We start from the raw sequence: 144,179 nt of genomic DNA, 5'->3' as shown, positions 1-144,179 counted from the left end.
TGGGGATCAACAGAGGTTAGCAGACCAATTATTTAATATCCTATTCTTTGAAATATTTCGTAAACTGTATGATAATAATAAACAATATTTTCTTAATTTTTTTTACAAATGATATACCTAATTAGTGAAATTTATAATTGCCAGCATTCAATTAAGTATTATTTACTAGACCGCGTTTATTTTATTACTGTTTCAGAAAAATGGTCCGCAACCCGATCAGCTCCAAAGCACAATGATGTTTGTAATAGATCAAGAAGACTGCAAAGCACGATATCAAACAATCGGCGCTATTATTGCAGACTCAATGATGTGTGCTGGACGAACGGATATAGATGGCGTTGATGGTTGTTTTGGTGATTCTGGAGGGCCTTTGATTTATAAAGGAGTTGTAGTCGGTCTTGTATCATTCGGCTACGCTTGTGGTCTCAGATTTTATCCTGGAGTATATACAAAAGTGTCTCATTATACAGATTGGATCATTAGTACAATATCCACTAATAAATAATTTGTTGAACTCTTGTCTGATTTTTAATTTTAGAAAAGTTACTTTTTATATCTTAGAGATTACACTTTTTATGGACAAAAATTACGCCTACCACTTAATTTAATTTGTATTTTTTATTTATAACTGTACCTCAGAAATTATCTTTATTTAAATTCATTTCTTGAAATACTTTTAGCTTATGTTGCTTATTATACCAAAGAAAGATAGTTCTTAATTTTCATGTACAAATTTTAAAGTGAAACATTATGAAACATGGCAATTGGTAAAGCATTGAAACAATTATTTTCACTTATAAAATATTCATTAATAATATTTCCAAACATCAACTCTAACATACGTTGCACGAATTAATTTAATAGTTTTATTATCTTTCACCGCTGTATTGCCGTTTCCCCGTCTGTCCACAGACAATAATATAACTTCAATCCTGTCAAGTGTCAACTTCAAATATCAAATGTGCAAATCGATAAACGGCAGAGCTTTTCGGGTGTATGTTAAAAATCTTAAATTTTCTTCAATTGTAAAATTATAATTTAATCCAAAAAAAACTCAACATTTGTCTATTCTATTAATATATAATGGGTAAACAAGGTTTCGTTGCGATAGTTAAAGATTTATATTACGACCCTTTCAAATGGTAAGTAGGCATAACCTCGAAAGATTAATGCGTAAATACATGTTATTTATTGATCCACCGTATTATTATGTTCAATATTATTCATAATTTGTTCAATATTTGTTTCTAAATGATATATATTATTTGGTCAAAGTGAAATTCATCTCATGTCGTATCTACGTTTTGACACGTATTTACGACTTACCGAGGAGACCAGGACCCCCAATTTAAAAAAAAGCCGAAATGGCCTAGTGGTTAGAACGCGTGAATCTTAACCGATGATCATGGGTTCAAACCCGGGCAAGCACCACTGAATTTTCATGTGCTTAATTTGTGTTTATAATTCATCTCGTGCTTGACGGTAAAGGAAAACATCGTGAGGAAACCTGCATGTGTGTAATTTCATTGAAATTCTGCCACATGTATATTCTACCAAACCGCATCGGAGCAGCGTGGTGGAATAAGCTCCAAACCTTCTCCTTAAAAGGGAGAGGAGGCCTTAGCCCAGCAGTGGGACATTAACAGGCTGTTACTGTATATATTATTTACATTTAAAATAAGTTTTCCTAGCCAACATTTAAAAAAATATATATATTATTATAATATATATTTATTAAGAATATTTTTTTTTAAATTGTATAATGGTAACTTATTGATTGCAAAATTATATTAAAGCTTATCCTGCGAGTAAACTATATTTTTTTGAAAGTGAAGGAAAGTGATTTTCAATTTATATTAATTATTTGTATCATATGTTCCAAAAACAAAACCTTTTGATTTATATAATATTGACAATTATAATAAATCTATAACCATGTATGTCTTCACGTAAATATTTCATACATCATCATTATTACAAATTTTTTTATAGAATAGGATGAGCATATGGGCCACCTGATGGTAAGTGGTCACCAATGCCCTTAGACATTCTCATTGTAAGAAATGTCAACCATGGCTTACATAGCCAATGCGCCACCAACCTTGGGAACTAAGATTTTATTTTCCTTGTATTTATTATATACACTGGCTCACTCACCTTTCAAACCGGAACACAACAATATCAAGTAATGCTGTTTTGTGGTAGAATATCTGATGAGTGGGTGGTACCCACCCAGACGAGCTTGCACAAAGGACTACCCTGGTGGTAGGGCTTTGTGTACTATACATAAATGTTAAAGTTTATATTTTTATTAAATAAATATTGGATGATTTCATTTTTTAATAACATCTTACCAGTCAATGTAACCAACCAATCAATTAATTACCTTAGCAACCAATTTTTTTTTTAACAATAGCTTACCATTCTAAAGGTAATTGTTGTTTTTATAATGTCTTTCCCAATATGCAATTTATAATAATGATTTATTGCTATTTTAAGTAAGTGAAAATATTCATGTTCACAATGAATCTCTCAATATAATTTGCTTCTACTGTAAGCAGATAAAAGTTTTTTAACTATTGTGTTCAACATTGTGCTCTCTGGAAAGTATTCTTTCTTGATGTAGCAATCAGATTTTTGCTTATTTAAACCCTTTAGATGATTTCTAAATCACTAAGAATAATATTTTAGTGTATTTATTGACATGCTAAAATATTCCACCCCATGATGTGATAATTTAAAATAGATATAAAATATATTTTTTTGTATCTTTCTTTATTCTGGCAACACTAAACTGAACATCACATATTATAATAATATTTTAAAAAAGAGCAAGTTGTTATTCAGTTATATGTATGTGTATAATATTTTTGCAATAATTTAGGACAATAATTACTCACCACTTTCTGTATGGGTTCACTTATATTATTTATCAAAGGGCTTTTTATTCAACTATTTAGTAGAAATATATCAAAGAGTAGAACCCATCTAGAAAACTCAGTGTCCTCTGAATTATCACACTTAAATCACCAATTAATTCATAAAAATTTGGAACAAACATTCATTTTGACAAGATAACATCTTTCGCACCCATTACAGTGGATCTCTACTCCATTTTATTACATATTTATTTTTAATTGCTGTCTGTGATGCTTTTATCAATTATAATATGTCACGTATTTTATTAAACAAAACTATTTATAAATTTATGTAAACTGTGATAAGAAGCCGTCTGATTATGAAGTTTATTGATCTGTGGTATTATCTTTCAGGTCACTTGTGAAGAGTGTTGGATTTTTCGCATTCGGTGTAGCCATCGCGAGCGAGTGCGCTGGCCTTGAAGTGATGCCCGCCGTTCCACAATAGTCAAATTAAATATACAGTAAATCATAAAATAACGTTACAATGCTAAATTATTTACTAATAACGTTATGCCTAGCACATGTTGCTGTGTGTCAAGATCAAAATCCAAATATTGTCGTTATTTTAACCGACGATCAAGATGTTGTGTTAGGTGGCATGGTTAGTAAAAGTGTTAAAATGATATAGAAAAATAAATAGTTTATTAAAATATATTGTTGTTTTATTTCAATTTTTCAGAACCCCATGAAGAATGTCCAACGCTTCATTGGAAACGAAGGGACGACTTTTACGAATTCCGTAAGTATTTAAAGTTATTATTATTTGAACTTACATTATCATTTACTATAAAATATTTAAATGTATTTCATATATATATATAGAGTTAGTGATATAAAATAATAAAGAAATATACTAATAGCTCTGTATATACATATAGTTATTTGAAATGTGTATGTATGTGTGAGAGCACTTAGTTTTATAAGAAATACTAGTAGATGACATATAACATTTATTATAGTTCGTGACATCTCCGATATGCTGCCCAAGTCGTGCCAGCTTCCTCTCGGGCCTTCACGTACACAACCACATGACCTGGAACAACAGCATCAACGGTGGTTGTTACAGTCGCACCTGGAGGAAACTCGAAACGCGGACCTTTGCTACAGCACTAAAAGATTCTGGATATAATACGTTTTATGCTGGGAAATATTTGAATGAGGTAGATGAAAAGAACTATATTAGTATCTATTAATAATATAGATGAGATAGGGATTGAGAGTTGGTATGTTTGAATGCCCTATCTCAAAAACTATCGGTCCGATTTAAAAATCTCTGCATTTTATAGCCTGTTGTGATCACAGCTGCTTTGAAAGTATATAGCCAAAAAAAGCAATAAGCATAAAATAAACCTCAAGAAAGTGATTTTTGTAGGAAAAATGAACTGTATGATGAATGAATAAATAAATGAATTATATTTTTTGTAATATTAATATTTTATGAAATCAGAATAACAAATAAAATCGCTGTGTATTTGTGATCTCTTATGTCTAAGAAAAATAAAAAACGGCCAAACCACATGCATGCAAATTAAAAAAAAAACATACTCAATTAATTTATTAATTTATTTTTGACGAGCCGGTTGGCGTGGTTGGTAGATCCTTGCCTTTTCACGCCGAAGGTTGTGGGTTCGATTCCCATCCAGGACAGACATTTGTGTGCATGAACATGTCTGTTTGTCCTGAGTCTGGGTGTAATTATCTATATAAGTGTGTATGTATGTGTGAAAGCACTTAGTTTTATAAGAAATACTAGTAGATGACATATACCATTTATTATAGTTTGTGACATCTCCAACTTTTCTTACAAGAGAAAAGTAGTATATGTAGTATATCAGTTGTCTGGTTTCCATAGCACAAGCTTTGTACAAGCTTAATTTGGGATCAGATGGCCGTGTTTGAAAAATGTCCCAGGATAATATTATTATTATTATCTATTTTAATAACACTGCATAATTGTTAAAAAATTTATTACTTTTTTTTAAGTATGGTGTGCATGCGACCGGCGGCCCCGAACAAGTTCCACCAGGATGGAGCGAATGGCACGGTTTAGTTGGCAACTCTGTCTATTACAACTACACCATATCTAATAATGGTGTTCCTACTTATTCAAATGATCTATACCTTACTGATATAATCGTAAGTGTTTTATTCCATGGATTAATTATATATTTTTGTGTTTTTTCCGTATGAATTAATTATATTTCAGGTATTAATAATAATGTCCTCCAAACCGGTTTCGGCCACGGCCGCTAATCTCAAGAGAGATTAGGACAAAGAAGATATTATAGTGCACAAGTGTGTACGCAAACACAGGTGCACTCTCTATTCCCTAACTCTCATAATCCGATGGGACGGCAATCCGACACGACCGGAAAGAGTTCAGGCGTTCAGACTTAATTGAAGTACATTTCACAAAAAAAGTCACCATTTTACCCTCATCCCTCCCTCTGTGGCACACCGCTGATGATACAAAGCAAAATCGCCATGCTGGGGATGGACGTTCGCTGCGACCTTAGTCCAAGGGATTACATCGAGGCTATTATAAAAACAGCTTCACGAAAACTCGGAGTTCTGAACAAGGTGCGGCGTTTTTTCACGCCACAACAACTGTGCCTGTTATACAAAATACAGGTACGGTCTTGCGTTGAATATTGCTCGCACCTTTGGGATGGCTCCGCTAAGTACCTACTTGAGGCCTTGGACCGGTTGCAGCGACGTGCAGTACGCATTATTGGCGACGTAAAGGTCACAAACACCCTTGAACCTTTACAATTGCGTCGCGAGATAGCAGCACTGAGCGCTTTCTATCGTCTGTATCACGGCGAGTGCTCTGAGGAATTATTCTCTCTAATTCCTGCTTCCCCCTTCCTTCTTAAGTCCACGCGAGCTGGTTCTCGATGTCACCGCCTGTGACATCAATTCCATCGAAATTCCACAAAGAAATTTGGCAACTCCTTTCTTTGTCGCACTACCAAAAAATGGAATTCCTTACCAGCTCACGTGTTCCCCTCCTCTTACAACCCGGGTTCCTTCAAACGAGGCGTGAAGAGGCATCTTGCGGGCCGGCAAGGCGGGGACGGCTAGCACAGAACATTCTTCCCGACTGTACTGGCCGTCGTCGCGTTTGGACTCTACTACCACTTACCATCAGGTGGAGTAGAGTCATTTGCCATACCGGGGAACATAAAAAAAAAAAAAAATTTCGTCATTGTCATGACAAAAAATTACCGTGTGTTGTCGAAAAACGCCCATTGTTTATAGACGACATTCGAGCTATTATTCTTTTGTGAATATTTATGGTGCAGAAAGATACTATGTCTCCGAAAAATATATCATTGAATGATAATTAAAATCGTTCGATATATTTCAGAGGGACTTAAGCTTGAGCTTCATAGAAAATCAGACAGAGTCGCAGCCGTTCCTGATGGTGCTGGCGCCCCCCGCACCGCACCAGCCTTTTACTCCTGCGCCGAGACACAAGGGTGTCTTCGGCAACGTCACCGCTGTCAGACACCCTAATTTCAATATTGCTGTCAATGTAAGTATTTTCTTGAACCGCGGCAATCTGGCTCCTATCTAATCCAGCACCCTATACTACGACATACCCGTAAAAATACATTAAAAGCATATTTATTGCGGCAAATCTTTCTCAATTTGTTTTAACCTTTTGTAACTTGTCGCTATGCAATTATGCAATTTGTCGGATTACAAAGTACTCCTCACAAAAGTCCCGGATCAAAAGGGGTCGGTGGCAATACTCTATAGTTCTACAAATTCCGCTTTGAAAACCGTTTGTCGGATTACCTCGATTTAATTGTAATTACACACAGCCCCGATCACAAAATAAGATATATATTTACTTACGTATTATCGCTGCTATGGACATATTAATTTTCAAAAATATCAAGTATCTTTGTTACTTGATAATAATAATAGAATTTTGGTTACGTCGATCATTCAAAGACCAATCACGAAGGATATATTATAGTGCAACCGTGTGTACACAAACATATTTTTAACATACCACTTACCATCACTTGGTGGTGGTTTAGTACTGTCGCACAAGGCACATAACATCTTATTTACCAATGATCACAGCGCATTGGTGATATATCACATATATTATATATCATGGAATGATTATTTTTTCTCACATCGCCAATGTTTACAGGCGGTGGTGACCACTTATCATCAGGTGGTCTATTTGACTGTCTACTTCCCCATTATCAATACAAGAGACATCTATTCTCTCGCTCTTATAGATGGCAATCCGGCACGACTGGAACGAGATTAGACGCTAGACAAGTTGGCATCCGAAAATACTATTAACTAATACACTTTTGACGAGCCGGTTGACGTGGTTGGTAGAAACTTGCCTTTCACGCCGAATGTTGTGGGTTCGATTCCCACCCAGGACAGACTTTTGTGTGCATGAACATGTATTATACATTACACTTTAAAATATTCAGGATAAGCACTGGCTCCTATCAATGCCCCCTACACCATTACCCGCTGAGATGATACCAGACCTGGACAGAGTGTACCGAAGTCGATGGGAGAGTCTCCTGGCTGTTGATGAGATGGTCGCAGATGTGGTCGAAGCTTTAGATTCCAACTCCCTCTTAACCAACACATATTTAATATACACATCCGACAACGGATACCACATTGGTGAGAAATTTCTAACATATAAATTCTAAATATTCTTACTAATTAGTCTTTTGCCTTGTTTATTTAACATACACTACTTACGTGTTGATTATCACCGAGTTAACTGACATAGTCATTTAAAGATATTAGAATGAGATCATAGACAATTTAGTAGTTTTTTTAATTTTTGACATATTCCTAACAAAACAAATAATTATAAGTAAAAAGTCTGCTTTGTAAAACACTGGTGTAGTTAGTTCATTACAGTAAACTCAAAGTCATTTTTAAGAAAATACGCCATATTCTCATTATGTATATATAATGACAATTAGTTAACCTGTGGAGTTAAAATTTGAGTTCATTCGGTTTACATAGACGAAACAGTTTTTTTTTTAATTAATAAAATTTATATTATTTAGGCTTTTTAAATTTTCAGGACAATTCTCTCAAGTTTACGACAAAAGGCAACCATATGAGACCGATATCCGAGTACCACTCCTTATAAGGGGTCCTAAAGTTAAAAAAAACGTTACCAGTGACCAACCAGTCTTGAACATTGATTTGGCACCAACTATAATGGAGTTAGCGGGTCTATTAGCACCAAAGAGTTTAGACGGAAAACCTATAAACTTTGATGTTCAGAGAGAAAATTTCGAGCGGAATATGCTCGTCGAATACTACGGGGAAGGAAGGGACGGTACAGTCGACCCCAGTTGTCCTTGGAAATATGATAGCGATAACCTTGCTGTGAGTCATTTATATTTATTATGATTCAATGCTTTACATTATATAACATTTTCAGTATTCATTATACTTTAGCACGGTTAGAGACTCTTCGCTTTATAAATTTTAATCGTCAATTACTATGCACTATACTTATTGCAATGGTTTAACCGCCAAACTAAGTGTAAGTCAGAGGTTCAATCTTGACCGCCTTGGTCAATCCCAGCGCAAACTTTATGCTTAATTGGGGGTGTGAATAGAGATATTAGTTATTTTTTACTCTTAACATATATTAAATAATATATATATTTAATAAGTTAAAATCAATTTTATTAATTAATAATATATTATTATATATAAATATAATATAATTTCATTTAAGAATTATTGAATTCCATGTTTGCATTAGTCGGATTGCAATTCATTAATAAATCACAAACAATTACCAAATGGCTCATTGACACGAAAGTTACCAACATTCCTTCGATGAATTATTAATTATTATTTTCAGCAATGCTACCCGGAATACGATTGCAAATGTCAAGATTCCAAAAACAATACATTCGCGTGCGTGCGACACATGTCAAATCGGATTAACAAGAAATATTGCAGTTTCGCTGATTCTGACGTAAGATTATTCATTTTAATTTCGTCTTTTTTACTTCAAACATATTTGTATTTTAGTATGCAGACACGCCGTCCCTACTCTTAAATAAATAAATTATAGTTTGTATTTTACCATTTCAATTTGCTTAGGTTCGCTTAATACATATATAACATGATTACTATTATTAAAGATATGAATAGATAAATCACAGTAATTAAAACATAATGGAAACAAAATATAAAAATTTATTTATATCTAGCAACACTAACAAAAAAAATGATTTTATTACATATTAATTTATTCTTTCAGAATTTCACCGAAATGTATGACATCGACAATGATCCTTACGAACTGACGAACATCATAGACAAGGAATTACCATCAGTCAAACATTGGTACAAACTAATATTATCACAAATGATCTCTTGTAAGGGATACAGCAACTGTGAGGATCCACTTCAACAACCCAAAATATATGGATAAGCTACTACTAATATACCTACATTATTCTAAAGATTAATATTAATGTAATGACAGGCCGGTTCATTATGATCCAGAATACAAATGTTGTTGGATCACAGATGACAGGTGAAATTATTTGATAACTAGAAGTTATAAACATTTTCTCTGTTTCATATTTTGGTGTTATGGTTCATAATGAACTGTCATTTCGCTATTATTAATATTTTTGTTGATTTGTAGGACACAGTTAAAAGTAAAAAAACGTAGACTAGCTGGGTAAATATCACTCGCCATAAGTTATTAAAGCACATAATATTATTATTAAACCAAATACGTTATTACTGTGTTGTGATGTGGGAAGTGAGCCGAAATAATAATTGATAAGATTAATTGATAATAGTTAGCCAAACCATAGTTACACTATGGTCGGCATTTTGAAGCCCTCATCAAACACGTGATATATCTAGATAATGTTACCTCACTTGTTATTTTATTATATATATAACATCGTGAGGAAATCTGCATGTGTCTATTTTCATTGAAATTATGCCACATGTGTATTCTACCACCCGCATTGGAGCAATGTGGTGGAATAAGCTCTAAACCATTTCCTCAAAAGGGAGAGGAGGCCTTAGCCCAGCAGTGGGACATTCACAGGCTGATACTGTAATATAGATAAATATGTAGTCGAAGATAAATAATGAAACTATTCAACAATAATTGTAAAAAAAAAACTATATTGATAATGTTTTCAAAGAAAATTTGCTGAATTTAGATAGCTTGTGTTATTAATGGTTAATATTGATAGTTTTATTCAATTCAAATTATTTATCGAATATAATTAAATAATAATAAACATATTAGACCGACACAGAGACTTTTATTTCAATCACAAATAAATCTCATATAAAAAGAAAATATAAACAAGTTAATATCAAAACATCACAGTTAAATAAGTCAACTTAACAATATTTTATTGTACCTGAAATAAAACATTCATCAAATGAATATCAATACATATCATATATGGGCGACAGACAGGTCTTTATACCACATAACCATTTTATCCACTAATATACTATCGACGGGCCGATTGACGTGGTTGGTAGATACTTGCCCTTCACACCGAAGGTTATGGGTTCGAATCCCACCCAGGACAGACCTTTGTGTGCATGAACATGTCTGTTTGTCCTGAGTCTGGGTGTAATTATCTATATAAGTATGTATTTACAAAAGAAAAGTAGCATATCAGTTGTCTGGTTTCCATATTACAAGCTCTGCTTAGTTTGGGATCAGATGGCCATGTGTTTATAATGTCCCAGGATATTATTATTATATATATCAAAAACTAATTTTGGTGGAATACCAAAGAACTATCACTTAAAAAAATATATCATACCAGACTTATCCAAACAATATTTTTGTATTCTTTGAATAGGAACTGTATAGCCATATAACCTATTTGAAAGTCATATATGCTATCCACTCTTTGGATTACTATCGCAACCACTTGTGATACAAGCTTTAATCTTAATTGGGAATGAATCCTAACTAATATTATAAATGCGATAGTGAGTTTGTTTGTAAAATCTTTCATGTCTAACTACTCAACCATGTCATAAAATTTTGCGTGCACTTCCGAGTCACAGACCAAGGATATAGGGAATTTAACACCTTCACACTCACGCGAGCTCAGCTGGCGGTAACTGGTATACTAAAAAACAGACATTGACAGTAGAGTTGCCCGTGTAATATTGACCTGCCGCGTCAGTTTAGTAACTTATAACGTTAGAGCTTATAAATTATTTATAAAGTTTATTGGGCTTTTATTACTTTATTCTTTTATTACTATGGTTGGCTATGGTATGGCTATTATTACTCTATTATTATATTTGTCTATTGCGATTAACTATGGTACATCAAATTAAAACAAAATCACAGTAAAATACTTACTAAAATAACAGTGTTGTTTATATTACTTGTCTATATTACATATATTACTGTTTAAATAAAATCCCAATATATATATATATATATATATATAATCGACAATATAGTCAATATAGTATATATATATAATGATGATGGCAATACATGTAATTTTTACGGTTAGAGAGCTGGCAAGTATTCCAGTATATGATTTGCTCATCTTCAAGTGGAAAGCGATTAAACCAATCATCAATGCGAATTGACTTAGTTCGTATTATTAAAGTTTTTGAACTATAACACTTCCAATTTAGTAGAAAAGATAAAAGTGTTGCCTCTGAGGCTGATTGAAGTCGACCGATAATGCTAGAAAGGAAGAAAATCCATGAGACAAACAATCAATTATTATTATTAACAATCATGTATTTTACAATATATCTATTTATTTATTTTAGATATAAAATTTTTACTTGACGTTCGTCACGAGAAGAGCTATTAAAAAACAAATGCCTATTTTTGGAACAGCATCTGTCTCATTAATATTCTTTAATATATATTAAGCGCTGTCAATTGCCAACGCATAAGTAACATACTAGCAGAATATTTTTCTACAATACAATCTGCCTCCCCAATTATCGTTTTTTTTTTCAGTAAGATTCTAAACATAAACATCTGGAGGCATGAACAAATAACATATTACGCCCTTTTTTTCAAATTCAAAGCGCTGTCAGACGCGGTAACGTTTCTTTCAGCGTAATCATTAACACACTATTAATAACGTCTAAATGTGCAAATCATACAGAAATTTCACTCGCTAGCTTCCCAAGTATTAATATACAACAATAACAACAAACGACTACTTATTATTTAAAGTGAATATGACAATGTTTTTTCTTTCTTCTCTCTCTTTCATATATGAAGTCCTTCTCTTTCATATACGAAATCCTATATACATAAATGCAATTAAATCGTCTTTGACAATAGCTGTGTTTTAAAGACTAATGTTTATCACTAATTATATTTATTGTACAACAATATACAATCGACATATTACATACAGAAAATACCGTAATAGTCTAAAGACCGGTTATTATATTGTAAAAACGATTCGTTTTGCTTACGGCTAGTTGGATTTTATAATTGTCGTTTACAATTTCCGCAATCAACTTTCGAATAACTGTCAGTTTCATACATTTACCCAAGTATCAATTATATACATAGCCTTTAGATCCGCAAGTATCAAGATAATTTTAGCTTCTGAATTACACCTCGTAGACAATTCTACTAATCGTAATTAAAGTTAATCGTTTCTTTAATGTAGTAACCGGGCATTTAGGCCATTTTATGGTACGTCGGGCGCGTTTTATAGGTCAGTTTTATCGTATAGGATTTTTTTAGGCCATGACAATTTATCTAAAATACATGGTCACTGTACAAATACGCGCTTCACGGACACGCTAACATCGCTTGCTATAACTCGCTTCGTACAACGCCTCCGACGCTTGCTATACCATGGCCTTAAAGGAGCGTACACTAATGATTTAATCAAGGAAGGCATTGACTGTGAAACTAAACTGGGTTTTATGAAGACTCGAGATTAAAAAGGAGTCTATAACGGAATCACGTGATTTATGGACACTCCCTAATGATGAATCACTATGACTTCTATTAAATAGCAACAAATAATGGTTACTACAATCTAAAATCAAGTGTACTTTTGCACAGACTATACTAATTTAATTATTAGGGTTGCCATCTATCCGATTTTTTCCCGATTTTTCATTTTAAACGGTCGATTGTTTGCCGGTATTTCATAAAGACTGCATACGTATTTTTTTTCTTCAGATTAAAGTACAAATAATTGGAATTGAGAACATCCTTTTTAAAAATTGGCTTAATTATTGTTACCATTTGATATTTTTTTTTTTTTTATAGAATAGGAAGGCGGACGAGCATATGGGCCACCTGATGGTAAGTGGTCACCAACGCTCTTAGACATTAGCATTGTAAGAAATGTCAACCATCGCTTACATATCCAATGCGCCACCAACCTTGGGAACTAAGATTTTATGTCCCTTGTGCCCGTAATTACACTGGCTCACTCACCCTTCAAACCGGAACACAACAATATCAAGTATTGCTGTTTTGCGGTAGAATATTTGATGAGTGGGTGGTACCTACCCAGACGAGCTTGCACAAAGCCCTACCACCAGTCGGTAGAATATCTGATGAGTGGGTGGTACCTACCCAGACGAGCTTGCACAAAGCCCTACCACCAGTTTTACTACTATTTAAATTAATATACAGACTATTTAAATATACAGACTATTTAAATTAATATGATAAATATCATAAAAACAATATTTTTCGTTTAACGAACGATCATAGACTAACGACGCTTTATAAGACAATCATTTTCTGAACGAATGTTAAGGCTTTTAAAATCACAAATATTTTTAATATGGCATCCACGAGTCTCTTCGAACATATATATCTATGTGTGCAATGGAACCGGCGCACACACAGCCCTATCTAATATATACATATATTATATGTAATTATTATATATTTACATTTGAGATACAATTACTGACCTAAATATTTAAGTGACGGCGGGAACTTGCTGGTGGTTCTTTATAGTGAAATAATCCGTCAGTTTGCTTTGACAATGTATATCCTCTTTGCTTATCAACGGGCACGGGAAATATTTCTGAAAATATAAAAAATAAAACATTTTGTAGATTACAAAACTAAGGAAAATTAGCTAAATAGTTCTAGACAATTTGAGCTTATTACTGGAGGATTAGCTTTATTTAACAAGAAAACGATTTTAAATGTTTTAAAAACCAGTAAGTACGGTCAGCTAGAAAAATAGACATTTTCAAAAATAATTTTTATCCCATAGATTTTCTTTAACATATCTTTTTTAATTAAAAATAGGTTAGTGAGCTGACAAATGGGTCGCGTGATGGTGAGTGGTCACCGCCACCCATAGATATTGGCACAGTAAGAAATACTAACCATCCCTTACATCACCAATGGTAGTCGTTATTATAACTCTATTCCACTTAGGTCTAGTCACTTTAATTTTACTTTCAAAGTTCCGATAATTAGGAATTTTTTTTCGCCAATTCATAACGAATACCATAGATTATACAAGATATCGACCAATGATATCGCCTCAATTGAATGTCAAAGTTGTTTGTTAGTAGTGCTCATACGAAGTCCGAAAAATTGAGAAAGGAGAGAGGAAAGAGGAGAAAACGTCCCGGCTTATATATATGTAGTATTATTTTCGGTATTTATAAATATACATTTATTTATTTAATATATTACATAGTTAATAATATGAATCGTCACAACGTACCTGCACGGCTTTTATACCTCCGGATATATAAACAGTCGGGATGACTTGCTTCGGCTTGAGAAATTTGACAAAACGAATCAATTCAGAGAAGCTAGAATGTTCACTGTATGGAATGCCTGAAAAAAAGCATATAATATAATGAGTACATAAGTAATTTTTATATTCCAAAACGAATACTATTTTCATTTTGAAACATCCTAACATAAAATTTAACTGTATTTATTGCATCGGTTGGTGGGAACAGTAATAAAATATTGTTTTTTCGTTTAAGAAAACAATCGCAGCAGTCTGGTTGGAGCTGAAGTTGGGAATGTTAAAATCCCTCGTCTCCGAAAACGCTTTAAGCCATTAGTCCTTATCCAAAGAATGTTAATTTTTGAAAGGGATATGAATACATAGTCAACCGCTAGCTTCACATTAAAATTAATCTTGTATAAACCGTAACAGCCTGTGAATGTCCCACTGCTGGGCTGAAGGCCTCCTCTCCCCTTTTTGAGGAGAAGGTTTGGAGCTTATTCCACCACGCTGCTCCAGTGCGGGTTGGTGGAATATACATGTATATTATATAATATAATTATTTTATATTATATAATAATCTTGTGTAATGACAATTTAAAAGTACTAAGAGCTTACTTGAATAAAGAAGAATATTTTCATTTTTCATCATTTAAATCCATAATATTTTAGCGGAAAATCTGTCATAATTACCATGAATGGTCACGGAATCCTTTTCAACCGATGGACTCTTGCCGTTTTCCCAACCGCTGGGCTTAAACGCCACAAGTTCACTGAACGCTCCCTTGAGATTAGCCAAATAACTGCGCATTTTCTGTAAAAATACCAACATCATTTAACTTTATAATAACTTGTCGTTGCAACTCGGTATAATAATAATATAGTTTCATATACATAATATTTATTTGTATTAATATCGTGTTGTATAACGAAAGGTCTAACCGTGCAATTAAATGGCCGTTTCAATGAGTTGGATAAAAAATTTTTTTATAAATTTTAACAACACTGATAAACCAAAACGGCTTTCCGGTACCAATTTGTTAGCTTCGATAGCTGCTATTTTTTTTTTTTCGAAATTGAATGCTTGTATTAATGTTAAATAATTATAAGATGAAGAACTGATGTGCGTCGCGCACGCGAGTCGAGACGACAAGTGAAGTTAAGTTGGTAGGCTCGTCCCCGCACCCCGCGATGATAGATAGTGAAGCGCCGCAACATACTCCCCGGGGTTGAAGGATTTTTCAACAGCTAGATGTCTCCGGAAGAGGGCATATGTTATTGTACGCTCTCCGAATAGTCCCTTTTTTGGTTAGAATCTCAGCGACCCTGTTCACCCCGTCTGGTCCAGGATGAAGTCCTGTTATCCTGCTCAAGACCCATAAGAGCGGTGGCTGAGTCCTGTCCCGGACGAGAACCATGGAACCCAGTTCCAGGTCCCTGTTGGAAGACCGCCACTTGACCTTCCGTTGCAGCGCAGTCACGTATTCGTGTGAGAAACGCTGCCAAAAATGCTGTTTTAGTTTTTCAATTCGTTCATAGTGTTGCAGTTGTTGAATGTTTTCATTGTCTAGTGGTGGCTGAGGAACAGTTAGAAAAGTTCGTTCTATGAGGAAGTGGGCTGGGGTAAGGCAGGAAAGGTCCGAAGGATCTTGAATCTGAAAGATTCAGTTGGGTATGCAGCTAGTAATCTCTCCCGGGTCGTATGGTGTCCCAGCTAAGATACCGTAACTATTATAACTCATGCGCAGGCTGTTCTCCGTTGATTATGATAATTCCAGACTCCGGGTTGCTACTGAGAATTATCGACAGAAAAACCGAATAACTTTTTATATTGGCCCGCCCTGGGATTTGAACACAGGATTTCGGGGTCTCATATCTACCCACTTTTTTTTTCACGCAGTGGAAAGCTTCAGATAGGTACCCAGCTCCCATGGGACGGGAACTGGGTTATGTGGGATTCTTACCCACTAAAACCACTGTGATGGCCGTCCTCATCACGGATTGGAGAGGCTGCGGGATCGTGTTGATCGTGGGTATCCGCGGCCTCTCCCGTGCTTTGCTCCGCTCGTGGTTCGGCGGAGCTCTCTTCAGGGGGCGAAGGTTCATATCTACCCACTAGACCAACGAGGCAGTCAATAATAGCTGCCCATACTAAAATCGGTCAAGATGACATCAATTACGACTTACCTCATGAGTCAAATCCCTCATGGGCACGACGTGCAACTGACACGACTGCGGCGGGACGAGGCTGCAACTGCGACCTTCGACCGTCTGCAGCACGAGGTCCTTCTCTGGACACGCCCACACCGAACAGCCCACACGGCGCGCCATGCCGTGGAAGAACTTCTCTTTTCCTACACACAGAGATTTTTTTATTTATTTATTAAAGACGATCAGCAGTCGCTATACTTACATATGTAATAATAAAAACACATTCAGACTTAACATACGCGACTCTTCAAGCCAGCCACGACATGCATTTTAAGGTACAATACATATATACATTTTTTATATTACTTAAAACAGATTATAACATTGAAAATGAACCAATAATAAATATTATAATTAACGAGTGCACTAATTTCATTTATCACATTAATAATTTATAACAAAATAATTTAAATAAAAAACAATAAATAGTAATTAACTAAATATTTTAATTGAATAATAATAATGACTTTAAATACATTTTTTCATGAATTTCTTAAACTGACGTGCTTAAAATATATATATATTTTTTAATTAAGGTTGTAATAATAACTCCAGTTTTTTTTTTTGTATTTATTAATAGAGTCCTCGAAAAAATGTTAAAATCTATTTATCGTTTGATAGAAAATTAAATAAATATTTAATTTGCAAGTTTGTAGTTGAAGATAAAGCCTTATTATTTAAGACATAAGGTTTGAAATCCGTTGTAACTTACCGATGGTGTATGTGCCACAGACTATAAGCACAGACGAAAACTTCTTTCCGACCTTTTCGAGCGCTGTTTTCTTCTCGCGAAGCAGATTTAATGCCATTTCTAAGCTTTGATCTTGTTTTGGAAAATCGTATCGTGGGTTGCAATATCTAATAAAAATTTAAAAATAATTTAACATTTGGTTAGGGTTTTTCTGGGTGGTAGGTCTTCGTGCTAGCCTGTATGCGTAGGTACCACCCACTCATCAGATATTCTACTGCTAAGCAGCAATACTTATTATTGTTGCTTTCCGATTTGAATGGTACGTCTTCGTTCCAAAGGTTGGTGGCATACGGGCCATGTAAGAAATTGTCAATATTTTTTACATCGCCAATGTCTATATGTGGCGGTGACTACTAAACATTAGGTGGCCCATTTAACATAAAAAATAAGTTTTATAATACTAAAGGACACATGCGCGACTAGCCCAGTACAGTAACAGCCTGTTAATGTCCCACTGCTGGGCTAAGGCCTCCTCTCCCTTTTGAGGAGAAGGTTTGGAGCTTATTCCACCACGCTGCTCCAATGCGGGTTGGTAGAATACACATGTGACAGAATTTCAATGAAAATAGACACATGCAGGTTTCCTTCACCGTTAAGCACGAGATGAATTATAAACACAAATTAAGCACATGAAAATTCAGTGGTGCTTGCCCGGGTTTGAACCCACGATCATCGGTTAAGATTCACGCGTTCTTACCACTAGACCATCTCGGCTTATAGACCATCTCGGCTTATGGCGACTAGCCCACTATGCACATATTGTAGAGTACAATGCGTGCGCTGAGTTAATTCAGACGGTAGGCCGTCTGAATTCAAACTATATTTTGGGGGAAAAAATTATAACAATCTCTAATAGTAAAATTAGCCGAGATGGCCCAGTGGTAAGAATGCGTGAATCTTAACCGATGATCGTGGGTTCAAACCCGGGCAAGCACCACTAAATTTTCATGTGCATAATTTGTAATTTTAATTCACCTCGTGCTTTACGGTGAAGGAAAACATCGTGAGGAAACGTGCATGTGTCTAATTTCACTAAAATTCTGCGACATGTGTATTCCACCAACCCGCACTGGAGCAGCGTGGTGGAATAAGCTCCAAACCTTCTCCGCAAAAAGGGAGAGGAGGCTTTAGCCCAGCTGTGGGACATTCACAGGCTGTTACGATAATAGTAAAATTGGATCTAACGAAAATCTTAATGAACGACTACCTTATGTAACATTCCCTTTTAATGCTTAGTTAGTTAGTTAGTACATTGTTAATATAGTCTGTAATATAATATAATATGAATTCCTATGGACAAGTATACTGATGATGATGACCTTCTGACTGATTTCGGCCACGAAGGCCAATCTGAAGAGAGATTACCCAACTGCGCAGGAGATATAATAGTGCACAAGTATGTGCGCAAACACTCTCAGGTGCACTCCCTATTGACTACGATGTGACGGCAAATGGACACGACCGGTAAAATTTCAAAGCAAATATACTAGCAAACTAACACGATTGTCGCGTCTTAAATGGAAACATTAAACACAACTTACGTAGTATCGAGATAGATTGTGTGCACGTCTTTATTCCAAAACACTGGATACGATTCCATAATATCCGAGGCACGAAAATCACCGGTATGAAGAATGCTTTTACCGTTTGGCAATGTAAAAACGAACATGAGTGCACCGGGACAGCTGAAACATTATAAATAAATATATATAAGTATGTAATATATATTGTAATAGAAATCCTTGGGGGAGGCCTTTGTCCAGCAGTGGACGTCTTTCGGCTGGTGATGATGATGATGAATATATATTTAAAATATTACTAGTAATATTTCCAAGAAATTAGTTATAATGAAGCATTCTCCTAAGAGGGAAGATCTAGCAGTTGATCATTGACAGGATGTTATTTTGTTCATTTCCGTATTTAAACCCCTCCCCTCTCCTTTAATTAATACTCAACTTGTGCTAATAGTGGCTTCGATTCGTGGCTATGATCGAAGAAAAATATTACTTTCATAATAAATCTTATAAAAATTATTACATATTACAACTCAAATAAAGTACTGGTAGGGCTTTGTGCAAGCTCGTCTGGGTAGGTACCACCCACTCATCAGATATTCTACCGCAAAACAGCAATACTTGTTATTCTTGTGTTCCGGTTTGAAGGGTGAGTGTGCCAGTGTAATTACATTCACAAGGGATATAACATCTTAGTTCCCAAGGGAGGTGGCGCATTCGCTATGTAAGCGATGGTTGACATTTCCTACAATGCCATTGTCTAAGGGTGTTTGGTGACCACTTACCATCTGGTGGCCCATATGCTCGTCCGCCTTCGTATTCTATAAAAAAAAGTAGCATAATATGTAAAAATTACGTAATATAGCGATACTATGTCGCTTCATACTAAGCTAACGCTTACTCTGAGAATTCCGAATCGGGAACCCAAAAATATAAAGTTAGGTAACAACAATAAATATGTCTTACTGGTTCGCGTCTATCGCCGTCACCTCAACACCATCGATAACAACCGTCTCATCAATATTTATAATATGAACACGTTTAAAATTCACTCCTAAACGCAAAACGCATAAATCCGCTAAAAAAAACCACGCATATTAAACAAAAAAACCTTCATTTAACAATAACATAACAGATAACAACTCACCCGTTATTTTGGAACAAAATAACATTTTATTGAAATTCCTGTTAAGTCCCATATAGTGATCGGAATGAAAATGAGTCAAGAAATAATGCTTAATGTTTGGAATTTCTCCATAAGAAAATGCGTCAACAGCAAAATGTGTTCCTGTTAACAAACATGAAAATATCAAAATTTTCGTTCATCCCACGAGTTCCTATCTTCCAATTACACCAAACAAATCCGTAATCATCACCTGTTACTATCTTATGGTAGGGAATGTTTCGCGCAAAGGCTGATGCCTTATTCGACTTAGACTTCACTGGTAGCGTGAAGTGAATGGAATCTATATTTCTCCTAGGCGATAATGACCCCGCACTATCCCTTTTAGATCTAGATGAGGAAGCGCGTTGAGCTTCTGAAATTGATGACTTAACGTCCCGCTTCGGAGAGGGCGATCGTGGCAATGAAATACGTGGAGATCTTGACGGTTCAGGACATAGCTTATGTGATGTCCGTCCAATTAAATCTCCAACCACTGAATTCCTGTTCATTTCCTGCGCATCATTACGGCCTAGGTCCTCAGCGAGATACACACTTGCAGGAACATCATTTCTTAATGAATTGAAACCGTTCACTGGAACCACGGGCTCTATACTCGAAGTATTATTACTTTTGAAGTATGTCTCTATAGACTGCTGCTTTAAATGCTCATTTTTCACATGTCTCCCATGCTTAATAACAGACACATAAGTAGGTTTTTGTTTCGAGTTAATATTATTATCGATATCATTAATTTTACGTTTCACTAATATATAATTTGGCGGTTGAACTATAATGTGTGTAAGTTTCTCAATGGCATTTGTGTTCAAAATAAGAATTTTCGTATTCTCTGATTTTTCTTCTGTGCCTGTCAATTTTTGTTTTTTAATTTCTAAGTTGACAGAGACTGCTTTTCTTTTTGATGTATTAAATAAAGAGTTATTCATGTTTGTACTACTGTTTATTGTGTCTTCGGATAACTCGGATCCTTCTAAAATTTCACAGTCTACATCTATGTCACTTTTATTATGTGCTAATAGTATTTTTTTTATGTTACTCTTTTTTGTGCTTATATCTACGGTTTCACATTTTGAAATGGAGAAAGAAAGAGATACTACTTGTTTTTCATGTGTATCATAAATAATAGTTTTATCGCTACAAATACTTTTTTCTTCGTGTAATTCAGATGTTGATGAAATTGATAATACAGAATTGTTGTTTTTATTATCTATAATATTATTAGGGACATTTAATGGGAAACAATTTAGAGTGAAATCATCATTTTTTAAACTGTCAATATCTTCAATGGCTGAAAATCCTAATGAATTAACATCAGAAATATTTTTTTGTTTCCCTACATTTTGGACATCTGTTGGATAACAATTTAGTTTATTTCTTAAATTTTCTTTATCGAGACTATAATCCTGAAAACAAAAAAAAACAATATTATTATTTAACTTTCAAGATAGATTTAACTAAGAAAGGTGTAAAATATTTAGAAACTTCATAATTTTACTAAAACAATCTGTCCTAGGCTTAAGATATATGAATACTGGCTGGTTCATTACCTGGCTCTGGATGTAATTCCAGGTACAATGAACATAACACCTTGGGTCCAATGTTGGTGACTGAAGTTGAATGGAATTGTTACTATTTTAAGTGGCAATGACTACTTACCATCAGGTGGACCAATCAACTGTTTAGCTTATTAATTTAAATTAAAAAAGGCCAGCTATTTCATTCCAATTTTTCATAAAATTTAAAGAAAAAGCAATATAAAACACCATAATAGACTAAATTTAATTACAGTTTTACACAGTGATTTAGTCAACACTTGTTCCAATTGTCAAGTTGACATTTTGATCAACATATTCTGGAGATCAAAACGACAACTTGCCATTTGAGCCAACTGATGCCAACATCACCATGGCAACCACCACGTTTTTATATCTGTTTATATTACCTGGATTATATTGTTTATTGTGTTTGCACTGTTTCTTTTTAGTCTCAAAGACGAACGACTTACTGTTGAATTCTAAAAACAGAACAATTAGATATAAATAATATAGTTTTGTATTTAGTGAAGTTTTAATATAAAATATAATATAATATTAAAAATATGCTTATAAATTATATACATTATACAAGAGTGATGTACTACTTAAATAAAATACAAAGATAAAATTAAACTTAGCATTAAAAAAACTAAACAGTAAACAGTATAAACAGTAACAGCCTGTGAACGTCTGAAAAATATGTGTTCTCTATTTTGCAGTCAATATTAAATAATTATAAAAACAATCATGAAATATTGTACATAACCTACATTTAAAATATTAGACATGCAAGATTTATATATAACCCGAGGTATGCTTTACTACTAATAATTAAATAACCCAAATAAATAATAAGAAATATTACTCAATAATATTTTTTAACTTTTTAGTTGTTTAACTAATGTAACTAAGAGCATAATAAAAAGCTATATTCATTCAAAAATAACTTATATTCAGTATAATGATTTTTATATACACTTATACAATTAAATCATATATTATTATATATTTTTTAAATGTAACTTTTAACTTTTGGAAATAATTCATAGATTCTTCATAATTATTAAAATATTAATTAAGTTATTTACTATATTGAATGTTTATTTTTTCAGTTTGCATGCTTTCCTAAAAAGTCTTTAATAAAAAAATATTTTTGATTACGTTTTTAAATTTAAATTACCTGAGTAAGTGATATGTCCTTGTTGAATATTTTTACTGTCCTTGGATTTAAAATGGATGGCAAATAACTATTAATGTCTTCATTATTCATTTTCCATTGTTGAAAAATATTGTTATGTAAGAACTAAAGAAAAGCCAAAAAAATTAATTGCTTACAACAATCAATTCGAACGATTTAATGAATCGAGTTATTGATAATTTTTAATTAGTTAGTCTATAAGTATTAAAAAAAAAACAATACTTAATAAATAGTAAATACGTCATACGCCATGTTACGTTACAATGACACATGACAGTTGACAAATAATACCGCATTTACACATGTATGTTCGCGATTCATCTCGTTATTCGATGAAATGTTCGTCGAACATTCGTGTAGTGTAGTACTTACAATAATGGATGATGTATTTACGTACAAGTAGCTTCCGCGTTGCAAATGAAAATTGTAATGATACTACTAATAAAATATTTTCTATAATATAATCATAAATTTTATATTTGTACATTAATCTTAGAACAGCAACACTGATAAAATCCACTTAAAATTAGTAAAAAGTATGATAGAAATAAGATTTTTATAAACTCAAATATTACATTATCATGGACCTGATAATTTGTTTAATTTTTTCCTTAATTAGTACTAGTACAAATATATGTAAGTCTAAAAAGTCAATTGATATTTTAATATTAGATATAAACCAAAAATATTTTAATAAGTAACCAGAAACATGTTCAATGGCTAAAACTTGAAAATCCAATTCTTATTTAATCAAATGTTGATATATATATAAAGATATTTGCCATAATATTAACGATTAGTGAAAATACACGTCAGTTAGGTAGGTAATGGGTCAGTATTGCCATAAGGTAAAGTCTGCCCGATAAAGGCGTTTTATTTATTGATTTTTAATTACTTCTTTAGGTATGAAATTATATTTTTGATTAAAGATAGAGCTTAAAATTTTATTTTGTTTAATTTGACTCGTAAGCTTTATGATCTACAATTAAAAAAAAATTGGTAGTATTAATAATTGATGGAATATTATTTTTAACAGTGGCTACAAAAAATTAGTTCGCGATAAATTTTGGAATGGAGTGTATGTTTTTTATCGAAAAATAAAACATCTTGCGTTTTTTAAATATTTAGTTGAGAAGTAGCACGCAAATTTGATTCTATTTTTAACTTCTGTAACTGGATTTGTTTTGGATGTAAGTATTATTTGAGTTAGCACTTTTATTTTTGTTAGGTTAGAAGTTGCATCAATTTCTGCTGACTGTCCCGAATGATTTCTGATAATTTAAATTAAGCTTGTTATATTAGGGGCTGCAGTGCCTTTTTGTTTTGTAAATGCCTATAAACTGAGCCTAGACAAGTCATTTACCGAATACATTATAACACTTCAATGGTCATCAATAAAATCGATAATCCTTTAACTAATGCAATCATATTATTAAAAATAGCAGAAAATCGATGTCATCAAAGTGTTAGACAAAATTTTATACGTTATATTTATATGAAAGATCAATTATATTTAAAACCTGGAATGTTTTACCTTGTCCAGTATTATATTCAGAATTAATAAGTTTATTATTATTTTATATATTCTTATTTATTATATTTCAATTTTTCTCCATTGTTTTTATACTTATGTTATGGTGTTTTTCTTTTTATAAACATTAATGGGAACTAAAAAAATTAATTGAATTTTATAATTCTCTTGACATGAAGAATCTTGTGAAATAGTGCTCTATAGTTAATGGACTCAGAATAATGACCAAATTAGCCGGCACAAGACGTGCACGAAACCAGGCTACATCACTAGCTATACCTCGGCAAAACTCTATTACTGATAATGGCAAGACTCGTCAAAATTTAAGCCCAGAAGTACTGGCTTCTATGAATAAGGAGCAATTGAGAGCAGAATGCAGAAAAAGAGGTCAACGGACTACAGGAAACAAAAATGAGCTGGTATAAAGCTGTTTGCAAGTGTCTTTGTGCTGTGTGTTTATTTTATTTTTTTGTTAGCCAGTGTTGTTGTGCTAATATTATTTTTAAATTTAGTGCATCATTTTTAGTAGACAACTAATTCTGGATTGTTTGTTATCTTTTATTAGTTATTAACAATAACTTATCTGTGATTTTTATTATTGTTATTTAAACCTCAGTTCACTTTTATTTATAATATTTTCAGAAAGCACCCAAGAAGTGCAATCCAGAAATAGTAGATATAAAGACCGTGTAATATACCCATAGACAAAATAGCTGATAGAGAAACACTTGATTTTTTTTCTATATTAATTCTAATGCCATAAAGCACAAACATATTAATTTATCAAACTATTTAAAAAAAAATCAAATAAGTATGAAATTATACCAGTGTATTCCAAAGTCAAAGTTAAACTATTGGAATGAATTTGAGTTTAATTTTATTCATGTTACAAAAATAATTACCAAAATCCTCAAAAATAAATAAGGCTTGGGGCGAGCCTTACCATTTTTGGGTGGTACTCAATTATAACTAAAGAATCCTCAAGTTCTTATAGATTCTTGAGTAATTATTAATTTTTGTTATTTACAGCTCATTGCTAGACAATGGGATTGGTTGTTTTTTTTTACTTTAAATATTATTTACGAGAGAACTGCTATTACCAAAGCTGCTATTAATAAATGTTTTTAAAAATTACACAATATAATAAAAATAATCTCTCCAAAAACATTGACATAAACATTATTTGTTGTTTATCGAATTAAACTCTTTGGCACATAGAAAAATAGCTAAGGTTTTTTTTTTCGATAAAATGGCCAAAATCCTTCAACATAAGTGAAAAAGTACAACATATAAACCTGAAATTAAATTCAATGCATTAGAACTCTATTTATTTAATTATAGGAACAAATATTTTCTCTGTCAATCTTGAATGTCGTGTTTACTTAAACAGCGTATTTGTACATCGTTAATGATAAATATTATTAGCTAGAAAAACATTTCGTTTCATAAACATAATGTCTGAGGCAAAACATTTATATTTTTTGGAATATTTCGTCAAATTAAAATATTTTTTTACTTTATCAGGCTGTATGCACGTTTAAAATATAGTCATTTTACAGGATAAGTTTTTAAAAAGCTGGTCACAGTCAGTGTAACTCATTTGACTTTTTTCTGAACGTTCATTGGTTGATGGCACCCGATGACGTAGCTAGCGACTAATTAGCATTCAGTATTGAGTCAGATTAGTTAATCTAACTTTAATCATCGGCGCTTAATGAAACGTCAAGTTATCGTTGGTTTGGAATGTAGATTTTCACTGTGCTTTTATAATATTTCAGTATAAAGTTGATAAATATAAACAAATATTAGCTTCTAACATATTTTAATAAGGTCACAATCCAACATTGAAAATACTATGTACAATATTAGAAATACTTAAGTATCGAAGAAAAATAATGATCATTTTTCAATTAATATACATTTCATTAATATAAAAAGGAATAAATAATAAACTAAAAAAATATATATATATAAAAAAAACCAGATTGATCGTCTTCGAGATAAGAAATTACGACGTAATTTCTTATTAAAATGTATTTGTTCTACTTTTCCAATGTTGCTCTTTTTATCTTTTTACTTTGTTTCGACACTGAAAACATCATATAAAATGTCGAGAAAGTAATAATAGAAATACAAAAATACAAAGAGAGCGGTGCTCGCGTCTGATTAATTGTTATTACCGCGCCACAAATTGCTCTCCACTTTCCATACGACTTTTATCTATTATACGTAAAATTTTGCGCGCGGTGTCACCCGCGTTTAGGGGGGGGATTGGTCGGGTGCTAGGTATAAAAAGGTAGTCTATGTCGTTCCAAATTTCAAGTTACTTTCGCATTTATAATATTAAGAATATATAAATATATTACGATTATTTTGGTTTTTTATTTATAGAAGTCTTTTTTTGTTTCGAAAGTATTCATTATAGGTATACATATCAATGGCTTGCAAGTCGCTCTGCTTTACTGAAGCTTCTCATATCTATGATAAAATAACCACGAGTCATTTTAATTTTTTGGCTCTCTAAAAAACGTGCTTTGTTGTATAAAGAAAACCCTCGAATTAAACACGAACCAATAAACAGCGCTGATAGAGTTTGCATACACATACTTCAACAATGATTGCGAGTTTAATTTGAATTAATGTATTATCCTTAATTAATTTTCAATTAATCTTATCAGTAAGTGTTTTATTCCCAATCACTAGAGGAATTTGTACTATTCTAAATTTAAAATATCTACTTAGACATTAGTAATTTAAATTAATATTTCTTCTTAAGTAGCCTGTGCCATAAAATGCACATTGCATTAAAAAGTTATCTTTTATTTTTAATTCTTTTTTACAAGCCTTATGCTATTACACATGTTAGTATGTTTAGGTCAATTATTGCGACTGAATTGTAATTCAGTTCCGCCCGACCGATTTAGGTGAAATTTTGAATACACTAGTGACTGATGACAAAACAATCTAATATACTACTTTGAAAAGATTGAATTAAAATATGAATAGTTATTATAAATGCAACACAATGTCGAATACTCGAAATGGATTTTTCATTTCGATTATTCTAAGCCGATTCTAAGTAAACGTATGCAATAATTATATGTAGTTCCTCCTATAATACTATGAATAAAAGAAACCTTAATCACAGAATTGCAGGTCACCAGACTGCTTACGCGCCACGCTACGATCACGCCACTTTGTTTTAGCGTATATTATTTCCGTAAATTAATTATCGATTCGATACAATGTCGACTTTAGCATCTCAGAAATAAGATCGATTATTTATTATTAAAAAAAAAAAATGACGTGGCTGTATTATTTCAACCTTTGTTACTTGCGTGATAAAGTAGAAAATGTATTGAATTTGATACATTGTCATCGTATTATTGGTATGTAAAATTGCGTTTAATTAATTTGGATGATCGCCACAATATCGTCAGCTGTTTGTATTAATTAATGTGTTAGTCTAACCTACGTATGAACTAGAAGATTATGACAATATTGTCGTAGTAATAATATGTTTTGATTATAATAACATAGAATGAATAGAAAGTAATATCAAAATAACTATCTCTCGCATGAAAAATTTGTATTTCTGTTATAATATAGTATTTATGTGGTAGTTTTCATTATGCTTGGACCATTTTAACGTTTAAGCTTAAATTTTAATGTCATAATATATTATTGAATGCAAAAAAATTTTAGTAAACTGTGTGTTGATAATGAAACTTGGATATTAATAGAACTATTTTTTTTTCTCTTTGGTTTCGACTAGGAACTGTGCTAGGAATTTCACAGAGGCTAAGTAGACAAAACAGTTGAACAATGAGCGCAATTTTTTATAAAACAATGGAGTCGAATCATGCTCCAAACTTCTTTGTTCGTTTGTAAACTAAATAACACAAAGCAATACAACATTATAACGGCGTGACTAAGCTAAGAATGTGTGCAAGCAGCCATTATAAATTATCAGACAATTAAATATTTCAGTTTTTCAAAATTACTTTTTATATTTTGGTTTTTAAATGTAATATAACATCGTGACAGTCAAATTAATCCTTGATCAGCATGTATATATTTTACTTTTGGCACTGTGTCCTCATATAAACAACCTTGTCTATGCCGCGACTGTAGACAATAGATTAATGTTAATCAGTGTACCGCGTATGCGTACGCAATTAATTTGAAGACAGTACTTTCCGTCTATAAATAACGATCATTTTGCGAAACTAATTTTTTTTGCCAAATGTCACTTTTATTATTCAGCTTATCCTGTTAAAATAAATTTTCGTTACTTAAATTTTTATTTAAGTTTTATTAATATATCTACATAATGATAACGCAAGTTACAGATATTATTGCGTGCATAATTTACAAAAGACTAAAACAATGAATTTTTATGTGGCACCAGTTCGATAAATCTTTATAAAACTTAATGGAAAAAATACCAACGATAAACATAAAATTAAAAACCACCAAACCCTAAATGTATGTAATCTTTGTACACAGAACGAATTTTATTTGTCAATAAATCATATTATTATGTATATAATTTTATTTTTTGTTTGAATTGAATATATACATAAACTATTTTGTATTTGAAATTTTTAACATTTCCGAACAGTAAGTGATTCATAAATAGAAGGATTTTTCGACTTTAAAAATAACATCAAAGATAATGTTATCCAGACTTTCGCGGGCATTTATTAATCCAAAAATTAAATTTAAAAGCAACGTATAGACAGTTACTTGAGCCCTGATAGTGAATGGCCTCCAACGATAGTGAAATTGTAATCTAGTGAGAGCGAGAAGCTGTTTTTGAAAGTGAAATGGTTTTTTTGTAGTCGCGTGATGTCACAGTTCACTCATTCCGTTTGTTAGATCAAACGCGTTTTGCGTTACGTGTAACTTCGCGTATTAACGTTATGTTATATCAAATTTTATGTGTTTAATCGTAGTTTATATCGTGTTCGAATAATGAATCAACAGTTTTTTTGTTAACGCTTATTGAGCATAGTTTAACTAGTGTGTAATTATAAAGTTAAATCGTTGTTCCTTGTGAAGGTAACGGGAATCTTTAGAAAATTTTTTTTTTAGTTTTTGAATTTGTGCTCGAAGTTTCGATTATTTTTAAATGATATGTCCGTTTGCAACGAAGCATGTTGTTGAATTTGATTTTTTAAGAATAATTTAAATATATTTAATTTATTTTATTGATATTGTGTTGCCGTTTGGAGGGTGAGTTAGCAAGTTTTATAACATATTTCTTTAAATGATTAGTAGTGCATTAATTGTGTAAGGAATGGTGATATTTCTTACATTATTTTACACAATTTCTATGGACGAGAACCGCTTACCATTAATAGACGGCTCGCAAGATTGTTTGTAAATTAAAAAAATATATGTAAAAGAGTTATTGCTGAGTTTTTAATAACGATTCTTTTATCAGTTTTGAGTTATTATTTAATAGACAAATTATTATTTTTTATTATTTACATTGTAAGATAGGAGATTGATTGAGTATTTTCTTTCCTCTTTTTTTGTATTCGAAAATAAAAGGCGGAACAATGCATGCGTCTTTGACCATTATTCATATAATTTACCGAGTCATAGTTATCGCACCGATGCACTTGCATAGTTGCATGAATTCTTTTAATATGTAGATAAACACTTTTGTATTAGATCTTTACCATCTATATACATCAAAATACATATATTTCTAAATTATAATTTTATCTCATTTTGTTTACAATTGTTAAATTATTTGCAAAAATGATAGCTATGGAAAAAAATGTTTATTTAAATGATAATCTCATAAACTAACGGCTTTACTAATAGACGTTGTTTAGCGGGTGATTAGTTAATCAATGCTTTGTAAAATTAATAATTATAGAAAGAGAGAAATCAATGTTTAACTAAATAGCTGCTATACCAATGTTTATAATTAAGACCGTAATGGAGTGATTTTTATAATATTATGGGGTAGTATTTATGTAGAGTGTTCGTAGTGTCTGACAATGAGAATTGTTTAATGAAACTTTTTATCAAAATTTAAGAATATAATAGTATTTTTTTTTATAATGAATTTAATTTAAAAAAGTTTTCGTTTAATATCAATACTAAAAAAATATTGTTTTTTTTTCAGCTGGCCCGTCTCGGGTACTACAAACTGGCGGCGGCAGTGCAAGTAGAAACCGAACAACGCACGCGCAACGGATTACACCACACACATCCGAAAGAACTCAAGTCAGTTGGAACTATGACAGCAATACAATTTTTATTGTTTTTTTTTTTTAAATACTCGTAGGTGGACGGACATATGAGCCTAATGTTAAGTGATCACCACCAATATACATTGGCGCAGTAAGAAATATTAACCGTTCCTTACAACGCCATTGCACCCCCCAACCTTGGGAACTCAGATGAAGAAGAACCTATTGCAATATGGCAGAAGAATAACTGATGAGTGGGTGAAACCTACCCAGAGAGGCTTGCACGAAGCAAAAAACAAAACAAAACCACCAAGTAAATTATTTTATAAATATTGGTGTTTTCATAGATTTTTCGTCAACAATACTAAAGTGAAAAGAATTACGTTTCATACTTAACTATTGGTATTACTTTCTTATCGTTAACATTATATAACTATGTGTTATATAAACATACTTTTATATTATTTAACGTAACAGTATTTGAGAAGTATTTTTTTATTATATTATTGTACTTAAAAGGTGAAGGTGCCTTGGTATCCTAACCTAACCTAACCTACCTTAGGTTATAGTACACCAAGGACATTAATACCATCTTATGAAGCCCGCTTCCTCATTATGATAAGGACAGCGAAAGTGTTGAATGCTCTTTAAGCGTCTGATTGTCTGTTTTATCTCCAAGACAAGAGTAAATACGCTTATGCCACATAAATAACCTTCCTCATCTAAAACTTCATAAGCACACCAACTCGTTCTTCGTTTCTCATCGGCTCGTGTTAAAAAATAAACCTTAACAACCACAAAACAGCTGATCATCTTTAAACAGCAGAACAAATTTCCTTTAATCAGAGCTAAGAATATTCTATACCTTAAAAAAAAAAACTGAATCAAAATAGTTTCATCCTTTTACGGGCTACGGTGCAAAAGAAGGTCGAATTAAACTTGAAGATAGACACATTAAACTTGTTTTGTCTATGTACATGATTTAATCAGGCTCAATAGGTATTATATACAATTTTTTTTTTATTACAAAAAGTCATAATAGCATTAACGTATTGTCTATTGATTGTCAAGAATATACCGGTATGTATAAAATATATAACACATGAAATGAGTTTAAGGAATCTCGTTTGAAAGGATGTGACAAAATTATGGGTTCGTTTAGCTCGTTTGTAGTAAAGGGCAATGACCTGTGATATGTAGGGGAACTAACAACCATGTTGGAAGTGCACTAAAGATAAAACCCATTTAGAAAGTCAGTCGAAAATGTTTTTGTTACGTCACCTATAGGATATTAGTAGAAATCAATCAATTATTTGGTCATATAATCGTGGTTATTGTATAATAAATCACGATAAAGTATCAATATGATATTTGTAAAACTGTACGTTAAAATATAAATTAAGATAACAAATTGTATCAAAATTTGTTCGTCCGTTAGGAGTTACTTTGCCACAGACAGACACATTGATGCACGCGTTAAACTTCATCATCACTACTTCTTATGTCTCTATGATATGTTCTGCGTCTGAGGAACATGTTTTGAAACCGATATTCAGAAAAATAATTGACGAAGCGCATCAAGGCCTCAAACGTTTCCAAGGCCAATCATTTAGATGTTTTTTGAAAAACTACGCCCGTACCATAGATATAAACAATAATAAAATATTATTGAAAGTATGTGACGTTATTCATGTATAAGCACTCGATACAATCGAGCAATTACACATTATATACGATGTATGTAAAAAATAGGCAAATCAAATTCAGTAAATGCGCAATACGTTTTTCGTGTTCAGATAGTCGTAACGAGTCAAATTAACGCCAGAATCATCACATATGACTCAGTATATAGTTATAGTATATATTTTTCCTGCAATATTATCACTACTTTCCATGATAAAGTAGAGCGTTGCTTGCCAGTGTGCCATCAACCTTGGGAACTAAGACGTTATATCCCTTATGCCTGAAGTTTTACGGGTTCACTCACCACTCTTGCTATTTGGCAATAGAATATGTGATGATTGGGTGATACTTACCTAGAGGTGCTTGCACCAAGCTCTACTACGAACTAATTGGCCAAATTAGACCAAACTTGATTCGTATTACAGCCTGTTAATGTCCCACTGCTGGGCTAAGGCATCTTCTCCCTTTTTTTGAGAAGGTTTGGAGCTTATTTCACCACGCTGCTCCAATGCGGTTTGGTAGAATACACATGTGGCAAAATTTCAAAGACACATGCAGGTTTCCTCACGATGTTTTGCTTCACCGTCAAGCACGAGATGAATTATACAATCAAAATTAAGCACACGAAAATTCAGTGCTGCTTGCCCGGGTTTGAACCCACGATCATCGGTTAAGATTCACGCGTTCTAACCACTATACCAGCCGAGATGGCCCTGTGATTAGAACGCGTATCTGAAAGCATAATCCCAATCCATAGTAAATCATATACCGAAATGCTTGCCAATTCCAAACCACCAAGAGAAACTTTGTCGAGAGTCCGGAAGTACTTAAAAAATAAACACTATCAACACACGTATGGCTTGTAAATATTTGTCACAACTCATAAGTCAATATTCGAACGATCATTGCTTGTTTTCATCGATTTCACATCAATATGTTACAACTACTGCATATATTATTACTTTATATACTCAAACAAGATATATTAAATATGATTATAAAGTGAAAATATGTATATTTAATTTACAGGAATTAAATGTATATAATTTTGATAAATAATATACATACAAAAGTAAAGTAACTGTCTGTATAGGTACTTCTGCTAGGAAAAACCCTCTTCTCTTAAAGAGAAGGTTGTATACCTCTATCCCTACTAGTGTTATAAATGCGAAAGAAACTCTGTTACGTTAATACGGCTAAACCACTGAACTGATTTCGATGAAATTTCTTATGATCCAAGCTTGGACCCAATAACATTTAAAGGATACACATATCCATATAACGTATCACCTTGTATGTATGTGTAACTGCCAGCCTATGTAAGGAATGACAGTGCATTTGTGCGCACCAACTTATCCACTATAATTATAAAATAATAATAATATCCTCCAGACCGATTTCTGCCATGGCGGCCAATCGCAAAAGAGATTAGCCAACTACGCAGGAGATATTATAGTGCACAAGTGTGTGCGCAAACACAGGTGCACTCTCTATTCCCTAACTCTCATAATCCGATGGGACGACGATCCGACACGACAGGAAAGAGTTCAGGCGCAGGACCAACGGCTTTACGTGCTTTTCGAGGCACGGGAGTGTACACACTTCCAACTTCCAGACTCCGGGCTGCTACTGAGAATTTTTTTGACAGAAAAATCCAATAACTTTTCATTGACCCGAACTGGGAATTGAACCCAGGACCTCCAGGTCTGCGGCCTTATATCAAGCCACTAGACTAACGAGGCAGCAACTATAAAATATATTACATTTATAACTAGACTATCCAGCGCAATTGGCTATTCATAGAAAAGAACCGTAGGGACTGTCCAGAAAGACATCATAACTGCCATATTGTTTTAGTGGTTATAACATAGATCCCAAGGTAATGATTGCGGCTTTAAAAATGGTACTACATTTTGTTGTCTAGTAATTTTAACTATCTGGATGTATGAAGATGACAGTGACCACTTCCATGCCTCGGAAAGCATGTAAAGCTTCAGCCCGTTGCCTGTCTGAAATTTGTCGTAGACTGACTAAATTGAACTTAGAATCATTGTCATTGTCCTGTACTTCAAAATTCTTAGTGAAGTATATCTTAAATTTATTTATTTCTTTTCCCAGGACAAAAGTCGTATCAATGGATACAGACAGTTTCGTGCTATGGAGGAAGCCATTTATAACAATAGAATACTTCTTTCGCGAACTCTTAATATTATGCAACACAGGGTTACGAAGGTGAGTTCAAATTAACGTTATATATTTTTTAATGTGGCAACCCAAAACTATTCTATATAATAATTGTTGAATTTCCCTTTATTTATTTTTTATAATTATTAAAATACAAAATAACGATATATTTAATTTATTAAATCGTTTAAATATTTTAATTATTGCTTTATTTTAATATTTGCTTTTTTATTACAGGTTATTAGCATATAAATTACTTGCATTAGCAATAGTGTTCTCGATCTCCGGTACAGCTGTATCGTATTATGTTAGTGGGCCACACCAACCATATGTACAGGTACGCATCAGTGTTGCCATTTTATTGTTTAAAAATCAAAAAATTATAACTCGACGCTTATATTAATGACTTATTTATTTGACAACGGCTTTCTAACGAAAAAAAAAACTAAAAAAAAAAAAAAAAAAAAGCCGAGATGGCCCAGTGGTTAGAACGCGTGAATCTTATCCGATGATCGTGGGTTCAAACCCGGGCAAATTTCATGTGCTTAATTTGTGTTTATAATTCATCTCGTGCTTGACGGTGAAGGAAAACATCGTGAGGAAACCTGCATGTGTCTAATTTCATTGAAATTATGCCACATGTGTATTCTACCAACCCGCATTGGAGCAGCGTGGTGGAATAAGCTCCAAACCTTCTCCTCAAAAGGGAGAGGAGGCCTTAGCCCAGCAGTGGGACATTAACAGGCTGTTACTGTTACTGTTACTGTTCTAACGAAAAAGTATAAAATGACAGAATATGTAAATATGTATATTAAATACAGAAATATATATATTATATTAAAAGGCATATTAATTTCTCTTTTTCTGAAATTCGAAAACAATACTGGTAGTTGTTATGAAATCTTTTTGAGCTAAGATCGAAATTTAAAATAGTAAAATGACGATTCAATAGTGATTGATTGTGTTTAAAAATTCCAGGAAGCAATTCTGACACTAGCATGGTGGGGTTGGTGGGTGATACTCGGTGTATGCAGTTCCGTGGGTCTCGGAACAGGCTTACACACGTTCCTCCTATACCTCGGTCCGCACATAGCACGCGTCACACTCGCGGCTTACGAGTGTGGGGGCCTCAACTTCCCGTCACCGCCGTACCCTAACGAGTAAGAATTGCCTTACTAATAACAAAATAATTTTAATAAAATGGACGGAACGCTTTTGCAATCTCTAATAGCCAAGTAATTTAAGAAAAAATTGTATTTATTCTGTAATAAACCTTTATAGTAGTTTTTTCGAAAACTTTTGATTGTTGTTAGGTATATTTATAAAAAAACTACTTTCAAAAGATTTTAAGTTATGCATATATAAAGGTTTAAATTATAGGTGATTTAAATTAAAGATGACAAAACAAATTTTCCAATTTTAGCATAATATGTCCCGAAGAGATCGACCCGAAGTACGTGGTGTCGATATGGAACATAATGGCCAAGGTGCGGATAGAGTCCATGATGTGGGGCATGGGCACGGCGCTGGGCGAGCTGCCGCCGTACTTCATGGCGCGGGCGGCGCGCCTGTCCGGCGGCAGCGTGGCCGAGCTCGCTGAGAGGGACGACTCCAGGACCGGCAGGTGAGGCGCTTGCATCTATCTGTATCTAGGATCTTGGATTACTGGTGGTAGAGATTTGTGCAAGCTCGTCTGGGTAGGTACCACCCACTCATCAGATATCCTACCGCCAAACAGCAGTACTTGGTATTGTTGTGTTCCGGTTTGAAGGGTGAGTGAGAAAGTGTAATTACAGGCACAAGGGACATAACATTTAGTTCCCAAGGTTGGTGGCGCATTGGTGATGAAAGCGATGGTTAACATTTCTTATCTGTCACAGTCAATATGTAATCTAACGTCTAACCTCAGGGTCATTAGCCTCAAGGTCATTGAGCTCGGATTCACATTTATATCTATTTTAACAGTCCACGTTGCTAGTAATCTTATAAAATTAATATTATATAACTTTTCCACAACTTTTTAAAGCATTTCAATTAGGAACCGAAAGTTTTGAAGTTATTTTGTAGTCACAGATAGACAATTTACTGGTGGTAGGGCTCTGTGCAAGCTCGTCTGGGTAGGACCACCCACCCACAAGATATTCTAGCACAAAACAGTAGTTCTCGATATTGTTGTATTCCGGTTTGAAGGGTGAGTGAGCCAGTGTAATTACAGACACAAGGGACCTGAAATCTTAGTTCCCAAGGTTGGTGGCGCATTGGCTATGTAAGTGATGATTGACATTTCTTACAATGCCAATGTCTATGGGCGTTGATGACCATTCACCCACAATCACGAACGAGCATATAGGGACAATCAAGTGGCCCTTATGCTCGTTCGCCTTCCTATTCTATAAGAAAAATATATTTGTATAGATACAAGCGGTAACGCTTACACTTTTGATTATACATCCTTATTGCTCTACATTGTCGCATGAGAGTCATCTATTCTATGGATTCACTTCTTTATTTATATATTTTGTGGTGTAAAACCGTGAAAGGAACATTGAAATATATTTCAGAGCGAAAGTAATGGTGCAGAAATTAGTGCAACGCGTGGGTTTCGCCGGGATCCTAGCGTGTGCGTCCATACCCAACCCGCTGTTCGACTTGGCGGGGCTCACGTGCGGACACTTCCTCGTGCCGTTCTGGACATTCTTCGGTGCGACTCTACTTGGAAAGGCCGTTATCAAAATGCATATACAGAAGATGTTCGTTATTGTCGCGTTTAATGAAACACTTGTGGGGTAAGTTGTCATGATGTCATAGTACAGGAAAAAATTACATTGCATTAGGGTGTTAAGACTCAATCAATCAAATAACTATTTATCCAAGTAGGCTTATAAGAGCATTTTTGAATCGTCATTATACAGTATTGATTTAAATATAAAGCTACCGGCATTTCGGACCTTAGATTCTGGGACTGAGAAGAAACACAGTAATTCCATCTCTCTCTTTTCCATCCTTTTAACACTATGTATAATACAGAGTCAATTAGTCCATTTAAGCATAAACTTCTTGGAAATCAACATACTAACTGTCTCTATGTCTGTCTGTCTAAACTGTCTGTCTCAAATACTGTCATCCACGCTGTCATTTATATAATCATGTGTTGAGTAATTTGTCTTATTTAAATATTTGAGTTTTTTTTACATTATATTTAAATTTAACTGTCGGTCTTAGGTAGAAGTTTTTTTAAGGTGATACTAGAGAGCTAATCCTTTAAATTGACTAAAATTGATGGTTTTGAGTATATTATAACAATTTTCTGAATGTATTTGTAATAAAATTTTGTATGTTTTGTTTATCTAGACAAGCTCTCTCGTGGGTGGAAAGGATACCATACATCGGGCCCAAACTCGAAGCACCTTTATTAGAATTTTTGCGTAACCAAAAAGCGCGCTTACATAAAAACGATTCGTCGTCTTTACCTGACAATCAGGGCTCAATTCTATCTAGTCTTCTAGAAAAATTCGTATTGGCTATGGTTCTATACTTTGTGGTGTCGATAGTGAATGCGCTCGCGCAGAACTACAGTAAACGGGTGGGTAAGAAGAAGGGCAAAAAGAAGGAATAGGGGTTGAAGACGCCGAGTTACGTTATCGGCGGTCTAGGTAAGTAATAACAAAACATTAAATCATAGGTAAAATTTATTTTAAAAAACGCACTTGTCATACCATATATATATGTTCGTTTATTTAAATGGTCACATTTGCCCATAGACACTGGCACTGTAAATAATACTAATAATTACTAAGATTGCCAGATCGCTGCCTGGATATATCTTGTGCCTAACGCATTCAACCTTTTAAATCGGAACGTAGAGAATATCATTATAATGGTTTATTTGTTGTTATAGCGCGACGACTGTCAGACACCAGAACGCGTTCGCGGTAGTACAGGATATTCACACGAACATTTGTGTTTAAAGTTAAACGTTTACACAACGGACGTTGCACACGTGTGAGATGCCTTAGCTAACACCTTATCCAGGGATTTTATTGGTAAATAGTCTTAAGTATGTAGTAAATGGATATAAAAGACGTTGATTTTTGTTTTGGAAGTGCGAGGCGTTCAGCGGTGTAAAGCGCTTGTATTGAGCTTTATTTATTAGCTAATTTATATGATGTTGTATGTGACAGTACAATGAGTACCCACATAGATTCTATTTATTAAATTGAAAAATAGAAATATATTTTAAGACCTTTGAAAGATTTAAAGCAGAAATGATTCATCCCAAATAACTATTATTTATGTAATAAAATAAAATATTTAAAAAATATTCAATAAATAATTAATTTAATAATAAATGTTAAATTCACTATTATATAATAAATACTATGTTTAAATTTAAATTCCATACATAAATGATCAAATTATTAAAAATACCATGGAAATATAATTAGTAAATAAATAACGATAAGGAGTCCACATGACTCAATAGATATCTAAGAATATCCACCAATATGCATGTTATGGCATTATAAGCCAATCTTCTCCTTAAGAGTAGTGGAGGAATTGCAAAGCAGGGCATTTATGAGCTGTCACTTTACATTTTTAAATTTAAGTATCTATGGAATGTAAAATGTCAAAAAAAATTAATTTCTCCATTTATAATAAAAGGCCATCAAGACTGAAAAACGCAACAAGCGTCAGACACACAACGCCTCGCATCTTCAATTATACAAATCGGATATAAATTAAATACGGTTTTTGTAAAATTATTCATGTTTTTTTTTTTTTAAATTGAAATAAAATATGTTTGAGAAATTATATTGTCAGTTCCTAGAATCATGTTACTCTATGGTTTTGGTGCCACTATAATTTTGACATATAAATAATCGTTTTATTCCATAAATTTTATTCCATGATATGAATATGCAAACAAAAATCGTATCTAATATTGATGATATTGTATTTGAAAATAGGTGAATAATATATTAAATAAAAGTTACCAACTTATCAGAGGCAAGTCATAACCTACGCCTTACTTAATGTTGTAATCGCTAAGACAGTTTAAACATTGATAACTTTAATTATAAATACACCATTCGGAATTTAATAAAACATAATATAAATATACTTTATGGAAGAAAGAACCACAGATACAAAATGTTAATTCAAACTTTTAAAAACATTATCATTGGTTTAATCTGTTTTTTTTTTAAATATATCCATTGCGTCCTAAGCGTTTTTGAGTAAAACTAGATTAAAGTAAGCGAAACTATAATAAAAATATAATGGTAGATGTTTTACACATGTGTGGTGTGTTTTGTAGTTTTTATAATAATTAATTATAAAAAAAAAAAACATATTAGCAGCTATTGCACGACCTTTAGTTATCTTGCCCTTACTTGTAATTTTATAATGCAAACATTTAGTGATAATATGATAACAATATATTTAAGCTCTATATATATCTATATAGAGTAGACGTTTGACTTGATCGCTCAAAGAAATGGTAACATTTAACATAGTATATGTGCTTAATGTTTCAATTATAAATTTGTGGTGCCTATGAATGTATTAAGACATAAGTTTATATGAAAGGCATTACGTTTGCATGTATGTATTTATAAAGTGTGCCAATAAAGTAAATATCTATAAATGGCGGCCGATATCGTGCTATCTCGCTCGCACGGTGCTCACCGTTGCACTCTTTACAGATAAAAAATAATGTTCGTGAACATAATCCCGTAAATTTTTCGAATTTCAATTTTTAGAAATTATTTTGTTAACTTGCATAACTTAATGAATGTCACTACATAATTAATTTATCTTTAATGTGTTAATTTAATATACTTTTATTAGTGTTATTGTTATATAATAGTATAAACTATATATGTATTCTTTATCGGCACTCTTTATATAATTTCGCATTCTTTAATTTAATAATATAAATATCACTATAGTATCAAAGCTCTGTAAACATTTACGGTATTATAAATAATTAAAAGATCCACAATAACTGAAATACTATTGTTAAAAACCAGTTTTTATATAGTAATAACATTGATAAATATAACTTTTTTTTTTTCTCTCTTAAAATATATTAAGGCTATTTTGTTACACGAGGAAACCATAGTATGTATAAAAAAAACAAACAGGTAATAAATTATTAATAATTACTAAATCATATTCGTAGGCGTAACTAGAATACATAATTATTATACTATGTTAGGGAGGTATAAAAAAGATCATTTCGATAGGTAGATCTTTACAAGGTAATTTTCTATAGCTTCAATGAAACTAGTTTACTAATAATTAAATGTCATAATTGTTTCTGCACTTGAATAGGAAAAAAAATTGTAGGTATGTGTATTCTACGATAGGCCGTTACAACTTGGTGCTAAACTAGTTACGCCTATGACCCTTAACAAAAAAAATAAATAATCTTAAATATCTTGACATATTTGCAATAGACACAACGTGTTACCATACTTAAATTATATTCCAATATTGTCTGAGTATTACATTTGACAGCCAAATTGACAAGTTCTCAGTTACAATATTTATTATTGTATGTTCTATGTATATATAAAAGATTTTCTAATAATTATTACCGCCAGTCGAAATCTATATTTTGAATAGTTCGAATTAAATATTGCATTAAATTAAATTAAATATGAGATAATATCGAAAAAAGTGCCAAACATGCTTAGACAAAAGTTATGTAAATTGGTTACCAATTATATGCTTTTATAGTATAAACAGTGTACAAAAACCAACCATATGACTAAATAAAATAATAACCTATTTTCAACAGAAACATTTGGTGCTGTTCCTATTTATTATGTTGTTTTTTTTTTATTTATTTTTTAAATTAAAAACCCAACCTAGTCGTTACTTTTCTTCGACTCAAACATGAAAAGATTAAAAAAATGACTAATCTATTTCATTAAAAATAATTTTCTTAAAGATTAAAAATAAATTAATTTATATTTAAATTCTGATTGTCTGCATGTAATACGACAAAAGCGCAAAAATTATAGAAATTTACAATTATTTATATTTAATTATATATTAAGGTATGTTCCACACTATCGATTTACGACGTTACTTTAAAACGTTATTTAGCAGGTGTTTAGGTGAACACTGATTTCTCTCTTTCTGCCATCATTCGTTTGACATTCGAAAGAGATAGACAGAGCATTGTTGCAATCAAAAAGACATTTTGTAGGGTGTTAAGAAACAGTATGTTATAATAATGTGCAGGTAGCAAAGTAAAGCCCAGTATTAATAACTTTACTTATTTAAGCGTGATAGTGTATGTTTTATTCACTGGCATTCCTTTATTTATCTTGAAGCAATTGAGATATCCATTCAGTTTTTTTTCTATGTTTAGATTAAATTTTGAACAAGTTAAACTAAAAAGAACATTCAATGTTCATTTAATTTTAGTTAGCTTATTCAGTTTGGAAAATGTTAACATTTTTTTAGACAATTTCGATTGAATCGTTAATGACATTTTATTTATAAACAAATTTCCAATCAAAAAAAATCTGGGTCCGAGTATTTCAAATTTTGAATTATTGGGTTTTGAACGCATTTTAGGTTTTATAAGCGCTTACGATTAATTCTAGTTCCAAATATAGGAAATATCTTTCGCTCACGTTTACCTTCTTTAAAGTACTTATTAAAAATATGTATACACTTTCAATTGAATGTATTTTTTTTTTTCATATAATTGTTATAATTTAAAATCACTTTATATGTTTGTAAATATTTACTTCATTTTCATCTAAGCTTATATAATGATATAAACATTCCATGCATAGTCAATAATATCTATTTATGTCTATCTGGAGTAGAGAAGTGTTATGGGAAAGTTCTAAAACATCTTCTTAAGAAGACAGTAGGCTTTTGCCTTAATGGCAAAGGGACAGGTAATTTCTTTGCTTTTATGGAATGTAAAAATGTTTAGCAATTATATTTCTATTTATTATTCTTATTAAATACTGTAAGAATCCTTTCTAAACATTATGGTGTTTGTCGTAAATACTAATAAAAAATACTATTAAAATTATATAATTCTTTCACATTATAGACAAAACATGACACAAAATATAAATGAAGGTAAATAAAATTATTATTTCGATAAAAATTAATAAACGCAAATGAAATTTGCAAATTATTGTTTTACGTTACTTTTCGATTGTTTAATTTTTATTATTTTATGTCATTGTTCGATATTTAAAACATTATGTATTTATCATAAAAATATTTAATTAATAAAAATTTAGTGTAAAAATCAGTCATAGAATGTACACATTTAGTACAAAATCTGCTATAAGATTATAAGTGTTTCTAAGTTTGTTCATAATCTAAAAGCAATAATAAAGAGTGGTTATGAAAATAGTCGATGTTGTTTTAATTTATAAAAAAAACCTATTTTATGAAAAAATAATAATTGTAAATAATCCTTGTATAGATGCTTGCCATACTAATAGTTTTTTTTAATTATTATAATAAATTATTAAAGTAATCTGATTATATCAGGTTAAAAATCTTAAAGTAGGCCTGATGGTATGTCACCTTTGCCTCTATATTGACAATGTAAGAAGTATATAAGTCACTGCTTTTTAACTGTTTTATTATTACATTATACTCCTCGAATAAAAATGGTAGTGCTCTATTAAGTTTTTCTCTCGAAAAATGCACGTTTCGTATTTTAGTGACTTTATTTTATAAAATCTTTAGGGCGAATGGGCCACTTTGGCACCATAAGATTTTTTAACCATCCTTTACATCGCCAATGCGCCACTAATCTTGAGAATTAAGATGTTATGTCCCTTGTGTTTGTACTACATTGGACCATCCAGTTGGAGTAACTCTCACCTTTCAAACCAGAACAACAATACTAGTATTGCTGTTAAATATGTAGTGAGTGGCTGTTGCGGTAAAATATTTAGCGTACGGTTTGTAACTTTGTTCTGGTTTAGGTCAACCGAATTTATAATACAATCCTAAAACACAAAAAGTGACATTGCTATAATAAATTTATATAATGTTACCAGTAGCCAATATTTATTCTGACAGTAGACATCTGATTTGTCAATGAATGCCCAAAGAGTTTATAAGCATTTGTCAATGTCATTTATATATATACATTCGCATAATTAGTAAAATAAGCTATTAAAAAGGAGAAAGGTTATAAATCAATAACAAATTTGAATTGGATACAATGTTACGTCGTCTAACGACTTCGGTTATTCAGTCTCGTGGTGTAAAGCAATTGGTTAACATAAAATGGGTTAGACCGGAATATATACCTGCTTATAAGCACGAAAGATCGGGTGATTTGGAAGGTCTCCCAAAAATTCCAAAAAATTCTCTGCCTGAAATATATGCTTTAAGTGACGAATTAAAAGAGTATGTCGTAATAAACAGTTTATTATTATATATTTGTTACTTTACATAATTTTAATATTTTTCTAGATAAAAGGTTATGTGTTAGGTTATAAATATATCTATTTTAGTGCTCCAGAATCTGTTAAGAAGATTTTCTCCGTGGAACATCTTGGAAAGAAAGAATATAATGCCCTTGTTCAGAAAGAATTGATAAACAGAGTAAGGAGACATAAGTATGATGAAAACACAGCTGAAACCAGAAGTAATTTCTTATAAATATATATATATTTTTTAACTAGACATAGTTTAAATAATAAAATATGTTTAAAAAATATGTAATGGAAAAATATTAAATACCTAAAAATGAAATAAAAGACATAAACAAAAAAGGTTAAAATAAATTTTAAAAAATCATAGATAGACAAGCTTTGTATAATAAAAAATAATAAAATTTTCACTTAAAAATAAAAATTTTACATTAAATATTTTATGATAGTTGGTTGTGTGAATACCTGTCCAACAGTTATTTTACTGCAAAGCAGCGATACTTTATATTGCTGTGTATTGATTTCAAAGGCAAGCATGTAAATAAATTCATAAGGGACATAATAAAATTGTTTTCATAGTTGGTGTGCCACCAATTACCTTTTTAATAAAATAAATTAAAAGTATATTAAATTCAAGCATTCTAGAACAAATAAGTTTAATCTGTAATTAATATTTCAGTTGCAAGGATCACTGGGCACATTCGGTGTCTACAAGATACAATGGAAAAATTTCCACGTAATGTTAAAGCTAAGGTATATTTTTTATTTCAATTATGATTTATATTATCTATTATAATTGATTATTACAAGACAATTCATAGTTCATGTTTGTACATAATGTATCTGTATGCGAGCACAATACAAATCAAATAATTTCTAAGATCAATGTCTCTTCAGTGATGGGAAATGAAAGTTTTCAAGTTCCAAATTGTCTTAAACCAAACTAAACATTACAATCAATAACATAATCTCTTAATATTTTTTTCAGCAAACAGTTCAAGAATTGATAGATAAAAGAAAGAAGTTATTAAAGTTTTTAAGGCAGTATGATTATAAAAAATTTGAATGGTTGCTAGAAAAGTTGAATCTTGAATACAAAGCACATCCCGAGTAAGAAATATTATTATTATTATATACTATAACTTATGTTCTATATTTTTATTTGATAATATGAAATATATTCATTTTTGATATAATTTAAACATTTGTTTAGAATAAAATTTTGGGTGCTTTTATAATTGAACAAAATTAAATATTTAGTAAAAATGTATGAGTTCGTGTTTGAAAATTTAAATATATGTTTAAATAAAATGGACAAAATAAAGAGACTTTATTCACTTTAAGTAAAACAGAAATATGAGTATCTAGTCTAAAGTAAACATAATTATATTGTTCTACTTAACTACATTTCATTTCTCATCGATTGTCTAGTGCTTGTGACCGCCTCGTTGTTCTAGTGGCTTGATATAAGGCCGCAGACCCGGAGGTCCTGGGTTCAATTCCCAGGTCGGGCCAATAAAAAGTTATTGGGTTTTTCTGTCAGTAAATTCTCAGTAGCAGCCCGGAGTGTGGAAGTTGGAAGTGTATCTCCCGTGTCTCGGAAAGCACGTAAAGCCGTTGGTCCTGCACCTGAACTCTTTCCGTTCGTGTCGGATTGCCGTCCCATCGGATTATGAGAGTTAGGGAATAGAGAGTGCACCTGTGTTTGCGCACACACTTGTGCATTATAATATCTCCTGCGTAGTTGGCTAATCTCTCTTCGAGATTGGCCGCCGTGGCCGAAATCGGTCTGGAGGACATTATTATTATTTCTCATCGATTATATAAATTTTTAGAACATATCACAAATTATCACGTAAAGAATCCTTACGTAAGCTAACTGAAATGCACTGTGAGGACATCCGTCAAAGCAAACTTGCAGACTACAGAAATTTGTTAGAAAGTCAACAGGGACCATTTCTCAAACAGAAACTTGAAGCACTGAAGTTCATAAAAAGTGAACAGATGGAGTTACAACTACCTGTAACTGTTTCTGATCAAGATATCAAAAAAGTCGAACAACAATTAGAAGATTGGAAAATAAAAGATGAAATCAAACAACAAGCTAAGAAAAAGAAGAGAAACATTCTGTTAGACTAAATAATTACGAATATATATATTTTGTTTAGGAAATAAAAGTCGATAAACTATGAAAACCGTTTATTTTAAACTAAATCTTATTTCTAAAATTACCCAAAATATAATCATAGAATGTATCAGTCAAGTTGGACGGACAATTTACATAAATGCTTTTTCAATCAAAACCTTAAAGGTATTTTGTATACCTAAATACTAAGAAAAACTTATGATTAAACATGTACAATTTAATATGTCGAATATATTTATTTGGCTCTTATGCCTAGTTTTCTGAACATTTTAAAATAAATGAACAGAGTAATAAAACCTTAATATGTAAATAAGTCTACATTCAGTAGATACTACAATAATAAAGCATATTTTTTGTATTAAAATTAATTCTGAAATATTAAAATTTGACCAGATCTCCATAAGATAGATAATAATTGCGCATATTATATAAATATTAACTAAAAAGAGACCAATTTCCTTATTTAATTTATTAAAATGTCAAATTTTTTAAATAATTTTTACTTGTAACTTTTAAGGTTTTTTCAGTGTCGTAGCAGACCGGGGAAGTAAATAGATTCTGTATAGAAACATGCATAATATTTTGAACTTTACTTCAATATGGGGGCAAGGCCACGTAACGCCATTGGGACAGGCACGGATCCATCTGAGAAAGCTAGTACTCAACCAAAATAAAATGATTTGAATAATTAAATCCAAAAATATGAATATATTTTATTTTCACCCAAACAAGCAAAACTTTTTACCAATTTATTTTTCGGGCTTTCTAGACACTCCCTAGAAGCCTGGGCACGACAAAGAACGTATAAATTAGCTTCCCGTCCCTTTCTCGCAACAATGTAAACAGACCCTTAGAAATAATGACCTATTAATCATTAAAATACATTATACATATACAGAAACAATATAAAAAAAATTATTATATGACTTGCTTAATTAGTTCGATTGTGACTAAAAAAGGCAGCTCTGTACAGTTTGCAAGATTCATTGACATTTATGGTTACAGCTCTGCTTCTTAAAGTTGAAGTAACATATTTTAAAAATCTTTAATAAACGGGCTATTTTATGTGAAAAGAATAATCAAAATGTATGGTACATTGTTATATCTCTTTCAAACATACAAACTCCACTGCGTGTGTGTGTGGGGGGGGGGGGGGCGGATGGCACGCTATAGCGCTGTGGTGTGCGGCGCGCGCGCGTAGGCGGTGGGGATGAATCCCGAGCGCCGCGATTTGGGCGCGTGGGCCCACAGCCAGCCCTCGACGGTTTGTTGAGTCAGGTCTGCGTACACCCATTCGCCTCTTTTTACTGATAAATCATCTGGAGCTTGTGCCTGTAATTGTTTTTTAGATTAACAATGAGAAATCAAATGTGAGAATGGGCAACTTGATAGTCCTCTATGGACTAGCACTCTAAGAAATGTATTTTTTTCAAATCTAGTATGTTTAAAATTAATTTTACATTCGACAGTAAAAGAATACTCTATAATAAACTGCAGTGGAGCAGTTTAGTAATAGGTCGAAAAGGTACATTTCAGGTCCTTGTGCAATATCTGATTAGCTGTAAAAGGATATTTGCATCTAGGTATATATCAATAGGAGCAAATAATAGAGCTAAATATATATGTAATGTAATAAAACCTGTTTTAGAAGTGGGAACGACAATGAAAGACCTCAAGAATTCAGGACCTACGAGTTTGACCTCACCCATATACTGTTGAACTATGAGGTAACAAGAAATACAAAAAAAAGATTAAATACATAATTTTGAAATGATTTCTTACCTTGTAATCATAGAGCATGACTAATTCGGTTCCGTGATACCTTCCGTCATTGTCTTGTTGTGTAGAATTGTTGATACTGTTATTGTTGTTCGATATCAATGTGTTATTGGAATTTGTCGTTGGAGGTGAGTGGAGTCCCTGTGTTGTATCTTGTTGTGGTGCTATAAAAGAAAATATTCATAATTTCATATAACATAATTTTCTTATATATTTTACACATACAAGTAGTTTATATTTATTATATAAGGCAATCTCACATTGGTTTTTAAATGACATTTTCAATTATTTGATTGTCTTATAAATTATTATCTATCTAATTAATAACTCGACTCTTCAAAACTAATTTTGACAGATAAAATAAATTTTTAAGTAGTTTGACTAACGAAATAGGTTAGTTTAGTTTAAAATCCAAGGGTCATTTAAAAAAAAAAAACATTACTTTCAATCATTCATATCTGAATGTATCCCAGTAAAAGGACAACAGGTTATATACCTTTTTCCCAGTGTCCAATCAAGTTTTTGTTTTATTGGAAAAGAGTTTTTAACATATATAATGTATTGGCCTGTATTTAAAATGGTCTTACGTTGTACAACAGCAGGATACACAAAGCCGGAGGGAATGAAACCTTCTTGACCGTCACTTCTGACTATCCAATACCAGTCTGGGTCTTCTCTGTTTAAGACTGAAAAAGAGTATTTAAATAAATATATGTTTTACTCAATTAGAATAGAAACAACAAGTGTGTTTTGCTTATGTTACAGTTGTAGTAAAATTAATATTTAGTTAAAAACAAAACCACTTATTATATTGAAGCATTACGTTTAATCCTCTTATTCATATATATTACTAGCTAAGACAGGCAGATATTGTTCTGCCTGTGTTTATATTCATTGTCATGGCTATCAATTGAACAGCTTAGAAGTAAGTGCTGCAACAACATCTATGGACGAGTTGCAACAAAGTTGATAGTATAAAAACTTCCTCCATGAAAATTTACATTTATATTAGTTTTCCATTATATGTTAGTTTTGATGGTAATCGGTCAACCGGTGCCAAAGTTTATTGATGCCAAACATTTACACCAATATTAAGTTTGATTCATAACTTACTAACAACATATAAATATTATAAGGTTGTACTTTTTAATATTTTTTTTTATAAACTTTATCTGAAACTTGGTTTAGTTACCTGTAACAAATTCTCCTCTTTCAACATCTACATCATTCTCATCTCTTGCAGTGAATGTGTAAAGCACTACATAACGACCGGATGGATCCTTGCTGAAGGGGCATGCTTCACCTTCACTGCCAAGTTCCGAGTGACCATCATTTGTTGCACCATCAGATAAAGAGAGCCTTTAATATAAATTTAAATATTACAATTAATAAAATTATGTTATACTCAAAAACTAAATTTATTGCTCAACACAAAAATAATATAATATATAATATTGTGCATTTTGGTCTTGAGACTTGTTTTTGAAACTGCAGATTCCAAGGCTTAATATGGTTATGGAATTAACAGTGTAGTGTCAATTACATACATTTGTTGGGTTAATGTAATTAACAGTGAGTGACAGTAACAGCCTGAGAATGTCCCACTGCTGGGCTAAGGCCTCCTCCCCCTTTTTGAGGTGAAGGTTTGGAGCTTATTCCACCACAATGCTCCAATGCGGGTTGGTGGAATACACATGTGGCAGAATTTCAGTGAAATTAGACACAAGCAGGTTTTCTTACTTTCCTTCACCGTCAAGGATGAGATGAATTTTAATCACAAATTAAGCACAAGAAAATTCAGTGGTGCTTGCCAGGGTTTGCACCCACGATTATTGGTTAAGATTCACGCATTCTTACCTCAACTCGGCTCAAACTTCTTCTCAAAAAGGGAGAGGAGGCCTTAGCCCAGCAGTGGGACACTAACATGCTGTTACTTACTTAAAAGTGAGTTCCGTAACCGTAACAGCCTGTGAATGTCCCACTGCTGGACTAAAGGCCTCCTCTCCTCTTTTTGAGGAGAAGGTTTGGAGCTTATTCCACCACGCTGCTCCAATGCGGGTTGGTAGAATTCACATTTGGCAGAATTTCAGTGAAATTAGACAGATGCAGGTTTCCTCGCGATGTTTTCCTTCACCGTAAAGTACGAGATGAATTATAATCACAAATTAAGCACATGAAAATTCAGTGGTGCTTGCCCGGGTTTGAACCCACGATCATCGGTTAAGATTCACACGTTCTTACCACAGAGTACTTAGGATTAATTGAAAATTTATAATATGACTGACCTATTATAATTATACAGTAAAAATTTTATTCAAGTCAAGACATAATTTATGATAAAACTTACTGTGAAACATCTCTATGTGCCAAGTCAGTTGGTGAACGACTTCGAGGCAGTTTTTTCTTCAAATCGTGATGATCACAGGGTGCACAATATGAATGTGGAATGAAGCCTTCTCTTCGAGATTCAGTTACTATCACATATACCCAATCATTTTCTCTATACAGCACATTGACAATTTGTCCTCTTTTCACCTAAAAATATGTAAATGATAAGCATGAGAGAGTATTAAATAGCAAAAACCATTTTAAATGTTATTAACCAGGCTTAAATTGACTGGATCTATGATTATAATGTTTAAGTAATATTTTGTTATAATTCATTCATAATATCATTTATTTTATATTATTTTCTATCGAGTGGAGTCACTAAAAAGTTGTTCAGTTCATCAAGAAATTTAAATAAGTAGCTTGAAGTTTAAAAGAGAGAACCTGTGCGTCAAAAAGTGTGTGAAACTGTTGGACCTGACTCTTGGTTGTTTGGGATTTCTCTCCCATCAGATTATGTCAAGAGGGAATTAAGAATGCAATTGTGTTTATGTATCGGAATATGCCCAGTACATTTGGTTAATCTCTCTTGAGAATAGCCACTGTGGCAGAAATTGGTCATCATTATCACTGATGTAAACAAGTGTTACTATTGTGCACAACTGAGATATTAATTAACAAAAAAAAATAATTTCATAAATAATTATTTATTAAATTAATTTTATGTACGTAATTATTACAATAGATAAATATATATTGTGTTATTTAAGTATCATTATATTCATACCTCAAGTTCATCATCAACACAAGGCGCAAAATCGTGTAGCACCACCATCTTAGAGTCAGGGCTGAGTCCATGTTCTTTTTCTATACCAACTCTCACTAATGTCTCTATACTAGCAGAGCCTGTAATGCGGCCCATGCCAGGACTTAAGCCAGATCCTGGTCTAGAAAGTTCCTTGTCCGAGTCACCGCTGCTTGCTGAAATAATAATTACGTTACTTTAATCAGTTGAAAGGAAAATTATCTCTAGTTGAACTGCCGAAAATATTCTTATTAGTACTCTATTTCGGTTTTTTAATAATCATTTAGTGTAATTGCTTTTTGTTTTGTTACTGAATTACAAAAACTATGATGGTAGGAGAGTTCAGATTTTTTCAAATAACCCAAAATCTCAAGTAATATTTTCAATCTCAAGTAAACATTTCTATTCTATGATTCTATGGTATTACATGAAAGGGCAGGCTTAAGTTAGCCGAAACAAGATGAATTTACTAGTTTTATTTATAATTATGTAGAAAGTTTGAGGTCATTGACTTGCAAAGTTTTCTCATAAAAAGCTCGTTGTAACTTACATTTCTTCTTTTTTCCCCTTCTTATCCTCACAGGACATAAAAATGCCATAGTATTCTACAAATTTATACCATATTCCTTTTAGAAAAATGAATTAAATATCCAAATATAAAAAATAAATAAATTTAGCGAAATAATTAAACAAAAGTATTTCACACGATGTTTCTGTGTTACTAAGGTAGGGCTGTTCGATAATCGAATCATGTCTTGAAATAATCGAACATTGATGTAATATGACATCCGAGACATGATATCGATTTTTGTTTTGCTCGATGTATTGTTTGCTTTTAAGTATGTATGTACGTAGTTTTAATATTTATTATAATGCTTAATATACGTAATTTCATTAAAAATGTAAACATATTATTTCACTATATGAATAACGCAATTATTCATTCTTGTTCTTTATCATTTTTGTTCTTAATCTAAATTCAGTAACTTTATTAGTGTAATACGATATTATTTAGAATAAAAATTGCTACCTCAATGTTCAAATGGACTACAGGATGTATTCTGTCAATTAGTAGTCGACTTTGTGAGGACTTGAAAAAATAAAAATAATACCTATTTTTATCAGTTAATAAAAAATACCAAATTTTTGTTTAAATTTAAAAAAGATTATCTTACCATATCGTTTTTACCTGATAAATTACATTATTAGTGCTAAGACTAAATGCATTAAGGAATAATATTAATAACTTCAAATTTTTTAAATATCAAATAAGTGAAAAATATACTTAAATAATATATTATGAATCTTTGTGTGCCAATAATAAGTTCTGTTTATTAAAGTTTAACTCACAAAAATTAGACATTAGGCAAGTTTATGTAGAGTAGACTACCCTTTATATGATAGTCAAGTTTAATTTCACTGGTGGTAGAGCTTTGTGCAAGCTTGTCTGGGTAGGTACCACCCGCTCATGTGATATTCTACCGCAAAACAGCAGTACTTAGTTTTGTTGTGTTCCAGGTTGAAGGGTGAGTGATAGTGTAATTTCAGGCACAAGGGACATAACATCTTAGTTCCCAAGGTTGGCGGGGCATTGGTGATGTTAGCGATGGTTAACATTTCTTACAATGCCAATGTCTATGGGCGTTGGTGACCACTTACCATCAGGTGGCCCATATGCTCGCCCGCCTTCCTATTCTATATAAAAAAAATTAACCAATAAGTATTCTTTGACACATCAAAGCCACACACAGACTTTAAAGATATTTGCATTTCGCGTTATGTTATTACATTTCTTAAGGTATTTACTTAAGATATTAGGTATTAAAACTAAGGAAATAAAAATGTACCTTGGAAAATATATATTTTATATTTTCTCGTCATTTTTAAACATTTCCTATACATGTTTCAAAGGCAGCAATAACAGTAACAATATAACGTAAAGATAAATCAGCTTTGGCACATTTGAAAATATAATAAAAAACTCTCTTATTATTATAACAATATAGATTTTAAAAACATTAATTTTGGCCAGACATTTGGTAATTTTATGTAATTTTAAGAAATAATTATGATTACATATATAGGTTGTATTTATATTTTAATATTTATCATATAAACAATACGGTTTATATATCTAAACATTTTCTTCGTTAAGAAATAGAGGTAACATTTAATTTTAATTATGTATATACAGTTTACTTTTGAATTGTTTATATCCATATTTGTTTATAAGCATACTTTTCATGAAAGCAGGCTATTGTTTCCTCATAACACAGTTATTTAAATAAAGTACATCAATTGTTATGCGTTCGTTTTTTTTTTTAATTAAAATATTTAAAAACACCAATTGACACTAATTAATATTAAAATAAGATAATAGACTAAAGACTAACGAATAGAGAAACCAGAGTACAATATTTTCGATTATGCAAGTGTATCGATTAATGTTTATATATTATTTTCACAACAGCATTACAAATGTTGAGTATCTGTTAACGAGTGCCATTGTTCATGTCGATGATCAGGGAATTTTATGCAGTCCATCCAATGTTTTAATCGCCTTCCTTTACTGCTCGCACCGAGAACTAAGCTACCAAGAAAATCGTTTGGCTTTCCATAATCTTTATCCCAAACTGTCAATGTTAAATTTTGGCGGGAAAGCTCGGTTGGTCGAGTCTCAAAAAGGAATTCTTCATTCCAAATCGGATTCAAGTTGCGCCATTTGATGGAAGTCTTATGTTTTTTGTGGTACGGATCTGGATCTAGATGTCTGTGTGCAAAAAAAAACAAGAATTATATTAACTTTTGTTTAATTTTGTTAGTAGGTTGTTAATGCTTAATTTTTTTTATCACACCTTTAATTACTATTAAGTATAAAAACTTTAAGATTTTATAAATGAAAGCGTCGACATATGACGCATTTTAAATAAAATTCTTTGTATACTTATTTATACGTAGAGAGAACGAAAAAAAAATCGTGAAAATATGTATTTAATTTTTTTTCACGCCGTATAAAAATTTTAAAAACACTCATCGACGAAAATGTTTGTAAATAAAAATCAAAGATCCAAATTGTTACTTTCATGACCAAAAATATAATTTTGATGAGTTAAATATATTATAATGTATATTTTATTGACAAATACTTACAATTTAACAAAAGGATCTGAATATCCGTTGCTGTCTTGCGGCGGCAGTTCTGCGCCTCTACAGACCGTAGCAACAAGCGCTCTTTTTTTCGTACTGTAGCACAACGCCAGCAACAATCTAGGTCCAGTGGGCTCAGAGCCTGAAGCACCGGATAGCGCTAGTCGAAGTTGTGAGGGACACTTCAGGCACTCTCTAAGTGACACTGTTGCTGAACCCATTTCGTCGCAGCCATATCTAAATATGTATTTTTAATAATAAGTTCACGAATTTTTATTTAAGTTGAATTGTGAAAACAAAAAAATATTTGCCTTAAGTTGTATTGCAAGCTATGAAAATAAATAAAAAGATATTAATTACCTATCGTCGTCAAATAAAACAATTTCTAAGCACTTTGTGTCTAAATCCGATTCTGTTATACCAAAGAAATGTAGTGTCTCATTGAATTCGGGATTCTTCGTTTTATGGACCGTCTTAGTCCTAAGCCTGTTCGAATACGAACCTTCTAAAAAAAATAAGAAAAAAATTAGTTAATAATTTTTATACCGCTGGCGATGACGTTGATTATTTTCTAGAACCTTCCACTTAAATTACCTCGTGGCAATATTTCGAGTCTACAGAACGGATCAGAAAGACCGGTCATATCCATTCCAATAAGACCTCTTGCTCTCAAAACGGTTATAGCCACTGACGATGTACCGTTATCATACGCCAACTTAATTTCTAGCGTGCCAAAACCTGCATCAGGAATCGTGGGTGGTCTTTCTATTTGAGTCATTGTCTTCGGTATATCCTTTCTTATACTTCGTACGCTGTACGCACTGCCTTTACTGCTAGTTCGTTTAAGTCCTAAAGGTCTTTGAGTAAGACTGTCGGTTCTGTGTAGACTTAATCCGCTGACTCCGTGGGATAGTATGTCTGTTTCGTTCCATTCATGATCCTGTAAATACATTTTAAATTTATTTAATAAATGTTGCCAGTATTACTAGATATAACATTTAAGGTCCCGTTGTTGTCGGAGTATTGACGCTGTAAGTGATGTTTCTAACATTGCCGGTGCCGCTTGGTCAAATCAATGATGTGTGTAATCTGGGCAAATGAACAAAACTTTCATATTATATATCTTTCATATCACATACTTGGCGGTCAAAATTGTAATTATATAATGTTTAATTTAATAGCTAACCCGTTCCCGCTTCGGTAGAATAAGGGTCTTGATAAAACGTTTACAACGTAAACCGAACATACAAAAAAAAATTGGGACCAGGCACCTTGGCGTATATCATACTTTTTCTGCACAATTGACGTTTAAGAAAGCATAGAGAGAGCAAGCATATAAACATTCATTTTTAATTATTAAGAAGGTAAAAAATAAGAAGGAATATTACATAAACTGAAAGCAATTGGTGTGGGAATGATCGTATTTATATAATTTTATTGTTTATAATTTAAAATTGCGTTATAAATAAAGAGTTCTTATTTGATTGTAACAAATAGAATAACAATAACATTTCAATTTGTCTCTGCGGGAACGCTATATAACCAATTAAGGATAGAAAATAATAACTGTAGGTATTTAAAGTCGAGTTTATAGTACGAGATCAGACAACGGGATAAATACGTTGATATTTATTTAATCAAAACTTATTTTTATATATAACAATTTTATTTATATATATAAATAGTATATAAAAATACGGGCCCATTCAAGAAGACAAATGACAGCAAGTCTTTTTTTTATATTTATTTTGTTCACTTATGCTGTAAATGTGTACGTATGTAATAATAATTTACAAAAATAAACGGTAACTTTCGCTCCCAAGCTTCGCTCAGCTCCTTACCTTATCTAAATATACAGTCGTTTCCGAGATACACGAAATAAATGTATACACAGGAATTTCTTATTTAATATTATATGATAATTTTACATATGTGTACACAAGCAGGCACATGAAAATTACATGAATATGAATTAAAGATAAGAAATACTAAAGGCAAATACAATTCGTCTATGGAAAAGAAAACAAAAATAAAAATTCATAAAATAAAAAAATATTCATTTTAAGTTTTATTTATTATTTACGATTTGCAATTGATTTGATTAAATCAGAAGTTGTTTAAAATATCATAAAGAATTAAGTACTAAAGACTAGTTTAGTTTAGTTTAGTTAAAGTTTATTTAGTTATAAATATACGAGCGAGGATATCGCTTGGCTTGACGCTCATTTATGAAATCAGTACTTACAAAGAAATTAAGATGTTTTTGAACACAATAGAACTGATGGATTTACACGTCAAGACAACCAGTAAGTTTCAATAGAAGTTACTGTACAAATATTAATTATATTAATTTAGTAATCTTATCGTCTATTCGTTAGATATAAAAAAAAAATTATAAAATTAGTGTTACTATACTGAACAGGGTGACGGGTGATAGATGACTCGCAGGTGGATAGGAGGATGCAGTGATGTTTGATAGTCACCAGCTAAGGTAAGTCGTTAAAAGTTGGTGTTTCAAATAATAAATTGGTACCAAATATACAAAAATAGCCGACATGGCCTAGTAGTTAGAATGCGTGAATCTTAATCGATGATCGTGGGTTCAAACCCGGCCAAGCACCACTGAATTTTCATGTGCTTAATTTGTGTTTATTATTCATCTCGTGCTTAACGGTGAAGGAAAACATCGTGAGGAAACCTGCCTGTGTCTAACTTCATTGAAATTCTACCACATGTGTATTCTACCAACCCGCATTGGAGCAGCGTGGTGGAATAAGCTCTAAACCTTCTCCTTAAAAGAGAGAGGAGAACTTAGCCCAGCAGTGGGACATTAACAGTCTGTTACTGTATACAAAAATACACTACGGTACGTTAACTCGTATATGTTTACACCGTTTCGAATGGCAGAAATCGGGAAAATATGTTAATATAACCATCGGTACTTTTTTAAATTTGCATTTATAGTGAGAAAGGTTGAAAAAAGGGTCAATGTACAGAGATTTGTATGGATAGCTCGATAATTACTATATGTATCTAGCGATTTGTTTGTACAAAACTCTGAACATATTTAAAAACACAGGTAATATGTCAATGAGTCAACAACCAGAGCGCACGTTTGTGATTACCATTAGCCCATAGCTGTCCGCCTTACAAATCATTAAAATAAATTAAACTAAACATCGTAACTTAATTCCAAGGTTCTTCTGACACATTTGAAGTCATTTTTCACTGATCATATTGTGTTAATACGTTTAGCCCCCCCCCATCCTTGTTACATTTTGCTCTTCTCAGTAGAAACCTTAGTTAAATAGAATTGACCTTAATTAATGCCTATTAAATCAATGAAAGCACCCCATGGGAGGAGACTGATATTGTTCCCTCAGCTTGGTCATAAATACGCTGATGAGAAATAAATACTATTAATATCGTTGTATATGTATAGAATTTATATTTATCTACGTTTTGATTATATGCTTCAATAGTTCGTTTAATAATATACAAATAATAAAAGCCTAGGAGTTAAAAACCATTGGGGTTTAATTTAAATAAGTTAAAATATTAACTGTTGCTTCTCAATACATATTCTATAATGCTGTATGTATGAAAAAATATTATTAATTCATTACTTCTGTAACTCGACTACATAGAGTCAGTAACCGGATCCCAGAAAGCGTTCAAAACCCATCTGTGGATCTGTGGATAAATTAAAAAAAATGTGATGGAACATAAATATAGCGAGTTAATGAATGATGTCACTTGGGAATTAAATGATCACCTCCTGGCTCTTTGTTTTAATTAAAATTTGAAAAAAAATACAAGATGTGACAAAAAAAAAACCCGCTGAATATATTGCACCGGTTCTTTTCCATATTTTTCTTTCCTAACGGGTGTTAGGATTTATAGTTTTTAATTTGTTAATCAATAAGTAAGTGTAAAGCATATAAGAATATTGAACAAAGCATTTGAATTTGAAAAGATCAATAACAATACTGCTTTGTGGTTAGTGATAATCGATTTCTATTACATTTCGAGACCTTTGAAACATTACATAAACATTATATTTTTTAGATATTCGAAATAATAAATATTAAAATTATATAAAACAAGGAATAGGACGGATTTATAGGTATGTTTTTGATTCTGAATTATCCGGCCCTCGATCATTACGAGCTCAGTTGGGACCTCTATCGAATAAGTTCGAGGTTACTCAGTTACTATGACCTTTCTCAAGACTTTATAATTAGTATAAACTTAACTATTTTAATTTTTTATTTGTATTTATATAAGGCTTATTCATATGGCTTTATTGGCTTATGAATAATTGCTTAGTTTTCTTTATTAATACTAACAACCCCACACATCGAAATAAAATACTGATATATGAATACTGTAAATAAAGCGTAAATCATTAATAACTTATTATACGGCTAAAGTAACTCACAGGTTCGAAAAGGATGATAGGTATTTAATTTTAAGACAGATGCTTCATGCTTACAATATTTTAGGGTGGTGACTGACCTGTATAATTTTTATAATATGAGCATTCCCATAGCTAATATTAATATTACAAGTCCGTCATCATCTTTGGAAATATGTAAGGAAGAGCCGAGATATCAAGTAGCTAGAAAATGTAAATCTCAACAGAAGATTGAGGCTTAAATCTGAGAAAGCACACGTGGATTTTCATGTACATAATAATTTATGTCTTGTTCGGCGGTGAAGGAAAACATAGCGAGGAAACCTGCTTATGTCGGATGAAAGTCTACGACGTCATGTATCAATCAGTATTGGATCAGAGTGGTGGAGTAAGCTCAGACCTTTTCAACAAAAAAGAAGACGAGGCTCTAACTCAGCTGTTATTATACATTTAATTTTAAATGATAGCGTATAAAACCTCTTTACAAAGTTTAAAGAATGATTAAATAATTTCAAAGCTTCAACGTCGAATGACACTCAAGGTCGTTAGGTATTTTCTTCAGTTTGTTGCTTCTGCAAAGGTTCTTTGTGAGTATTTAGTAATTTCTTAAAGCGTATTTTATTTCAAATCTCCCGTTGCATATTTCAACTATTAAGAAATATTGTATATGATAATTCATATTTAATCTATTTGACAGGTTGTTCGGAAAGTAACTTCGTTTTTCACAGAGGACTTAGAGGACTTGAACGTATTTTTCACAGCCAACTTCAAACTTAAGACGCATTATCGTTGTATATTTTGTAGCTAATATAACAAGACTTGCTTGTGAAAAAGTTCGATTGATTCTTCGTTTTTGGTTGGCTCCCTTTCAAATCAAAATGTAAAAATGCTGTATAAGCAAGAAAAAAAAATGTATTGATAGAACGCCAGAGCCAAAACTGGTTTGCGAAATTTTGTTACGGAAATTTTAATTTTGAAGATGCATAACGTTATGGAAGGTCAGTTGATGCTGGTGAAAATAAAATAAAGGTTAAAGCATTAATAACTCGTGACATCGCTGTGAGATTAAATTTATCGATTTCAACTGTCCATTCAATTTTTTTTCAGCAAAGAAAGAAAATTGGATGAACGCGGAATTATGCAATAACGAAATGACTTTCCGAACCAAATAGTATTTTTTATATATAATATATATTTAATACAATAATATATTTTTACGTTTTTTACATTTATTGTTTTTTTTTTGCTTCTGGGCCATAGTTATTTATTTATTTATTAAAGTTATGAGCAATTAAATTATCATAACATAATATTCTCAATAACGTGTAATTCCAAGTTTCTGAGGTACAATTTTTCTGTGGCTTATCTATTTGTTAGCGCTATCGATTCGATAACTCTTGAAAGTGCGTTTCCGAGCAACGCAAAATAAGATAATCTCTGTTTCAACGTGACTCAGGTTAACTTAACTGACCTGTATGTGCCATTTGTCAATTCCATAAGTTAATTGACGTTTCATTTTGCGACTGTCGTTAAAGGGTACTGCATTTTTTTTTCAAGTTTTACTTTTGTTTTAAATATTTGACAGCAATTTAAGAGAGAAATATTTATTCAACCGCTATAGTTTAACAAATTATCTTAATTTATAACTATTATTGTTTTTGGCGAGGGTATTAATTTATTGCCGAAATAGATAACTTAACACTTTCTAGTACAGTAAACATCTATAGAAGTCATAACTATTATTTAGCTATTGTGTCTAGCGCATTGCCCCTAAAAGTGTTAAATTGCGAAAATAATATTTGACTTTAATTACATTGCGGGTATAACTGCTTTCGCCCACATTGAATCATAAAGGTAAAAAAAAAATCGAGCTAACGGCTAATATCTATTTTTTCTACCGATTATTTTAGTCAATTTTTGTACATTGAAAACTGCCTCGTTGGTCTAGTGGCTAGTTGTAAGGCCGTAGACCCGGAGGTCATAGGATCAAATCCTAGGTCGGGCCAATAAATAGTTATTGGATTTTTCTGTCGAAAATTCTCAGTAGCAGCCCGGAGTCTGAAAGTTGAAAGTGTGAACACTCCCGTGCCCCGCTAGCTCATGTGCACTATAATATTTTCTATAAGATTGGCAGCCGTGGCCGAAAATGGTTTAGAGGACATCAAAGTTGTTTATTTTTTTATATTTGCTATGGATTATGGCATAAATTGTCCTTATAAAAACATGTTTACATTCGTCCTACAAATGTAATAATTAATAAATACGTATAAAATATATATAACCAAATTAAACGAAAATCTTAATTAGAAGTTCATGAAACTTTTGATGTTTGATTAATAACTCGAACGGTAATAGCGATGGACAGATTGTTCAAAGGCTTTTCTTGCTGATGAAGAAACCGGAGACGAGTTTTTGGGACAAGAACACTCGAGAATATATCAATATTCCTGAGAGACCAAATTCCTCTTCTCGAAGGTGGAGTACAAATTATACCGTTAATCTGTACATTTTTAAACTTCAAATGTGAGGGATTTTCAACGTAATATACAAGTTTATGCACATTGTGGAGTTATATAAATATAGTATTTATATACATTGTAGAGTCTAAATATAGTAAAGTAATAAATAGCCTGTAAATGTCAAACCTTCTCCTTTTCAAGAAGATTTGGACTTTATCGCATTACGTTTCTCCAACGCGGGCTTGTGGAGCCGAAGCCAATTCCAATGGCAGAAGGTGTAAAAATAAACATTAAACTTTTATAGCTTGAGCAGTTTTAAATTGTATACTTATTTAAATAAAATCATACATTATACGGAATAATTATATTTAAGCTTTTGTTTCTTTTTCGCGAAAACGAACTTTCATATATGGGTTCGTATTATCTTTGTGTATATTTAGGCGAGCTAGTCCGGATAATTTTTTCTATGTATCCTGCCTGTCCATCGAGGCATGCAACCAAGATATTACTCTCCGTAGATTAGAAAAAGATTCCTTCTATTACTGCACTGATCAGTATTTTTAAGAGAGTTCGTATGTTGTGAAAAAGATTAATTATTTGTCGCACGTGTCAACGACTTGCATACTCTGGTACACATTCACTTTTCTATGTGACCATCCAGAGTCGGTATTTGTTTATCACTATTATGAAGAGATAATCAGAGCCATATATACTTATAATACCAAAAACCTATACAAAGTAAACTTTTTTTTCTCAATTCAAATTGTGTTATATTAAACAAACAGTACAAAGCTTTTAGAAACATCTAAATGTTCATGTTATATGCTCGCTCGCAATGGTTCGTTTTTTATTTTAATATTCGACCACAATAGGGGTCGTTGGGATGCTCATCGTGCCCACAAGGGTGGCTCCGCGCCTGTCTGTTATCCGTTTGACATATTCTATTCTCATTTTAACGTGAAGTTCAATGACATGAAAATAGCGGTTATAAAAAGCATCGATGTAATGATTATCTGTACTTTATCATCGCTCTGACACTTCACGGGTCAATAAAGTGGGATTTGCTTGGTCACAAAATTAATCATTGTCGATGTTTTTAATATAAGGTAAATTTCATTGCCGTACTCAATAATTGTTATGTCATAATGAATTTATGGTCTATTGTTTTTAATTAAAAATATTACAAATGTCGAATAGCAAAAGTTTACTCAAAATACACTATAGATATATATCAATATAATATCATACTGCTTATAAGTCGCATTTATTACAGATACAATTAGTTATGTGTAAAACTAACAAAAATATTATCTGTCTTTATTATGGTTCTAATTAAGATTTATTTTGTAAAACGGAAATAAAACACGATAAGTACGTGTTGACTGTTCCTCAATTATAAAAATGTATCATATATATATAAAACAGGTATATATAAAATAAAAAAAAAATAATTAAAGAAAAATAAATAAATTAACCCGAGATGGCCGAGTGGTAAGAACGCGTGTTTCTTAACCGACGATCGTTGGTTCAAACCCGGTCAAGCACCATTGAATTTTCATGTGCTTATATATATATATATATATATATATATGCACCGTATAGCACGAGATGAATTATAATCACAAGATTATATTATATTATTATTATAATCACAAGATTATATTTCATCTCGTGCTATACGGTGAAGGAAAACATCGTGAGGAAACTTGCATGTGTCTAATTTCACTGAAATTCTGCCACATGTGAACCCAACCCGCATTGGAGCAGCGTGGTAGAATAAGCTCCATACCTTCTCTTTAAAAAGGGAGAGGAAGCCTTATCCCAACAGTGGGACATACACAGGCTGTTACTGTACTGTATGTCTTTGTTAGTAATACAATACTATTTGACTTAACTACTTCGATTTTACTTCCTAATTTGCTATAACAACTATATATATATGTAATACATAGTAACGCGTGCCAGAAATGAAATGTTTTTACGTCAGAAATATTTGATTCAAACATATTCCTCAGATCAAGGCCAAATCAATTCGTCTGAAGTGAATTTTGCTTCTCTTTTTGTTATTATCTATTTCATGCATAAAAACATGTTAAAGTGACAAGCCGAAATAATACCACTGGACGAAGCCTCACTTCGTCTGTTTTTTTCGGAGAATGTTTGAAGAGAAACAGAAACGCTATATACCACGTTTCTGTTTCTCTTGAATATTCACGTGGTATATTCTACAACGCTTTTTCTTTTACTAGTTTACTTGACCACCGAGTACAAGAGTTATAAACGTAAATTAAACGATGAAAAGTTGTGCTTCAACCAGCTTTGATTTAAAATTCCCGTGGTATATCGGCTCTTAGATTATATACATTTATAAAGATATCGTTTCGTATTTTCATCCTGTTTCCGATACAAACAAGTCATTGCTTTAGACAAGGCCACTCTCCTCCCACATTTCAACGATTCCGTCACTGATGCAACATGACGCACGCGTGACGTAGCGACGCGACGGATCTTGTATTATTATAATGTTATGTTCCGTGGGCAATTAGGTTTACAATTTCGTCCCAATCCTTCAGGCAAATGGTTGGAATAATGTGATACTTAATGATTTTTGGTTGAGTGCCGTGACGAGTATTTTGGTAAAAACGTGTTTTCTGTATCGCAATCTAGAATTTTCTGCTGAAATATTATACTTACGTTATATTATAAAGTTATTTTTTCAGTATGTTGTATTAGGCTCAGATGTTTATGTATGTCTGTTGTGTATATAATGTGTATGTCTGTTATCAGGAGTGAAACCGGCACGAGTAGCTAGTTTCAACTAAGCACAACTATACTATAACGCTTTTAAATTATTATTTAATAAAAAAACCACTAATTGTTTGATCTTATTATGCTATCAATCAAAATTTAACAAGGTTAAAATGCCATCGAGATGAACGGAATGATTTCAAACAAGTAAAAGTAAAAGCTTGTAAATCTTGTTATTTTGAGGAGTAAGTCTGTAGCTTATTCTTCCACACCAGGCCAATATAGCTGGTAGATATTGGACATATGTGACATAATTTTATGTAATACACCATACCACAAGACCATAAAACATAAATTAAGCACATGAATCTTAATTCTGGTCACTCAGATTTGAACCCGCAATCTTCGCTTAAGATTCAGGTTAAGCCATTAGACCATTTCGGTTGTTAAATAAGTACTTGTTAATGTATACTTATAAAGAAGAATTTGTTCAATCTGTTTATATTATACAGCTCTTATGTGATACAGTAATATATACACGTATATGTGATACGAAAGTATATGACGAATTCTACAAAAGAAACCTGAAGATTGTATTCGAAGTATTTTATTTATTTTAATCGAGACAACAGCAATTTTCGATTAACTTTTATTAAATAAATATTGGTATAATATGATTGATGATTGGCATAAGATAATACAATCTTCTTTTAAAGGAACCTCTTACTTCTTTACCTTACTTCTTTACTTCTTACTTCTTTACCTTTAAGCTAGGAAATACTCGAAAACCCGTTGTTATTCAAAGAAAGAAATATTGATTTCTATCAGCACAAAAAAGTAAAAAGAAAAAGAAAAACAGATTAAATAATTGAATTAGAAATAACAGGTCCCGCTTAAAGAAACAGAATTCAATTCGGAAAATAGCTACAAGCGTTCCCACTACCATTCCTCGCGGTAGTGATTTGCACGGTAGCTATATTTAATTTTAATTATTATAATAGTATATATTTATTTTAGTTCTCACGAATACAATATTTTAAATTTTCGCTTAAAAAGTATAAAAAATAAAACTTATTTTCAGTCGATTTTTATATTATCATGCGAATGGATAAATAGAATGAAATAGCGGAAACTAATCGTGTTGAAGAAACTTGTAAAGCAAATATTGTTAAGTCAGTCATTCATTTGAAACTGACAGGAACAAATGATTCCAATCAGTCATCAAATAGAATGGATTTCTGGAAGTAACGCAACAGCTGATTTAATAAAGTGATTAATGATAAAGGTAAGTGTATTAAGCAATACACTAATGTTTCAGCTAACATTGAACGGGAATGTAATGAAGTACAATTCTGTTTTAAGACGTATCGATGTTTAATTGCATTTTCTTAGATTGAATTATTCACGCTAACGATCTGCCCTAATTTTGTTCCAATTCTACGACTATTAAATGGCGTTGTTCAAAATCCTGCCTTTTCCTGTTAGAATTTAAAGAAAATATAATCTCATAAGAAATAAATTTCTAAATATTTCTTAGGAAATACTTTAAAAAGCTCATGTTTTAGAAGTATCACTATAATGTAATATCACGTTGTTCAATGGTTTTATTGTTTTCAAATTTTTTTTATAGAAATTATTAATGTTTACTGCTACATTAATAATTTCTTTATCATTCACATAAAGTACTTAATCACAATTGTGAAAAACATTGGTTCCCTCACCCTTCAAACTGGAACGCAGCAAAACAATCTGTATTGATGTTTTGCGGTTGAATTACAGGGTGTGATACTCAGACGGGCCTGTACAGAATCAACCCTAACCCTATCAACGATAAAATATGTACTTTTGTTGAAATCATATTAATGTCATGTCTATGTCAGTGAATAAATTTAAATATCTTTGCGTAATAAACTATAAGAAATATATGTTTCCCAACATGTATTTATTATAGTACGTATAATAAATGCTGGGGATCACAGTGGAATTTGTAAATACGATTAATTTAGCCAGATGCTAGGAAACTATTTCTTCTTGTTTAGTTAGTAGTAGTTTATTGCATATTCTGCTGCCAAACGACCATGGTCGGTATTGTTGTGTTTGTGGATGAACCAGTATAACTACAAACACAAGGGATATAATATATTAATATCCAAAGTTGGTGTCAATGTTGACGATCTAAGGCATGGTTAATATTTCTTATAGTGCCAATGTCTAAGGGCAGTTGTGACCACATGCAATCAGGTGGCCTTGTAAGATTTGGAAGATTTGGAAGAAGAGTTTATATATAAAAACAGTAGTTAACACTTGGATGAAAGCAGCCGAAGGTAATTTGATAGGCCATCATACCCTTTGCCGAGATAATCGTGTTTCAGTCAAGTTGTAATTACACAAATAAAACATAACTGTGAATTATTTCGGTTAACATTCTCTTGGAAGATCAGATCCTTATTAACGGAAATTCCAATTTTCAATTTTTCTCCCTATACAATAAGTTCTTCTTTATAAACTGTACGGCGATTAAAGTATATAACTATTAAATTTAAGAAACATAGGAATGCTTGAAATGTATTCATGTCATACCCAGAGCGCTTTTGCTTATCATATTCAACTAAACTAAAAAGGCTGATAGCCTTTATAGTTTAGCATTTAAAGATTTCAAGTACATCCTCTTTTGTTATTAGGTTTCAAATAATTACAGCCTATGAAATATTTACGTTTATAAAATTTCAGTAGTTGTTCTTTAGGAAAAATATATTTTTTTTTATATCGCAGTACTAAATAAGAATGTCGAGCGAAATTTCTACATGATTTATACACCTGAAGTATGTTCGATATACTTCTGTAAATAACGAAAATCAAAGTGAACGTCGCTTGTTTTTTTAGTAATAGATTGTTTTAATGTTTAAAAATAATGTATATATATATACAACTTGTTCTTGTTTTGAGGAAATTTAAAATTATCTTGATAAATGATCGGTTAGAGAAACGCCATGTGCATTAATTCTGCCACTCGGCTTGTTGCTAATGTTTCTTAAAAAACAGAAGAAAGTTGATGACGCAGACAGACTTTGATATTCTGATGACAGACCACTTAAATATATTTTTAGAAAGTTGAAGCTCGTGTCATTTCCACGTAAACAAATACTACGCCAACACAACCTCAATGAGAGTATATTAACTATAGAATTAAATCTTTGATGAAGGCCGTTACGTCCCACGTAAGAATGAGTGAGTCTAAACATGTATATTGGTCTGTGATCTTTATAAAAGTTTTTATTAAGAAATCCAAACTTTTTCGGAGAACTTATCAAAGATAAAATAAATAGGTAACTTCTATTGCTTCTAAAATTCATTACAAATCAGATAACAACAGCCTCGTTGGTCTGTTGGTTAAGTATAACGCTGTAAATCCTGAGATTCAGCTCGGGCCACTAAAAAAAGATAATAGCTTTTTCTGACAATGAATGCAGTGTTTTACCCCCGCGCTACAGATATTATGTAAAGCCATTGGTCTTGCGCCTAACCTCCCACGTGTCATATTGCCGTTCTATAAGAATATGCGAGTAGGAATTGAGGGAGTTTGCGAACATTCTTGAGTTTTCCTGTCCAGATCGGTAGCCTTTGAGATTGGCCACCTTGTGTGAAATTTAGTTAGGAGGACATATTATAATATATAATAATATCGATCAATTAAATAGAAGCGTATAAGTTAATTTATTAAAAAAAAAAACAGATTAAAATGAGTTATCAAAGTGTCACGCAACTAGAATCATGAGTATGACGTGACTTAGTAAAACTTTTTATTTAAATACATACTATGATTCCTCGCTGGATGTGCGTCCCGTGTTTTTCTTCTTTTTAGTAGTAGAATGAGTTTGTAGTATAGAAGGCGTTTTTATGGGCGTATGAAACCAGTACCCACGGCGGATACAAATGATTACGAGTTAACTATAATATTGTCATCAGCAAAGCACCTAAAGTATATGTTAAATATGAGCTCAATTACTTTTGTGGAACTATTGAAGAACATTTGGATAAAGTAATGTAACTCCAATGTTTTTTTTTAAGATAATAGGTCCCTTTATTTGTAAATAATTATAAATATAATATATTAAGTTATAAACTAACCTGTGACAGACTAACAGATTTTCTGCTGTCGGTTTTGCTGGGTTGTCTTGAAAAACTTGGTGGATGTATGCTAAGGGGTGAACCGGGTTCAGAATCAGTTTTCCCTTCGTTGCTGCTAGTTCCCGCGTCCTAGGAAAACAAAGAATCTACATTAAACTTTGTAATACGAGTATGTATTAAGTACAAGTATGGATATAATAAAATTATAACAATACGATGTCCCTAAATGCATATCATTTAAGAAAAGATTGTGTACACAGTTAGGGAACACGAAGACAGCAAATGTTTAAAGATTTTGTTCGTGGTTTCTTAAATTATATGTAACTAATTTCTGGCCGCGGCTTCGTATTCTTAACACCTTTGTGCCAACATTTATGCAATTCATGCTCAAATTCATGATGAATCGTTGAGTAGTTGACCTGAAAGCATATAAAATACTAACATATAATAAAAAGGGAACTTCAAAGTCTGTGGAGAGTAAAATAAAAAAAAGTACTAATTTATGAAAAATTAGTGACGTAAGATTTCATTTATCCATTAAAATGAATAACGTTACACGTGTTCTTGTTTTCAAACTCCGTTAAGCCATTATTGATTTTCTCTAAATATATTTCATCATGTATTTTCCTCTAGATATTCGTAGCAGCCGAATTTACGTAGAGACTAATGGAAATAGTTTGTAACTTTTATAAAAGGAGTTGCTGCAGTGCAGTTTTAAGTTCGAGTAACGTTTTCAGGAATATCTTTCTTTGTTCAGGGTTCCGTAATAGATGAGTGATATTTAAAAAAGGTACGATTTTTTTTTTAATTTATTTGGTTACCCAAGCCAAAATATCAACGTTTTCAGCAAAAATGCATGTGAGTTAGTCATAACAATTATTGGAACTGATATTATTGTAATGTCAAATGGTAGGTACATGTTCTTAAATTGGAAGCGACAAAATAAAATATAATAAGTACATCCTTGAATCCTTGGTAAATGTAATATTTATTATTTACAGTAAAAGTTTAATATTATAATTGGCGTTTATTCGTATAGCTTACAAATAAATGCCATTTATTTATTTATTTATTATAGAATAGGAAGGTGGACGAGCATATGGGCCACCTGATGGTAAGTGGTCACCAAACGCCCTTAGACATTGCCATTGTAAGAAATGTCAACCATCGCTTATAGCCAATGCGCCACCAACCTTGGGAACTAAGATTTCATGTCCCTTGTGCCTGTAATTACACTGGCTCACTCACCCTTCAAACCGGAACACAACAATATCAAGTATTGCTGTTTTGCGGTAGAATATCTGATGAGTAGGTGGTACCTACCCAGACGAGCTTGCACAAAGCCCTACCACCAGTATTATAATTATTGATATATATTTTCTTTAGTAAATATCAAAACTGTTCTTTACCATCAAATATTTATCATTATGATACTATTATATTATATTCGTATACATACTAACAGCTTCATATAAAAACTGATAAATGTTTTGTAAATTAAGTTGATTCTTAGTGTTGACTCGTTTTTTTATAAGATAAAGTGAATATAAATACCTGTACATGTCGGAATGTAGATTGTAACGAGAAGAAGGTACAAGTAATAAAATAGATATTACAGAATATATACGAATCATATATTCTAAAATGACACTAAATTGTTATAATGTACCTATGTCAAAATTTTTACATGAATGCTGAAATTTATTGAATTTTGCACTTCATGAACTTTGAGAGTGAAGCGTTAGCTGAATTTTTATTCGTTTTATCATACTGCAGCATGTCACCCATAACATTTTCAAATGATATTTTTTTAAATATATTAGTGATCGCGACGTCCTCTCGACCAATTTCAGCCAAGACGACCAATCTTTAGGGAGACCAGCTCACTGCGCAAACATTTTTTTATAGTATAGGTAAACGGACGAACATATCAGCCGCCTGATTGTTGGCGATGTAACCATCGCTTCATCGCCAATGCGCCACCAACCTTGGTAACTAAGACGTTATGTCCCTTGTGCCTGTAATTACACTGGCTCACTCACCCTTAAAACCGGAACACAACAATACCAAGTACTGCTGTTTTGCGGTAGAATATGTGATGAGTGGGTGGTACCTACCCATGCGAGCTTGCACAAAGCTCTACCACCAGTAAATTAATTTTTAATATTAAGCAATATGTCACTGGTCAGTTTATTTAGTTGTATTTGTAGCATATTGTAAGAAGGCTGACAGGCAGGTTTGACCTGTGCTAGTCTTCATTGCCCTAAGACATTGATACTGTTAAAAGTATAAAATGTTATTAAAATCAACATATATTTATTCAAGTAAGCTCTTGTTAAATAAATATGAGTCGTCGTTGTGGTATGTGCAAAGTGATTATAACTGATTTGCTTTTTAATCTGAATAGTCTCTGGTCGGTGACAGTTGCTGACGTAATAAATAAAAATGCTAAACCCCACAAGTTGAAAAATGATCAGGTGTTGGTCTCCTCGTAATTTAACAAAATTACTTTTAGTGCAGTGTACTTTATGCACAAAATTATTTTTTTTTTGTTGTGTTTTGAAACAGTTTGTTTAAAATTTTTAAATAACTATGTGCAATTTGTTTATTATTTGGACTAGTTTTTATATAATATGTAGATTAAAGTTATAACAATTATTCATAAAAGCACTTAAATTATTATAATCAGAATAGGGTAAATTGAAATTAGATCTTTAATGTTTAATCTAAGTTTACGTATATCGTAAACAAGTTGATTTTTAATAAATTCATTAAAGAAAATTTTATAATAAATTAAAATTACGAAATGTGAAATACGAAACGACCAAGTGAATAAAATAAATTGTCAAAATGTATCGATTCATTTCTATACATAACAAGTTTGAGCGATTGTTATTAAGCTTTATAAGCATTGTGTGCGGCTGGAAGTATTATTCTCAGATAATCGGTACCAGGCGGTGCCACCCAGGTAGTTAGTTCCACTCATTAGTTTCTCTACCACAAGATATTAACTTTATATTGCTGTGTTGTAATATAGGGGTTATATAGTCATTAAAATTAACAGGCACAAGGGACAATTCTTACATCCAATATATATCATACTTTATTGTACACCACAAAGATAAAAAAATACAAAATCTAGATACAACCTTATTATGAGTAGCATACAAGTTTGGCGATGTTATCGCTACATAGCGATCTTTTCCAGGCAATCAACAGCGTAAAGAATTACTCATAGAAAATGACGTAAGTGGTACATGCAATAATAGTAAATAAAATAACATAAATCTTTAACAATAAATTATATTATCAATACATACTAAAATTACAAGAATATAATATGAATACAATATACAATAAATACGATATGTCCTCAAACAAAATGACAACGATACCGTTGTTTACCAGCGCTTTGACAATGTGATAGTGACTTTTACTTACAGTAAAGTAAAACCCTGTATAAGTCCCACTGCTAGGCTAAGGCTTCCTGTCATTTAGGAGGCTTGGAGCTTACTCCACCACCACCTTTTCCAGTGATCCAATTTCATCCACCAAACGCCATATGATGACCGAGCAATCATGTTAGATAGGCGACAATCAGATTGCGAATATATTAGACTATCATAAATATATATTTTACAGAATAGCTCCGAGTATATAAATAAGAAATAAATTTTACTTTGATATAATTTAAAAACAAAAATTTAAAACATTATGCGATAATTATGCACAGGTACAATTTATTATCGTTCAATCATATCGATTCTGCGAAAACCGAAACCCGTTCGTACCGGCCTTCCAGAATAAATTGATTCGTTCCACTTATATATAAGTATCTATTTTGAAAGTATATAACACATATATAATATGTAAGTTCTTTCGTAAGTATTATTGTGTTTCGAATACTTAAATTAAAGCAAGATAGGCAGACTAGCAAGTGGACCACCTGATGTCACCATCACTCATAGACATTGGAGTTGTAGGAAATATTAACCATCTCTAAAATCTCCAATGCGCCACTAACCCTTTCAACTAAAATGTCACGTCCCTTGTAATTGTTGTTGCACAGTCACACACTTAAAATCAGAACACAACAGTACTAAGTATTGCTATTTAGCGTATTTCCAATAATCATAATTCCAATAACAATTACGGAGCTTAGTATTAATGTCAATATTGATAATTAGCAATATATTATCATGTAATTATTTTATAGGTACAGATTTAACACAAATAGACGCATAATAAGTAAACAAGTAAGTTGATTAAGCATTTTTCTATTTGAATATCACTTGAAATATTCGTGTACAATATAAAATATTTCATCACAATCTGTTCCATCGTTATAGTGTAAAGAGATAGTTTCAAAATTTACTTTTTTTTTTTAAGTTTCTGCAAGCCTATCCACCATGGGTAGGTACCACCCAATTTTTACATTTTGTACCGCCAAACAATAATACTTAGTATTGTTGTATTTTAAGGGTGAGTAAGCCAGTGTAAACCAACTACAGACCAATTACAGGCACAAGGGACATAACATCTTTTTCTCTATCTTAGGTTTTCATTCATATTCCTAAGGTTGGTGTCAGTTTGGAGATATAGAGGATTTTTAAAAATTTTGAAAAAGTTTTCTTGGGTTTGGGTTGTGCGTTAATATTGTCAGTCAGTCAGTCAGTAAAATTAATTCCTTAGTAATATATAGTATACATTATAATTTGAAACAGAAAAATAAATTCCCTTTTCATAATAAAATGATTCACTGAAGTAAAAACATATTTTCATTATTTAGATAAGAAGAAATCTTCGTTGCAAACACAATTACCTCAAGGCAAGTTTTGACAAGCTCTCTTGAATCATCATTTTACGAGACTATAATAAATATATAGACTGCTTCGGAATAAAGATTTTATCGAGAATAAACGGTTAAGAAATTAGTAGTTATGTTTTGTTATTAATTATTTTAATTAATTTTGAGTATACATATAAGTGACATTACTTAAAACACTTAATATAAAGAGTTTGTTTTTTTTATTCGAACTCGCTGTTTCCTTGAAATACCAATGTTTCGTGATGATTGCAGATAGAAACCCAGGCAAACAACACTGAATTTTCTGGTGGAAAAAATCTACATGTGTCAAATTTCACTGAAACTTTGCCGCGTGTATCAAACCCGCAATGAAACAGTGTGGTGGAAAAAGTTTCCACCCTTTTCCTCAAAGGGAGAGGAGGCTTTAGCGGTGGGTACTTTTTACCGATTTTTTAGGTTATTTAATATCAACGTTATAAATCACGGGGGCGGTGCAGTCATGTTTCAAGTGGATGAAACCGCGCGGAACAGCTAATAAAATAAAACATATAAGTTTACTCTAGTATTCGCGATAAAATTAATATATGAGCTGAGGTAATCCAGCAGATAAATAAACGTGGATTACAACTGAAAATCGGGAAATCATATTCGATAAAGCACCACTGTACGAGTATGTACATATATAAATACGTATGCAGGGTATGAAGAAATAACTCACGAAGAAAAACTAAAAATAATATGTTTATCCGTTATCCGTCAAAATTATGCAAAGACAGACCGTAATGCCGTAAGGCATTTTACTTCATGAATTGATAAGAATATACGACGCAAATATTAAAAAAGAACAAATTGAATAAACATAACAATGAGCAGATACACAAACAATCCCTAAACTGAAATATAATTACGACAAAAGTGAAAAAACATATTTGTTATTACAAGAAAAATAAAAAAAAAGGGACGGATCGAACTCGGGGCGAAACTAAACGAGGAAAGAAATTATGTACAAAAAGATTGTTGTTATTTCGATTCGTGGTCTAATAGCCGATGATTTGGTCTTACTTTCAGTCGGACCAATTTGTCGGACTGAAAGTAAGACCAAATTAATCAATGGAAAAATTAGTTTCGAACTCAGATTATCTATGGGTAGAGCTTTTGCGGTAAGAAATCTTATTGATGGAATAATGAGAACGTTTCGCAATGCTTTTCATTTCAAACGGTAAAGTATGGTGGCCTGCGATTTCTAAGTTTCTTTAAAATCACCAAAAAGTCTTAAAAAGAGCTGCGGTGCTATGTCCCAGTATTTAACCGGACCGATGCAGGGTTAAGAAGTCCATTCTATGTGTACAAACCGTGACTTTTTTTATAGAATAGGTAGGCGGACGAGCGTATGGGCCTGATAGTAAGTGGTCACCAACGTCCATAGACATTGGCATTGTAAGAAATGTTAACCATCGCTTACATCGCCAATGCGCCACCAACCTTAGGAACTACCAAGTACTGTTGTTTTGCGGTAGAATATCTGATGAGTGGGTGGTACTTACCCAGACGAGCTTGCACAAAGCCCTACCTCCAGTAAGTTACTTCTGCTAAGTTCTAGATATTTTATAATATTTATGTATTTTAAAAAAGTATTTATAGTGATTAAATACCAGCCTGTAAATATCTTCTATCTATGTAAATAAAAATAATGTTCGTACGTTTGTCCTATATGTATACGTTCCTAGATTCCATTGTTCCGATTGTGATTAAACTTTGGTGATTTTTTTCTTCCTATATTTCAGTGCAGTCCTTTAATTATTAAAGTTTAATGTAAAGTCAACTGTAAACAATTTACGTTGACCATTATTACTCCATGCGAATCCTGAATTGGTAGCTAGTTTTTTCTTATAAATTTCTTATTTATTTGTATTAGATTTTTCTGATTCATATTTCAATATAATCGAACATAAACAAAAACATCGTGAGGGAGTCTGCAAGTGTTTAGACATAGAATTAGTATTTGGCTATATTTTATATTTCAAAAATATAATTTGCTACGACAACGGTCATTATAATTTTATTTTGTAGGACGCTCCGCCTGCGACATATTTGCAGAAAACTAGACAATGTTCACACCCAACCGAGATGACAACATTCGAACATGTTTAGGTTATCAGAATTATTTTCTTTTGCAAAAGTCAATATTACTCGGCCTAATATTTGCAACACATTAGTAATATTACGGTCCCTTTCATATGCATTACGATTCGTCATTTATTAAAGTAGTACACAATATGAATATTTATGAATGAAAATAGGTCAGATGCCGAACTGCTTCTATAAAATGGAATTGAGTTGTAGAAACAGTCCTAAACTTCTCTTGCGACCCAAACAGATCATACAATAAGTTGGCCTTGTAACTTCCATTAAAAAAAAGCTCTGAAAGCGACAGACAACGTCTTATTTCACGTTATATATTTGTTTTATCGTTAAAAAGTTTTTGGTGTATTTTTATTAAGTAAGTCTAAGAATTTTTATTAAGTAAGTGTAAGACTAAGAATTCATCGCTTATCCCATAAGCGATGAATTCTTAGTCCAGCAGTGGGACTTACCAGATATAACGACATCCATTTTTATATTTGTTTGAGAGAATACACATAAATATATAAAAACACAAACTCTGTAGTATAAATAACCGGACTTAACTTAGCTTTCAAGCGGTGAGTTACAGCTAAATATAAAACCTTACCTGCAGCGTTTTCGCTAGCTCCGTGTCATTGTATCTCCCTGTAATCTTCTTGTCCGGCATTATGTACTTCGGCAGGGATTTAAAGAACCAGGCTCCGGATTTTTTCCACATTTCACGTGTTTCAGCGCATAGGATGCAGGTGTACTGTTCTCTTGAATATATGGACGATCTGTATTTAAAAAAAAAAACTATGTCACAGATAAAAATATTTGAAATATAATAAGATATTTAATAGAATATATCTGGCAACATGTTTGATTCACATGATTTTAGAAAAAAAAATCGGTAGATACACTTAAAAAATTAGAACTTGGATAAATTGTAGTAGCGGATTTATTAATTTTTTTCCTCATTTAAGAATTTTTGATGTCTGATATGCTATGAAAGTAAAAAAAAATATTTTTAAATTTATCGCCTTTCAAATCTACCGCAATTCTACTAACAAATTGTCACTTTATCGCAATCGAACCGAAGCGTAATAGTTGTTGTTTAACTGTTTTTCTATTATTTAATTAAGTTATTGACTACTGGTATAAAAGTTAATAATTAAGTTTGGTTTTAACATAACGGTATATTTTTGTTAACATCATATCCGTTCGGTTCGGATCCGATTCAATATAGATTTGTTAAATTTGGATTGGAATTGAATCGTATATCGGAACGTATCGGGATACTTATATATTAGTAGAATTTGCCTCTGGTAAATCTGTCACTGAAATGAACTTTAAATTAAATTCTCTCGGTAAATATAAAAATATTTCCAATTCCGAATAAGTTACTTTTCTTTATTATATTGTTCCATTTTATAACTTATCATAATTTATGTACAAAATTGAGTCTCATTTATTTAATAACTTTATTTATATAATATTATAATTAACCATTTTTCCATTATTCGATTGACTAATAAAGTATAAAATTAATGCATGTACTCGTAAATAATAAGTTAAATATTAAAATATTATGATGGCACAATTAAAGCATAAATATTTACCTATGTGGAGGCGTGTCAATGACACATTTAGGACAAGCTGAATTTCTGCATATTGCACACGTGCGCAATGGAGCAAGTAATCTTGACGTCTCGCCACATAGAAGACAAGTTCTAGGCGCTGGACCTTGTGCTGAACGACGCATGCCTATAACAAAAAAAAAAAAAACAAAAACAAAATTGATTTATAATTGACGACAGGTGGACGAAGGTGTCATGAAACAAAAAGATGATTTTAATTAGCTGTCAGTTTTTGAATTAATTAATTATTTTAAGTTTGAACTGAAAGTACCATTATGTGCAGTGACTTCGAATGTTCACTAATGTAACAAATTCATAAAGCTTAAAAATGCAAAAAAACAAATTCCATGTCTTCAATTTATTGTTTAACTTTTGTAAAAATCTAGCTTTTTATGGTCTAGGTAGTCTGCCTACCAAATGGCAAATAGGCCTCTTGATGTTAAGTAACCGCTACCGCCCAAATTTGGCAATGAAAGAAATAATAACCATTGCTTACATCGCCAATGCCCCACCAATCTTGGGAACAAAGATGTTATGTCCCTTTTGCCTGTATTTACACTGACTCACTCACTCTTAAAACCAGATCGCAACAATACTAATTATTGCTGTTTAGCGGTAGAATATTTGATGAGTAGGTGGTACCTACCCAGACGGGCTTGCACAAAGCTCTACAACCTAAAAAATCCTTCATCTATTGTTCTATGCTTGCATCGCATAGAACAATAGATGAAGATTGAAATATTGATAGTAGCTAACGTTTTCTTTATTAATATTCTTCGTAATTTATCCTCATTATAAGATAATTTTAATCCATTTTGCGTATTTTATAAATTACATTATAGATTTTATTAAATATAATTTAGATGCTTCTTTATAAAACTTCAGAAAAAGATAAATACTATTAGCTATATATTTCTTGTTATTACTTCGCGTTTGAGAGATCGCGTACAAAAGCAAGAGCTTATTAATATTATAATTATATATTTTTGAGTTGCAAGCAACTCTGTGCCATAATTGCCAAATTGGGTTAATATACACACCATGATATGATCCATTTTACTAATAATGAAAAACAAAACCTTCGTCTCATCGGTGATGAAATAGAAGCGACAAGATAATGGCTATCGATCATGCAGAATTGACGTACTGGCAAGCTAGAATATGTTATGTACATAATTTGTGTCTATATGCAATATTTTTTATGATTATCATATTATTTTATTGAAATTATTACAGATAACATAAAACTTTAATATACATTTTTTAATATAATTCAACCTTATCTTATTCGATATTCAAATAATATTTTTTTATTTTATTAAAAATAATGGTATATCATCTTTTAAAGTTTAAAAGCTTTAAATTCAATCAAGTATCAAATATATACGTTGACTGAAAGTCATTAATCGTTATACTAACACTCAATTTTATATCGTATAGTTTTATATAGTGCCGCTTAAAGTTCAGCACCAATTTTCAATTGTTCAAATGTAACAAAACCTTGAAATTTTACCGTCAAATACTTTCTTATTATACAAGCGCTTAACCCGCAGCTTTGCTCGCGTGTAACTAAGAATTACTAAATATCAATTTTCATTACTCGTTCTTCAACAATGATGGAATTTCATAGAAACTTTTATCCTCTTACATTATCTTAGGGGTTCAATTTTCAAAAATCCTTTCTTTGTGTTAACGTACTGTGTAAAAGGAAACCGTAGTCAGTTTCAAGTATCAGCCCAAGTAGTTTGGGGTATGTGTTGATATGTCAGTCAGTCAGAGAGTTATTCTTTTATATATATTTTATATAAAGGTGATCAAATGCGCTATTCGATAAGTAACTTAATAACTAGTTACTATCTCCCATACACAATTGCTCTGTAAGAAACATTAACTATTACGCCAAAAATGTGCGGCCATGTATTAAAATTAAGATGATAATTTCCTTATGCCTGTAATTACACTGGCTTACTCTAATGAGTGGCTGCTATCTACCTAGCTTGCATAATGTTCTACCACAAATGAAATTGCTTATACAGTTTGCGAAGTAAGGTGATAATATTATGGGATGCGATGAAATGAAACGAAAACTTTAATCGGCTTTACTCCGGCAAAAACTAGCGGATACCTATATAATTTTATATAGGTTTATTTATAATAAATAAAATTATATAATATAATTTCCATTATTAAAAATGTAATCTAAAACGACAGAATGAAATTCAAATATAAAATTAAGTGGTATATAAAATTTCAAAAGCTTTGTTTACACGTTTCAAATGCCCTTGATTTCCCCTACTTGTCATTTGAAATGAGAAATATTAAGGGTGAATCAAAAATAAGCTTCTGACATTAATTGATGAAGTTTATTCGTATTATAAAATACGAATAAATTCGAATGAAAAAGTGTTGTGGATAGCATTACATTAAAGTCTTAAGTTGTGTGTTTTATTTTATTTATTTTAATTTATTAGAATCTATATTTCGAACATGTCAGCATTACGTTAAATTTAACAATAAAAAAGTATTTTAATGCGTGTAAAATCTCAATTTATTTATGCTATCAAAAATATTATTTCATCTACTGATGGTAGAGCTTTGTGCAAGCTCGTCTGGGTAGGTACCACCCACTCATCAGATATTCTACCGCAAAACTCCTTGGTATTTTTAAAATAAAAAAATCACTTGGTATTGTTGTGTTCCGGTTTGAAGGGTGAGTGAGCCAGTGTAATTACAGGCACAAGGGACATAACATCTTAGTTCCCAAGGTTGGTGGCGCATTGGTGGTGTAAGCGATGGTTAACATTTCTTACAATGCCAATGTCTTTGGGCGTTGGTGACCACTTACCATTAGGTGGCCCATATACTCGTCCGCCTTCCTATTCTACAAAAAATGTGCATAAATTAATTTGGTATTTATATTTTTTTAACTTAAAGTAATAAGTGACACATTGCGTAGTCACACTAAAAAACGCTTCCGAGATTTGTCCCTTTCTTTTTATCGAATTTCGCTTCAAGAAAAAAGAAATAAGCAATTTAATCGAAAAATAAAGGTTAATAAGAATATAGAACTTCTATTCTAAATATTAAAAGTTAACATGGACATATAAATTTAAGAACATTTTCAAAAAGAAACAGAATATCACACGGATTTCCTTGAATGTCTTATCGTAAACAAGTTCTAAATCCTTGGACACATTTTGTGAGATACTGAGAATCCTATTCAAAATGTCAATTAAGCCAATAATGGAACTGCTGGATTAAAGGAACGGCTTATCCGACAAAAACATAGTAAGCGTTAATTCTAATTTTCACTATGGTTTATAAGCTATTATGTAATACACAACACTATTGGTATTCTGTAAGAACTCATTATGTCTCTCTTTAATGTAATGCAGAACACCGACTTACGATGACGACGCTGTTTTAATGCTATGATTATTATAGTCAGTGTCACATATTATAACTCTCCTACGTTTCAAGATCGCGTTCTGAGAGGAGTTTTGAGTTTGTTCTTATTGAATAAAATATCGCTCGTCAAACTTTTATATATTTTATATTCCGAATTAAGGAATGTATTTAATATGTCGAGATGTAATATACGTATATTTCATCTCCTAGTAAAAAACCTGCTTTGATTTATTGAAATTGCTCTACAAACGTTAACTTCTAGAGTATTAATTTATTATCGAAATTTATTGTTTTTGGATTTTTTCATTGAACGATTTATATTATATTAGCATAAACTATTTACAATAATTGACATGAATTAGTTCAATTACATAAAAAAACAATCCTTAAAAATAAAACAGATATGAGAATCTGTACTAATAAATAAAGACAGGTTTTTTGGTAATGGCATTAAAAATACACATTGTACATTGGTGTATTTGTTTTTTCCGTTATAATAGAAGATGCATAATATTTGGAAACATATTTTAATATATAATACTATTATATAAGCAGTTTCATTAAAAATATTGACGTGTCAAGCGTGAATGTTCGTGAAAAAAAAACAAATCTGCTAGTATGATAACGATTTTATGGCTTTATGGTCAGAGCGACAGGAGAACGTAAGTTTTTGGAGCTTACCTTCAAGTCTGGCAACTAGTCGGCCGACACGTCGAGCTTCGACTTCATCCACTTTTTCAGCTCGCTTGACAACAGCTGCAATTGCCTCTCGTTCGCTCTTCGACAGCGGGGGTTCGCTCCGGGCAGCGCTCCATCCCGTGCGGAGCCTGCGTAATTATGTACGCTTGGATGAAACCATTACTTTTACATTGGAAGGTCAAGTCTAAGCTACATGGTAATTCGAGAAATGGAACTCAGCGTGTAGTTAGAAAACGTTTTTATTTTATTGTTCGTTAATATCTTAAGTATATGAACTTATTAGCAATTAAATCCATTAAAACAATTACAAATAATTCAATGCGCTGTTATTTGCAAAGATTATTTGGGATAGCAATAATAATGAAATGTGAGTTTTTAATTGAATTATTGTAATTTTTTATATGTACCAATCATGATGCTCGAAATAAATAATGAATTAAAAATAAGGTATTAAGGCTCTTGAACTGTTTTAATTGTTGCACCAGTAAAATGAAGATATAATTAAGTGGTTGTAAAAACCTACACGAATAAAGTTTATTCACATTTCGAATATCATTTGTAACCTACCCTTTACTCTACTTAATTGATATATACGAGTTTAAATTACTTCGTTAATAAATGTTATCGTATTGATATATTTTTTCATCACTTGATAATTAGTATAAAAAACAATACCTTTTAACTACACAGGGAAAGTCATTTTACTAAAGTAATAAATATGTTATGTAAAACGAATATAAATGAGTATGGAATAAGCTCCAAACCTTCTCCACAAAAAGGGAGAGAAGGCCTTAGCCCAGCTGTGGGAAATTCACAGGCTATTACTGTACTGTATGAAAGAAATGAAGCTATTTTCTCGTCTCTGTTTCCTTGCAAAATAAAAATGGAATGCTTCGTGTGCTTTTAATTTTCTTGGAATGGAAAAAAAAAACAAATCAAACTTTGTCGTATGTGGATCGTATGCTAATAAACTCTACTTATAACTATTTCATAAATGGCGCTCCTAGAACTATATTTACAATCTATCTCGTTTATTTAATAAACTACTTCAAATATCGTTAAGAACAATAATAAATACCTACCAAAACCATAAACTAAGCATTTGATGAGCAGCATTTGAGAGTCTACTGTGTAACATCCAACGTATATCATGAACTTGTTGGAAGTTGTCTTGGACAACAAAGTTTTTACCTTAGAGTATTCAATGTTAAACTAAATAGGTGCTTTGTATTACTTCTATTTATAATTAACTAGTATTCACCCACGGCTTCGCCCGCATGTTAGGTAAGGGGGAGAGGTGTTGGGTTTGTTATAAAATAGCTTGCTCCATACCAAATAATATCGAAATCGGTTCAGTGTTCTAGCCGCGAAAAGTTAACGTAAAGAATTCTAACAACTACGTACATAAATAACTTAATCAAAACCTTCTACGCTTGTGTCTTTAGTTAGCTGTGAATGACAAGGTAAACATATTAAAGAGCGTTACGTTGCAAAAAAAATAAAATTATAAACTTTTATCAGTTCAGGATGTGTTGAATTTAGATAGAGGTTTCAGGTAATCATAGATTACATCGATTACGCTTACATTATTAGAGTTGCATATCTACCCTTCGGAGAGCGGTGTTTTATCATGTCACAATCAATAAGGACGGGCCGAGAAAGAATTGCAAATTCATATCAGAAGTTTTGAGTGATTAATATTTTTGTTTCTTTTTAATTTAAATTTCAAACTTGTAGAATTTCTAACACCATTAATTAATATGAATGGTTTGCCTCTTGTGCCTGGTATAAATGGGCTCACCTTTCAAATCGGAACTGAGGTATTTTTGCCCCTCTTCACAACTGGTAAGTGGCTGATAGCCGCCTACTTGGTGGCAGGGCTTTGTGTAAGGCCGTATTTAGTATTGTTGTATTATAGTTTGAAGTGTGAATGAGTCAGAAAAAAGGACTTAATAGCTTAGTTCCCAATATAGGTAGCGAATTGGCGATATAAGAGATGGTTAATATTTCTTACAGTGGCAATGTCTCTACCATCAGATAATCTATTTACCAGTCTGCCCACTACCTATCTGCTACCTATAAAATAAAATTTAAAAAACGAAATAAATAAAAATAAATAGGGTGTAAGTAGGTGGCTGTGATACAAAGCGGTATTCTACTAATAGAAATTCCAGAAAATAAATCGTTTGAAAACCGATAAATGTCTCATACCCGATAGTTTTATCGGATCCTTCTAACGTGAATATAAATAGCTATTGAAATGCGCCCGTGTATCCGACATATTTGCCGGGACAAAAGATTCGCCCCTAATGGGCGATAAAAACCCAGCTATAAGTCACGCTATCTCATAAATCTGTCAATTCATCATAGCTTGTGACAGAATAATAATTATTATATTATTAGGAATATCTTCCGAAGGGGCGTGGCCTAGTGGCTCAATTTGATCACATGATGGTCATCGTGGTGGGGACTGACCCTGCCGAGCTCATCGGCCGGCCAGGCTGGCTTGTGACAGAATAATTATTATTATATTATTAGGAATATCTTCCGAAGGGGCGTGGCCTAGTGGCTCAATTTGATCACATGATGGTCATCGTGGTGGGGACTGGCCCTGCCGAGCTCATCGGCCGGCTAGGCTGGCGTTATTCACTTTTGCGGGGAGTCTCGGTTGTGGAGGATATCTCATAAATAATATTTCAGGTGCTCAATTTTGATTTTCCCTTTGTTCTATTTTTATGTCTAAACTGTACGTGTCGATGTACGTTTACTTTATTGTTGTATAGTTGTTTTGATTTATCTTGTTTTAAAAACCTATTTCCATCCTGATTCCTAACAATATTATAAATTATTTACTGTAATAGTATAAAGTTTTGAGTTGCTGACGGGCTACATATTAAATTCTTGCATATTTTATAAGACTTAGTCTATATATCGATAATAGTCCGGAGGGATTACATAGAAAGCGAGCGAAAACTTTAAATCACAGATAAGCCAAAACTTTTTATAGAAGTTTTGAAGCTATCAAATGTACAGAAAAAAAACCGAATATACTTTATATTCTAATTTAATTCACATTTAAACTTACAATAATTCACGGAAAAATCACACGATCGAAACATAATCGTATATCGTATTGAAATAATAAAAATATATAATTACCATAATTATGAAGCTTGATAAAGTTCCAAGCTCGCTAATACGTAAGAGAAACATGAAGTAGTTTGTTGTTGTATTGTTTAACTTCGATGCCTTGAAATTTAAACTCGATACACATGTTCTTGTTATGTTTAAGTTTTATTATTAAGTTTCATTGTTTCATACCTAAGTACGACTAACTACGAACAAGTTTCCATAATCGGAATTATGTTTAATAGCATATGTGATATTCCACAGGGATTCATTTTTAGTCCTTTTCTATTTTTCATATTGTTTACCTAAGGTTTCATTATACTTTTTTGAAGGAGACAAAGAGTAATTATTATTTATGTCAGCAATGAATTGTTATCATCGATACATAATCGGTTTATAAAAAGTCATAAGTGGTCGTAAGACGTAAGTGGGTGACCACTTACGACTACTACTAATACTACTACACTTACTACTACTACATTGGCAATGTCTATGGGCGTTTTCACAAACGTCCAATAAGAAATGTTAACCATCGCTTACATCGCCAATGTGCCACCAACCTTGGGAAAGAAGATGTTATGTCCCTTGTGCCTGTAATTACACTGACTCACTCACCCTTCAAACCGGAACACACCAATACCAAGTACTGCTGTTTTGCGGTAGAATATCTGATGAGTGGTACCTACCCAGACGAGCTTGCACAAAGTTCTACCACCAGTAGACAGAGCATAATCTATATATATTATTCGATTTGCATCAAATCAAAAAAATAAAATCTTTTTTCATAACATCTTAGTTCCCAAGGTTGGATGGTGATATAAGCGATGGTTAACATTTCTTGCAATGCCAATGTCTATGGGCGTTGGTGAACACTTCCCATCAGGTGGCCCATATGCTCGTTCGCCTTCCTATTCTAAAAAAAAAATGCTTGTCACATTATGATGATCTTATGTGATGGTCAAAGACAAGAAAAATGTTTTCTAATTGTTCATATTATGAAAAATAAAACTTTAAAATAAATAAATCATGCCCATCCAAACGGGAATGACAACTAGTACTTTATATTATACGAAACAATTCGTTTCGAATACCATGATGATGGATGAACCATTATTTGTTTGATATATTTAGTTTAATACCTTAAAGTTTTTTTATGTATATGTCTGTTTTCAGGTTGGTTTTTTAAAAAGATTTTAATTCTAAATCTTATGAATCATAATTTAAAAAAGGAATAAGTATTTATATTTTGTAGTTTTGTACAAGCAATAATATTCATTAACTTCTATGAAGGAATGCCTTGCAAAAGAGATCAAGCTTCAAAACGTTTTCTTCTATAATAAACTCAAATAAAATATATTGTAAAATTTATTATGATACGTTTTGACTTTTTACAAAAGACAAGCTAGTTGCCTAAAGAGATTATTTAAAAGAAGTAATAAAATGTTGAATCAAATTAAACTTTCTTTTAAGTAAAAGCAGAAGTAGGCCTCTTTTTATTATAATCTTGCTATTCGAGCTGTCAGAAAGTACGGCAGCTAACAGCCTTAAATTTTGTAAAAAGTGTTTGATAAAATAAGTTAAAAACATATTTTCACTAACGATAAGTTAATTTTTATTTAAGTTCTGGAGTTTCTTAAAGAGCTGCTATAAATTATTGTGTTTTTTTGTTTTCGATATTTAGTTTTTAACTAGAACTCTTATATCTGTGTCAGGTGGCTATAAACATTTTTTAAATTCGGATGTTTATACTACATCATATGTTAACTTAGTACTTCGCTCGGCTCCGATGATTAGTTATAAATAAATGATTTTTCGTGAAAAATTGCGTTTTAGACACGAGTTAAATGGTTGTTAAAAAATACATATTTTTAATATTAGACCATATAGATAAATTAAAAAATTAAATAAAATTATAAATGAATAATAACAGATATAAATATAATATAAAAGAAAACACATACAGTGCAGTAGTACACATGAACAAAATAATTTTATATGCAAGAATAGATCATTTATTATTAGAAGATGAAAATAGCAACAATTTTGATACTATTATACTACTAATTTCTACTAGATTCTACAACTTTACCAAGCAACTCGTCTTTGTCATTCGAGCGCATTGGATTTAATTATTGAAACAAGATACATAATAGCCTAATATAATAGGCTATATCTATGTAGCAACGCGTTAATCGCACGACATGCTCAATAACATAAATAACAATGATATCACTGTAGGCACCACTCACTAACAAGTAAGTTCGTTAGATTTCTCGTTATCTAACTAATGGTTGTAGAAGTCATAATTATATTATTATATATATTGTATATATATACAAAACATTTTCTATAGTCGAAGTCAAACCTTTATTCTTATAAGTTCAGTAAGAATATCTTCAACTTTTGAAAAACAGATGAAAGATATTCAGCAATATTGCTTTCTTTCAAATAAAAAATATTTATGTTTTTGTTTGAAACAGCCAGCGTGGAGTGATTGTTTCATTCTCGATGCCTGTTATCATTCAAATAAATAAAATTAAAGTATCTATATCTGATTTCAAAATAACTTCCTTTTTTAAGTTAATATGGCTAAATGAATTACAAAAACCAAGTCTTGCCTAAATAATAAAAAAAGCTACCTAATAATTTAAGTATTAATAGCTGTAGCAACATCTTATAAATTATTTCACATAGTAGTCCACGAGAGAGATATTGTTCCAACATAATTTCGGCCACGGCGACCAATCTCAAGGTCTGTTTTTCTGTGTGTCAAGGTCAACTGCGCCAGTCATAATAGTGCACAAGTGTGTGCGCAAAAAAAGTTACATTAATCCTTCCCCCTTACAATTCGATGGGAAGCCAACTCTGACACGACCGGGAAGAGTTCAGGTGCAGGACCAACGGCTTTACGTGCTTTTCGAGGCACGGAAGTTTATACACTTCCTACTTTCAGACTCCGAAAACCCCCAATAACTTTTTATTTACTCTAAATGGGATTTCAATCTTGTTCTAGCCACTAGCCAAACGAATCAGTCAAAGTATGGTCCAACATAATACAAGATTAATAGCATTGTCACAAATAGGTAATTACAATAATTATTCCAATTGGCTTCATCTAATAGTTACTAATAATATATTAAATATATTAATTACTATTAATGCAATAAATAATAAGAGTAATAGTTAGTAATCGTTGGAGAATTTACAAACAAACTATAATTGGTGTTAATACACGTAATATATCGAAATTTGTGTTTTACATACTATTATAAATATCACTCTTTACCGTATCAGCTCTGTCACCTTTATTACGTTTAAATTAATGAATGTGATTGAAATGTCAATAAAGGGAAAAACCAGCGGTCTAAAAATAGCAAAAATCGGCAAGAGGTCGACGGCACAAAAAGTTTGGGGAAGTTTATTGAATCGGTAGATCAGATTAAGAAACGGTCAAATAAACATTTAATTGGTTTATGTTAATCCTCTCAAAGACATTCTTTTAAAAAACAAACTAAGTAAGCGATGTAAACAGATATGAATATTTGCCATACGTAATATGAAATAAAAAACCGGTAATTATTTAAATTATAAAATAATTAGAACATAAAGTAACGTCACTATATAAAGCCCGATTTTATAGAATAAATATTTAATTTGAACAAGCTGATTTATCTTAATATAAAAGGTAGGTAGCGAGAAAACGTAAGGAACGTAAGTAAGTAAATTACGAGATTTTATTGTAAAAACCTTTCTTTCACAATAAAAGCAAAGAGTTCCAAATACCTTTACAGCTCGCTATAAAGATTGCGTTGCTTCAAAAGGTTTTAATTACAGGCATTTATTTTTTTCTTTAATTGTTTAGTTCGGCATTTTTTAATCGAGTGTATAATAAATTATGATGTAAATATTTTACTAGTTTATGTTACGCCTCAGAATTTTTTGTAGCTTTATAAACTTTAAATTATATATATTACATTTTAATGTATTTTTTTATTAACAATTTTAATTCATAGATAAATGTATTGTTTGCTATACAGATACCACGTATGTGTGTTAAAAATTCAGCATGAATGAATCTTTAATCTTATGTAAAAAGAGGACAAAAGATTGTGGTAGGGCTTTGTGCCATATACTATATCACTCTTCATATATTCTACCTCCAAACAGCAATACTTGTATTATGGTATTCGATTTTAAAGGTGAGCCAGCATAACCACAGGCACATGGGACAAAACATCTTAGTTCTCAAGGTTGGCACATGGGCTATGTAAGGAATGTTTTATATTTCTTAAAGCGTCAATTTCTATGGTCGGTGGTAGCCACTTACTAGGTGGTACTTATCAGGTGTCTGTTTACCCATGTGCCTACTATATTATTAAACCCACTAAATGTCCTACTGCTGGATAAAAGCATCCTCTAATAGGAAGGCGGACGAGCATAAGGGCCACCTGATGGTAAGTAGTCACCAACGCCCATAGACATTATAAGAAATGTTAACCATGGCTTACATCACCAATGCACCACCAACCTTGGGAACTAAGATGTTATGTCCCTTATGCCTGTAATTACACTGGCTCACTCACCCTTCAAACCGGAACACAACAATACCAAGTACTCAGCAGTACTTTGTACAGTTTTGCGGTAGAATATCTGATGAGTGGGTGGTACCTACCCAGACGAGCTTGCACAAAGCTCTACCACCAGTGAAATATAAAAAAAAAAAATTATTAAACAAGTATTTATTTCATGAAATATTTGAAATTCAAAATTCGGTTTACATAATGATTCCCTACATAATGATTCACGGAAATTATTGAGTTAAAATTTTCGATGCAAGCACTGTTTAAATAAGATTACGGGCTACGGCCTACGGCTGCTAATTAGCAACAGTATTTAAATGCCTGGCAACATAATTTCCAGACATTTCGCCTGTTGTCCAATATATGAGACAGTAAATGTATTCTAATATACAAATCTGACGCTGATAATCAGTTTCGGTTGTACATTACAATACCAAGAAGTAATTACACGCGTTTGAGTATTTAATTGAAAAAGAAATATTTTATTATGTTCTATTGTTTAATGATATAACGATATCAATACGCCAACAGCTAACTTAAGGACGCCCTGGGGCTCCATATTGAAGTAGAGCTATTTAAATATGGCGTCCATTTTGATAGTAAGAACACATAAACTATAATTTTATCATATTTGTTAGTGAATATATTTTATAAAGATAAAATATAAGGTTATTTGTGGTTACTGGGAATAATATTAGGAACTGAAATCAAAGGATTTAGAAAGTGAAATTGATAACACGGAAAATTCGGATATTAATCTATCCAGTATCTTCTATGTCTATCATACACATCTGTCTCTACAAAAACGCGATTCGTAAATGACGAGGGACAGAAAGACAAAACCTATTGTTGGGTATGCTGGTAGTGAGTCGGTGTAATTACAGATACAAGATACAAAGCCATTATTATCTTAGATCTCAGGGTTGCAGTGCATTAACGTTATATAGAAGAAGTGTTCACTAACCAAGTAGCGTACTTGACTGTCATTTCCCTATTAATAATCGATTAGAATCGATTTTTAAAAAAGAAAGTAGATGACAAAAACTTTTTTATAAATTGTAACAAACTAACAGAACTGGATTTGAAAATTCAAAGCTTATAATTGTTTGTAGTTATTTATTTTCTGTATAGGAAATACTATTTTCTTAACATTTTTTTGTCGCTTTGGTACTGGGGCTTCAGTCCGCAATTATTCAGCCAATGTCAGTTTTAGTAATAGGTACTAACTACATAGTAAGAATAATAGGTATATACAATATTTAGTAGATGTTGATAGCTACAGGAGATCGTTTGTATTTAATCGCGAATAATTAGTAGTTACATAGCTTACTACTATATTAACATATTGCTTATTATTTATCGTGAGAATTGAAAGGATACCTAGGAACAAACACAGCATTCTATGTCCAAATATATGAAGATCAATCAGCTTTTATTGAACTATCTACAAATGCAATTTCGTAAACATTAGATTTCTGCCGCAATTAAAACAAAGCAAACAGGAAGCGGACATGAGCTCAGAGATAGTGAACGATGTCACAAGGTCGTCACATACTAATGCAACCTCGCTTTATTTTTAGAAAATAAACTCTTCGATCCCTTTTTGAATTATCCTCAAGCCATGACCCTTCATAAGAAATTTTACCACTATTTTTTCCTTAGCTATTGTTAAATTACAGTTTAAAAATACGTTGCTATAATATTATATAATACACTATATACTTATAATATTGTCAGGTAAGGTGTGTTTGAAAGCTGCAATAATTTAAACAGGCAAAGTCAGCTATATTACTAAATAAGAGAATATATATGTATCCCATAGACAGGGTCGGGGTTACAGTCTATATTATAAATGTTACAGCCATCCTGTAACTAAATATAGACTAATTTTCATAGACAATAAAGCTATTGTTCGCTATTATAATTACATAACAGCTGTGATTGTTAAATAAATAAATGTCTTGTTGAATATAATTATCATAATTTTATTGAACAAATTCGTGTTAACGTGTAAATTTATGGAGAAATAAGTTGAAACTTAAAAGGTAAAAATATCATTATTATATTACCATTCGAAAAATCAATTTCGTAAATAGAATTAAAAATTAGCTGTTGTGACATTAAGAGTAATGGTAAAAAAATGTCATTATAGTTATATTTATTTGTAATTTAATTATTGTAATATAAGCATAATACGTATTATGCTTTCCAATAATATAATTGCCTTCCAAATTATTAAGTGTAATTAGATCCTTTTTTAATTTGAAAGTTAAATAACTTTGATTAAAAAAGTTTGGGTATAAAATTTAAATAGTAACGGTTATTATACTTCTTTCCGTTCCGGCATAGCTTCAAGCCGGAAGTTGGTAAGCATCTGACTATCCGTCTACACTTCGCCTTAATAATTACCATTATTATATTAGTATTAAAAAGTAACTATTTAGCTTATTGTCGATTCTTCCGCTAGAATCGACGTCCCAAACTGCAGCTAGCAGCTTTACATTTAAATCTACTTTACAATAATTAATTTTATAATAAAAAGCAAGCTTTTATTGAATTATAAAAACAAATAATAGGTATTTAGAACGTAAACTAGTTTATATCTATAGCAAAAGTTTGTACAGTAACAAAAAATAATAATGACTTAATAACAAATCAATTACATCGAATAAAATTTTTGAAAAATATATTTTATGTAGTTTTAATGACTTGGCAGTTAGAAGCCATTTTCCACATTGACAAATCAGTGCTTATTGCTTAAATATTTTGTTACATAAATTTATGGATACAAGGAATATTTAAGTAAAATCCTTATTTAGATTATACTTCAAAAATAAATTCGGATTCTTAGTCAATATAAAAGTTGGATTTTATTCATCCTACAAAAAACACCGGATATAAATCAAATTATCTTAAATAGAGTAAACGAGTAATTACAATATTGTTTCAATTGGCTTTAATAAAAATTACAATACTTACTACCTTTTTATATCTAAATAAGAAATATAAATAATATTGTTCCCATTACAAACTTAAAAAAAGTTTACCGACTGTTCTTTTAATAAACTACGTTTTTCCAATACTGAATATTATATCATAACACTATAAAAATACAGATGAGGTAGTTAGCTGGCTATAATAATAAAATATTTAAAAAAAATATGATGTACGAATATAAATTATAGTCTTACTATACTGTCTTTACTTAAAGTAAAAATTTAAAATACGATAAACTTCAATTAAAGAAGTACCATTCAAACAGATGTTAATGGGCTGGAAAACAAAAACAAAACTATTTTTTTTCAAACTTTATAAAATACTGAAAATACTTACTTGGCTCGCAAAGAAAGTTGACGGTCATTAGGACACACATATTTATTGGCTTTACTTTGATAGTTCATAGCGCACTTGAATTAAAAAAAAATAAGAAATAAAATAAAATAGTTTGATTTTCGCGGGCGAAAGGAGTAGGTAGGGCCGCACGCTCCTGTCTGTTGATTTCATCCAACTGTTGCTTCGCGCGTGGCGACGACTAATAATCGATATTTTAACAACGTTCATGAAAACAGAAATACATTAAGTGCCTTCTGTCATCCCTTATCAGCTAGAACAGTTAATATTTAGTATTTTCAAGTACCTACGTTGGTAGTAAAGTTTTCATAATTAATTAATAATAGTCTACATTTCGATTTATAACGCTTATATTATTATTTTAATTTGAGAAAACATTATATCCTTAAATTGAAAATAAACATAATAAAATAATTATATATACATCCATTAGTGATGTATTTTATAAATATTTTACTACATATTATGGAATAGATTGGCAGCAGTGGTCTTCATTACAACGTCCTGTTAAAAAATAGTGTAACGTGTTTTATTCCTTTTTATTATATTATGTAACTTTACAACAGAATAGGTAACATTATAAGCGCATAAAGCCATATTTTTTTCTTACAATATAATAATAGAAGGTATATTGATTATTAATTAACATGGGTTTCGTTATTTTTTTGCAAAAACCAAACGCTTAAGCGGTAGAGTTTGTTAACGCGATAGGTGAGGATTTAGGGAAGTATTACTATAGGGAACCGAATAGGGGTTAAATTGACCTCTTATTTTTACACTACCCCGCTGTAGTGCGAAACTAAAATGGTCCATACACCTATTTACATACAATTGGTGGTAATATCAAGGCGTGTTATTGTAGAGAAAAGGAGAAATAACGATTTTTTTAATAAATGGAATAGATTTTCCACTATTGCTTAGATCTATTACGAAATATCACCGATACTTAAAATTCAAAATTGATGTTAGAGTGAATTATAAAAAAAGGTTTCTTTGGCGATTTATATTATAACTTTACCAATAATATTTAATATTTGTTATTACTATTTATGTGTTGATTGGACTGTATTTTATATTTAAAGTATGTAATTATTTAATACATGCTACATTGAAGGCTAAAATGATTATCCGACAAAATAATATATATATATATATATACAATTTAGCAAAATACAGTATTCAATTAAACAATGCTCGAAAGTTCTATTAATAATTGATAAATATTATAATAACTTTCTAGAAATAAAACCAAAGTAATATGACAGTAATTATAACACTTAAGCAATAGCTAATGATTGGTAAAATTATATAGCTGTGTGTATCCGAACATATCAGTTATCCTGAGTAGGGAAGCCCAAAATACCGATAAATACAAAAACCTTGTAACTAAACGGAAAAATTAGAATCAATCGATTTTATTCTATATCAGTTCTGAATCATTAAGCAATAAATAATATATATTTTAAAAAACAAATGAAGTCTATTTATAAATAATATAGTGTTATTTTGACCTAAGAACGGATATTAATCTTTTACGAATATATAAAAGATAAGGACTCTTGATTGTCTGTCTTGAATTGTGAAAGATATCTCCTACATTCTTATTTATTTGTAGCTTTTAGGTTTCTAAATAGTTGTGTTTTTTATAATATTATACATTTATTATTTTTAAAAAAAAACATTTACTAGTATCGATTTTGATACTCGCTGTTTTACTCAATTTTTAATCGAGCGACTCGATTATTTGGGAGAAGTGTCAATTGACAATTGACATTCTTGAAATCAGTAATAATGGCGCACTTGCGAAAGGTGGAGACCTTTCTGTAAAGTTAGTTTATTTGGTGAGGTGGAGTGAAAACAAGGTGATTTTTGATGCCGTACCGCAGGCGCTTCTCCGCGAAAATGCCAGACTTCGACGACGAGGTGACCGTTGTTGATGTGTATGATTTGGCGTCGGATATTGGAAAGGAATGTGAAATAATTATCGAGAAATACGGCCCTGAAGCCGTAACAGCTCTGCTGCCGAAGGTGATAAATGCACTTGAACTATTAGAAAATTTGGCTGTACGCAATGAGAAGGAAAATCAAGCTTTGCACGAATTAACAGCAAAAATATCACAATTAGAAAATGATAAGATCGAGAAGGCTGAGTACAGGCAACGATTCGAAAAGGTAAGTGGTAGAGGTCTTTGTTATTTGGTGATTAAATGAGTGCGTGCAAAAACACGAAACGTTTGCTATAATTTCGACACTACGAACGCATTGACTTACAACAGTGGTTTTGTTTGATGGGTATTGCACGACATTGACATCACATTACAATATCACTTACGCCAATACGCTAATTACTTGTCTTTTTTTTAATGTTTTTACTCTGTTTACGGCTAAAACTACAATATTAAAAGCCAAAATTTAATACTATACTACTATGATTGTACTATAATATATGTAATAACAAAAATATTGTTATTTAATGGAATAAAGGGTTACTCAGGTAATATACCTACAGCATTTTTGTTAATGCAGTTTAATATATATCTTGAACATTCCATTGTAAATAAAAACAACTGATTTAAATCTTAAAATTAAACAGACCACAAGCTTTCTGCTAAGGTTAGTTCTTAAATTCAAAGTAATTAAATTCAACTAAATTTTAGGTATGTATTATATTCCTATTACATCAAATATCATAGACTTGACATGTAAATAATTATGTATCGGACAAACTTCAAAATGTTCTCAATTGAATAATTGGATCTATTGTACTTATTTAGCATGCAATACTCTTCATTGTTGATAGAAAGAGCTGGTTCAAACGGTTTTTTTTTACAACAATTGTAATTTAAAAACAATAATTTATTTAAATAGTTCAATCAATCAAATCAATGTCAATGAGGTCATAAATTTGAAACATTTAAATTACAAAACATTTTTTTAAAATTTAATGAAGTACTTATGAAATTCATTAACAATTTATATAGATCTAGATATTGACCCATACATTATAAATAACACTGCAGGTCAAAGGTCTCTGCTCCTTCAAAGGAGAATATTCAGAAGTGTATTCTGTGGTAGTTCAATGGAGAGTGTGGTTCTTAATTATGTGTTATGTAAAATATAAAAAATTCTTCATGTTTTTAAGTGACTTGAGGTAAACACAAATAATGTACATGAAAAGTCAGTGTTTGCGCAGATTTGAATGTCTTCGTTTAAGATCCATTTGGTCCTTCTATTGCATTAATTGTTAAGCAAAATGTATCTGAAATTATTTCTGCCCTTAATGATGTACAAGAAAAAGTAGAAAATTGATGACAAACTTATTATATTGTTTATTAGACGTTTAAAATATTGCCAAAATATGAAATAAAAAAGATTGTATTTACATCAACATCAAAAGTGTGCATGAAATCCACCCATCCATCAATGGGTTGAGTTGAACTGTATTAAACTCAGTTGTAAAGTTTGATACACACATATTAACAGATAATTTTTAAAGTTCGTAACATGGTTAAATTTGTCATTTTGCTATCTCAATATAATATATATTTTATTATAGTTTGTTACATAGCTTTCTATAAAATGTAGTCCTATTTTTATTTTGCTAATTCACTTTTATATTATTCAAAGTTAAATGCTAACATTGCTTTTAATTTTAGAACATAATTATATCCATCATATCTTCTTCAATAACAGCCTGTAAATGTCCCAGTGCTGGGCTAAGGCCTCCTCTTCCTTTTTGAGGAGAAGGTTTGGAGCTTATTCCACCGTGCTGCTCCAATGTGGGTTGGTGGAATACACATATAGCAGAATTTCGATGAAATTAGACACATGCTGGTTTCCTCACGATGTTTTCCTTCACCATTAGCACGAGATTAATTATAAACACAAATTAATCACATGAAAGTTCAGGGGTGCTTGCCAGGGTTTGAACCCACAATCATCGGTTAAGATTCATGCATTCTTACCACTAGGTCATCTTGGCATATCTCCTTACTACAGGAAAATACATTTGCTTACATATTCCTTTGCATAACAGTATTTTTAATAATAAGGAAATTCTAAATTTAAACTTCATATATCAGAAATATGAGAGCTTGCCCTACTTTCAAGCTCCAAAGTAGAATTCTTTCATCATCTACATAGCTAATTTGAGATGTAGAGCTGGAGATAGGGTGATTGCGATATACAAATATGTCTCCACACATAATTATTTTTACAGACAATGAGTAATAGTATTCATCCATTGGGCGAAATTAAACCATAATCATAATTGAAAATTTGAGGAAATCATAAATTTGCATATTTCGAACTTAAAAAAAGTTCGAAATATGCAAATTTATGATTTCCGGGATGGAAGCTCATCAGTACCTAACAAGCAGAAATGGAAATTTTTTGACAAACAGTGGTGAAAAAGGTACTGAACAGTTTTGCCTTTGTGATTACAGTAACAGCCTGTTAATGTCCCTCTGCTGGGCTAAGGCCTCCTCTCCCTTTTTGAGGAGAAGGTTTTAGAGCTTATTCCACCACGCTGCTCTAATGGGTTGGTAGAATACACATGTGACATAATTTCAATGAAATTAGACACATGCAGGTTTCCTCACGATGTTTTCCTTCACCGTCAAGCACGAGATGAATTTTAATCACAAATTAAGCACATGAAAATTCAGTGGTGCTTACCCGGGTTTGAACCCACGATCATCGGTTAAGATTCACGCGTTCTAACCACTAGGCCATCTCGGCTTTGTGATTTATATAGAAAAAAAAAATGTAAATTTATAAATTTTCCTGGTGGTAGAGCTTTGTGCAAGCTCGTCTGGGTAGGTACCACTCACTCATCAGATATTCTACCGCAAAACAGCAGTACTTGGTATTGTTGTGTTCTGGTTTGAAGGGTGAGTGAGAAAGTGTAATTACAGACACAAGGGACATAACGTCTTAGTTCCCAAGGTTGTTGGTGCATTGGTGATGTAAGCAATGGTTAACATTTCTTACAATGCCAATGTCTATGGGCATTGGTGACCACTTATCAGATGGGCCATAAGCACATCGACCTTTCTATTTTATAAAAAAAATTAACATAATCATAAACATTAGACTGGGCTCTAAATTGGTTGTATATTATGATATGTTTCAGTTTAAGTACAATACGATAATTTGATATGCTTTGTACCTTGACCAACATACTCGTAATGTTCAATAGATGCAGGATTTGTGTTGTTATTAAATGTTAACTGTTTTCAATACATTTTCTCACTGACATAGGAATAATTTCATTTTGTGATTTGCGTTAAATCAATATTCGTAATTATAAAATAAAAATAACATTTATATTGTAACTAAATCTATTTAATCCTTAAATCAAATAAAAAAACTAGCTACTGCATTGATCTCACTCACTAGCTCCACTATGCCATACAATAGACCCCTCAAGTTTTAACAGCAAATACTTTAGTACTATAATTGAGTTGCAATTTTGTACAATCTTCCGGTGCTGGTGTACAGTATGATAAATTTTGTTTAATTTAGTACAAAGATTATAAAATGCTTGTTTTTAAAGTTTCGTTTTATAATTAGATAGTCTGTCAAGTAAAGTACTACTGATTGATATTGTTTGTTATCATAAACATTTGATTTAGAATTAAATCTTATTATGTAATATGTAATATCCTTATCAGTGTTTCTTGTATCACAGTTACTGTTTGTTGAACTGTATTGGTGCATAAAAATTTATAGCTTTACTATTACTATTTACCATCTCTTTATCTAGAACTAGGAAATATTGTTCTGACAGAACTAATATTTATTTAAAACCATAACTAAAAAAAGTAGTACTTGCAATTTATAAAACGACATGTGCATTAAATATTTGAAACAAAACTATAGCACAAATATATATTAAGTATGGCAATAGCAGAAGGAAAATTAACGAAAATAAGGTACATACACAAGTTCATAGTACATACAAAACAATTACATAGTACACGGATATGGTAAAGAGAATGTTTATAAGATTCCATATTCAATACCGATTATCAATTTAAAAAATTTCATCTGACAATATATTCCTCCTAGGTCCTTACATATGAAATTGGCGTTTTGTACGGGAGGAATATAAAGTCAATTTTTTTTTGTAAAATATATTTAATTAATCAAAGTATGTACCGTTGTTATCTATGCACTTTTGCCATCTCATAGGTAGTTCATTGATCACTTTACTAAAAAAACTATGGGGGCGAGGATCAATAAACTCTTTGAAGGCGGTTTGGACTGCCTCATCGGAGTTGAATTTTTTTCCTTGTTGGAACAAGGTACGGGGAGTACGGTGAATGTCGCAGACATTCCAATTGTAGCTCATCTAACTTAGTGGTTATATGTTGTGCAGTGTGTGCTCTTGCGTTGTCGTGAAGCAGCAGTGGCCTAGAGCGATTGACCAATCTCAATTGTTTAGCAGCTAGTTCTTCCTTTATGGTTTGCAGTTGCTGACAATAGTTATCTGCCGTAATCGTTTGGCCAGATTTTAGAAAGCTGTAGTGAACGACACCGGCGCTAGTCCACCAAACACTCACAAGTTACTTTTTCTGCATCAATTTTCGTTTAGGGCAGGATTTGGCTGGGTCTCCAGGGTTCAGTCATTGCGACGAGCGCTTCCGATTGTCGTACAGTATCTACTTTTCACCACAAGTAATGATTCGATTTAAAATCCCTTCATTATTGTGTCGGTTGAGCAAAATAACACAGCAGTCGACGCGTGTTTGCAAGTTCGATTCACTCAATGCATGAGGTACCCATCGTTCCAGTTTTTTTACTTTCCCGATTTGCTTCAACTGGATTAATACAGCTTTATCACTTACCCCGAAGCCTGCAGCTATCTCTGAAGTGCTTTGTGATGGATCCGCTTCCACAATAGCCTTTAATTCTTCATTTTCCACTTTGGCTTCGGCCGTCCACGGAGTTGGTTCTGAAGCTAAATGAATTTAGAAATTTGAGTTTAGAATTCTTAACCAAAGAGGAGATATTTCAGATCAAAGTGGTAAGTACGACAAAGCGCTAATTTCATATGTAAGGACCTAATAATAATATGTTGCTATTGAGATGATATTGCTGGTAATACCATATAGAAACTCTTTACTGTTCAATGAGTTTGGACCCGTTGTACTTGTTTCAGTGTCACGCTGAATTTCATGAAAAGCAAAATATGATATAATATACAAAATTTATTTTATTACAAGTAAATTGACACAAAATACACTTGAACATCAATTAATATGGTTTGATAATATGAAGAATATTAGTTTGATTTTATGTGTATAGTTTTATCGGTAAATAGGATTGTAGATGGCCCTGTGGTAAGAACGCGTGAATCTTAACCGATGATCGTGGGTTCAAACCCGGGCAAGCACCACTGAATTTTCATGTGCTTAATTTGTGATTATAATTCATCTCGTGCTTTACGGTGAAGGAAAACATCGTGAGGAAACCTGCATGTGTCTAATTTCACTGAAATTCTGCCACATGTGAATTCTACCAACCCGCATTGGAGCAGCGTGGTGGAATAAGCTCCAAACCTTCTCCTCAAAAAAGAGGAGAGGAGGCCTTTAGCCCAGCAGTGGGACATTCACAGGCTGTACGGTAGGATTGTAGAAACTAATACGGAGATATTATGTATTAGGTGATTCCTCTATAAATAATTAAATAACATTTTTGTTTTAACGCTGAAAAAACGCATTACGCGTTTCCCAAAGGGGAACAGTGGGGGGTATGTGGGACTCGCCGGTGTCCAAGGCGCCGAGTGCGCCCCGAACATCGGAATATTTACTAAAAAACCAGCGGTACCCTTTCCGTCTTAACGAGGAGCGCCACGGGATTGCTTTCGCATGCTACGGTATACTGACGTTCTGATATAATTAAATACCTATTTTACTATACAAAATTAAATTTTATTTATTTTTTATCACATTTTTTTGTACCTCACAAAAATTCTTACTGTTTTTAATTATTATTAAATAGTTTCAAAGCGTTGTTGAAATGCAAGCTGCATTCTTATGGATGCATAGAAAGAGAACTGTGTTTTATGCGTTGGTATTTTTTAAAAACTCTCAATAGAACATTTATATGCTTATAAAATATTTCATTTAATAAAGTGTGTTTGATTAATTTCCATTGTTCTTTATTAAAATGAAGGATTTTTATACGAACTTTCATCCAATTTATCATTACTATAGAAATTAAAATTTCAAACATCATTCCTTAGTGCTAACGTAACTGCAGTGTGGAAGCCGTATGCAAATTTTCATGCTAACGCCAGTAGTTTGGGCTGTGCATTGATATGTCTGACATTCAGCAATTATTTTATATAAATAGTTATACGTACGGTGGCGTAATTGTAGACGAATCTATCATATTAATTATAATAAGCTTGTTAGCAGTTTTTGAAATGGACAAATATATTATGTATTTTCATTTCATTATGTAAAACCAAAAATCTATGTATATATATATATATATATATATATATATATATATAAGTAACGGTGACATCGTGATTTAATATTGAGATAAATCTAGTTATTGCTATAACAATATAATTATGTTACATAGTAACGTTATAATAAAAAGTTATTGGGTTTTTCTGTCAGAAAATTCTCAGTAGCAGCCCGGAGTCTAGAAGTTGGAAGTATATACACTCCCGTGCCTCGGAAAGCACGTAAAGCCATTGGTCCTGCGCCTGAACTTTTTCCGGTCGTATCGGATTGCCGTCCCATCGGATTAAGAGAGTCAGGGAATAGAAATACAGGTGCACTCTGCACCTGTGTTTGCACACACACTTCTGCATTATAATATCTCCTGCGCAGTTGGCTAATCTCTTTTGAGATTGGTCGCCGTGGCCAAAATCGGTCTGGAGGACATTGTAACTAATATAGAGAAAAGCGATATTTGTTTTCACCTATTAAGGCACAAGGCATTCCTAACTATACATATGTATATAGCCTTTTTAATTAATACGTTTTCATGATCATATATGTACAAGTAATGTAACGAAATTTGCCAACATTAATTTCACCCATTTTCGGACTTCAGATACATTTGAAATTATGCTCACGTATTGAGTACCGATGACAAGAGAATATATATATATATTAAAAATATATAAACTTTGTTAGTAACACGCTTTTATGACCCGTATGTAATGAATGTAACGGAATCTTGCAATTTTAGTGTCATCCACTTCCGGACTTCCATATAATTTAATGTTTGCGCACGCATTGAGTATCGATGATAAGAAAATTAAGTTTTTTTTTTTTAATTTTTAAATATAATTTTTTCAAAATATATATTATATTTATATTGAGGCAATAAAAATAAAATAGGTTACGAAATAAGTCGATTTTACTAAAGTAACATGTAATATAACATGAGTTGAAAAAAAATGTTTAAAAATGTTTTTATTACGTGGAAGGTACTACTGGTAGGGCTTTGTATACTGGTGGTGGTAGTATATAATATTTTATTTTTAATACTCACCAAATGACATACTTAATTCTCTTATTAAAAACATTATCATTTGGTGGTAGGGCTTTGTGCAAGCTCGTCTGGATAGGTACCACCCACTCATCAGATATTCTACCGTAAAACAGCAGTACTTGGTATTGTTCCGGTTTGAAGGGTGAGTGAGCCAGTGTAATTACAGGCACAAGGGACATAACATCTTAGTTCCCAAAGTTGGTGGCGCATTGGCGATGTAAGCAATGGTTAAAATATCTTACAATGCCAATGTCTATGGGCGACTTACTATCAGGTGGCCTATATGCTCGTCCGCTTACTTATATTATAAAAAATGTTCAAATATACAATAACTAATAAATTAACTTTAAAGTCGATTTATATTTAACTGTCGACATTTAGTTATGTGAATTCATTATTTCATTGTTTTATTTAAATCAATATATTACTCGATATCCGGACTCGATAATAGATTTTTACAGGTTATACAAAAAAAAAAAAAAATTATATTCTTTGAGTATTTTTACAAGCTTTTATTTAAATTCATGTATGCGTATATGTGAAAAACTTTTTTTGAACAAATTTTAAAACTGATCTCTAAAATAGTCCCAACCAACCTTTTTTCTGAAATTTTGCACGCCGGCTGTGTGCAAAATTTCGGTGACAATAAAGACTCGCAGAAATTCGGTCGCTTAAGTTTAGTTGCGAATGAGAAATTGTTTACTTGTAACTCAATTTTGCATACACGTTGTCAGGTAAATAAGGACTTTAAGTGTTCCTAACTCTTGCCGAGTAGAAACTAGTATTTAAAAGATTATTTTTTTAATATTTCGTTATACATTTTATTTTATATTTACCGTAACCGTAACAGCCTGTGAATGTCCCACTGCTGGGCTAAAGGCCTCCTCTCCTCTTTTTGAGGAGAAGGTTTGGAGCTTATTCCACCACGCTGCCCCAATGCGGGTTGGTAGAATTCACATGTGGCAGAATTTCAGTGAAATTAGACACATGCAGGTTTCCTCACGATGTTTTCCTTCACCGTAAAGCACGAGATGAATTATAATCACAAATTAAGCACATGAAAATTCAGTGGTGCTTGCCCGGTTTTATATTTAAATTATGATATCCTCAGCTACTTAAAATTAAAATAATAATGATTATTACTGCATAAAACAATAAACCTTAAAAAATATATATTAGTTATGTAAAAGAATACATGTCATTGACCTTTGCCGAATATATACCTATCATGAAGTCGTTATCGTTGTTAGAAGATAATTCCTTTTGGTTGAAAATTTAAATAAATATATTGCAATTTTTATTTTCTTAGGAAATAGAAGCGATTGAAGAACAATGGCGTACGGAGTCAGCCGAGCTGGTTACGGCTGTCGCACGCTTGCAGGATGAAAACAAGCGCTTGAGGCGTACTATAAACTCACCCGCGGACGGTGAGTCATTTAAAACAGCGCTTTATGATTGATTATTATATTTCTATATTTTTTTTTACACGGACAATTTATGAATAATCAGAATCACATACATAGGTACATTTAAATGTATATATAACTTTATCAACTATTTATTAAGATTGCGTTAGTCATTACCCACATATAACCTTTTTCCATTTGTACATTAGAACCCTACTACACTGGGCGGTATGCAGGCTGTCTAACTTAGATTAATAGTTGTCTAATAACACTTAGGCTGTGGCACCATCGTTTCAGAGTTACTGTATGTACTCGGCGACACTCATGGAGACAGTTTAAATATCGTGCACTAAATATCGCCTAGTGTAACATGGCCTAATAGCATGTCTATTGTCGATAGTCGGCCATCTACTTGGTTATAGGGTTTTCTAGGATAAGTGGTCACTACTACCAATATATATTGGCAATATAAAAAAATATTTAACCGTTCCTTACATAGCCAACGCGCCACCAACGTTGGAAACAAGATAAATTAAACGTTCAACAAATATAAAATAAAAATCAATTTTAATTTTTTCTACTGTAGCGATTTGTTTAGTCTCATAGATCGATATGTAAATATTGTTTTTTTTTTATTAGGCACTAGCGCTCCACCGTCACCGGCTCGGGAACACGACCAAGAGGTGCTTTCACGATTGAGCAGTACCGCTGAGAAGCAGAGAGCCACTCTCCGTCATCAGGAACTACAGCTGCAGGAGAAACAGCAACTGATTGATAGCGTGAGTTACATATTATTATAATTAACTTTCCGCCCGAGGTTTCACCTTCATTTTAGGGGAGGGGGGGGGGCGAGGATATTATTTTTTTATTTATTTATTGATCCTTTATTGCACACAATATTATAGGTATATTGGTATTGTAAGGAAATTGCAACGGCGACTAATGACGAGTCGTAGTTTTGGCTCCTGATATTACCTAACTCTGATTACAACATTCAAGATCATGTTTATTTTTAAAGTTACGTAATTAGATATGGGCAATTAAATAAATATACGCACGAGCTGTAGGTCAGTTAACAATTGATCCAAGAGCAGTCGACCAGCTCATGTAAGTCATATATGAACTACATTGGTAATTCAGCTATTGATATCGGCCACAGCTGACAGGGTCATGCTTTAGGGAGACTAGACATCAGCAAGTCAATAGTATCGATGAGTATAGTCCGATACTATTTTTTTTTTTTATAGAATAGGAAGGTGGACGAGCATATGGGCCACCTGATGGTAAGTGGTCACCAAACGCCCTTAGACATTGGCATTGTAAGAAATGTCAACCATCGCTTATAGCCAATGCGCCACCAACCTTGGGAACTAAGATTTTATGTCCCTTGTGCCTGTAATTACACTGGCTCACTCACCCTTCAAACCGGAACACAACAATATCAAGTATTACTGTTTTGCGGTAGAATATCTGATGAGTGGGTGGTACCTACCCAGACGAGCTTGCACAAAGCCCTACCACCAGTATATATACAACCATAGGCAACTCAAATGTTTGGAGGTATAAAAATCATGAACATGTAAGAGTGTGGACATACGGGCGTTGCAACGTTTGATTTCAATGCATTCAATGCCACACAAAAATGCGGTTTCACGACGTAATGACGCCGGTACTACAGCGCGCAGGGGTGTGTCATGTAAGTCTTCAACATTATAAACAATACCGGATGCCAATATTACTAACAAATTGTCAAATTATCGCAATCGAATCGAAGCGTGATCGTTGCCGTTTATCCGATTTCTTATTCTTTAATTTAATTATCGACTATTGGTATATACTTTGACAATTATGTTCGGTTTTGATATAACGGTATATGTTAACATCATATCGGTTCGGTTCCGATCCGAATAAATATAGAGTAGTCAAAATTGGATCGGAATTGAATCGCGAATGTATCGTAATTGTTATAGTTTAGTAGAATTCTCTGCGCTGCGCTGCGTTCCCACTCCGGCGCTATGACCCTCCCCGTTTCGTCTCCTTGGTCTTATGGGTGCGCTGCGTCGTCAATCAGCGTCGTAGCCTACCGTGTGGCATACCATGCATATTGAAATACGACGAAGCGCCAACGCTCAGTTGTCGCAACGCAGTATAACGCACCCGTGTAACCTCATTCAAAGTCATATTTTGCTCATTGATTACTACACGATTACAATCCGTTTGCCAAATATTTTTGTATGTATTCCTTCTAAATAGCTACATACATAAACACTCCATGTAATACAAACCTACACCATAATGTAGGTGTTTTTCGGTGCAAATTTCGTATGGTGTAGTAATAAGAGTGTGGTCGTGGTATGGGGGTGTAATAAGGCAAATAGAGTGAAAAAAGTCTCCTTTCATTACCAATCTAAATTGGAAAGCGTGAATTGCAATTTTTATTTATATCTAAGAACCTAATCTATGAATCTAAAATTGAAACTGTGCTTCGTGTTGATATTAAAGTGATAACTTCCTGTCTTAAAGGTGCTAAGTTCAATGAACTTTTAAATTTTAAACTGGTCACTTCTTTGCTTTTATAATTGTATACGTCGTTTATTTTCGTTTCTTTTACGTAATTAAAAAAAAAAACAAAGGTAGATAAAGACTTACAAGTATTCGCCTCGTTTATATTTAATAAAAACTAAATTCTCTATTGTAATATAGTCTTATGTTTTCCTCTCTCAGTTCATTTATCAGCGGAGGTCTTACTTTTACTTTTTAGAAAGAGTATAATTTATGTGCAAATTTATTTCTAGTTGCGTAATGTAACCGTTATAAATTTGTACCAACTGCTCGCTGACCCGCACTTCATTTAATATATATACACCTTAAATGTTACCGAAGGATCTCGCAACTATATATATACTATACAAGTATATAACAATGTCAGTGTAATAGTTGAAGTATTCGAGAAAAATACATTGCACACTCATTCTCCGACGGCTCATTCTTCGTCTACGGTGACCAAAGCCGAGGTTCGGCCTCACAAGAGGTGCCCTTAGGATGCGCGTATTCTAAGCCCGTGAGTGGGCTCCCAACACATCTATCCTAGGTGACGTTGTCGAGACCATTTGGTTCAACAGCAAACAGTCATTTCGAAAAAAAAGAACCCAAATGGTTTTCAATTACTAAAGATTACAATTAACAAAATCTACGTCAAATTAAATACTTGTATCAACGGTTGTAAAATAATTTATTACGAGTATATTCGGGTACGAGTATATCAGCGATCATACATTTTTTGCATGCGGTTAAAATCCAAATTATTTATATAAGATCAACATACATCGGTAAAGTGTATTCATTAAAAGCAATTTGCAATTACATTTAAACATGTAGCTACTACCATACCATCGTATCGCCAGAATTAATGACATTGCGTTTTTGACCTCAGAGCCCTTTCGCCTATTTTTAGGTTAACGATAAGGTCTCTAAACGGCAAACGTCACATAAATCAAATATAATGTTACGAACTGGCATTTCTAATAAAACTAAAGTCACGATGATCTCATTGTGAATTACATCACCGATACCTATTTATTACCTGACAAAATTACGCGTGACCTAAAACTTTACGGCCCCTTTATGTCGTTAATCTAGAGCTCATAAGATCAAATAACCTTTTTACTTGTAAGGGTTCTCTGTAAACATTTCTAATATAAAATGTTAATATACTGTCAGTAAATTTCTCTTGATTTGTAGCCATTTATTTTTGATTGTTTATTTTTTAATATCTATATATATAATCATTACATATTATAAAACATAGACCCCGCCGCTCCTCTTTGTCTGTCTGTTTGAACGCGACAAATTCAACAACTAAAATCCATTCGGGATTTTCACACGGTTTTCACCAATGGAACGAGTGATTCATGAGCAAGGTTTAGGTGTTTAATTGATTAAGGTTTTGTTCACATTGGTTGAATATGATGATGATTGTTGAAGATGTCGGAAAAATCATGCTTTATTGACTTGTGACGAGTACAACGAAAAATAATATAATATATATATGTCGCGGATTCAAATGGATTGCCATTTTAATGGCCGCCATTGTCATCCAATATATTGATTTTATTAAATCAGTCAGTGCGCACGTCTGGCGCTGGCGCTGTCCTGAGAGTAAGGGACCAAAAGGGGTCGCTCGACAAAATGATCACACGCACTACTGACATACTCCTTTATACTTTATATTTCCATCAGTCAGCTACATAATAAAATAGGCACCCGTCTTATAATTTTCACACTTGACGTCTGACAACCGACCAACCTACATGACATACATCACGTTGTGTGGTGTTGCTATTCTAATAGGTGACGTCGTATAACCGCTTAAATTTATTATCTCTGACATATATATATATATATATATTTATATATATTACGATATAAAAATATATGTAGATCCTTATACTACATGTGCGAAGGCGAGACCAGTAAATCTATTGTAAAACATACCATGCATCTGTGACAATCGTGATTATTCCAAAACAACAATGTTTAATTCAAACTAAATAACAATTAATTAAACAATAATTGTATACGTCTTTTCTTATTACTTAGAAAATAAAAAGAACTTTGATTTATCGTAATTTGTTCTAATTTTAAATAAGTTAGCTTAATGAATTTGAACATTGTTTTTATTAGCTTTCCCGTATCCCATTGTGTTCGGGCGTAGTTTTCTATAATAGCACATGAAAAAAATAATAATTTTTTATTTACATTATTTTTATTATAATTAGGATTTGTCAGACTTAGTGGTGTTAGTGTGTCTGATGTCAGGATTTCTTGGAAATGCTTTCAGCGGTTGGAATCCATTTACGAATTTGAATAAAATGTACACTGCGTATGCTTGATTGCCACAAGAACGTTCTTATGGCAATCAAGCATACGCAACGAACAACGAACGTCTGAACGTCAACGTCTTTTGCTTAAACTATGACATAGAACAAGGGGCAACGGAAGTGATATATTGCAAATTATGTTTATATGTTTTTGGTATACTTTACAATGGAAAATGATTACCTAGGTTACTATTTAGGTAGTGGCTTTGACTGCCTATAGATCTAGTTGATATAAGCCCGCAGAGTTCAAGGTCCTGGGTCAAATCCCAGTTCGGATCAATTAAAAAGTTAGTTGGTTTTTCTGTCGAAAACTCTCAGCAGCGTCCCGGAGTCTGGAAGTTTACTGGTGGTAGGGCTTTGTGCAAGCTCGTCTGGGTAGGTACCACCCACTCATCAGATATTCTACCGTAAAACAGCAATACTTGATATTGTTGTGTTCCGGTTTGAAGGGTGAGTGAGCCAGTGTAATTACAGGCACAAGGGACATAAAATCTTAGTTCCCAAGGTTGGTGGCGCATTGGATATGTAAGCGATGGTTGACATTTCTTACAATGCCAATGTCTAAGAGCGTTGGTGACCACTTACCATCAGGTGGCCCATATGCTCGTCCGCCTTCCTATTCTATAAAAAAAAAAAAAAAAGTTGGAACTGTAAACACTCGGAAGGCACGTCAAGCCGTTGTTCTTGCGCCTGAGCTCTTTCCGGTCGTGTCGGATATGCCGTCTCATAGAATTATGAGCGGGAGGCAAAAGAGAGTGCACCTGTGTTTGACGCACAAACTTGTGCACTATAATATGTGCCGCACAATTGACGAACGAACGTTCTAGTTCTTGTGGCAATATTGAGCAATATTTCAGCTATGGTTTGAGTGGAACTGGTTTTAAACTCGGTTGCAATATATTGACCTCATCATACTAGCAGGTGAAGTCAAATGAAAGCTTATTTGTTTTCTGTTCTCTAATTGTTATAGATTTAGCTGTATATGAATGTTTCATTGAAAATACAATTATAAGACTTATAAGATAATAATTATAAGACGGTCCGGTTGGCGTGGTTGGTTGATACTTGTCTTTCACGCCGAAGGTTGCGGGTTCGTTTCCCACCCAGGGTTCCCGCATCACTAACCCGCATAGGAGCAGCGTGGCTTATAAGCTCCAAACCTCCTCAAGAAAGGGGAGGCCTTAGTCAAGCAGGGGCTTAGTCATTCACAGGCTGACAACTTAATTTAAACGATCCTACTTACATAAAAAAAAGAAAACAAAATCGGTTCAGTGATTTAGCCGTGAAATCTTAACAGACAAACTGAGTTACTTTCCCATTCATAATGTTAATATATTATTAGGAAATCAGAAGCGGAATTAGTTTTTTAAAAAATGATTTATTAACAATAACCTAAACTTTTAATTTAACACAATTAAAATTAACGATTCTAATATGAGTTTAACACAAAAAAATACGTCCGTTCAGCTCGAAATCTCGATTGATAGTGCCCACTATCGCTTCGTCTTTTATATAACCGATGGCAGTAGTTTTATAAAATATTTAGCCATCTAATAATATAGACAAATTGGACATGTATGTGTCTACTAGCCGTACGGCGGGGGGATAAATCCACGAGCAATAACATTCCCAGTGAGGTTTGGTTTCAGGCAGACGCCCCGCCGTAAAAGTCTGCCAAATTATTTTCGTGACCTAATAATATTTGAGATTAGGGTGAGCGAACTATATAAGCTAAAAAAATAACAATCCTCACTTACATATTCGAGCTATTAACGGTAATATTGTTTCTTATTTTTATAAAACAAATACATATTAAATATTATATATATATTTTTTAAGTATTGATGTATGACGGTAGAATATGTTATCAGTGGGTGGTAACTACCCAGACGGGCTTGCTACTATAAAGCCCTACTATCAAGTAGATTAAAATATTTTTAACGTTTCTGTTTTCTGTCTGTCTAAGCCTTATAGACTTACATGTCATACTTTATTAAAAAAATATTTTTGATTCACTAACATACAAACATAAACTCACATTTATGACATAAATAAAATGTAATATATATGTATATATATAATGTTTTAAAACCGTCAACAATTATTATTGAGTATCAAAAGTATAGAGATACGCATCCGAAGTAACTCGAATTATTTTCTAGTTCGAAAGACATAGTTCTTAATAAACTGTCACAAATGAAATGCCAGACAAATAACGATATTAATATAATATAACGATATTTAAAAAATCAATCTGTCAGTAGTTTATAGAGCTTATTACGAACTATTATAAGTATTATTTTTTTTAATTTTACGACTTGTCGAATTTGACGACGAATGAATGTAAATTCATTCAGTACAGTAACAGCCTGTTATTATCCCACTGCTGGGCTAAGGCCTCCTCTCCCTTTTGAGGAGAAGGTTTGGAGCTTATTCCACCACGCTGCTCCAATGCGGGTTGGAAGAATACACATGTGGCATAATTTCAATGAAATTAGACACATGCAGGTTTCCTCACGATGTTTTCCTTCACCGTCAAGCACGAGATGAATTATAATCACAAATTAAGCACATGAAAACCGGGTTTGAACCCACGATCGTCAGTTAAGATTCACGCGTTCTACCCACTAGGCCATCTCGGCTTTTTTCATTCATTCTTTTTTTTTAATTATACGTCGTTGAATGTAAAGTTTATATAAAATGTATCTATAATTAAACGTTATTGATGTTGACGGAGTTGCAAATGGAGTTTTTAAGCGCTAATAGTTATGATCGATATAATTATTTCAAGATTTAATAATATCCTTAATAACATTATACGTATTCATTATTTTACTATGAAATCCTTTTTAAGTGTATCGCGATAACTACATTGCCTAATGTGAGTTTTTTTTTTTACTTTGGTAGCGTTGACGTTAACGGCGATTCGTATGGATTGTAAAATGGCGGCGTCTAATGTCAATGATTGAAATTCTATACAAATTACAGTTAAAGCCAACGCTATGAAGTAAAAAAAACACACTAGGCACACTGTACTCGTTGTCACGTTGAAATCGCTTGGTCGAAAAGGCTCCAGCATATCGAATATTACTCGATCATTGGCCTTTATTTATTATTACAAATAAAAAAAAATACATTAAAATAGTAGCTAATAACATTTTTATTACACTACAAAACAGTCCAATGAGATTTGATCCTGAGATCGATCCTTTGATTTTTAAGTCTCAAATTGAATCATATAACCCTTGACATTTTAAGACTCGAACTCGTTATGTATTACGTAGTTCAATTTTAGATAAATATTTTGATAGCTTTATAAAAAATGTGTCAATGACGGGAGTTATATAAACAAAATTCTTAGCAGTTTTTTTTAATGACTACTTGAACTGTTTAAGTGTTGTACTCGGAAAAACGGTAGTCTTTGATTATATGAAACAGAAAATATAAATATTTTATTTTTATTTTAATTCACTCGCCATTTGCAATGAATTGTTATAAAGTAAATGTAATTATAATTCACTTTCGAAATCGTTTAGTTTTCGTATAATTGAATATAGGTGTTAATGTCGCAGTCAGGTCGAAGCGGTTATCCGTATTATGAGACGCGACGGGAAGACCAGTCGTCGTCGAGAGTATCGCTTGTTTTTAATGGTTAGTCTGGCATTCGGCCAATATCGACGTATTCCTTTAGGGTGGGATATGCACAAAAGCATTTTCGAACGATAAATAAGGCATATCCTTCTGAATATCAACTTGCATGAACATGGCTCGACTATCGAAGCGAGCCATTTAACACTTACGTCAATGTCAACTGTCGTATTTCCTTAACCGTCTCCGACATATCTATATATAAAATTGTTATTAGTAGAATTTAGGTAGAATATCATATGATTGATTTATTATTGTCTAATTGATAAGAACATAAATTTCTTTAGATGGTTGTGTATGTAGATTAATAGATCTTAAGGTACGATTTGGTTTATGAACGTTGCTTAGCGGCTGTTTAGTTGAATACTGATTTCGCTCGATCCGTCATTATTTATTTGACATTCGAAAGAAGACAACATTTTTTTATATAATCATACAATAAAAAGAGTTTTTATGTAAGACCGTAATGTATACCACGTTGTTGTTAAATTTTGCGTTTCTGTGCTATGGTGGAATTTGTTAGCCATTTTAAACTACCAGGTGATTCCAAAGTTACAGTTTTGCAAAACTTGCAATAAATATAAGACTTTTATTTTGATTATCGTAATAACTTAATGGCTTAATCAAAATAATGGCCTTATTCATAACAGTACAGGACCTCCACTGCCTCACTAATAATTTCTAATGCCTCACTAATAAAGAATTTCATAAAATTCTTATGCAGGAAAAAACAAATATGAGTCGTTAGACATTTGGCGGCAAAATATGAAAATAAAATTAATCATTTTTATTATTGTTCGCCTTTCACTTGAAATCGTAGACTCAATGTCACGATTAATGTTAGAGATAGATGTAATATAATAGAAGAGACATGCAATCAATTTACGTCAGACTATTTTACAAAATATATTTAAAAAAAAAAAAAAACAATTTTATATTTACCAATAAATAAATTATATATATATATAATAATGAAATGAAAGGAAATTAATGTATACATTGATAGTAGTAGTAGTACAAGTGGAAGAAGTAGAGTATGAGATACAATTGAAACGGTGGCAAAGAGTAATTATTGAGTTTCTTGACGGTTCGTCTCGGTATCTCGTATCGGAATCTACATTCCGAAAAGTTGGTAACTTTACATTAAAATAAGCCTTGTAAAATAACGATCAAATATACTTCGAAGAGCTTACTTGAATAATGTATTTTATTATTTTGGTTTAAATCTATTGTATCATATCATAGGATTAAGAAGTTTAGTTGCGCAGGCGCAAGTGCGCTTACACAAGCATAAAAATGTAATAATCGGTACATATTTTTTTAGTACTTACTATATTAGGATGGGAGCGAAACATTAATCACTCGAAGAGAGATGAGTACAAAAAAATTAATTGAATTTCTATTCAACTCGTGAAAATTAATACGAAGATTTAGATGATTTAAAGACATTTTTGAATTTCGAAAAGGCATCATCATCACCATCAATCATTGTATGATATATGTACCTATTATTTATGAAATAATAATATGAATATTATGTGAGCAATGAGTCAAAGATTTGTCATATTTCTTTATTAATATTCCTTTACGATTTTAGCTCTTGTAGGATATATAAAACAGAGAACGTTCCTTTTTACGTTGTGTAATTATATTACGTCATAAGGCTTATGTAATCAATAACATGAAATTAAAAAGTTATGAAAGTTATTTGTTCTAAACAGCATCGATTACGATAACCGGTAAAAGTAGGTAGAATGTTAGTTTAGAATAATCAATCAATTCACGGATAGAATTGCGTCCTATCAGGTCGTTGACCTTTTTTAATCATAATTCTTTTAAATAAGATAAATAAAAATAATGTACATACTTATATATAATATGTCATGTTATTTCGTCGTTTTTAAAAGTTTAGTAAGTATGTCTAATGTTATTTGGTTATCTGGTTTGTAATATTTAATCGTATTGAAAAAGTTTTAAGTTACTACTAGATGGTTTTGTACAAGCCCGTCTGGGTAGGTAACACCCATTTATCGGATATTCTACCGCTAAACATAAATACGTTCCGGTTTGATGGGTGAGTGTGCCAGTAACTAGAGACACAAGACACATAACACCTCAGTTCCCGAGGGTGGTGGTGCATTGACGATTTAATGAACGATTAATATTTCTTACATCGCCAATGTCTATGGGTGGTGGTGACTAAAGGTGGCCTGTTTGTCCGTCCGCCTGCCTGTAGTAACTGATTCTATTTTGATAGCAGGGTCCCAGAAAACCTTTAAAATACATTCAACTGTAAAATTAAAAACGATTGTTAGGGATCGTTTCTTTGCTAAAGGTTATTTCCAAGCCAATTACTTTTTAGATAACTGTACACCGTCATGGGTATAAAACGATAGCCTCCAGGCTGTTTCAAATAAAATATAATATTATTATTATATAAAACCCGTAAAATTGTTATATTTGTGATATCCTGCTGAATTTTTGTCGCCGCTTCTTCCCAGTTCTTTATTTCCGAACCGGTGATAGATTTGTCTTACAGTCAATAAGCAAGAGTAACGCTTCTATATTGAATAAAGATCTTTGTATTGGTCTTTGAATTAATTACAAACGTTTACTTATACAAATAAACTCCAAAAAACAAAGTTTTATTTAATCCGTTTACAAAAACTACTTAAAATTCAAAGGAAGTAGTTTAAAATCTAGTTGAAAAGCTGTAATTAAATAAAATCTTCTAATATATTGTATACAGGCTTCTAATGTCCCACTACTGGACAAAAGCCTTTCCTTTTAAGTAGAAAGTTTGAAACTTATTATTTATGTATTGTAGTCGATAATTATAATAAATTCTTATTGATTACCGATGCTTGATATAGTAATATTTTTACATTAACAAGCGTCTAGATGGTATCCTTAAGCTCAAAAATATATTGATGACACAATAGATCAGCTATGTTGATATTAATTAAAAATATTCTTTATTCAAGAAGACTCTTAGGCTCGATAAGCACTCGTTATTATATTATAGGGTCTATTTTGTTCGGAATGAAATGCATTGTCAACTACGTACAATTAATTTTCTGTATTGAAATCAACGAATACGAACTCAAGGATTTTTCATCATCTCTAAAGTATTTTATTATGTTATAGCATTATAACACAATAAAACGTTTATTCAAACCTTATTTTTTTATTGTTTTTTTTTTAAACATAATTTAAATTTATTAGTAGCCAAAGTTATAATATCTGTGTTTAAATTAAATATACGAAACGAACGAACGAAAAAAAAAATCGGTAAGAATATTGTTGTGAATATTATTTAATATTATTATGTTTAAATATAATTAAAGTGTTAAATATATATTAAAGTGTACTAACAGTGGCTATAAATGCAACATATTTTTTTACGTATTTATTTTACATAATATATTATATTTGTTGTTATTAAATGGGTTACATATATAAACGCGTCGTAAGTGATAGTTGCTTTTTTATCTTTCATCTTTTGTTTTCAAATCTTTATTCGTTGATATAATGTTTATCTTTGTTATTGTTAAAGAAATATGTAAATAATAATTCAAATCCTTTTATACTTGACGTATGAATTGTTTTCAAGGGTATTTTCCATGAAACAGAAAGAAAAGCGAGATTGAGATGTATATTATTGTTAACAATATACAAATTGGAATATATAATATTATTTTCGATTGGATTACTATAAGAAATACATATATATCCAAAAACAGTTATAGTCATTACAAAAAACATAACATAACCTCTAAAATGTTAAATGTCATATTAGCATCTGTACTCATAAGATACATCAGCGTTCATCATACATTACCCTTACATATATACGCGTATAAACGCGTATAAACGCGCTAACACACGTCTACATCGTGAACACATGACCGATAACAGCTGAAAAATTTGACGCATATTAAAAAACATTACAATATTTAATTAAGTACGCGAAAATCTATCGATTTTATCAATAAGTTTCGCAAGACTAAATTTCTTCCCTGATTAATCTGGAACAATTTTAGTTTTATTTTTTATGATAAGCAGACGAACCGTTGTTTATTGGCCTTTTCATGTGTTCAGTGTTTTTCTAAAATTTATATTCTAAGCGACTAGCAAACACCCATTTAGACTTGAGACATGCCACATCCGCCTATAAACAATGGTACTGTAAGATGTAATAACTATTACTTAATGCGCCGGCGCATAGAGATTTGAAATGTTATGTCGTTTGTGTCTTGCACTGGTTCATTCATTTGAAGAACGGTTTGGATGTTGAATCACTTCCGAATTCACTGACCGGTTTGCATAGACGAATATTATTAATAATATAGTTATTCAGTGTAGAAAATTGTATTGCGTAGATGCTACGATGGTTTACTAGGTGAAATAAGCTGTAAGCCTTCTCTTCAAAATGTTGTGTCCACAGTTATACATACTAACACAACCTTTGAACCGAAACAAATCAATCGATTTTATTGATTTGTACTTTAAAAATTAATATTTACTCGAGATAGATATTACAAATATAAATTAAAAGAAAAAGAAAATCAAATCAAAGACAATATAAACAATATTAATGATTCATTCATCATTATATATGTAACAAATATTTTGTTATTTAATTTAAAATTATTTATTAAAACTGATAATAAAACAAACATTAAAAAATCTTTTTATGGTGGTATTTTAAACTTGACTTGTTACATAAACCATATTTGTTTAAATTTCATTCGGCATTGCATCCAATGTTATTCATTCAATTGTAAAAACCGCTCTGAAATGTTTTAAAGTTTCGCTGCATCGCATGAAAATTCAGTATTAAAATTAAACATTTATGAACGCTCGCCGAGCCGCCGTGTGCATGCATAATGACTTCTATCTATGACGAGACTGTTTGTCAGGTCACTAAAAACGAGATACACGTACAATATTCACAAATGATTCTATTGAAGCTCACAGCTCGCGACACATCTTCAGTTAAATGATCTCTCAAAATACATACGTCGAGCCATACCGGGCTTTTGAATAACGTGAAACGTTTCAAAATGGATATCTATTTTAAGTATGTCAAAATTATAAGCTTTCACTATTTTATGTCGGTTGTGTATGCAGCTAATTACCGTATAAACGAAATCAAAATTGTATTCAGTATAATCATTCCGCTTAGTAATATTCTATGAGGGATATAAAGTTTGTGGAAACATTATACGATGGTATTAGGGTCCACGAAGCTTCTAATAATCTTCCTACTCTCCTTGGAGGCTAGTAGGTTTATAAATTATCTTGATTAGCAAACTATCGCAGTCAGGCCAAGTTGAGTTTTTGACTTGGCGTCGATGTTTTAATAGTTTGAAGTAATGTTTAGCTACCGAAAAGAACCGGCAAGATAATTCAATAATGACTGAAAACTTTTTTTGTAAAACATGACTTAATATTTTTTTATGGAAAAGGAAGGCGGACTAGCATATGGGCCACCTGATGGTAAGTGGTCACAAACGCTCATAGACATTGGCAGTGTAAGAAATATTAACCAGCGCTTACATCACCAATGCGCCACCAATCATGGGAACTAAGCTGTTATGTCCCTTGTGCCTGTAATTACACTGGCTCACTCACCCTTCAAACCGGAACACAACAATACCAAGTACTGCTGTTTTGCGGTAGAATATCTGATGAGTGGGTGGGTATCTTCCCAGGCGAACTAGCACAAAGCTCTACCACCAGTAAAACGTCGACGGACGCGACCCGTGTCTCACGACGAACCTGCGAGGCGACTTATGAGACATCGAGGCGCGCGCCCGTACGCTGTCGAATAACGATGAATCTCTCTGTTTGTTTATTATAGAATCTAACTAGATTCTATAATAATTTAGTGTACGAATAAAAATATAAGGCTTTACTTATAAACGTTGCTCAGCGAGTGATTAGTTAAACAATGCTGTCTTCTTCTTTCGAATATCAAATCAATAATGACAGAAAGAGCGAAATCAATTTTTAACTGAACAGTCGTTATGCATCGTTTCTAAAGTAAAGCCGTTATTTTTAAAATTACTAGATTAACTAAATTGATGACTGTTAATGTATATTGTTTATATTTTCACATATAATTACTTAGTGACAACATGATGTTGGAATCAGATAATAATATGATAAATAATAATTAATTTGTTTTTTATCTTCATAAATACTAATGTTTGCCTAGCGGTCCATATCATTAATATAATTTGAAGAAATACATATTTATGAATTATCATGGTTCGAACATTTTTTTAAATATTTTAATTTCTTTTTTTTATTGATAACACAAATGCCCGTTAATAGTTACCAAACTAAAAGAAAATCGGTTGACAAATAAAGGCGTACTGAACTCTAAAATGTACTTGGTGCTTTGGGCTAACCCGTCCAGGCCCGGTAGGGACCACCCACTCATCAGATATTCTACTCCGCAAACAATATTTAGTATTTTTGTGTTCCGGTTTGAAGGGTGAGTGATCCAGTGTAACTACAGCCACGAGGGACATAACATATCTGTTCTCAAGGTTGGTGGAGCATTGGCAATGCAAGGAATGGTTAGTATTCCTTACATTGTCATTGTCTATGGGCGATGGTGATTACTTACCTAACTACATCAGGTGGCCCATTTTCCAGTCCAGCCTAAAAATCTTTGTCTATTATATATAGATAATATATATATCTATAATACAAACCATAATATATTAAAAAAAAAAACATGTATGTACGTATGCCTGTAAAATTTAGCTCTACCAGACGCGGAGAAGTTATAATTGCCAACGAATGGTTACGCCATTGTCATTGTGACTATTGTTAAGATTGGTACCACATTGTTAAATGTCCATTACTATATAATATGAAAAGTACAATCGCTTGTCTTTGTAAATTGTTTTTATTTCATAGTATTTAAGTGAAAAGTCTAATGTACCGTAACCAGAGCGCGACTGTTCGGCAGCATTAACATTGTGACCTTCGTATACAACCAATTATCGTTGAACTCGACTGAAATTGATGAGAATTGGACTCTTTGACTATTTTGTATATGAAATTATGTGCTAGTTTAATTCCTAGCAATTTTTGATATGAAACATCTATTGGCTCGCATTAGGGGCAAGACCGACTTGTATGCCGTGACGGCAAACGGCGTGACGCTCTCTTATGCCTCCCCTCTCTATTCTCTTGTCTGCGTGGCGCGTATACTATATATACCGTTAAGTATGTTTATATTATGAACCAAAGTATGTGTTGTTATTTAATTTTTTTTCATATTTTTTTTTATAATAAATTAATCTAATTAGCATCAATCTCGATGTTCCACATTCGCCAGGCGTCTCGTGACAGTCATTATGTTTTTGTAAATAATAATTGATATGTGTCACGCTCCGCTGATTACTGTTAAGATAAAACGCCGGAAACGTTTACGCAAGTGTCAGCAACAACTGTACAATGTTATAACCGTATGAGTGGTATATTAGCACACGACACGAAAACATTCATTCCTCTATATACTTAGGGTAGCAAAATATGGCGGACAAATTAAATAATTTAAAATTCAAATAGGAATTAAACAATTAGTATTTTTCTATAGATAAACATGTTTACTACGATTCAATGAAAACAAAAATCGAAGTTTTTTTATAATCAATTAAGTTTTAATGAAAACTTGTTACAGTATTAAAATATAATCTAGAACTACCACCGGTTCGGATTGTAGATTCTATCGATAAGAATCGTTAAGGAACTCAATAATTACTCTTTTCCACCATTTCAATTATAGTTCCTACTCTACTTCTTTCACTCCTACTTCTTCTCGATACCCTGATACGGTAATTTCCTTAACAAGAAAACTCTTCCGGAATGTATTGAAAAAGTTGTTTACTCCTTCAATAATCGCTACAACATAATCAAATAAATAACGTTTTATGTATTACATTTATAAAAGTTTCTATTTACATAACATAAATTCCACATTTTCGATATTTTCATGCATAGACTAAAATTTATAGTAACTGCCATGGCAGTGGCGTGTAAGCGGGTCGAGTGTGCTACAAATATGAACCGTGTACGGTACACTAAATCTCAGTACGATATAAAAGCGATTCAGCGGCTTAAAGCTGGCTTACTTACGGCATATTTACAATTATTACTTCGAATATGAAATTTTAAAATGGGGATTCAAAATACTTACCATTAGCTATATTTTTTTTAATCTTAAATAGTTGCGCTTTAAATATCTCATCAAGATCTTTTGTATTTTTTTTTATTTGATGTTAAATTTTCATTTCGCATTACTCTCGCTTACACCTACCCTGATTATATTTGGAATCTTCTGTTTCTTTATTAAAGTTTCTCACGAAACATTTTATTATATTTTTCTTTTCTTTATTAAAACTTCATATTATGATCTGTAAGGCTATTCTGTAAGAAGAAAGTCTTACTTACTTTAGAAAATGGTGAAATGCCAGTAACTGATATGCGACATTGACCAAAATAATTATAACATTTCAAGAATACACGCATCCAAATAGTATATCACCATAAGTCGTTTGTCAACTTTTTATTTTTTATTTTATTTTTATAGAATAGGAAGGCGGACGAGCATATGGGCCACCTGATGGTATGTGGTCACCAACGCCCTTAGACATCGGCATTGTAAGAAATGTTAACCATCGCATACATCACCAATGCGCCACCAACCTTGGGAACTAAGATGTTATGTCCCTTGTGCCTGTAATTACACTGGCTCACTCACCCTTCAAACCGGAACACAACAATACCAAGTACTGCTGTTTTGCGATAGAATATCTGATGAGTGGATGGTACCTACCCAGACGAGCTTGCACAAAGCTCTACCACCAGTAAAATATTTCACTGGTGAATAATTTTGCTGGACGGGCATAGCCTTATACATTATATCTGTAATAAATTTTGATAATCCATTTGATAATTGACAAGATCGATTTGCAGATGTCCAAAATGTCTGTAGTAATGTTCGTGACAACCTATCAGTTATCTTTTATATATGCACAATCATGCTCATCATAATGTCGGTGTCGATATTGTCCTGTAAATACGCATTGCCTATATAATTATATATAATATTTGCTTATACATATGACCTCGCCCAGCTACGACCGAACTTTAATATCAACTATTGCTACAATCAAATCAGTGGTTTTGTCGTGATTATGTAACAAATTCCGTTAGATAGGTAAATATTAACCAGGAATCGAAACCGTTGATTATGAAATAAAACGAACTGTATATGATGTTGAATTTATGTTTTTGTTTTCATAAAGGCCCCAAGAGTATTTTTCTTTATTCCCTATAGTTTTGGATTTGACCAACCACGCCCATTGATACTATCATTCTGTATATTTGATTGAGTTTTATGCTCAGTCGCTTGACTACAGTTCCTTGGAAATGATTTTGCTTTTTAGTTGGTTTTACGCCAGTGTGGGAAACTAATTTGGGTTGAGCGGGCGCTTAACACAAAAAAAATCGCTTAACCCTTACTACATATAAGGGTTAATAAGTTGTGCCTCTTTCCCCATTATTTCTTCTATTCTGGAAACCTTTATTTATATATATTTCACCCTATAATTTTAAAAACCGTTAGTTTGTAATACATCTATACAAATTGTAAACTTTCGAAAAATTATAAACGAATTCAATTTACACAAAAAAATATAAAAATTCGATAGTTTATTAACTTTTAGGTTTGATTAGTGTTTTTGTAATATATTACGAACTGAATGGATTATCTGGTGCCATATACATAATTATTCGGCTATGTAGTGGGTTCTGCGAAGTATAAAAGTCGTTGTTTTTTATTTCAATTACGCAGCTAAAATAAATGATGATAAGTAAAACGTATGAAGAGATGCAAATGTAAATGTTTGGTTCTTATCATTATCCCTAAAACAATCGCTTATCATTTGATTGACATATCTAATCATTTCAAAGGCAATATCAATAAACAAATTACATTATCCACGAACTAACCTACTTTTTGTTCTCCTATCTGATATATTCCCGATTGTGTCCGAATTTTAAACTAGTGTTTTCAAATGTATTGCTATTTATGTATATAACACTTGTATCATACATACTCTGATAAGACATTTTATATATAAGTTTTTTTTTCATAGACATTATAATATATATGTATTAGTACTATATAAATAATTTAAAGTAAAATGGCAATTTTGGATACATTACAGTTGACGAATCAAGTTGAGAAGCTAGCGCAGGTCAGCCGTGATCTTCGAAGAAAACATAAGCAACTACAAAATCAGGTATTTACACTTTGATGTTTTTAATGAAATTAGTTTTAAGTAATGTGACTCGCTTTGACGATGTAAGGAGCGACTTTTACTTCCTGCAGTACCAATGTATGAATGAAGCTGACTTACAATCAGGTGGCTCTTAGCTCGTCTGTCTTCATAGAAAGAGAGAGTTTAACTTGATCTTCAATATAGAACACAATGGAATTTTTCGAATTCAATCAGGTCTTTGTCAAGATTTCAACTTACGTTTTAGTGTTAATAGAAAACAACTTTGTTAACTTTTTTGTTTGTAATGAATTTTTGTTTGATCGAATCCTATTAAATTATATAAAGTATTTAGTGTTTTCACTCCTGTGCCTTGAAAAGCACGTAGCCTGATCCTGCATATAATCTCTTTTTTATATATATAATAGGTAGGCGGACGGGCAAATGGGCCATCTAATGTTAAGTAGTCACCACCGCCCATACACATTGGCGATGTAAGAAATATTAACCATGCCTTACATCGCCAATGCGCCACCGAACACAATGTAGTTATACTGTTACTCGATTCAGTTGTTTGTATTGCCATTTCATCCGTTTATGTGAGTGAGAGTACGTCATCATCACATTCTGATCGAACGCTGGTCAATGTGAGATTAGTTAATTTGACTTTAATCTCAGTTGACATTGGTTAACGAAAGACTATGACGTCGCTAGCGACCAATTAGCGTTCAGTATTAAGTCGTCATTTCAGAAACTATAGTAAGCAATTTTTTTTAAACATAAAACAAATTACGATATCTTTCAGATGCGTCTTGTTTGTGAGGAACGCACTGAGCTGACAGCAATAGTCCAATCGCAGCAGCGCGATATCGCCGTCCTTCAACAATCAGATGCACAGAACAAGGTTAAATCATTTTAAAATTATATTTAGTTTAAACTTAACTAAGTATTTTTTTTTAAATTTAGGCTTTAAAGCAGGTAAGTGCGACAGAGTCAGATAATTTATCATCGTGAAAGCAGTAAAACATTAGGAATGTTGCCATGTCAATGTCCAAATTCCTCATCAAATAAGAATAAATAACAACAACAATAATTTGTCAGTAATTTTAAACAAATAACGATATTTAACTATAAGATTTTATTATCACTGGCGTGTCAAAGGGCGTGTGAAGTTTCAGCTCCAACAATTGTGTGGAACTGGTTTAAAAAATGTTTTTATAAGGTTTGACCAACACATACTATTAAGTGAAGTTAAATATGATGATAGAACATCATCAGAGTGGTTGACAGTCTTGTTATGTCATTGTTTATGTAGTCAAAGTAATTTCATCTCTACGTTACACTTTATAGACAAGATTTAACTTATTATTTATCTCACAGAGAACATATTTGATGACATATATGATGTGGTTGATCTTGGATAATATAAGACTGTGTACAATATAGTCATCGAATGAAATAAAAAAAGTCTTTCCTAGACAAGATGAAACAATTTTAATTTTCAATGATAAATTAGATAGTCAAAAGTTAATTGTAATGCATTGTTTACTTGGTAAAATGTATATATATGTTGATGTTAGATTTTTTTGTTGTAAACAATCAGAAGACTATCACATTATGTATAACACACCTATAGTAAAGTTTCAACTCATATTGAACTCATAAACCAATAAAATTTTGTATTTAAAGCAACCGCAAGATTACAAATTTTACATTGCGTAATTAAAAACAAAATTACCTCAACTTAATTTTTTTTAATCTTAAATTAAAACAATCCTAGACGATAATTGACTTATACGGTAATACTGGTACTACCGTAACCGTAACCGTAACAGCCTATGAATGTCCCACTGCTGGGCTAAAGGCCTCCTCTCCTCTTTTTGATGAGAAGGTTTGGAGCTTATTCCACCACGCTGCTCCAATGCGGGTTGGTAGAATTCACATGTGGCAGAATTTCAGTGAAATTAGACACATGCAGGTTTCCTCACGATGTTTTCCTTCACCGTAAAGCACGAGATGAATTATAATCACAAATTAAGCACATGAAAATTCAGTGGTGCTTGCCCGGGTTTGAACCCACGATCATCGGTTAAGATTCACGCGTTCTTACCACTGGGCCATCTCGGCTGGTACTAATATATGGTAAAATATAAGCTTTGACATTATATAATTATGTTTATTAAATTCCATCATTTACATAAAAATATACTTTCAAGAAAATTTCCTGTTTAAAAAATACCACACAAGCACATACATAATAAAATTTTATTAAAGATTTTAAATAAATCTTAGCCGTAATTAATGAGTAATAAAAAAATAAATAAAAACAATCATAATTATTAAAATAAACTTACTCTTGGTTTTTCTCGTCAAATTTGATAATACGTTAGTTTTAATGTTAAGTAAAACCAGATCTTTGAAATCACTAATAAAAGATTCAAAGACTTTTTTGATTTCAGGTCATGAAATATTCCTATATTACATTTAAATACTTTAAGTTATTGAGTTGACAAGTTAATAATAATTATTAATAATTTATTGCGAAAAACATAACTTACAAATAAAAGTACAATTTTTATATTACTAAGTAAAAAAAATCACAATTATAATATTAAACTAGATACATAGCTTTGTGCTAGGTTAATTATAAATGATACATAAAAAAATCAACAAAGCCTGTATCTTGGAGTCAAAATTTATTATTCATGAATATACTATATATTTCATCCTTGAAGACATGAGACAGATGATAATAATAGCCCTATCTTTCTTATTTTGGGTAATCACATACGCAAATTCCTGAACTATACACGAAGTGTGTGATAGAATTTATTTTTTAATTTTCTGTCATACTTTTCATTTTTACCTAGATTTAAAGCTGAGGTTTATTAGTTTAATGTTATTTAGGGTATATGAAAAGCCTAAGCTGTTACATGGTTCCCATTTGTAACTGAGCTTGGATTAGACGAGACGACGTCTAAGAGGCTTAAACCTCAAGGCTAGGTGTGTGTTCAAATTAAATTAATTAGAATTTTAATCCTACGTCTAAGACATTTTACGTTAGGCTCTTTAATGTCACTTTAGTTGAGTAAAAATTTATTTGTTATTTCGAGTCTAAAATCTGAGTGTTCGCCGCAAATTATATTAAGCTCTCAAGTTCACAGAGCTACAGAACATTCATTGCTGATAGGGCTTTATACAAGTTGGTTAATATACCAACGACAATACTTTGTATTATTAAAGGCTGTAACATCTTATCTTCGAAAGTTGGCGAAAACATTAATGGCATACAGAACGTCTTATACTATTTAAAAGTATACTTGTAAGTATATAATATAACTTACTTATCCAATGAGATGACCCCTTTGCCTTTGTCCTTAAAAAAAAAACAATCAAAAATCATTATATATAAAACCAAATTGTTATTAACATCACCAATTTCGGCAATAATCCTTTACTAAATCATTTGTCTGGCGTTCTTACTAAAAAAAACATGAATACAATAATTTGTGTTACAGTAAACGTCCATTCTGAAATCAATTTTAAATACAATAACACTTTATTGCATACCAATGAACTTACGTATTGTATGTTTAAATAAAGAGTATAAGAGTCGTCTTTATCTTTATCGCTAAGTGATCTTTAATCTAACTTAATACTTAACGTTCATTGGTCGCTAATTGCGTCATCAGCTACCACCGACCAATGACAACTCAGATTAAACTCAAATTTATTGACCAGCATTTCGGAAACTGGAGGTTACTGTATTTTGGAGAAAGTGTATCGTAGTGTGATTCTTGTTAGTGTCAGTCTTGCGTTATCTAATGGGGGGAGTCTATAAATAAACACAACAATTGTTCATAAGTGTCATAGACTCCGTCCGTCCGTTGTCCGTACATAATGCTGTATAAGTACTTTGACGAGCCGGTTGGCGGTTGGTAGACACTTGCCTTTTACGCCGAAGGTTGTGGGTTCGATTCCCACCCAGGACAGACATTTGTGTGCATGAACATGTCTGTTTGTCTTGAGTCTTTGTGTAATTATCTACATAAGTATGTATTTACAAAAGAAAAGTAGTATATAAGAGTAGTAGTATAAGAAAAGTAGTATATGTAGTATATCAGATGGCCGTGTGTGAAAAATGTCCCAGGATATTATTATAATATTATTACTTTATGAGTACATTGTAATTCCACCTTTGAATACTAGATGGCGCTATGTAATAATTGTAAAATTACTACATCGCGATGGCAAGATTCCCTAACTGTTTAATATAGTTTACGGAAGTTTTTGAATATTGTATTGAAAACAGTGACACACTACAATAAGATATTGTTTTATTTTACAATAGTGCCGTCAAAGTATAGGAAATCCTTAGGATCTAGTGAACAAGTTCTACAAATGCTTTGAAAGTTAGATTTATTTTATTAAATAAATATTATACTACTGTGTAAAAAATAACCTTGGCGTTGTAAAAATTTTATCATAATATATGATTAAATTAACATTAACAGACACGTGTATCTGTGTGTTTCCTCACGATGTTTTTATTCAATTTTAAGCGTTCATGAGGTGAATTAAACAGTCCAGGCGACAATCCAGTGGCTGTGTCCGGATCTGACCGGTTCTGAATCTTGAATTGAAATCTTCACACGTCGCGTGATAGCTTCGAACGAACCTAATTATAAACTATGTACTCATTATAACGTTAATATGATAGATTTGCTTTGACGTTAGTATTTGCTTTTTTGTATAATTTTGATCTTATTTGGAACTAAACAGCTTGCAATTTATTTTACAATGTATTCTATAGCAAGAGATATTTGTAAAAACATCATTTAATATTTATTTTGGAAATACGGATCACATCTATTATCACACGTACACACATACACACACATATACACATTGTTTAAACATATTTATGCAAATAATATGCGTCTTAACGCCTAAAAAAGGAAGGACGTATTATACGCATTTATAGTTCAAGTTAATTTTAAAAGCTATAATATATACAGTAAAGTAACAGCCTGTTAATGTCCCACTGCTGGGCGAAGGCCTGCTCTCCCTTTTGTGGAGAAGGTTTGAGCTTATTCCACCGCGCTGCTCCAATGCGGGTTGGTAGAATACACATGTGGCGGAATTTCAATCAAATTAGACACATGCAGGTTTCCTAACGATGTTTTCCTTCACCAGAAAATTCATTGGTGCTTGCCCGGGTTTGAACCCGTGATCATCGGTTAAGATTCACGCGTTCTAACCACTAGTAGTATAATAATATTTTGTTTTATATTGAAAATGCGTTATCAATTAAGATAATTAAGCAATAAATATATTTTAATACAATTCCAGATCATTCTAGTGAGAAGAATATTATTAATATTGTAAATTTGAACCAGAAGTGCACATCGTGTGGGGTGGCGTTACCTGATGGTGGGGATGACGAAGACCAGTCATCGAAGCCGACGTTTAGCGTGCGCGAGCTACGCGCAATATTACACGAAAGGAACGAACTCAAACTCAAGTTGAACCGCGCTGAGGAACAGTTGCAAGCGTTACAGGCCGAGCCGCAAGCCGACAGGTGAGACGACATATGATAATGTGTGTGTGTCTTTGTATGCGTATCTCTTCACTCAGCTACAATACTGATTCACTGTCAAAACTATCACTCTGGATTGTTCCACTTACGTGAATGTCCTGTACTGGTACAAATCTATAAACATATATACAGCCTTGGCCAAAAGTATTAGGCACCCCAAAAAAATGCTCAAAGCTTGTTTACTAATCGAACAAGGAATAAGTGCTTATCTTAGATGACGCGCCGGGGTGGTAAATAATTTCTTAGAACAGCAAGCGGCTATTTGTAAAGGTCATAAAACACGTGGCGACCGAGAACAAGGGATTTGATATTTTTGCGATCATCTCAGTGAAAGTTTAGTCACTTGTGTTCGGAACTCTTACAAGTGAACAAGCTGCAATTTCCATTTACGCGATTACGTTGACTCCTAATTTACTCAAAAATGCCGAAAAGAAGTGAAATTTCTTTAGAAAATCGTATAAAAATACAACTGCTCCATGAAAACGGGAAGTCGCAAAAGGAAATCGCCAAATTGGTGAAATGTTCGCGTTGCGCGGTGCAATCTGCAATAAAACGATTTGCCCAGACTGGTTCTCACTCTAATAAACCCAGAACAGGCAGAAAACGAATAACTACGAAGCGCGAAGATAGAAAATTAGTACGCGAGTCAATAAAAAATCGGAAGAAAACTTCCTCGGAGCTTGTTGCTGCCTTGTCCGAAGAGGCCGGAAAGCCAATAAGTGCTCGGACAGCCAGAAGAAGACTTGGAGAAGCGGGCCTAAAAGGATGCAAAGCCAGGAAGAAGCCCTGGCTTTCAGTAGCCAACAAAAGAAAACGTTACGAGTGGGCTCTACGACACAAACATTTTACAGAGGAAGATTGGTCCAATGTAGTATGGTCTGACGAATCAAACTTTGAGGTAAGCCTATTTTACTGCTTTTGTTATAAATAAGAATGATCACTTATTTTTTTCACTTCAATCGTAAAAGTTAAGATCATTTTAAAAAATAATTTTTTTCTTTCGCCTACAGGTATTTGGAACACCAGGTGTCACCTTCGTGAGGCGACGTGTCGGGGAAGAATACCATCCAGACTGCGTCGTACCCACTGTAAAGCACGGAGGAGGCAGCATAATGATCTGGGGCTGCATGGCAGCTGATGGTGTTGGAGAAATGTTTGTTTGCGAAGGTCGCATGAACAGCGAAAAGTACATAGAAGTACTAGAAACTGCACTTAAGCCTTCGCTAACGAGTATTTACGGTGACACCAACTTAGACAGAGTCGTATTCCAGCAAGACAACGCACCTTGTCATAAGTCGGCGACTACGATGCGTTGGTTTGCCGAAAATAACATCTACCTACTTGATTGGCCTGCCCAGTCCCCAGATCTCAATCCAATTGAGCATCTTTGGGGCATTTTAAAGCGGAAGATCAAAGAGCACAACATCACATCAAAAACGGCTTTAGAAAATGCGTTAGTGCAGGAATGGCATGCCATCACAAGGCAGGAATGTACTGATCTTGTACGCAGTATGCCCGACAGAATCAGTGCTGTAATCAAATCCAAGGGTGGACCAACTAGGTTTTAAGTTTTTTATATTCCTTTTGTAATAATTAAACAGTAATAAATATGTTTAGAACTAAGAGATTGTTTTTATTCATTATTTTAAGGCAAAAATTGGGGTGCCTAATACTTTTGGCCAAGGTTGTAAATGTCATCTGAAAATCTATTATCTGCTCTTACTTGATTACGTTGGTTGGTTCCGGTTTTGAAGGGTGAGTGAGCCAGTGTAATTACAGGCACAAGGGACATAAAATCTTAGTTCCCAAGGTTGGTGGCGCATTGGCTATAAGCGATGGTTGACATTTCTTACAATGCCAATGTCTAAGGGCGTTTGGTAACCACTTACCATCAGGTGGCCCATGTGCTCGTCCACCTTCCTATTCTATATATAAAAAAAACGTATTAATATTATTATTTAACTTATTTTAATATAACTTGTATGGAAAAGAAGTAATTAACACTACAAAAAAAAAAACAAAATTATGTAGGTACGTTTAAAAGTTCAGATATCCCAAGCTTTTAGTTCAGTAGTGAATTCAATTTTATAGGATTTATTTTATTTCAAAAAACACATTTCCCAATAATATTCGATTTTTAATTTGTAATGTGTTTATTAATTATTGAATTGGTCAAAGTGAAATCATCTCATGTCGTATATACGTTTTGACACGTATATACGACTTACCGAGGAGACCAGGACCCCCAAAAAAAGCCGAGATGGCCCTGTGGTAAGAACGCGTGAATCTTAACCGATGATCGTGGGTTCAAACCCGATAAGCACCACTGAATTTTCATGTGCTTAATTTGTGATTATAATTCATCTCGTGCTTTACGGTGAAGAAAAACATCGTGAGGAAACCTGCATGTGTCTAATTTCACTGAAGTTCTGCCACATGTGAATTCTACCAACCCGCATTGGAGCAGCGTGGTGGAATAAGCTCCAAATTTTCTCCTCAAAAAGAGGAGAGGAGGCCTTTAGCCCAGCAGTGGGACATTCACAGGCTGTTACGGTTATTAATTATTTGATTTGATATATTTGAAATTATTCCCTATCTTGCATTAACAACTCGATCAACGTTTAAAACGCTATTTTTTCAAACCATAATAAATACCATAGATTATTTAAATCCCGACCATGTATGACGTCAACTCAAGGTCATAGTTTTTTTTTAATAGTAATGGTGGGCGGACGAGTGGACGTGGGCGCCCATAGACATTGGCTTTGTAAGAAATGTTAAGCATCGCTTACATCGACAATGCGCCACCAACCTTGGGAACTAAGATGTTACGTCCCTTGTGCCTGAAATTACACTGGCTCACTCACCCCTCAAACCGGAACACAACAATACCGAGAATTCAGTTTTGCGACGGAATATCTGATGAGTGGGTAGTAGCTACCCAGACGAGCTTACACAAAGCCCTACCAGTAAAGTTATTATTCAATTTCACACTCGGATTCGGTTATATGAGAGCAAACGGCTGGCTCGCCCGCAGCTCGGACGCGTCCCCGTCGCCGCCGTCGCTGGGCGCGGGCGCGGACGACGACGAGGCGCCCGTGCAGGGCCCGCTGCCCGCCGAGCCCGACGACGCGCCCTGGAAGCGGAACAGCGGCATCCGGAAGTTGTGAGTATCGCGGGGCGGATACGTTCAGTACACGGCCGGATAAACAAATGTTTTTTCGTATCAGAATATTTCAATCTAGAAAGTTTGTATTTCATTGGTTTCGACATTTGTTTATTTGTACGAGTTTATTGTAAATATTTACCCATCAAATGAATCATTATCATATTATATTAAATAAGAAGTTTTTTTTTTTATACTTCATTAAATAAATATATTAATGCACGTGGTTTATAATTATCATGTTAAGGGATATTTTTTGCATGCTTGATATTATTTAATGTATTGGTATAATTATATTTATATTGGGTGCTCATATATATGTATATGTATTTTTGTATAGGAGGCATTATAACAACAAGGACGCTTATGCATGGCTGTTACATTAAAATTGTTTAATTACATCAATTGAGTTTAGGGAATACAAACAATCAAATTAAATGCTCATCAAAAACGTAATTATTCCTATCAATTTCGTTCATAAGCTATATATATGGCTAATTTCGATTCGCCAATCACATCTAATATGATGCTGATTTTCTTCTATTTATAAAATTGTCTGGTCACAAAACCATATAATGATTTGTGTAGCGCGTATTAAAGAATAGATTTATTAATAGCGGGTTTTATGTCAGTATGGTCAGCATAAAAATGTATTTAATAGAAAATAAATATGTTATTGTGTTTTTGTAATGGTAACTATCGTATTCGAATAGATCCGAAATATTATCTTTTTAAAATAATTTGATAACGATGTAGGTCATTTCTTTTACGTCATTTTAACTTATTCGTTGTTTTGAAAAGTGATTTCAAATGTTGCTCTCAGTTAACAAGAAATTAATGATTTGAACAAATAATAAAAACTCTATACAATAAACAATCCGAATATATGACGTAACGTATTATTATATACAGTTGAGTTTGCTAACTTATTTTCTAACCGTACAAAGTGCAACAAAGATGCGAATAGTGTGCGAGTGAGACAACACCAGATCGCTTATTAATTGTATAGTAAAGTATTATTATTGTATATACATTTTAAAAATACCAATCGTAATGATAACTGTATTTCAACAGTTCATCATAGACTCCTTAATTGAATTTCCATGACTAGTAAACGTCCTATGAAAAATACCTCTGTAAAAAAATTACTGCAATTCACGTTACACGTGACGTCATACGTGACGTTAGTGAAAAACAATCATTCAAACGTCACATACAGAAACGTTGTACTCAACTTCAACCTCAAATTTCTAATCGCGTCGTATGAAGTTACCGTTTTAAATTCTTTTTTTCTTTCACATATACATTTAACTAAAAATTTGTATTATCTGTGCCTTGGTATCGCATACTATTGCAGCGCCACATTTGCTTATGTCACGCACGCGAGTGCTATTTATAATTGTTATCAATATTTAAACACGTTACGCCTTATAAACGTTGCTTAATGAGTTCTGATAAACATCGCATCTCCCTTTCTGTTATTAATAATTAACCGTTCGAAAGAAGAAGACAAAGCTAATTAAAAAAATCGCTAAATAAATAAAATCGCTCACTAAACAACATTTATAAGTAAGGCAGTTATTTATTTATATATGATATACTTAATCTTTATGAACATCAATGCAGCTTCTAATTGGTTCTGGTACATTTTTCCCACGATATTTAAATATATGGGTAAAAGAAACGCATGGAATTTCGGCTTTATTTATCAAAATTGTTTCAATTGTTTTTAGGTGCGTTATTGTTTAAAAAAAGTACGGAAAATGCGACCAGGGCCGAAAGAGATCTCAATTACGGAATCATCGTAACACTAAGCACGGCGCACTGAATGGCATGGACGTAAATACACTAAACGCTTTTATCGCTTGACCACTCCCCTTGTTGTTGTTTAGTGTCGACCACTCAGCTAACATAAAAATCAGCTGTTATCACTACATGTATATCAAGGCTAGTTGAGTGTTCATTCTTTTTTTAATTTTTTTTTTTGTTACTGGCAATAAAGATTTTTCTCGAGGTTTTTTTTCTGTAGCTTAAAGCTACTCATTCTGATTGAGAAAATGTAACACTGATTTGCAGGTTCAGAACATTTAATTAATTCACACTTTTTTTTTGTATTTGCGAACTCCTTGCAATTCACACAGAGTTTCCGACTTAAGAATTTAGCCGTTTGGCTTTGGCTCAGACCGTTTATGATTTTCTTTAGTATTTCTATTTACAAAAATCTCAAGACAAAAAATGTTTTTTTTTTTTTTAGTTTTGTAATTTTTTATTTTATTTTTCGTTGAACCCGTCCCTGATATCGATGGATAGATTCTGGTTGGCGCTGACTACCCGCCACGAAGGTCGCCGGTCACCACCGCCGAGGATCTCTTTCGGCCCTTGGTACTGATTCGTGGAATCAAGGTATTAAAATTTAAATAAAAGAATTATATTACAGGGCCAAACGAAAACAATACAGGATTATTATTTTTTAAGTTACTAAATATTACCTATTAGCGTAGCGTATCATAACTACTACAGCACTCGTCACCGAGCATAGTAGTGTCCGCTCATTTAACCCGTCACAGATAGAATCGACGATCGTTCTACAGTCGAATTGGTCTATGTGTACTAAGCGAACATGTCCATCCGCAGTTTTCGCAAGCTCTTTGCTGAGTCTGATATCGCCGTGGGCGGGTTCCCGCGCCGGCCGCTGTCGTCGCTGGGCAAGGGCGCCGCCCCCGCCGGCCCCGCCTCCGCCCCCGCGTAGACACTCAGACCCCGCCCCCGACCCCGCCCCCGCACGCACCGCTCCGCAGACATTACACAGACGCTTCTCCGAAATAAGAACTGTCCGGCCGGAGATTGACCTCCGCCGGGAACTGCTCCAGCTCGACCTGAACCGCCGCGAAGTGGACGCTTGGCTCGGGAGCGAGTTCGAGGAGAAGGACGAGTTCGAGTCGGACTTCAGGTTCAACCACGACGTCCCTCTGCAGCGGTCGATCTCCCTCGATCGCGGCATTGAGATATTCGATTATTTGCAGTCGTTCTCCGTTGGTTCAGACGGTAGCGACGTCTCGGCGTCATATTGGACGATCGGTTCCGAGGAACTCGAATCGACCTTGCGTCTCGAGCAGTACAGGAGCTTTGAAGATATTCCAGCTTCTCCGTTACGAGCGAGAAGTCGGCATGTATCTTTGGATATGACGAATTCGATGTTTGGCAACAGTTTGGCGCTTTCGGTGCTAAGAGAGAGTTTTAAGGGTATCGATACGGAAAGTGGAAAGGTGACTCCGCAAATCAGGAAGTTACAGAAGACCTATTCCAAGAGTTTTGATGAATATAGAGATTCAACAAAAAGTTCGATTGAACATTTAGAGAGGGCAGCGACTGAAGTAGATATGAGTAGATTGCAACTCGCCGTGCCAATTTATAGGAGTATATCGTGTGAGGCAAAAGAAATGAGATTGAATGAAGATGACACGGTGACTACAAAATTACGTCAGAGACGATTCGGCGTGACGTCAAATGAATGGCGTGAAAATCCTATCACGAATTTGAGGAAAGAAGTTTTGATCAGACAGAACCTGAATCGGATGAAAAGTTGTGATGACGTGTTTGTTAACAATAGAGGTCGTTCGCGTCGCGGGTCGGATGAAGCGATTGATGACTCTATACCGTTTGCGTATCTTAAAGAAACTTACAAGAGAGCAAAGGATAGCGGTAACGATTTATGTAATACTAAGTCAATAAGAAATTTATCATTCCGTACTAATAATGAATTTAGAAACACTGATATACCCACAATTGTCGTCAATGACGTTGAAAGTCGGTCTGAGGATAACAAAGTTGCCAGCAAAGATAACAATAGACTAACAGATTCTTCCAATTTAATAGAAGTAGATAGAAATTGTAATTGTAGTATTTGTAGCGAGGACGTCGATCAAAATAGAAAATCATTTTTGAGCAGGAATTTACATAAAATATTTATGAAATTAATATCGTATAAGGAGTATGGTAGGAAGTTGGCACTGTGGGACGAAAACAATTATTTAAACGAAAACGAAATGTACAGCTGTGTAATACATGTTCTGAAGTTGTTGCTAGGTCTTTGGTTGAGGCATTTCGATCACAAACAAACACACATATGTTGCTAGGTGGTAATGTTTTCGAGTTCTGAATGAAAGTGCGAATTGAGTGATAAAATACATTGAATATATAGATATTCTACAAAAATAGTTATTCTGCGGGTAGATGCAGATTTTTTGGAAAATTTTCATGAATTTCTCTATAATAGTAATAACAAGTATTAATATAAAACTGTTTCGGTCGAACTTATGAATTTCACAATACAAATATAATAAATAAGTTATAATTTCGATATATCAACTTCGTTATAGATAACGTTATTAAAAATAAAATCCTCATGTGTTAAAAATCATATGAAATCTTTAAACTGACTGGTTTCCAAATTGTTTACTTTATAAAATGGCCAATAGACAGATACGGTGCGATATAATCTGTGTCATTTGACATTATTAAAAAATCAAGACCGCTGTCACCGTTAAACGTCATCAATACATTTTGATCAGATATGTAGTTTAAATATTTAATTAAATTACTAATATTACCGTTTTCTTACCTTAATTTTGCCGGTGACTTTAATCATGTTTAGTTAAATATATTATTTGCTATTAACGAATAAGAATTTCGAATTAATCTTTTAATAATTGATCGGTCGAAGCTTCATTTTTAAGTTGTAAAACGTTGCCGCCAGTCAGTATGTCGGAGCGTTTCATTCGCTTACACGCAACCTAAAAAGACCGGTCTGAAGTTAGCCTCTTCTAGGACGTTGGTTAAATAAATATAAAGATAATAATCGACCATTAACCCTTTCTATTCCTAAATATTATTGCTATTCGCGACTAGATTCTGACTGGTCATTTTAGATTGCGCTTTTTATATTTTACAGTTTTGACATTTTATATACTAAAATTTTTATTGATTTACTACAAATTAATACTTTAATGCCATTATCTGGGACGAGTTTTTTTTTTTAATTATTAATTTATTCTTCGTTGTTAATATATGAATGGTTCTACTATATCAAATGATATGTTATATGAGTGACCAATAGAATATTATAGGGCTGTGTATGTGTGAAACTCGTGAATGTATTGTGTGTTAAGAATTGTAATAAAATAGAGGTTTATAAATAATATTTATTGAAAAATATCAATGTATGCAGTATAGTGGATAATTTTGCGTATATCGCAATATTGAAAATGTACCCATTATCACTTATTATATTGTATGAAGTTAGTCAGTGTTTGTTTAAAAATACGGATGCCTTTTTAAGTTAATTGTTAAGGATTATAATTTTAGCACTAGATATATCATCCAGTGAATAACCAAATTATTTTAAAGCAATTGAGTTAAAATTGATTATTCGTAAACAATGCGCAGAATGTATTAGGGGTAAACACTTGCAAGGAGGCCCCTGATACATCGGGATGTTAATTAAAATGTCTATTAAATTGTTATTTGAGATGTTTTTATTTAAATTTATTTTCGATAATATTTACGACTTAACATCCCCCCGTCGAGGCCTCTTTAGGGTGGGGGGGCCTTTTGTAAACACATGTCACTATAACTACTACATTTAAGTACATCTTTAATGTTATCCGATGAAATTGAATGCATGTTAATGGTATAATTCAATTAATCGCGTGTTTAATATTAATTGTAATATTTTTTATTAATATTAGTCCGTTGTTAGTTACAAGTTCCTTTACGGTTCTATGTAATATTGGTCAAGGGCAAGTAGCATGTTTTTTTTTTAAATTTATAATTATTGGCATGTTACTACTGAATTTTAATATTGACATATGATTTTAGAACACTTGATTACACCAAGCTCAATCTTGTTGGACCAAAAAAAAACTTATTTTTTATACTTTTTCTTTTAAATTTTCTTTTAAATTTTCTTTTAAATTGACAGATGTGATAGTTATTATTCCAAAAGAATATATTTCTTTTTATATTCGGTCCAACATAATTTGCAAGGTACAAAACGCATGCGAATTTAAAAATAGTTGACTTTCTTTTATTTAAATTAAAGACAAAGAAGCAATTGCCAGTAAAAAAAAAGGAAAAAAAAAATGTGTTTGTAAAGTACGTACTTAACGTAGCAAATTTTATTTAAACAATTTAACAAAATTGATATTTAACGGTACATTTATTTACTTTGTAAAATCTTTGCAGATGGCTTACATTGGTGTTCAAATGTTCGTATTTAAGAATTCTAAGAATGAGAAAAAACAACGATTAAGTAATACTATAATACAATAAAATAATGTTGCTAACTTGCCAATTTAAATTAAACGTGCTGTTTTTACATTTGGTTCTGGCAACATTCTTTTTTCATCGTGCTTTTTTTTTATTCTTTACTATATAATTTTTTTTTAGTTTTGTGCCAGTTTTTTTTTAAATCTCTGCTAAACAGTTTTTCTATACTTCTAGGAGTAATTATATTGATTTTTGTGACAAACTATCCGGTATTTTGGCCTAATAAAAATGAATAATTTTCTAAATCATTTTTTAATTCTGTGACAAAGACGATAATCTAAGTTCATATTTTAATTATTTCTAAATGCTGATTAATTAAATAACATAACTGTATTGATTCAAACTATTTTATAAAACGTGACAGAAATAATCCTCAACTCTCAGGATTTATTTGATCGAAGTGTTGAAATTGAATGTTAAATAATCGTTAACGTAGATAAAATAAGAATACTAATTACTACCTGGACTTAAAATTTTCCGTAGAGAACCCTAGCACTAATGTGATATGTAAAATTTTTAATCGAAAAATTAATGAATCGGACACACCTGCCTGACCAGCAGTATATAAAAATGATAGGGATTTTTTTTTTATGTCAAACACGGTGCTTGTGCTACCAGACTTGCCATAAAACATCTAACACCAAATATGTCGCAATTATGTGACTGTAACATTATAAAATATTTCGTATCGCAGTTGCTCAACTAGAGTCTAGCAAAGGTGTGTTCGATCCTTTACAATTTCGAATAGATTAGACGTCATCAAAACGCGTATAGTTTTGTGTGCCTCGTATAATAGCGGTCTTTATCACATTAAAAAGTATTTGCAATTTCCATTCTACACTATTTAATTAAGTTATTATGATGGAGCGCATTTTCTGCTCGTTAGTATAAGACAAATGTAATCATTCCTAAAGCTTCTTTCATAGGTATGTGTATGGCCAGCAACATTTATCCAATATGCCTTCGTGTTGGCCTCGAAGAAACAAGCTATAATTGATTTACCGTCTTAAATTTACTGTTTTAGTTATCTGGCAATACCTTAACTATGAATGAAGCATTTGATAATATAATTATTGTTCACATATTTTATTGACAATCATCGGTGTCATGCGTTAAAAAAATGCTAGTCATAGTACTACTGGGTACTAGATTTAATTTATTCGATAAATAGTGGAACGTTCTGGTGTTCTTTTTTTAAACGAAGGCTTAACGATAATAATCCGTTTATTATAAAATGGTTCGATTTTTAAATCGTAGTACGCTCTCCCTTCGTAAAATAATGTGACCTTGAAATATACCCACTAATGTTCCACTATTCATGATGAATACGATTAATTTTTCTTTTCGGTTTTCGGGAACATGGCAGAAATTTATACACAATTGTCTCTTATATAGTCATAAATTGAAACGTTTTATGTTAATCTTGTAGAATGTTATAAGTGTAAGACAGTTTATTGGTGAATAATTAGGAAATTTATGAATTGACGGTGTCAAAATAATTAAAATATGTTTATAATAAGTTGAACATGTGTTTTATTTGACCATTTAATGTTTTGGTTAATCCCGTATATTTTCTTTTATTTAACTGTTTGCGTAAAGATCATAAGGTTATTTCAATTTAGTACATTATTTCGTTCAGTAGATCAGTCAGTAACAGCCTGTGAATGTCCCACTGCTGGGCTAAGGCCTCCTCTCTTTTTGGAGTAGGAGAATGTTTTGGAGCTTATTCCACCACGCTGCTCCAATGCGGGTTGGTGGAATACACATGTGGCAGAATTTCAGTGAATTAAGACACATGCAGGTTTCCTTACATGATGTTTTCCTTCACCGTCAAGCACGAGATGAATTATAATAACAAATTAAGCACATGAAAATTCAGTGGTGCTTGCCCGGGCTTGAACCCACGATCATTGGTTAAGATTCACGCGCTCTTACCACTGGAGCATCTCGTCTTTTTTCGTTATTACGTTAGTCATTATTTCATTCAGTAGTACATTATTTCGTTAGTCTCATGTATATGTGTATTTTATAAAAGAAATATTCAGAAGAACGCGCAAATAACTGATGTATTTTTAACGGCTTTTTTTAATCTTTTTTTTATGTCCTCGTGACAGGATTTTAATAGGAGACTTTCGAACAGTTCTTAAGATATACAAGTATGTGCTAATAAAGCCTGGCACGTAGGCTCTTCTTTTGCATAATCCGATGGGTCGGCAATCCGACACGAGAAAGTTCAGGTTTAGGATCAAAGGTATTACGTGCTTTAAAGTCCAAGTTTCGGATTGGTAAATAAGATTTCTTGATAGAATAACCCAATTGCTTTCCCTCCCATACACAACTGTGCAAAACGTTACCTACTGTTTGCCAAAAGACGTATTACAAATAATTTACTGGTGGGACGGCTTTGTGCAAGCACGTCTGGGTAGGTACCACCCACTCATCAGATATTCTACCGCAAAACAGCAGTACTTGGTATTGCTGTGTTCCAGTTTGAAGAGTGAGTGTAATTACAGGCACAAGGGACATAAAATCTTAGCTTCCAAGGTTTTGCGATTGCGCATTGGCGATGATTGACATATATATGCCACCTAATAAAAAAAAATCATTTTATAAGAACTGCTTCAGATGACAAACACCTTATTCAGCAAACATGTTTAAAAAAAATATTACATAAACTCTCAATTTGCATAGGTGAATAGTTTTAGTATATATATTTTTAATGATTTAAAATAATTATATTATTTGTATACCTAATGATTGTCTGTAAATTGTCAAATTATTTATTTATAGAAACAGTAGTTTAATAAAGATGAAAATATGATTCATAATTTTGCCTAATGTTTGTGAATTGACATTTTCTTTTTATCAAATGTCAATTTAAAAACATTCATAAAGCTTCATAAACATTTTGTATTCGTTGAGTTTTATCATCAAAAACAGTCTGTGCGGTATGATAATAAACATTCTGTTGAGCACGTTTGGATGACATTCCAAGTTTCCTGTTCACATAATTATTTTTATAATTCTATGTAAAATATATTCAAAACTAAATTAGAATCGCAATAAATTAAAATGGAAGCGTCTGGCATTTTGATTGTGACATTAGCCTATATGATATATTTTTTAAGAACACGATGTAGTAATTTGACGAATTTATCGAATATAAAGCGTTGACATTTTTACCCTGGCAACTTATATTTCACCTCATTTCATGATTAATTTTATACAAAAGCATAAATTATAGATATTTCATTTTAATGTGAGTTAATTTAATGCTATTTTTAGAGAATATAATTCTTAAACATTGTTTTTTTTATATAAAAGAGCTACCTCTTCTCGGACGAGCATATGGGTCACCTGATGGTAAATGGTCATTAACGCCCATAGACATTGGCATTGTAAGAAATGTTAACCATCGCTTACATCGCCAATGCGCCACCAACCTTGGGAACTAAGATGTTATGTCCCTTGTGCCTGTAATTACACTTGCTCGCTCACCTTCAAGCCGGAACACAACAATACCAAGTACTGCTGTTTTGCGGTAGAATATATGATGACTTCCTACCTACCCAGACGAGCTTGCACAAAGCCCTACCACCAGTGAGTATTTGGTGAGTATTAACAATAAAATATATTAAATTTTTAAAGCAATTTAATTATTTATTTAACTCATTTGGAATTAGTTGACTCTGTGTTTTATTAAAATTATAATGAAAATAATGTTTAACCAAAATTCCGGGAATTATCAAGTCCTTAAAATAATATTAAATTAAATAAAAGTGAATGTTAGATTGTTTCTTAAAGCAATCTTCTTAATGCTGTTTTCCTTGTCGAATAAAATCAATCGAAGAATTACTTATCGTTCATCACCGCCATCTACTCGACCGGTTTGGGTGAGCTCACGACAGGTTGTGACTTGCGACCTACATATACCAACTTTCTTTGGATCGACAAAAAAATGCGATGGTTGACAGGTCGAATATTTTTGATGCCCCCGGTTGAGCTATCCGTTACTCAGAAACACTTGTATCGATCAGCGGTGCTCAAAGTCTATCTGACTGATTCTGACTATAAATATATCTGAAACGGTTGCAATATCGAACAAGAGCGACCTTTTGTTTTTTTTTTATCTATGAAAAGTTTTTAGAAAATGTATGATTGTGTGTTTTTAAGTTCCTTGGAATTCAAGCTTGCGTCATACCAAATTTGATCAAAATCGGTTCATCAGTTTAGCCGTGAAAGCATAACAGAAACACAGAGTTATTTTCGCATTTATAATATTAGTGTAGAATATTCCTCTATAATGGTTCGGTTTGAAGACCACTGGACAAGAATTAGTTTGTCTACGAATGATAAACAGTTAAGCTCAATATTATTCAGTTATTCAATATGTCACTAATGGACAGCCAGAAATTGGACACATCATTCATTGACGTTTATGGTAATGAGATATTTTTATAATTTTACTAGATTTTTTTTTAATCAAGTAGTTCTTTTTTTAAACAAAGATACTCAAATATCGTGTCATCAAACCGAGATTAGTACCATTTTATGTGATATTTTAAATAATCGTAAGTACTAGGTGGTAAAGGAAAACATATTTAACTTATACAATAAAAACAAAACGTTCAATTTATAATGTTAAAATTTATGTACCTATATATAGCCGCCACGGAAAAATCTGAAGAGAAAATTGTCTCCGTTTGCAGTTAAAAACGCTTGGACCTTGGAGTAATAGAGCAAAGATGCTCATTAAAAATATAATACCTCGTCTTATGGCTTCTACTGGTAACAGGCTGGTTAATTTTTCGCTCAGAGAATCGGATTTGCGATTCAAAGGAAATGCTGCTATTGTTCTTGCCACCATTCCCTGATCATTATTTTTACAGTAGCTGGTTTTATTTGTACATATTGAAGGATTAGTGCTATTGTATAATCACAATTCTAAGGACTGATGGCTCAGACCCTAAGCGGTCATTTTCACGACCTGGCGAACAATTCTACTAACAAATTTTTAACTTTATCGCAATCGAATCGAATAATCGTTGCTGATTAACCTAACCATTTCTTTTCAACTAACACAACGATACAGTTACGGTTCGTTCGAAGTTCGATCTTAATAGAATTGGCAACTTATCGTACCCATTATAAATTAGTAAAATTGTTCCCCTGCTCACATAAGACAAAGATAGACACATAATATCCTCATAAAAAGTATATCGTAGCAGAAAAAAAACTTGGATTAGCTGTGAATCATCTGATAAGCACCAAATGTATATATTCCTAATTCCTATACACCCCTGTCATTCCATTGTTTATATTATATTACTTTATTTCATATTTACCATTTCGAATGACATTTAAGATAGTAATATGTCACAGTATTTCCTAAATCATAGTTATTTACAATTATCGGTCGTTAAAATACCGGAGGAAACATAAAACACTCGATTGACAGGTATTTCATCACGCTTACAATGAATGAATTGATCGTATCTCGTCAACGTCTAACACTATACACGGCCTACGACTTTAATTGCTTTCATTTAAAATAAATTGGTATTATTTTTTTTCTGTTTTGAAATCACTCGCAATGTTGTATGTTATTCGTTTTAGATGTTTTTTTTTTATTACTCAAATATATTCGAGTGAATTGAAAATATAAAATATGTATTCAGAACTATAAGTGGCATAAAATAGTTATTTTGAATTATTAAAAAGTAACTTTGCACATTAACTTTAAACTAAAACCCGGCTACAAAAAAAGTACTGAAAATTATTAAATATAGATAAATTATACATTTTTTAAAAGTGTGAATGAAAACTACTATTCATTCACAGTTCAATTTCAAACTCAAGCCATTTTGTCTATATTAAATTTTACAGCTTGACGTATTATTCAAGTGAAATCCGCCATGTTGGATTTAAGCCTTGACACGCAGGACTCTTAAGACCGAACGTAATGAAACCTCATTTGTCGAAACATGACTACTAGCTTAGAAATTACACAGAAATAGATGAACATGCGTACATGTACTGCTAAAATTATAAACCATCTTTTGCTTTGCAGTAAAAGATAGTAGGGTAAAGAAAAAGAAATGTGTAGTCCAACCTTATTACTCACTAATTGTCGTAAAATGTACACGAAATTCAACGTGTAATTTTTTTTAGATACGTCAATTTCGTTTATGAACATTGAATAAATTGTACTCATAGAACTGCGTGTTACAAATAACATGCATATTTAATCTCGGAGCGTGCAGTTTCTCAATTTTCTATTGAAGTCGACAATCGAGACACGCGCAACTGTTTCGAAATAAATGGAAAACGAAAAATAGACATTTTTACTTTTAAGTAATAATCGATTATGACATTCGAGTGAACGCGATCGTTGTGGATTATTATTATTGTTATAATAATTATAACATTTTGTGTTTATTAATTATGACAAATGTCGGGCTGTTAAGTATTTTTTTAATAAAGTACGTTTAGCCCGCGGCAAATCCTGCGTTTCCAACATATTTTTGAAAAAATCTGTGTGTATTAAAATTTTTATCAGCGATATCTTATTTTCACAACTAAATGTAATCTCCGCTATCCGAAGACGTCCCGAGCTGAACGACAACCGCAAGGGAGGCACAATTGAACGTGCTTATATAGAGTCCGGAAGTGGAATTCCATCATAATTTAATTTAATTCCTAGTAAGTAGTAACTCACAGGGTTGGGAGGTAGGATAGCCTGCGAGACCTATGAGGCCAACAATATTTAGGTACACTCTGAATATTATTTATGGGGTAGACTGATTTTATGTTAACTTACCTTGACAATACATAATTATTTTATCTGAACTCACGTACAAGTAATACAATAAAATTGTTATATATTTTTGTCATATATCCTGCTGTATATAGAAGACAAGTTGTAAAAAATACTAAGTACACTTAGCAAAGAAGTTATAGAACTATTTACTAAAAACTACTTAGTATCATTAAGTCATCTCCAAAAGAAGTCGAAGAATCAATCAATGAAATATTTATTATTAATAATTGTACAGGTAAAAGCAATTGAAATAAAATGATATTTATTTATAATTAAGTGGCAAATAAGTTTTAAAAATTGCAAGGAATTATAAGTTCTATGATTCCAAATGTAAAGTGTGGATTGTTTTTTCCTATCATCTATCATTGGCAAACAATTCTTATTGAACTCATGAATGTGGAATATTTAGTTGGAGCGTTGTGTTTGTGTGCGTTTACCGAATATCGAGGCCGTACCACGGGATGTCGACGGGGACACGCGGCTCGATGCATCATGATACTTTAGAGATTCTTCGTTTGTTTTACTTATGTTGTTTAAAGTAGCTTCAAAGTAAGAACTTTGCGTTTTAATTTTTAATACATTTCACAAAATTTAACTGAGATTTTACGTCGGAGTTCTACATCATATTTTATCTCTTATAAGTCGGTACTATTAAGTCGCCATTTTAAAAAGACTAGCATTAGCATGTGAATTGAACGTGAATTTCCCACAGATCGAATA

General features: G+C 32.3%; 8 protein-coding genes across 15 annotated transcripts in view; 5 read left to right on the top strand and 3 right to left on the bottom strand.

Moving 5' to 3' along the window:
- The window catches only part of LOC126775586 (trypsin, alkaline C-like), a 2,356-nt gene extending 1,851 nt beyond the window's left edge, over positions 1–505 (top strand). Inside the window, exons 3-4 of the mRNA XM_050497627.1 lie at positions 1–15; positions 197–505. The exon at positions 1–15 is cut by the window's left edge and continues 241 nt beyond it. Coding sequence (XP_050353584.1) covers positions 1–15; positions 197–505 — 324 coding nt within the window. The remainder of the gene's footprint in view (positions 16–196) is intronic.
- LOC126775521 (DNA cross-link repair 1A protein-like) lies at positions 415–23,240 on the bottom strand. Of its 5 annotated transcripts, none has more exons than XM_050497529.1 (12): positions 23,046–23,240; positions 22,273–22,344; positions 20,524–21,733; positions 20,295–20,435; positions 20,114–20,225; positions 19,175–19,318; positions 17,595–17,740; positions 16,859–17,025; positions 15,365–15,485; positions 14,657–14,772; positions 13,884–13,999; positions 415–437 (listed from the first exon to the last, which is right to left on the bottom strand). In XM_050497529.1, the coding sequence occupies exons 1-11, from the start codon at positions 23,133–23,135 to the stop codon at positions 13,892–13,894; spliced, it is 2,427 nt and encodes an 808-aa protein (XP_050353486.1). In that variant the 5' UTR covers positions 23,136–23,240; the 3' UTR covers positions 415–437; positions 13,884–13,891. The 5 variants fall into 5 exon arrangements, with proteins under 5 accessions (XP_050353486.1, XP_050353483.1, XP_050353484.1 ...); XM_050497526.1 differs by lacking the exon at positions 415–437 and adding an exon at positions 10,210–10,345; XM_050497527.1 differs by lacking the exon at positions 415–437 and adding an exon at positions 10,292–11,655.
- On the top strand, positions 941–10,234 carry LOC126775544 (N-acetylglucosamine-6-sulfatase-like). Its single transcript, XM_050497561.1, has 10 exons — positions 941–1,142; positions 3,273–3,522; positions 3,601–3,660; positions 3,881–4,081; positions 4,905–5,057; positions 6,292–6,459; positions 7,391–7,592; positions 8,008–8,318; positions 8,806–8,922; positions 9,211–10,234. The coding sequence occupies exons 2-10, from the start codon at positions 3,406–3,408 to the stop codon at positions 9,382–9,384; spliced, it is 1,503 nt and encodes a 500-aa protein (XP_050353518.1). The 5' UTR covers positions 941–1,142; positions 3,273–3,405; the 3' UTR covers positions 9,385–10,234.
- Positions 23,241–24,132: 892 nt separating the features above from the next.
- Positions 24,133–43,070, top strand: LOC126775551 (vacuole membrane protein 1). The gene is made up of 10 exons (XM_050497573.1): positions 24,133–24,253; positions 24,774–25,013; positions 30,740–30,840; positions 34,608–34,721; positions 34,911–35,010; positions 35,652–35,833; positions 36,097–36,297; positions 37,235–37,459; positions 38,025–38,326; positions 38,572–43,070. Exons 2-9 carry the CDS (start codon positions 24,816–24,818, stop codon positions 38,287–38,289), a joined length of 1,386 nt encoding a protein of 461 aa, XP_050353530.1. The 5' UTR covers positions 24,133–24,253; positions 24,774–24,815; the 3' UTR covers positions 38,290–38,326; positions 38,572–43,070.
- Positions 43,071–43,804: 734 nt separating this feature from the next.
- On the top strand, positions 43,805–46,607 carry LOC126775584 (28S ribosomal protein S15, mitochondrial). Its single transcript, XM_050497625.1, has 5 exons — positions 43,805–44,084; positions 44,192–44,325; positions 44,790–44,863; positions 45,099–45,220; positions 45,946–46,607. Exons 1-5 carry the CDS (start codon positions 43,897–43,899, stop codon positions 46,247–46,249), a joined length of 822 nt encoding a protein of 273 aa, XP_050353582.1. The 5' UTR covers positions 43,805–43,896; the 3' UTR covers positions 46,250–46,607.
- A 98-nt stretch (positions 46,608–46,705) lies between these two features.
- On the bottom strand, positions 46,706–51,903 carry LOC126775559 (SH3 domain-containing protein Dlish). The gene is made up of 7 exons (XM_050497589.1): positions 51,719–51,903; positions 51,151–51,344; positions 50,383–50,570; positions 49,228–49,394; positions 48,623–48,721; positions 48,039–48,199; positions 46,706–47,588 (listed from the first exon to the last, which is right to left on the bottom strand). Exons 1-7 carry the CDS (start codon positions 51,765–51,767, stop codon positions 47,424–47,426), a joined length of 1,023 nt encoding a protein of 340 aa, XP_050353546.1. The 5' UTR covers positions 51,768–51,903; the 3' UTR covers positions 46,706–47,423.
- A 1,427-nt stretch (positions 51,904–53,330) lies between these two features.
- LOC126775533 (rabphilin-3A) lies at positions 53,331–91,954 on the bottom strand. Its single transcript, XM_050497546.1, has 9 exons — positions 91,767–91,954; positions 80,707–80,852; positions 76,600–76,744; positions 75,606–75,774; positions 68,068–68,196; positions 54,910–55,255; positions 54,676–54,820; positions 54,319–54,552; positions 53,331–53,938 (listed from the first exon to the last, which is right to left on the bottom strand). Exons 1-9 carry the CDS (start codon positions 91,832–91,834, stop codon positions 53,641–53,643), a joined length of 1,680 nt encoding a protein of 559 aa, XP_050353503.1. The 5' UTR covers positions 91,835–91,954; the 3' UTR covers positions 53,331–53,640.
- Positions 91,955–93,583: 1,629 nt separating this feature from the next.
- Positions 93,584–138,164, top strand: LOC126775556 (RILP-like protein homolog). Of its 4 annotated transcripts, XM_050497584.1 has the most exons (9): positions 93,584–93,956; positions 102,616–102,733; positions 103,352–103,491; positions 121,497–121,571; positions 122,353–122,451; positions 126,947–127,128; positions 130,184–130,312; positions 132,623–132,715; positions 132,947–133,093. In XM_050497584.1, exons 1-8 carry the CDS (start codon positions 93,657–93,659, stop codon positions 132,699–132,701), a joined length of 1,122 nt encoding a protein of 373 aa, XP_050353541.1. In that variant the 5' UTR covers positions 93,584–93,656; the 3' UTR covers positions 132,702–132,715; positions 132,947–133,093. The 4 variants fall into 4 exon arrangements, with proteins under 4 accessions (XP_050353541.1, XP_050353542.1, XP_050353540.1 ...); XM_050497585.1 differs by lacking the exons at positions 132,623–132,715; positions 132,947–133,093 and adding an exon at positions 136,556–138,164; XM_050497583.1 differs by lacking the exon at positions 132,623–132,715 and having other exon boundaries at positions 126,950–127,128; positions 132,947–133,209.
- The last annotated feature ends 6,015 nt before the right edge of the window (positions 138,165–144,179 follow it).

Source organism: Nymphalis io, chromosome 18 (genome assembly GCF_905147045.1).
Source record: "Nymphalis io chromosome 18, ilAglIoxx1.1, whole genome shotgun sequence".
In the NCBI taxonomy this organism is placed as follows: Eukaryota; Metazoa; Arthropoda; class Insecta; order Lepidoptera; family Nymphalidae; genus Nymphalis; species Nymphalis io.
The sequence above is the reverse complement of the archived record's forward strand: the minus strand, read 5'-3'. Positions and strand labels throughout refer to the sequence as shown.

Coding starts and splice junctions, on each gene's coding strand:
- LOC126775544 (XM_050497561.1), top strand. CDS start 3,406: ATGCTAAATTATTTACTAATAACGTTATGCCTAGCACATGTTGCTGTG. Junction 3,661..3,880: donor GGACGACTTTTACGAATTCC/GTAAGTATTTAA, acceptor CATTTATTATAG/TTCGTGACATCTCCGATATG. Junction 8,319..8,805: donor ATGATAGCGATAACCTTGCT/GTGAGTCATTTA, acceptor TATTATTTTCAG/CAATGCTACCCGGAATACGA.
- LOC126775521 (XM_050497529.1), bottom strand. CDS start 23,135: ATGAATAATGAAGACATTAATAGTTATTTGCCATCCATTTTAAATCCA. Junction 19,319..20,113: donor ACGGCGATAGACGCGAACCA/GTAAGACATATT, acceptor ATAATGTTTCAG/CTGTCCCGGTGCACTCATGT. Junction 17,026..17,594: donor CTGTGGCACATACACCATCG/GTAAGTTACAAC, acceptor CTCTGTGTGTAG/GAAAAGAGAAGTTCTTCCAC.
- LOC126775551 (XM_050497573.1), top strand. CDS start 24,816: ATGACCAAATTAGCCGGCACAAGACGTGCACGAAACCAGGCTACATCA. Junction 35,011..35,651: donor CACACCAACCATATGTACAG/GTACGCATCAGT, acceptor TAAAAATTCCAG/GAAGCAATTCTGACACTAGC. Junction 35,834..36,096: donor TCACCGCCGTACCCTAACGA/GTAAGAATTGCC, acceptor TTCCAATTTTAG/CATAATATGTCCCGAAGAGA.
- LOC126775584 (XM_050497625.1), top strand. CDS start 43,897: ATGTTACGTCGTCTAACGACTTCGGTTATTCAGTCTCGTGGTGTAAAG. Junction 44,326..44,789: donor AAACACAGCTGAAACCAGAA/GTAATTTCTTAT, acceptor TTAATATTTCAG/TTGCAAGGATCACTGGGCAC. Junction 45,221..45,945: donor GAATACAAAGCACATCCCGA/GTAAGAAATATT, acceptor ATAAATTTTTAG/AACATATCACAAATTATCAC.
- LOC126775559 (XM_050497589.1), bottom strand. CDS start 51,767: ATGGCATTTTTATGTCCTGTGAGGATAAGAAGGGGAAAAAAGAAGAAA. Junction 50,571..51,150: donor GTGTTGATGATGAACTTGAG/GTATGAATATAA, acceptor ACATATTTTTAG/GTGAAAAGAGGACAAATTGT. Junction 48,200..48,622: donor GTATCCTGCTGTTGTACAAC/GTAAGACCATTT, acceptor TTTCTTTTATAG/CACCACAACAAGATACAACA.
- LOC126775533 (XM_050497546.1), bottom strand. CDS start 91,834: ATGAACTATCAAAGTAAAGCCAATAAATATGTGTGTCCTAATGACCGT. Junction 75,775..76,599: donor ATTGACACGCCTCCACATAG/GTAAATATTTAT, acceptor TTTTAAATACAG/ATCGTCCATATATTCAAGAG. Junction 55,256..68,067: donor AATCTGTTAGTCTGTCACAG/GTTAGTTTATAA, acceptor ATGTATTTACAG/GATCATGAATGGAACGAAAC.
- LOC126775556 (XM_050497582.1), top strand. CDS start 93,657: ATGCCGTACCGCAGGCGCTTCTCCGCGAAAATGCCAGACTTCGACGAC. Junction 122,452..126,946: donor AATCAGATGCACAGAACAAG/GTTAAATCATTT, acceptor AATTTGAACCAG/AAGTGCACATCGTGTGGGGT. Junction 127,129..130,183: donor GCCGAGCCGCAAGCCGACAG/GTGAGACGACAT, acceptor GCTCGCCCGCAG/CTCGGACGCGTCCCCGTCGC.